The sequence below is a fragment of the Natrix helvetica genome (genome assembly GCF_964273705.1).
Source record: "Natrix helvetica genome assembly, chromosome: 16".
Lineage (NCBI taxonomy): Eukaryota > Metazoa > Chordata > Lepidosauria > Squamata > Natricidae > Natrix > Natrix helvetica.
The window spans coordinates 2,882,404-2,995,798 of NC_138563.1; the positions used below are offsets into that span (position 1 = coordinate 2,882,404).

Here is a 113,395-nt window from a genome sequence, read left to right on the forward strand (position 1 = left end):
CCTCCTCCTTCTCCTTGCAAGCCACACCTCCTTCTAGCACTGATAATGTTACCTAGTTGGGTCATGAAACGTCTGCAAGAAAACCCCCCAGTTCAGCACCAGTCTTCCTCCTCCTCCTCCATTCTTCCTTCTTCTTCTTCTTTCTTCCTTCTTCTTCCTTCTTCTTCCTTCTTCTTCTTCTTCTTCTTCTTCTTCTTCTCCTCCTCCTCCTCCTCCTCCTCCTCCTCCAATTTATCTCTTCCTACACGTCCAATCCCCCCCCCCCTTCCGCTATCCCTGATGACATTCCCTAGTTGGCTCATGAAACGTCTGCAAATGAATCTCCCACACTTGCACACACACACACACACACACACACACACACACCACAAGGACCTCACAATTCTCTTCCTTCCTCCTTCCAGATTCCCAATGTGCCAGGCATCGCAACCAGCCTCGTACGATTTTGGCTCTTCTGGCGTTTTCCCTCCGAGCAGGACAAAACTTACAAACTACTCCTCACCTGAAGACGTGGGAGGGTGGGTGGGTGGGCAGGAAGCGGAGAAGACCCCCCTTTCTCCCACAGCCCCCTGCGGGAGGAGAGAAAGACCCTGAAATCAAAACATGTGCAGATGCTGGACTGACCCACCTCGCCTCGCGCAACTGTCTATCAGGACGGTGTATTTCCACCTGGAAGGACCATGCTGGACTCCTGCGTGTTTTTGCAGCGGGAGAGGGTGGGGGCGTGAGAAACCCCCCCCCCCCCCGGGTTCAAAACAGATCCAGAAGAAGAGGAACAAGATTCCCACGCTGGCCTCTTCAAAAGACCTTTGCAGATCTCCAAGTCTTGGGGAAAATAGAGGGCCTTCCCCACCAGATATTTTTTTGGGGGGGCCGAAAGCTGTTGAAAAAAACGTTGTTTTGAAGATGGAGCTTCCAAAATTTGCCAATCTTGCTCTCTCTCTCTCTTCCGAGGACTTTATTCGGACTGCCAAAGCGGCAGGCTTGCACCGTTGCCTTATCCGTCCACCAGAAATGCCTTTTTTAAAAACGAAATAAAATTAAAAAAAAAAAACCCTAGCCAATAACTATGCCTTTAAGGCAAAAAAAAAAAAATTTAATTCTTCTACTTCCCCATTTACAACTGGCTCCCTTTTTTATTTGATTCCAAAGATGAAAAAAAAAGAGAAACAAGAGTAAAAAGTACTCTTTTTACAAGAGTAAAAAAAAAAAGTGAATTCAAGACATTAAAAAGATGGTTTTCTGCCTGGATGGTCTCCTGGAGTGAGCCGATAGACAGAAAAGGGAAGCAGTTTGCTCCCTCCCATGTTTGCGCATACCAGGGGTTGTGACAATACATATTTATGCCATTTTTGTCCTATATATTACACATACAAACATACATACATACATACACACACACACACACACACACACTACATATTACTTCCCCTTTGTGACCGGTCTTTGGAAACTATAATAGATAAGGTCTGTGTTGATAAATACTCCTTTGAAAGACTGTTTGCCAAGCCTTGGCTGAAGGTGAAGGAGAGGAATTCACATGCGTTTCATAAAAGCGGTTTTGTCGGGACCAGGACTCTTTGTCTCCTGCTTTTGGGGGAAAAATGCAGAATTTTAGGAACGGTCGAAATTGTAGCGTCCTCAAGTCCTGTTGGACCAGAACGCCAGGGAAACTGAGTCACACCCTCCCGTCCTTCAAGCCACTTGTCTCTCCGGAAAGGGCTAATTATTTTCCCAGCTAATTACCAGGTGCCTTCGCTCTTGCCCCGGCCAACTTTGAAGGTGTGAGTTAAATCCACCCCAAAAATCTAGAGTGGCTTTTTTTTTTTCGAGAAAAGAACATCTTGAATTATTATTATTATGGATCGTAGACATAATTTACCTGTCACACCCAACAACGCAACTTGGCATGTGGGCCACTCTGCAAAAAATGCAGAGCGTGAAGAAGGTAAAAGGAAAGCATTAATATTTATGAATAATTACCGTGTGGGCAGAGAACTGAAGGAGGAGGGGAAAAAAGTTAATACAGGGAGTCCTTGAAGTTAAAAAGCTGCATTTAGCAACCGTTCGAGGTGGCGACGCGCTGCAAAAAAAAAAAAAGGCTTTTGGCCTTGCTCAAATAGCAGGCAGACACACACACACACACACACACACCCTGTGAATTTGAGTGATCCCCCCCCCCTGCTAAACGGACAATTTAAATTCCTTTTGCCCCTTTTTCTAGCTTGCACAAGGTCCTGAAACATCAGCTAAAGAGAATAGCATAGCATAGAATAGAGGATAGACAGAATATAGGATAGAATGGAATGGAATGGAATAGAATAGAATATAGGATAGACAGAATGGAGTGGAATAGAATAGAATATAGGATAGACAGAATGGAGTGGAATAGAATAGAATATAGGATAGACAGAATGGAGTGGAATAGAATAGAATATAGGATAGAATGGAATAGAATAGAGGATAGACAGAATGGAATGGAATAGAATGGAATGTAATAGAATAGAATAGAGGATAGACAGAATGGAATGGAATAGGATAGGATAGACTAGAATATAGGAGAGAGAGAATGGAATGGAATGGAATAGAATAGAATTCTTTATTGGCCAAGTGTGATTGGAGACACAAGGAATTTGTCTTTGGTGCAGATTCTCTCAGTGTACATAAAGAAAAATAAAATACATTCATCAAGAATCATAAGATACAACACTTAGCGATAGTCACAGGCTACTAATAAGCAATCAAATTATACTAGGAAACAAACAAAGCATAATTTTAAAGATACAAGCATCACGGTTATAGCCATAAGTGGGAAGAGATAGTTACTAGGAAGGAAGAGAAGAAGAATAGTAATACAGTCCTAGTAGCTAATTTGACAGTGTTGAGGGAATTGTTTAGCGGAGTGATGGCATTCGGGGGGGAAAACGTCCTTGTGTCTAGTTGTTCTGGTGTGCAGTGCCCTATAGCCTCATTGAAACAATTTATTTTCAGGATGCGAGGGGTCTGTATATCTATTTTCACAGCCCTCTTTTTGACACGTGCAATATACTGGTCCTCAACGGAAGGCAGGTTGGTAGCAATTGCTTTTTCTGCAGTTCTCATTATCCTCTGAAGTCTGTGTCTGTCTTGTTGGCTTGCAGAATCAAACAAGGGACAAGAGTTTAATCTACTCAGCTAGTGGGTGCATGCAAATAAGGTTGTGTCTCTCTTCGGAGGTGGGTACGTGTGTCTCTTTTGCATATATATATATGCAAACTTGATCGCCTCTTTGGCACCTTCGTTGCAAACTAAGCCTCTAGAATAGTATCGCCAGCAATTCCTCCCTCACCCCCTCTCTGTGGGATTTCCTACTTCCCGTAAGATCCCACCCGCCACGCTCCAGAAATGAAAATTCAACTTAATTAAGAAAAGCAGAAAGGAAATGAGAAATCAGTTCCTCCTCAAATCAGTTCTACCCTCCTTCTTTGTCACCACGTTTTGGCTCAGGGTGAGAATCACCTGTCTGGATTATTTTATTTTATTTTTCCTCTTGAATTTTGTTCCTGCAAACTTTTTTCCCCCCGAGTTGTGTGGGTCAGTTTTCCAACATTGTGGATTGCTGTGTACGCCCTTCCAACCTCCAAGTAACTTTCTACGTGAGACGGGCGGATATATATATATTTTAAAAATGTGATTGATAAAATTAGCGCATATATAAAATACTGGGAATCCTTTAGGAGCTTTTTCTGGCTGAAAAATGAATAGAAGTGGAGGGATTTTGAGGGGGATTTAGCAACCGAAAAAGGAATATGGGAAGAAGTGATTTATGTAATCTAATATCAAAGGGGAAGTTGCTTATAATTGCTCTAAAGAAGATTGGAAATTGTTTCCTTCAATGGTTTCCTTTTCTTTTCTTTCTTCTCTCTCTTTCACCTCTTCCCCTCCAATTCTCCTTCCTTCCCTTTCTCACTTCCTTTCTTTCCTTCCTTCCCCTCTAATCCATCCTTCCTTGTCTCATTTAGATTATCATCCCTTTCTCCTTCCTTCCCTTCCTCCCTTTCATTTTCCCTTCCCCTCTTTACTCCTCCTTCTTTCCCTTCCCTTCTTTTCCTCTTCCTTCCTTCTCCCTCTTTCATTTTCCCTTCCCCTCTTTCCTTCTCCCTCCTCTTACCTTTCCCTTTTCCCCTTCCTTCCTTCCTCCCTCACATTTCCATCTCCTTCCTTCTTTCCTGCCTTCCTTACGTCTTCTTCTCCCTCTCATTTCCCTCGCCTTCCTTCCTCCTTTCTCTTCTTCCCTCTCATTTCCATCTCCTTCCTCCCTTCCTCCCTCCCTCCTTCCCCTATTTCTTATTTTAATTATTTTTACTTATTCAGATTTCAGATGACCTTTTGCTGCTGTTGAAACGTTAAATAATTTTTTTTAAAAAAGTAGACACTCTCTTTCTCGACACGTATTCTTGACACGCAAACAATTCTTTCTTGACATGTATTGTTGACACGCAAACAATTCAGTCATACGCTGAACAATCATTTACTGTCCATGGGCCATTTCTGTTCCCATATAGGCCCCCGGGTCAAAACTTCATGCCATGTCGGGCGAGGTCGGCTCGGGCCTCTCGGATTTGGGCCTGCAGCTCGAGAGAGGCTTCCTGGCAGTCGTTGAAGGTAGCCAGGCGGTAGCCCACGACTCCCAGCGAGTAGCAGCCGAAGGTCACCAATAGGTAGGTTGGCAGGGCCCACAGCACTTGGTGCCAGCTTGGGGATAACGGGTGGGACCCCACGAGGTCCAGCATCAACGCAGCCCAGACGCCACCCAGGACGACCAGAGAGCCGAGCCACTCAAACAGTTTCGTCATGATCCTGAAAAACAGCAGTAAAAAAAAAAACTTGAGACATTTGCCAGGAGCAAATATCTTTGTATATTTTTCAGCACACCTCTGACGACATTTAAAAAGAGTTTTCTGTGCAAAAAAAAAGAGGATTTTTCGTTTGGCTTCTCCCTATACCATCCATTCCTCCCTCCCCCCCTCCTGCAAAATCTGGAATCGACTTTGAGTATTAAGGAAAGATGTCCCTCGCTCCGTTCCACAGCACTTGGGATTCGAACAGTTGTAGATACATTAGTAGATATGATAGATTAGTAGATATTAATAAATATATTAGAGAGAGCCCTTCTACCCAAACAGCAAAATTTTTGCAATCCTTTCCAGGGCCTGTCCTAATAGCAATGACAGTATATATATATATATGTGTGTGTGTGTGTGTGTGTTTGTGTTTATTTGGATTCTCCAAAAGGACTCAGGACTCATATATATCATGTATTATAGAAAATAGAATAACAGGAGTTGGAAGGGACCTTGGAGGTCTTCTAATCCAACCCCCTGCTTAGGCAGGAAACCCTGTACCGTTTCAGACAAAGGGTTGTCTCCCATCTTAAAAACTTCCAGTGTTGGAGCATTCACAACTTCTGGAGGCAAGTTATAGATTAGATTTATTATATAACATAATTGCAATTGCTATCGGGAAATGCACAGATATAACAACATATGTTGTTATATCTGTGCATTTCCCAATAGCAATTGCAATTATATTACAAATTTTTTTTTATTATTATTATATCAGTGATTACATCTGGGCCTCTAACAGCGACGGTTATGATACCTTTATTATTACATGATCCTATCTGTGCATCTGCTAATTGCCATTATCTACGGTTATATTTTTATTATCAGCAGCAGCAATCAAAAAAAGGATGCCAACCCGCCCTTTTCCAACTTTTTGCAACAATTGCACAAAAATGCATAAAATAAATAAGCCTCCCCCGAGGATAAACCCGCAAATGTCGCCCCGTGCCCGCGTTCACACGACTCACCGACTCCGGGTTGCAGCGAGTTTTTTTTTCCTTCCAGTTTTCCCCCCGACTTCCCCGTCGCTCGCTGGTGACGTCACCACCGCACCTGCCAATCACCGTGCCCGCTGAGCGGGTGGCGCCGGTGGAGCGCCGCGGTGCTTGCCGTGAGTTGTAGTTTCGTTTCCCCCCCTTGAACACGTTTTACGTTTCAGCCTCACTACCTATCAGCGCGGCCTTTAAATTGCTTTTCTGTGCAAAACTCTGAGGACTAGAAACTTTGTTATTATAAATGCTGCAGTCTTTTGGGTGCAGAATCATGAGGACTGGCACGTTTTCTGTGCAGAATTGTGAAGACGAGGACTCTTCAGGAACAGAATAACAGAGTTGGAAGGTACCTTGTAGGTCATCTAGTCCAACCCCTGCTCCCTGTGCTAGGGATTCGAACCGCCAAACGGCCGACCTTTCTGTCTTAGCCACTGAGCCAGCCTTCGTTAGAAATGTTGCATTATAAAATCAGTTTGTCTGTGCAAGAACCACGAGTGTCAGGATTTTTTTTTTTAAATTGTGTATAGATATGGCTGTTAAATCAATTGTCTGTGCAGACTCATGAGGACTGGGAACTCGGTGAGAAGTATCGTATTTAAATCAGTTGTCTCTATGCAAAGCCGTGGGAACTGAACTGAAGTCTTTATTACCAAGCGTTTTTCCCATGCATAACCATGAAGAGGGCACTTTAATCCCAAAGCCGCCCTTCAGCGTTTAAATCAGGCAAAATATAAAACCATGAGGACTGGAAGCTTGGCATGATTCCTTGAGGAAGAAGCCTAGCTCTCGGCTTTCTGGCTGCCTCGATTTTGTCACCTGATATAAAAAGCCATTTATTTATTTATTTTGTTGTTGTTCCAACTGTATATACACACACACACACACACCCTCTTCCTTCCAGCTCCGTTGGGAGCACACAACCACGAGGACTAGGATTTTGACTTTTGTTTTTTTGGAAACAAAGTTTATTTATTTATTTTTTGTTACATATTTTAACTTCTTTTACGAACAAAGTGTTGTCCTGGCTCCCCCCCCCCCTTACATCTTCTATTATGCATCATTTTACATCATCTTTCCATTTTACATTTCAGGCATCTTGTTTTTATTCCATATTCTCCCGCTTAATTTAAAAAAAAATCCTCAATATATAAACAATAACCTTCTGCCTCTCAAAGTTAATCAAATTTAACACATCCTTTCCACCTGTTATTCTGTTTTTACCCTTCATAATACATATCCTCAAGTTTAATTTTACATGGTAAACATTTCAATTACTTAGTTATCCCCAAGTAGTAGTAATTTTAATCTATATCCCACGCATTTTATTGAATATAGACCGTTGACTTTATTTAATTTCATTGTTTTAAGAAAATCCTTTTCTTTCTTTCCTCCTTTCAATCTTTTTCTCTTAGTCTCTCGTATTCTCTTTGCTCCACCTATTTGCCTAGTTTTTTTCCCCTCTTTTTTTTTTGATCTTAAAACTCCTGGATTTTCCCTTTCCAATCAGGACTAGAATCTTGACTTTTGTTTCTCCTCTGAAAAATACTAAGAACCGATCGATCGAAATATAAACGCCTGATTGAAACTGGTCCCTTGGTCTAGGCAAAAACATGAGGACTGCCACCTTGCCTTTATTAGTTGAGGAAGTGGCTTCGAACCCACCCAGAAAGCCGTTTCCTTAACTCATCAAGGCAAGGTGCCAGTCCTCATGATTTCGACGCGGGGTTTGAAGGCCCAGCCTTTTCCCGTCAACCGAGCTGCCACCTTCCTCTACCAGGACTCAAGGGGGCCTGGCCGAAGGTGCTGGGAACCAGGCGCCGCGACATTCCCACTGGGTGTCTCTGGCCAGGCGCGTGGGAATCCCGGCGGGTGCGGGAAACAACGGGAGAGGGTGCCACCCGCCGGGTTCCCACTGTTTTTCCCAGCTTTTTTTCTTGCAGCTCCTGGAATCGGGCGCGCAAGAAAAGGGAGACCCGTCTTGGGAAGTTGAGGCGGCTTCCGCAGGAAACATCTGGCTTCCTCCACCGTCCGGCCTATTTGGCCGGGATGGGAAGGAGAGGCTGGCATGGAGGGGGCAGAGGCTGACGATCTGAGGGAGGGAAGGAGGGGCAGTAACTTTGATCTCATCTTGGGACTTGATGGAACTTTCTCCTCCTCTTCCTTTCTCACCTTCCTTCTCTTTCTCCTTCTTCTCCTTCTTCTCCTTTGTCTTTTGGTCTATTTTCTCCTTCTGCATATTCCTCCTTTTCCTTCTCTCTCTCCTTCTCTCCTTTTCCTCCTCTGTATCCCTCCTTTTCCTTCTATCCCTCTTTCTCTCCTTCTCCAGCTTCTCCTTCGTCTCTTGGTCTAACTTCTCCTTCTCTGTATCCCTTTTTTTCCTTCTCTCCCTCTCTTTCTCTCTCTGTCTCCTCTTTCTCCTCCTCCTCCTGCTCCTCCTCCTCGTCTGTCTCCTCCTTCCACTTGTTTCCCTCCTCCTCCTTTTCTTCCTCCTTCTCTCCTCTTTCTCCTTCTCCATCTCCTCTTTCTCCACCTCCTCTCCACAACCCCACTTCCCTTGTAACACTGATAATGTTACCTACTTGGGTCACGAAACGTCTGCAAGAAATCCCCCCAGCTCAGAGAGCACCCGGCCCTCCTCCTTCTCCTCCTCTTTCTTCTTCTTCTTCCTCTTCCTCCGCCTCCTCTCTCTTCTCTTCCCCTCCATAAGCCCCTCTTTCTTCTACCACTGATGTTGTTACCTAGTTGGGTCATGAAACGTCTGCAAGAAAGCCACCAAGCTCAGAGAGCACCAAGTGTTTTCCTCCTCCTCCTCCTCCTCCTCCTCTTTCTTCTTCCTCAGCTCCTCCTCCCTTCTAGCCTTGATGATGTTACTTAGTTGGGTCGTGAAATGTCTGCAAGAAAACCACTAAGCTCAAAGAGCAACAAAGACCCCACAGTTTTCTTCCTCCTCCTCCTCCTCCTCCTCCTCCTCCCAAACTCCAGTCCCTTCTAGTACTGATGATGTTGCCTAGTTGGGTCATGAAACGTCTTAAAAGAAACAGCCAAGCTCAGACAGTACCAAAGACCTTCCTCCTTCTCCTCTTTCTCCTCCTCCTCCTCCTCTCTGGCCTTCCTCACTGCTAACCAGAATTCACCAAAAAATAAAAACAAAACTTGCTCTATCAGCCTGCGCAAAAAAGGCCTCTGGGATCGGAAAGACTCTGCATATTATAGAAACTCTGGGCATGCACAGAGTACTTTCCTCCTTTCTGTTAAAAAACAAACAAACACAACCCCAGATCTTTTGAAACTTTGCAGGAGGCAAGGAGGTTTGTCTGGCTTACTCCTTGCAAACCCGGGTGCCTTTTCTCTCTCCCCCCACCCCACCTCCCCAGATCAAAGGCACAAAAAACCAGCTGCAAAGTTGCTTTGTCTAGAAATCCTGGCTGGCAAACAAAGAGATGCCCGAGGCTGGCGCTGAATCGGCAAAAAAACTCAAACAAAAAACCCCAGTGTCTCTTCTTCAGCCTTGCAAAGCAGGGCGTGCATTCTCCGAATTCCCCCTTTTATTCCGGCAGCTTCCCACTTTGGCACACAGCCGGGCAGCGCCAACAGACCGGGGATGGCTTCTCGGACCAGACAGTGGCCTTGCCAAACCCCATAGCCCATCGCCCTCAGCCAGCCCAGGCGAGGTCCTTTCTTCCTGCAAATATTTGGGACTCTTCCTGGGAGCCTGGGATATATTCTCTTAGCAAATCTGTGTGTCTGGGTGTGTGTGTGAATCACACTTTAGTCTAAACAATAGCCTGTTTTCCCCAAAATAAGACCTACCTGGAAGATAAGTCCTAGCATGATTTTTCAGGGTGCTGGTAATATAAGGCTTACCCCAAAAATAAAGCCCAGTTAAAATTGTCAGCCAGATGAATAGAATAGAATATAGAATAGAATAGAATAGGAAATAAGAGAATAGAATAGAATATAAAATATAGGAAATAGGAGAATGGAATAGAATATAAAATATAGGAAATAAGAGAATGGAATAGAATATGAAATACGGAATAGGAAATGAGAATAAAATAGACTAGAATATAAAATACAGAATAGGAAATAAGAGAATGGAATAGAATATAAAATATAGGAAATAAGAGAATAGAATAGAATATAAAATACGGAATAGGAAATGAGAATAAAATAGACTAGAATATAAAATACAGAATAGGAAATAATAGAATAGAATATAGAATAGAATATGGAGTGAGAATAGAATATAGAATAGAATAGGAAATAAGAGAATAGGAAATAATAGAATAGAATAGAATATAAAATACAGAATAGGAAATAAGAGAATTGAATAGAATATAAAATATAGGAAATAAGAGAATATAATATAATATAAAATACAGAATAGGAAATAAGAGAATAGGAAATAATAGAATAGAATAGAATAGAATATAAAATACAGAATAGGAAATAAGAGAATTGAATAGAATATAAAATATAGGAAATAAGAGAATATAATATAATATAAAATACAGAATAGGAAATAAGAGAATAGAATAGAATATGAAGTGAGAATAGAATAGAATAATAGAATAGAATAGAATAGAATAGAATAGAAGAATAGAATATAGAATACAGAATAGGAAATAAGAGAATAGAATATGGAATGAGAATAGAATAGAATAAAATATGGAATGAAAATAGAATAGAAGAATAGAATTCTTCATTGGCCAAGTGTGATTGGACACACAAGGAATTTATCTGGTGCAGATGTGAGGGGTCTGTAGATATTTTCCCAGCCCTCCTTTTGACTCGTGCAATATACTGGTCCTCAACGGAAGGCAGGTTGGTAGCCATTTTTTTTTCTGGATGGATGCATTTAGTACAGTATTTCCCCTGAATATAAGACCTAACCAGAAATTAAGCCCTGTTAATGCATCTTTTGGGGCAAAAAAAAATGAATATAAGACCCAGTCTTATTTTCAGGGAAAACAAATAAATCTCACGGTGGGCTTATTTTTATTAGGGTGGGCCCACGTGGCAGATCCAAAAGAGATTTTATTGCAGAATTCGCAGACTCTTTCGCTGGTCCAGGCCAGGGGATTGTGAGTGGAGCCTCCCTGCTCAGACATAGTCTACCTGAGCAACGTTGGGAGTTTCCGCTGGGAAAATCCAAGGTGTTTTTGAATTGCTGGTTTTTTTAAGGAGGGGAGGTTGCAAAGCTCATCCATACTTACTAACCAACCAACACCCCCCCCCCCAAAAAAGTCCCCTAGGGCAGGTGATCTATCTCTGTCTAAATTTGGGGACGTCACGCGGCCTTTAGCCACACAATCCTGGCTTGTAAAGACAAACAGACCCCACATGTCTGGACGTGCTCGAAATAAGTCAAGGGATCCCTTGTTTTGTTATTTTACTTATGCATTTATTTATTTCTTTATTACGATACGAATTTAATTTATTATTAAATTTGTCCCTTGTTTTAACTGGCTGCAACCAGGGCAGGCTGGAAAGGCAAGGCCGAGATTTGAGGGGAAGCTTCCCGAGTGGAACTAAAAGATCATCTAGTCTAGCCCGCCCCTATTTCAGTCCTGGGTTCAGTGCGGGAATTTCCCCCCCCCCTTTCCAATGCTTTTCTAGACAGCTCTCTCTCTCTCTCTCATCCTCTCTCTCTCTCTCTCTCTCACTCCCTCTCTCATTCTCTTATTCTTTCTCATTCTCTCTCTCTCTTTCTTATTCTCTCTCCCTCTCGTCCTCATTCTCTCTCTCCCTCTTTCTCTCTTACTCTCTCTCATTTTCTCTCCCTCTCTCCCTTATTATCTCTTATTCTCTCTCTCCATCTCTCTCTTATTCACTCTGTCTCTCTCTTGTCTGGAACCCTGAGGGGGTTTTCTCTTCTTCTTAAGATTGGTGCTAAAAAGAAAGAGAATGATCAGTTAAGGCAATGTATATCTCTCAATGTTTCTCCTGGTTTTTTGGTCCCCTCCAGCGAGGGGATCCGAATTCAAAGCTGTTGTCTTTTTATCAGCAGGTTTAGGGAGGGGAGGGGGGGATGTTTAGCCCCCAGGGACAAGACAATAGAAGCATATTCTGAAATTGGGAGGTGATTGGCTTGCTGGATCCCCAGTGCTGATTACTTAGGAAAATGTATTTTTCTGTGGCTCTTGCTTAATTTACTCCTGCCGGAGCAGGTATAGACAGCTGTATATTGCAGGGATATTGGCAGATGGGAGGGAAGGAAGGAAGGAAGAGAAAGAGGGGAAGAAAGGAAGAAAAAAGAAATGCAGAGGAAGAGTAAAAGGGAGAAGGGAGGGAGGAAAGAGAGGGAGGAAAGGAAGGAAGGAAGAAATGAAGGGAAAAGGAGAAAAGGAAAAGGAAGAAAGGAAAGGAGGGAGATGGGAAGGAGGGCAGGAAGGAAGGAAGAGAAAGGGGAAGAAAGGAAGAAAAAAGAAATGAAGGGAAAGAGGAGAGGAAAAGGGAGAAGGGAGGGAGGAGTGAAAGAGAGGGAGGAAAGGAAGGAAGGAAGGGAAAAGGGGAGGGGAAAAGGAGAAAAGTGAAAGGAAGGGAGGGAGGAAGGAAGGAAAGGGGGGGATGGGAAGGAGGGAGGGAAGAGAGAGAAACAAATGAAGGGAAAGGGCGAGGGGAAAAGGAGAAAAGGGAAAGGAAGTAAGGAGGGAGGGGAGGGAGGGTGGAAAGGAGGTAGGGAGATGGGAAGGAGAGAGGAAAGGAAGGAAGGAAGAAACGAAGGGAAAGAGATGGAGGGAAAGGGAGAAAAGGAAAGGAGGAAGGAAGGAAAGAAGGAAAGCAGAATAAAAGCATTGAAAGGAACCTTGACGAAGAATATTGTAGGAATTGGGGAAGTCTGATTTAAGGAAGGAAGGAAGGAAGGAAGGAAGGAAGGAAGGAAGGAAGGAAGGAAGGAAGGAAGGAAGGTAAATTGACAAAGAATATTGTAGGAATTAGGGGTGTCTAGTTTAAGGAAGGAAGGAATGAGATGGAAATGAAGGAAGGAAAAAGAATAGCAGAATAACAGAGTTGGAAGGGACCTTGGAGGTCTTCTAGTCCAACCCCTTGCTCAAGAAGGAAGGACAAAGAAAACCAAAAATTAAAAATTAAAACGTCAGTGTGGTCACTTAGGGCCTGACCTCCGTTCTCGCCCAAGGCCAGTGGAGCAAATTGGGACTTGCCATGCCGTGCCAAGCCCCCCCCCCTTGCCTCCCCCCTCCCCCCAAGAGAGGGAGGGAGGGAGGGAGGGAAAGAAGTTATGGGAGTAAATAAACCCTCGCTGGAGGTTTGCGACTTGCTCCAACCTGCTCCGTTTCCCGTGAATGCTACTCACCTTGCCTACAGGTCCAAACATAAGTCGCTGGAGAGAAACAAGAGAAGGAAAATAAAGATTTGAGATATCTGGCCAGCTTTAAAAACAACAACAGCAGAGGCCAAATTCTTGGCCAAGCTTGTTGATCAGAAAGGTCGGCAGTTCAGTGGTTCGAATCCCTAGTACAGGTCTCCTGCGTTGGACTAGATGACCTCCAAGGTCCCTTCCAACTCTGCTATCCTTCCTTTGCTGTTATTCACTTTTCATCCTTCCTTCCTTCCTTTCTTTTCTTACTTTGAAGGGTCACTAAGAGGAACTGTTGTAGGTTGAGGACTATCTATCTGTATAGCAATAATAATAACAGACAGACGATAAAGAGAAGATAAAGAAGATAGAGAGAAAAGATATATATATAGAGAAATAGATTATAGATTATAGGTAGATAGAGATAGAATGATAGAGAAGATAGATAGATATAAATGATATATTATAGATAAAATGATAGAGAAGATAGAGAAAAGATAGATATGATATATTATAGAGATAAAATAATGATAGAGAAGATAGAGAAAAGATAGATAGATATAGATGATATATTATAGATAAAATAATGATAAAGATAGAAATAGATAGATTATATAGATAAATAGATAGAAAAAGATGATAGATAGATCGATAGATAACATAGATGATAGAGAAGATAGAGAGAAAAGATAGAAATAGATGATAGATTATAGAGATAGATAGCTACAGATAGATTATATAGACAGATAAATAGATAGATATCCTAAATTCTTCTTGTCTTCTAGTAGTTTTTCTTTTGTAAGAATTTCCCAATCATTTCAGTGCCGTGGTCATTTCAGTCACTAAACGAGTGGGTGGTTGTATGTCGAGGGCGACATGGAATGAGCCTACATTGTGGGTGGGGGTGGATGAAAAGGCTGACCCCATCCTAGCTCAGCAGACCCTCCACTCAGAAATACTCAACCTGTTCTGGAAATCTGCACAGATCCTTCTTTTTTAAAAAATATTTTTCTAACTTAAAAGAATCTTTGTTTTAAAAAAAAAAACAGCCGGAGAAGTACTCAGGCAATGCCCAGAGAGAGAAGGGGGGGGGGGGGGGAAAGAGATTTTAAATATAGCCCACCTACCCAATTCCACCCCTCCCCTTCCTCACTGCTGGGTTGTTTTCCTTGCAATCAAATCTTGGGGGTCGGGAGAGTGGGGGAATGGACAGGAAAGGGTTGAGTTACTAAGGCTTGGAGGCTTTTGCAAGGAATGTGATCCAATCCCCCCACCCCCTCACCAAAGGGGTCAGCGGTTCACTGGAGCCCCTCCCTCGCTTTGGAGAGGCTGAACTACATATGCCTTCCCTAGGGGGGTCAGGGCAAAGGTTGACCCAGGGAATCCTGGGGCTTGAAATGGGGAGTGGGGCTCTTGAGTGGATGAAGGGGCCAAGAGGAAGTCAACTTCATCTGGAAAGCAAGCAATGGATGTCACCTTTTCCTTTCCTCTCCCTTTCTGTCTTTCTCATACAAACTTTTCTTCCTTTTCTTCTTCCATCACTCCTTTCCCTCTTCTTATCTTTTTTTTAATCACTCTTTTTCTTCCTTCTTGTATAACTTTCCTTTTCTCCCACTCCTTTTCTTCCTTAAGTTCCTTCTTTCTTTTCCTTCATCGTGGCTTTTAAAAAGCATCCCAGATTTCCTCGAATGAAGAAGGGGCGAGCTTAGCAAATACTGCCATAAATTAAAATTAAAAATAAAGTCTGATTTTTCCTTGTCTGACAGCGACCCCTGCTGGAGATCAGACTGTGGCACAATGTTGGGAAAGCTGATTTTCCTGGCCTCTGGGTTGGTGGTTAACACCCATCATCCCCAGCCAGCCCTATTTTGGTAGCAGCTTTAAGGTTTCAGGGGCATTAAACACCTTATTAGATAGTCCTCTATGGCGGTGGTTTTCAACTCTGTAGAAGTCTGGACTTCAACTCCCAGAATCCCCCAGCCAGCCTGCTTTAAGAGGGGTGGACTTCAACTCCCAGAACCCCCCCCAGCCAGCCTGCTTTAAGAGGGATGGACTTCAACTCCCAGAATCTCCCAGCCAGCCTGCTTTAAGAGGGGTGGACTTCAACTCCCAGAATCCCCCAGCCAGCCTGCTTTAAGAGGGGTGGACTTCAACTCCCAGAATCCCCTAGCCAGCATGCTTTAAGAGGGGTGGACTTCAACTCCCAGAATCCCCCAGCCAGCCTGCTTTAAGAGGGGTGGACTTCAACTCCCAGAATCCCCCAGCCAGCTTGCTTTAAATTATTTAGACTTCAACTTCCAAAATTACAGCTGGGAAATTCTGCGACTTGAAATCCACCCGTCTTAAAGTGAGAAACATTAATCCAGGAGATCTTCCTGGATCGATTTGGGCCAGTTCCTCTTTCTCTCAATCGAGCCTACTTCGCAAGATTGTTGGGACGGGGGAGAAAAATCAGGGCGAGTGCCACGCACACCGTCTTTCGAGATGCCAGGAAATAAAAATAACGTATTAAAAAAAACCCACTAGAATAATTTCCTAATTATTCTACTTTTCCGTCTCCCTTTCGTTGTATTTCATTTCAATTTCAACCCATTTCGTTGTATTTAAGTGCAGTGACAATAAAGATTATACATATCGCTTCCCGACGCTGCAGATAATACAAAAAATATGTCTTTTTCCAACGCTCGGGGAAATATGCTAAATTTGCAAAGCGCTCGCAAAAAAAGATTTGAAGAAGGCAGATGGCTCATAGCTGTAAAAAGACACTTGTCTGATTGCTGTTTTTGGTATATTTTTAAAAAAGAGGTTTTATTGAATTTCATCGAGGGAAACCGGAGTGGCGAGAGGGCCAATGTCCCACCGTCAATTCCTCTTCCGGCTTTTGCTGACCGTCTTCACGGGGACGGAGACTGGGGTGGCCATTTGGTAGAAGGTGGAAGAGATCTTCTGGATGTAGTAGAGGGCCACCAGGGAGAAGATTAAGCTTCAGGGAGAGAGAGAGAGGGAGAGAAAGTAGCAAAGTTAAACTGGGTTTACGAGTGCTACCTGCAAATTAAATGAAAATTAAAGGGATTTACTGCTATGTCAAAAGTCCGTTTGGTCACGAGAAGGTGAGGATGGCTAGAAGGTGGATAGACAGGTAGATGAGTCCTTCCTTCCTTCTTGAGCAGGGGGTTGGACTAGAAGACCTCCAAGGTCCCTTCCAACTCGGTTATTCTGCTATCTTTCCTTCGTTGTTATTTGCTTTTCATCCTTTCTTCCTCCTCTGCTTGTCTTTTTTTTCTTTGCCCTTCCTTCCTCTACATTTTTTCTCCCTTTCCTCTGCTTCTATTTCTCCTTCCTTCCTTCTTGAGCAAGGGGTTGGACTAGAAGACCTCCAAGGTCCCTTCCAACTCTGTTACTCTGGTATTCTTTTTCCTTCCTTTCCATCTCATTCCTTCCTTTTTTCTTTCTTTCCTTCCTTCCTTAAACCAGACATCCCCGATTCCTGCAATATACTTCATCAATTTTCCTTCCTTCCTTTCCTCCTTTTCGTAAACCAGGCATTCCCAATTCCTACAATATTCGTCAATTTTCCTTCCTTCTTTCTTCCCTTCCTTCCTTAAACCAGACATCCCCAATTCCTGCAATATACTTCATCAATTTCCTTCCTTCCTTCCTTAAACCAGACATCCCCAATTCCTACAATATTCTTTGTCAATTTTTATCCTCCAATCCTCTTCGTTGCTCTTCACTTTCGCTCTTTCCAGAACTGGATGCAGTATTCCAAGGGTGGCCTTAGCAAGGTATTGCTACAGATCAATCCCACCTTACCCCCTACCCCCATTCAATCTCAATCCTCGCTGCCTCCCCCCACCCCCCCAGCCCACCTCTGTCCTCTTACCAAGTGGTGACACAGACACGGTGAATCAGTCCTGACGCGAACAGGGCCAGGAGGAGGCAGGAAATAACTGCAGACAGGAGTGGGGAAGGAAGGGGGGGGGGAGGAAATAATAATAAACCAGGTTAATAATCAGTTCGGTTCCCGAGGGCCCCCCCCCTCTTCATTTGACTCACTTTCAGGAAAAACTTTTGCTTGGAATCCTTTGCCGAAAATCAAGCTTTCCAAATTGTTGAAGGCCTTTATTGTGCGGGGGGGTCTCAGGTCAAGGACGAGAACAGTCATAAAAGCTGGACGTATTTTGCAACGGCCTTAAGCCAGATGTTCACTTCTGCCTGGCAACCCTTGAAAAAAAACTTTTGTAAAGTTTTTAAACTTGGGGGGGGAGGGCTGTTTAATGCCTTTTATTAAGGCCACATCCCCAATCGGAAACTTTAGATAATCCTCGATTTATGATACATAACGGGGTTGGTTGTTTTTTTTTGAACTATTACCATCTGGCAGACGGTACAGGATAATAAAAAAAAGGACAAAGAGGCTGGAAAAAAAAACCAGCTTCTATCCCGGAGCAGTAACCATATTGAATGCTACGGTATATAGTGCGACATCGGGTTTTCAATTTCACTTATAAATAATGTAAAAGGTGTTTGTTTGTATTTTTATAATTGCCGTGTACACGGAAGACGGCGTTCAATTTCCTCGTGCCGTGTGCAGTGATAGTAAATTAAACTAAACAATAGACCCCCCCGACATTTCTGGGGCTAAGCCAGACAGCGGTTAAGTGAGTTTTTAAAAAATAAAAATAAAAGTTTTAATGGGTTTTTTAAAAATTGAAATCAGACATTTTAAAAATTGAAATCGGATTTTTTTTTAAATTGAAATCGGATTTTTAATCTTATTTTTATCAAATGTATTTTAATCAAATGCTTTTGGAGCAAAAAAATCTATCTGAAGGTAGTTTCCCATTTAAGGTAACATTCATAATTTAAGTTTACTCAGCATGAAACGGAGTTATGTAGGTATATGAGGCTGTATATTCTGCAATAGGGGGACTATCGGTGAGTCAGCGGTGGGTCAAGAGTTAAGAGTTGCTGCGGGACAGAGATAACAGCTGCTATTTAAAAATTACGATTTAAAACAAGTCGATTTAAATGTGCAGAGATGGACAAAATGACCATGGAGTTAAAAGAAAAAGAAGAATCGGATTATTATAAAATATGGAATAGAATTTATAAGCAGCTAGAAAACAGAAGCCAAAACAGGAAATAGAAGTCTCTCTCCGTTTTTTCTAAACTAGTATTGAATAAAAATTAACCAAAGTTAATAATTACTATCAAACTTAAGCAGATTGATCACAATTTAAAGATAATGGTTATACGAACAATGAATATTATTAAAATTTTTAGCACAACTGTTATTACACTATTACAGAAGTTAAAACCGATAGGATAGCAATGTAGAATAGAGAACTACAAAGGCTAAACATGAATGCCGATAAGAAGGCTGTAAAACTATTTTATATTGTTACGCTTGTCTGGGTTTTTCTGCATTTGTTGTTTTTCTGATTTTAAAGTTTAAAATGTTTAATAAAAACCACTTAAAAATAAAATAAAATAAATTGAGTCAATTTAAATCAAGCCTTTTTAACAAGTGATTTAAATCGGGGTTTAAATCATGATTTAAATCGGGGTTTAAATCATGATTTAAACCGGGGTTTAAATCATGATTTAAATCGGGGTTTAAATCATGATTTAAACCGGGGTTTAAATCGACTCGATTCAAATCGGGGTTTAAATCGACTCGATTTAAATTGACTCGATTTCAATCAACTCCACCTTGCCCAACACACACACACGCCGATAAAACCAAAGGATACGGTGAGGGAAAAAATGAAGAGGGCAGATCCCAAAAGACCCCCTTGGATGGTCAGCCATTCGCTGGACGCCAGTTGGCGGCTGTACATCTGCATCCCGGTGAAAAGCAGCAGGGATAACAGGGAGGAAAGGACCAGAGATATTCCCGTGCTGACGGCTAGAAAGACAAAAAGAGACGGTCACGGCCGGCGGGAGAATTCGGTCATCGGCGCTGGGGAGGGTCCCAAAAAAGGTTAGGTTGGGGGGAATCCGGGCAGCTGCGCCGCCCATGCTAAGCCCTTCTTTGCCACCTTCTTGGAGGGGTCTGGAGGGAACCCGGCCCATGATGGTTTGTTTGAGGAATGCATGCTGGCTTATCCAGGGTTGGAAGGCAGAAGGAGAGGAGGGCCGGGTGTCTTCCCGTCCTGGGATCAGGCTGGTGGGGGGGCAGCTTCGCACGAACGCCCAGGCAGACGGGACTCGGGGGAAGCTGCCTCCCTTGAGGAGTTTGTAAAAATAAAAAAAGGCGGGATATAAAAGAAATGAAATTTAGCAATCTCGTTCTTGGGCATAACATTAATAATAATAATAATAATAAGTTTGAATTTATTAGCCGCTCCCTTTCCAAGTAGGACTCGGGGCGGCGTACAATGGGGCATATAAAACACAGAAAATATATAAAACACATAGGCGTACATACAGAACATACATACAGATACACAAACACGGACTCGGAGGAGGTAAACAATTTACATCATATAGACAGTTAAAAGACCCGCATTAAAATACCCCAATTGTAAAAACCCGATATAAAATTAAGATTTAACGTTTAAAATACAATTTAAAAACAGTTAGGAGGAATAAGAATAATTACGATTGAGCCAGGCCAGATAATTGAAAGAGGTGGGTCTTCAGCTGTACACGGAAGGAGCGGAGATCGGAAGTAATCCTGATGTCACGGGGGAGGTCATTCCACAGGGCTGGGCCCACCACAGAGAAGGCTCTGCTCCTGGGTGTCGCCCCCCGGCACTGTTTGGCGGACGGCACCCGGAGAAGTCCCTCTCTGTGTGAGCGAATTGGTCGTAGGGATGTGTGGGGCAGGATGCGATCCTGCATATAACTAGGCCCTGTGCCATGAAGCGCTTTAAAGATCATAATCAAAACCTTGAAACGCACTCGGTAGACCACAGGAAGCCAGTGCAGCTCGCGCAGGAGAGGTGTTACAGGGGAGTACCTAGTCCTCCCCATAATCACCCGCGCGGCCGCGTTCTGGACCAACTGTAGTCTCCGAGTGCATCTCAAGGGAAGCCCCATGTAGAGAGCATTGCAGTAATCCAGGCGAGACGTCACTAGCGCATGGGTGACTGTGCGTAGGGCATCCCGGTCCAATAAGGGGCGCAATTGGCGCATCAGGCGGACCTGATGGAACGCCCCCCTTGCCACGGCTGTTACATGGTTATCCATGGACAGCCGGGCATCCAGGAGGACGCCCAAATTGCGCACCTGTTCCATGGGGGCTAGTTGGACGCCCCCGATGGCCAGAGATGGAAACACCTGGTTGAACCGGGAGGCCGGAAGCCACAGCCACTCCGTCTTGGAAGGGTTGAGTTTTAGTCGGTTGCCATCCATCCAGACCCGTACGGCCTCCAGACACCGGGACATCATTTCGACGGCCTCATTGGGGTGGTTCGGGGTGGAAATGTATAGCTGAGTATCATCAGCATACAGATGATATCCCACCCCAAAACCACGGATGATCTCGCCCAGCGGTTTCATATATGTGTTGAACAGGAGAGGCGAGAGTACCGATCCCTGTGGCACTCCACATGTGAGTGGCCTCCGGGTCGAACTCTGCTCCCCTGTCAACACACGTTGCGTCCGATCAGAGAGGTAGGAGCCAAACCACCGTAAGACGGTGCCCCTGACTCCCAGCCCCTCTAGCCGGTGCAACAGGATACCATGGTCGATGGTATCGAACGCCGCCGAGAGATCTAATAGGACCAGGATAGAGGAACAACCCCTATCTCTGGCCCTCCAGAGATCATCAACCAATGCGACCAAGGCCGTCTCTGTGCTGTGCCCGGGTCGGAAGCCGGACTGGCGCGGGTCTAGATAATCATTTTCCTCCAGGTGACGTGGGAACTGCTGTGCTACCACACTCTCTACAACCTTCGCTAAAAAAGGAAGGTTGGAGACTGGACGATAATTGACTAGGTCCGTTGGGTCCAGGGAAGGCTTCTTGAGCAGGGGCCTCACCACCGCCTCTTTCAAGGCGGCCGGTAGAGAACCCTCACCCAGCGAGGCGTTCACCAGGCCCAGGAGCCAGTCGCGCGTAACCTCCCAGGATGCCAGTACAAGCCAGGAGGGACACGGGTCCAATAAACATGTGGTAGGTCGCAGACGTCCACGCAACCTGTCCAAATCCTCGATGGCAACCGAGTCGAACTCCTCCCAAAGCGGTCCCTCAAGACTCGCAACGGGCGTCTCTACTGAATCACTGAAAGGGGTCCATCCCATCCGGATTTGAGCGACTTTATCCTGTAGATAATTCCCAAACTCCTCTGCTCTGCCCTGTAATGGGGCTTCCCGTGGTCTCTCAAACAAGAGGGAACGGGTCACCCGAAACAGGGCAGCAGGGCGGTTATCTGCAGACGCAATAAGAGCGGCACAATGTTGACGTTTGGCCGCTCTTAATGCCACAAGGTACGTCTTCAAATATGCTCGTACCTGTGCTCGGTCAAATTCGGAACGGGAGGATCTCCAACGACTCTCTAGGCGTCTCTTGTGGCGTTTCATCACCCTTAGCTCCTCGGTAAACCAAGGTGCCAGGGTGGTTCGTCGCCGCAAGAGAGGCCGCAAAGGCGCCACCCGGTCTAGGGCCCCGGTAGTCGCACTATTCCATGCGTCTACCAGGTCCTCCACTCGGGGGCGGGTCAGGTCCACAGTAGGTGGCCCCAGTTCCGTCTGGAACCTATCCGGTTCCATCAGGCGCTTGGGGCGGAACCATCTAATACCTTCCAGTTCCGCCTCCTCGCGGCGGGGGGTGGCACCAGGGAAGTCCAGCCGGAGAAGTGAGTGATCCGACCATGACAGGGGAATAGTGTCTAGATCCCCTATTCCCAGATCACTCGTCCACTGGCCAGAGACAAAAACAAGGTCCAGGGTGTGGCCTCCCTCGTGAGTAGGGCCCTGAATTAACTGGGTCAGGTCCATGGCTGTCATGGAAGCCATGAACTCCCGAACCCCCTCAGACGCTTCTCCCATCGACGGCAGATTAAAATCCCCCATCACTAAAAGTTTGGGGGTCTCAACCGCCACCGATGAGATCAGCTCAAGGAGTTCGGGCAGGGCCGCTGAAGTATAGCGAGGAGCCAGGTATACTATCAGCAGGCCCAACTGCCTCCCTGGGCCCCATCTCACGACGAGGGACTCACACCCGGATGTCTGCGGCACAGTGAACTCTCTCGGCTCTAAGTCTTCCCGGATAATCACTGCTACCCCACCGCCCCTTCCCTGGGCCCGAGGCTGGTGAAATGCTCGATAACCTGGAGGGCACATTTCCACAAGGGGTAGACCTCCCTCGTGGCCCAACCAGGTCTCGGTTATTCCGGCGAGGTCCGGGTCCCCCTCCAAAATTAGATCGTGGATGAGGGGGGCCTTATTGACAACGGACCTCGCATTGCATAACAGCAGTCTCAGGCCTTGGGTCTGTAGATCCTGACCACCTAGTATGCAGGGGTTGGTACAAACGACCGGGAATGACCAAAAACCCCGGTCTCCCAACCGACTACGTGCTCTTAAACTGTCCTCGCACCTGCCCCTCCCTACGACCGTTGGTATTAAAGTGCCCTGCACAGGAATGCTATCTTCCTTCTCCTCCCCCACTCCGCTCCCTCCTCCTTCGACCACACCTAGATGCCTGGCTCTACCATCACTCCTGACCTGTTCCCCCCCCTCCTCCCACCCCCCAACCCCAGGATCCCTACAAATTCTTAAAAAATATTTTACTAAAAAACCCCTTAATTTGCGCTTCCTCCACCTCTCAGGGTTAATAAACCCATCCTCAAGGTGGGCCCTCGAAAGGGCTGAAGGCCAGACCTGCGAGAAAGGGGATTCCCGCAGCCGCAGTAATTCCGGCTTCGTGTACATAGAAATGGAATCATGGGGTACAGTTAGTTGGTAACTGGTGCTGAAGAAATAGATGTAAAATCATTTGTTTGCCGAGAAGGTTTTCCTGACCCAAGATGAAAAGGGTGAGTTGATGGGCTAGTCGCCTCCCCGGGTTTCATTCAGGAGAGTTTCAAGATGGTGTAGGAACCGGCAAAGCAGATGTTAAAACGATGTTAAAAAGCAGATATTTAAAAGATGTTTAAAAAGATGTTAAAAGCAAACGCCAAGGTCACAATCAGAATAGTATCAAGGATTCAAACCTAGGTTCTAGGTTTGCCATTTAATTGTGTCTGCTCTGCTCTGAGAGACTTTAACCGGCTCACCCCTCCTATAGCTGCTTCGTTCAGATCTTCCTCCGTCTCCCTTCTCGCCTCTCACACAACGAGGCAGTCCTCCAGGTTTCTGGCCAACGCCCCGGCTAGCACGCCCACACGCCAACACGCCAGCACACCAACAGACCGACATACTTGCAATCTTTCTCATCATCTTCCTGTCTCTCCAGCCTCTCCGCGCTTCTCCCTCACGCCTCCCACACCCCGTTCTCTGTTTGGTGCCAGATGATCCGTTCCATGCTCCACGTCTGGCGCTCTCACCAGCTAGACGGGCAACCACAGCCAAACGAGACCCACTTCGTATCTCCGTTCTTCTCCGTTCCTCCGTTCCTCTCTAGCCGCCTGACACTCAGCTCAGCTCCACACTCCACACTCCACACTCAGCTCCGCGCTCCACGCTCCACGCTCAGCTCCGCGCTCCACGCTCCCCATCTGGTGCTCTCACTAGCCAGATGGGAAGCCACAGCCACAGCCAGCAAACCATTCCATAACTCCTTCTCCACTCCATTCCGTTCTCCTTCTCCACTCCATTCCATTCTCCATTCCATTCTCCGCCTAAGCGCTGGCGCGTTCGGCGTCCTCGGCGTCCTTCGGTGTTTCAGCTTCTCGCTAGCCAGCTGACCGCCCCAAACGCCCTGCCCGGCCCCTCCTGGCCAGGGCAGAATCGGGGGGTGGTCGTCGACAAAGCACGACCCTCAGAGTAGCATTAGGGGTCGGCAGCACCTCTCCCAGATGGAAAACCCCTCCGCAATTTTGCGGAGCTCACACGGCAGCCGCCATCTGCCTCGGAAGCTCCTCCTCCTCCTCCTTTTGGTTTGTTTGACATTGTCCCCCAAAAAGAGGCTGGAATTTAGAGCACAAAACTTGCAAAATATTAAAAGGATACGTTTAAATGTTCAATTTTCTAGTCTAACGTGACTTCTGACCACAATGCCCCTCTAGTACCCATAATTCCCGTTGCCCATGTTTCTTCACCCATAATTCCCTCCGGCCACAATGTCCCTCTACCCATAATCCCCGCCATCCCCAATGCCTCTTTGCCCATAGTCCCCTCCATCCCCAATGCTCCTTTACCCATGATCCCCGCCATCCCCAATGTCCCTCTACCCATAATCCCCGCCATCCCCAATGCCTCTTTGCCCATAGTCCCCTCCCTCCCCAATGCTCCTTTACCCATAATCCCCGCCATCCCCAATGCTTCTTTACCCATAATCCCCGCCATCCACAATATCTTTTTACGCATAATTCCCTCCACCCCCAATGTCCCTCTACCCATAATCCCCACCATCCCCAATGCCTCTTTACCCATAGTCCCCTCCATCCAATGCTCCTTTACCCATGATTCCCTCCATCTCCAATATCCCTCTACCCATAATCCCCTCCATTCACAATGCCCCTTAAGTATGAGCGCAAACACAATGGCACAAATAGCTGTCTTTGCCCAGGGAAGCTGTGCTGTTTGGGGATGATGGGAGTTGTAGTCCAATACAGCTGGAAGGCACCATTTGGGGGGGATTCTGGGTAATGCCATGCCCTCTTTCATTTGCCTTGCCCACCCCTGCCACATTACCCAGGATGCACTTGGATTACTTAATCTGATGCCCACCTCCCCCTTCCCTGAGACCACGTTACCCATAATGCCCCGCGCGACGCTCCCCGCTCCGTCCGCCGAGCCAACGATCCCTCGGTTTGAACCAGAGCGTCTGTCTGCCTCGCGCATGCGCTACCGCGAAGAGCCTCTTTCTCCCCCCCCGCCCCCCCGACCAACCACGCTGGAGCTTCTTTACGCGCACGCGCGGGACCGCCCCGGCTGCCTGAGCGCAGACGTGTACTTTTCCTCCTGCGCCTGCGCACAAAAGGAGGCGTGAAGCGCCTTGGCACATGCGCGGTGAACGGCCTCGCCTCGTTAGGCGGGAGTGCCTTTTATTCGCCGTCTAGGGGACCGCGCCTCTCAATTCCCCGAAGGCGTCGAACAAAGCGAGGCGCGCCGCGCCTTCGCGGGTTCGACGCTCGCCTCCTCGCTTTTGCAAAATTGAGGTGACGGGGGGGGGGAGGGAATGCTAAAAAAAAAAAAGCACAAGAATACAATTTACACCAGTCGTTTTTGCAATGATTGGCGAGCCCGCCTTCCCACCTCCGCCCTGCAAGAAGCGGAGAGGCACTCTGCGTAGGCTCAGAGGCGGCCTCTCCTCTCCTCTCGAGCTGTTGCATGCCCAGCTGGGGCAAAGGCAGCCCCTGACCTTGTGCAGAGGGCTCCCCCCTGATGCACCACTCCAATGGGGGGCGCCCCAACCCCTTTTCCACTTGCAAATTCTTTTGGCTCCTCCAGCAAAGGATGCAAAGGATTTCCACCCCCCCCTTCTTAAAATGGGGGGGGGGAATGAGCCACTCTTGGGTTGAGCTTCCCCCGAGCATGCGCACTCCCCCTTCCTCCCCCAGCCCCTCCCCACGGAGCCAGCCCCAGCTGCAATAGACCGAGGCGTTCGCCGGCGCCACCGCTGCAGGCGCGGCGCTGGGGGTGGGTGGGTGGGGGCTGGGGGGGTCCCCGACTGGGAGCATCCCCCGCCCCGCTTCACCGGGAGACATGGCCGAGGGCGACGACCTCCACTCGTTTACCTCCATCATGGACGCCCTCGTCCGCATCAGCGTGAGAACCCAACCTTTTATTTGGGGAGGGGTCGGATGGATGGATAAATGGATGGAGGGATAGATAGATGGATGGATGGAGGGGGGGGGTCTTGCACAAAAACCGGGACTGCTGCAACCAAGCAGGATGGGAGGTGCCCCCCCCCTCTGTGCATTGTGTGATATAGGGGATAAAGTTGGGGGGGGGGCTCTGGGGTCCCTATGTCGGGGGGGGGAGAGAGAGAGAGAGAGAGAGAGAGAGATGGGGCTGGGAGAGGAAACCCCCCCCCTCTGCTATTGTCTCCGGTCGGGAAAGAAAGATGCTTCTTCCCCTTTAAAACAATTTTTTAAAAATGCCCTCCCCTCCCCAGGTGGGTGTTGGCTGCCCCCCCCCCCAACTGTTGGCAACCTGATTCCGTGCCCACCCACCCGCAATTTTTCCCTGGGTGTTTTTCTTCTATTCTCCCTCCGGGGCAGAAAAAAGGATGCTCTGAGCATCCGAGCACAGCCGGTGTCGCCATGGCAACCTCCTCCTCCCAGGCCGTGGTCCATCTCTCTCTCTCTCTCGCTCTCCCCCCTCCCCTCCCTTCCTTGGCTTTGTCCCCTTTTTCCCCTGCCAGGAAGGAAATGGCACCTCGGCAGCGGGTGGGCACGGTAAGATGCCTTTCTCCCCACCCCCTCGCCCCTGGCCCCCCCTCACTCCCGAAACCCATGCTTCCCAGCCTGGCTTTGGAAGATGGGGCCACGGAGGACAGGGGTGGGTGGGGCTTGGCCAGGATGGGGAGAATTTGCCGCTGGGGGGGAAACTTAAGGGTCCCTGGCATCGGTGGGCGCTTGTGGGGGGGGGAGCTCAGCGTGGGGGAGATCCCAAAAGAAGGGTAAGAGGAGGATCCCAAAATGGATGTCCTTGAAGGGATTTGCAGGCAGGGACCGGAGGACCGGGCAGTCAGCCAAGCTGTTTTGGGAAAGGAGCCGGGGAGGGGGGGATTTTTCATGCGTGGCGATGGAGGAAAATTGGAGACGGGGGTCATATTTGGAAAGCGGCCTCCCGTCTGCCCTTAATCCTAGACAGAACCCAGGTGGGAACAAGGAGAAAGTCGTTTTTAGATCTTTGGGGTTGGGAGGGAATATCTTGTCAGATTCATTTTTCTTCTTCTATGGAGAGAGAATGAGGAAGGGAGGGAGAGAATAAGAGAGAGGGAGCGAGAGCGAATAAGAGAAAATGAGAGAGAGAGAGAGATGGAGAGAGAGAATGAGGAAGAGAGGGAAAGATGGAGGGAGAGAATAAGAGAGAAAGAGAGGGAGCTATGGAGAGAGAATGAGGAAGAGAGGGAGAGAATAAGAGAGGGAGTGAGAGAGAATAAGAGAAAATGAGAGAGGGAGCGAGAGAGCGAGCTATGGAGAGAGAATGAGAGAATGAGGAAGAGAGGGAGAGAAAGAGAGGGAGAGAGAGAAATGTTCTTTTTTTCTGATTGATTGCCTGCACTCCAAAGAGTCTCTTGAACTGTAAAATTAATCAGGGTTATTCTTAGAAAGCCAGGATGGCGTCCTGATTACTTCGTTGGGTTTATTGGGGTGGGGGGTGGGGAGAACTGGGTTTAGCTCCAGCAAATGCCCAAAGGGATTCTGGGTTGCAAGTCCCATCGTCCTCAGCAGCTGATCTTTCGCGGTTTGCTGGTTTGGTCAAGGTTTGGTTTAGACAAGGCTAGAAAGTGAGAGGTGGGAATTCTAGTCCTGCCTTAGCCCTAAAAACCATCTGCGTGACCTTGAGCCCATCCATCTCTGCCCAACCCTCCTTGCAAGGTTGTCGTTTTTTGCAGGGGGGGGAGAAAATAGCAGGAGGAAGGAGCATTGGATACATCCACCACCTTGAATGACTTATAAACATCATAAAAGCAGGATTACAAATGCATTAAATTTTACCAAGACAGCTGATCCGATCTCCTGCGTGCAGATACCAAAACAGAGCAGAAATTATTTGCAGAAATGGCTTTTTCCCCCCCTCCTTCCAACCTTGCTTTTCTCCTCCCTTCCTTTATTTAATTTTCTTCCTCTTCTTTTTTTTTTTGCAGACGAGCATAAAAAATATGGAGCGGGAACTGCTGTGCCCCGTCTGCAAAGAAATGTACAAGCAGCCTCTGGTTTTGCCATGTATGCACAACGTCTGCTACATCTGCGCCACCGAAGTCCTGCTCCAACAGGGTTACATCTGCCCGGATCCCACCTCGGAGCCCACCTCCCCAGCATCTACCCCAGCCACCCGGAGTCCTCGTTTAGGGCGCCGGATCGTGCCAAAACCAGAGCGATTGGACCGGCTTCTGAAATCAGGTATTTTTTGACTTCCCGAGAACATGAAGCAAATTCCTTGTCCCGACAAAAAACTATTTAAATAGGAGCCAGCCGTGTGCAGCAGCTGCCAAAAAAGCCAACACAGTTCTAGGCTGCATCAACAGAGGGATAGAATCAAGATCACGTGAAGGGTTCATACCACTTTATAAAGCCTTGGTAAGGCCACACTTGGAATATTTGCATCCAGTTTTGGTCGCCACGATGTAGAAAAGATGTGGAGACTCTAGAAAGAGTGCAGAGAAGAGCAACGAAGAGGATTAGGGGACTGGAGGCTAAAACATATGAAGAACGGTTGCAGGAAATGTGTATGTTTAGCTTAAGAGAAAGAAGAACTAGGGGAGACATGATAGCAGTCTTCCAATATCTCAGGGGTTGCCACAAAGAAGAGGGAGTCAAGCTCTTCTCCAAGGCACCTGAAGACAAGAAGCAATGGGTGGAAACTAATCAAGGAGAGAAGCAACCTAGAACTAAGGAGAAACTTCCTGACAGTTAGAACAATTAATCAGTGGAACAGAAGTTGCCTCCAGAAGTTGTGAATGCCCCAACACTGGAAGTCTTTAAGAAGATGTTGGATAGCCATTTGTCTGAAATGGTGTAGGGTTTCCTCCCTAGGCAGAGGATTGGACTAGAAGACCTCCAAGGTCCCTTCCAACTCTGCTATTGTATTAAGTCGGCTAGACATTTATAGAGACACGGGAAAAGCAGGGAGAGAAAGGAAAATACGATCTCCAAGGAAAGAACAACCTAAAAGGAAAGAGAGAAATAGTGGGAAGCAAAAAAAGAGGAATCCTAGGGAGGGTTACTCAAATAAATCAAAGAAGAATGATAGGGGAAAGCTAGAAGACATACAAAAGGGGAAAAGAAGAAGAAGAACCTTCTTTGTCAATCTCCTAAATAACATATTTCTCCTTTGTAATCATCATCTTTTAAACGACCCCATAATCCCTTGTGGGGTGGAGTCCGGGCAACTGAATAGAGCTAGCAGAGTATTTTAATGGCCAGATGCCTTTCCTGTTGCCAGAGCGGAGTTTTGTTTTCAGCAGATATATCCTCATTATATATGCCCAGAGAGAGAAATATCTGCCTCTCGGCCACCGTACACTCCCTATTTCTCCTTTGTAATCGTGTCCCCATTTTCTTTTCCAACCCAGGTTTCGGCACGTATCCCGGCCGGAAACGGGGTGGCACCTTGCACCCCCAGAGCATTCTCTTTCCGTGCCCGCTGTGCCAGCGCGACGTGGACCTGGGCGAGCGAGGTTTGGGCAGCCTCTTCCGGAACCTGACGCTGGAACGGGTGGTGGAGCGTTACCGCCACACCATCAACGTCAACGCGGCCATCATGTGCCAGTTCTGCAAGCCGCCGCAGCTGGAAGCCACCAAGGGCTGCACGGAGTGCAGATCCAGCTTTTGCAATGAATGCTTCAAACTTTACCACCCGTGGGGGACGCAAAAAGCCCAGCACGAACCGATCCCTCCGACGCTCACTTTCCGTCCCAAAGTAAGCCTCCCCTCTCGCTCAAAACGTGCCCCCAAATTCCTCTCCTGAAGACTAGATGACCTCTAAGGTCCCTTCCTGTTCTGTTTTGGGTGTCTATAGATCTATTTTTATTTCCTTGTTTTGAAGGAAAACATTCGTGTTTTCAATTCTTTGATTTGAACTCATGGTTTTATTTCTTAAGGTCCGCATCCTACCTTTAGTTCACCTTCTTTTAATGACCCCATCATCCCTTGCGAGGTGGAATCTGGGCAACTGAATGGAACTTGAGCAGATGTTCCAGTGTTTACTGGCAAGATGCCCTTCCTGTCACCAATGCGGAGGTTTTTTTCAGTAGATATATCGTATTTTTCGGAGTATAAGACGCTCCAAAGTATAAGACGCACCTACCTTTTGGGGAGGAAAACAAGAAAAAATCTGCCTCTGCCTCCCAGCAATTTGCCTCCTTGCAGCAAACAGCAAATACCCTGTTTCAGTTTCAGTTTAGCTTGATTAGCACAAGGGAAAAGAAATCTGCCTCTGCCTCCCAGCAATTTGCCTCCTTGCAGCAAACAGTCAACAGCCTGTTTCAGCTTCAGCACAGCCTGATTAGCACAAGCAGCTGATTGTCGGTTGGATCGGCCTCCCAACAATCAGCTGTTTCAGGCTGCAGGGATTGCCGTAGCCTATTGCCGCCTTCACGTGCCCCATTTTTGGCCTCCATTTTCAGCGTCCGCACACTTCGCTTTTGGCCTCCGCGCGCCCCATTTTCTGCCCGTTCTGGACGGCGGGGATCAGAATGGGCGGAAAATGGGGCGCACAGAGGCGGCAATAGGCTACGGCAATCCTAGGAATGGCCTCCTACCTTTAGTTCAGTCACTCAAAACAGCGTATACAGGTCGTCCTCGTTTAGTGACCACGCTCGGCGAAATAAAACCACCACTGAGGATCTTCCTTCCGCTTCCTTCCGCTTTAACGAAGGTCACACACCGGAGGATTGGCCGTCCAATTACTTTTTCATCAGCATTGTAACTGCGAACAAGGCGGCCACTAAACGAGGACTCCCTATAGATCATTCTCGCTTCCTGCTTTTTGTCTTTGCATGTGTCCCCTTACTGGTTGTGAAGCAACAACATTGTGGCTTCGGTTTGTCTCCTTTGCAGGGTCTGCTGTGTCCCGAACACCGCGAAGAAGTCACCCATTACTGTAAAACTTGCCAACGTTTGGTGTGTCAGTTGTGCCGAGTCCGTCGCACACACACGAGTCATAAAATCACGCCTGTGCTCAGCGCCTACCAGGCTCTCAAGGTGAGACGTTTGTAGAATCTCGTCTTTTTCCCCTCTCCCCCCCGCCCGTCTCCGAGTCCTTGAAGTTCAGTCGGCCCCCAAATAAGAATCGGCCCCCGTTATGCGATGTCATCCAGATTTCCAGAAGGAGGGAGGGAGGGAGAGACTGAATTCCACAGCAGCAAGGGGGCAACTCAGTTCAGAAAGGGAGTGTATGAGAAAGAGGGTGAAGACAGCTCCTTCTCAATGGTTCCCAGAATGTGTCCCTTTTCAGCACACTTTAGCTTGGCAAGATTCTGTCTCTGAGTGAAAAACGATATATAAATCTTCTTAGAAGAATCGCGGAGGGTTTTTCTTGGGTTTTGGAGCCTACTAGAGATCAGCGGTCTGTAGCATCTGACCCTCCGCCCAGTTGCTTCACTTGTTTTTTTTCTCGCTCGCAGGAAAAATTGACGAAAAGCCTAGCTTATATCCTGAGCAATCAAGACACAGTACAGGCGCAAATCAACGAATTAGAAGAGACTCTTCGGCTCACGGAGGTAATTTCGCTTTCCGTTGTTATCTTGTTCGGGTTGATCCCACGCCCAAACAATCAGGAAGATTTGGTCTACTGGTTTGGAACTTCCTTCCTTGCTTCTGCGTCCTTTGTCTGTAAAATAACGGGTTTTCATTCCCCTGCTGACTGGGGAATTCTGGGAGTTGAAGTCCACTCATCTTAAAGCATGCTCGCTGGGGAATTCTGGGAGTTGAAGTCCACCCATCTTCCCGTATTGACTGGGGAATTCTGGGAGTTGAAATCCACCATCTTCCCTTATTGACTGGCGAATTCTGGGAGTTGAAGTCCACTCATCTTCCCTTATTGACTGGTGAATTCTGGGAGTTGAAGCCCACTCATCTTCCCCTGTTCACTGGGGAATTCTGGGAGTTGAAGTCCACTCATCTTAAAGCATGCTGACTGGGGAATTCTGGGAGTTGAAGTCCATGCATCGTCCCCTGCTTCCTTCCTTTTCTCCCTTCCTTCCCCTTCCTTCCTTTTCTTTCTTCCTTCCTTCCTTCCTTCCTTAACACTGGGAGTTTTCAAGAAGAGATTGGACAATCATTTTGCGTGAAATGAGATAGGGTCTCCCGCTTGAGCAGGGGGAGGGCTGGACTAGAAGACCTCCAAGGTCCCTTTCCATCTCTATTCTGATTGAATGGCCACCGTAAGTCAAGGGCTCAATTCATTTCTGCCATCTTGGTTTATACGAGCTGGTGTTTCACGGGCAAAATTCAAATAACTGCCCAATTTCCCGGCAGGTAAATGGCACCCAGGCGAAAGAAGAGATCATAAGGCTGATGAACAGCTTAAGCGGCCTGCTGGATGAGAAGCGGTCTGCCCTGCTTAACGCAATCGAGGATTGTCGCCAAGATCGGGTCAGCCGTCTACAAACCCAGTTACAGGAACATCAAGCCATGATGGAGAATTCTGGGATGGTGGGCTACTCACAGGAGGTCTTGAAGGAAACGGATCAGCCCTGTTTCGTCCAGGCCGCCAGGCAGCTTCACCACAGGTGCATTTTCTCGCAAAACATCATAAATTGGGGAGGCTGGGTTCACTTAACGGGCATCTGGCTCGCTTAACGACTGCATGGCTCCACTGTCGGTGAGTGGGGTAAGTCATTGCGGGCTGGATTCGCTTAATGACAGTGGGATCCCACTGTCGGCGATTGCTGTAAGTCGTTTTGCGGGCTGGATTCACATAATGGCCGTGTGATTCGCTTAACAACTGTACGATCCCATTGTCAGTGATTGCGGTAAGTCGTTTTGCGGGCTGCATTCACTTAATGGCTGTCTGGTTCGCTTAACAGTGGTACGATTCCACTGTCGGTCACAACGTTCGTAAGTCGAGTCAGATGTGATTTGATGGCAATTTTTAACCGCAGGAAAAAGATGATCAAATCAGGTCTGAGTCGACTTAAGGCTGTCATGACTTAATAAGTAGATATTCTGGACCCAATTGTGGTCGTAAGTTGAGGACTGACTGTACAAAGAAAACGTCTAGCTAGTCCTCTGCTTACGAGAATTCATTTAGTGACCATTGAAAGTAACAATGAGACTGAAAAAAAAGGATGGTTTTTCAGACTTAACGGCTATTGCAGCTTCCTGATCAAAATTCAGAGGCTTGGCAACTGACTCATATTTACGACGGTCGTAGTGTCCCCGTGTGTGTGTGTGTGTGTGTGTGTGTGTGTGTGTGTGAGTGATGTGATCCCCTTTTATGACAAGCAAAAGTCAACGGGGGAAGCCACATTCACCCCGGAGCAAGAAAGGATTTTAAAAAAGGCTCAAAATTCACTCGACAAATGCCTCACTTAGCGGCGGAACGTTTGGGCTGGATTGCGGTCGTACGTCGAGGACTACCCGCGCAATATAAATGTGCGTGTATCTCTCCCGCAGCCAAGTGAAATGATGGTTATTGTAGTCAGAGGGCAAATTTCCCCCCTGATTCTTGATTTTTTCTTTTCTTTTTTCCTGCTCTCCTCTCGACTGCTCCGTCTTTCCGACAGGATCCTCAGAGCGACGGATTCCCTCCAGGCCTTCCGGCCAGCGGCCAGCACCTCCTTTGGCCAATTCCAGGTGGACGTTAGCCGAGAAGTGAAGCTCCTTACAGACCTCATTTTTATTAAAGGTGCGTAAAATCGCCTTTTTTGAATGGTGCTTGGCCTTATTTCGGGAAACGGGAAGGATTTTATTCCTCCCAGCGACCACAAAAAACTTTTAATTTTTCTCCCCCAAATTAAAATTAGTAGCCGATTGGTGCCTTTTCTGACAGAAGTGCCTTAAAATCTACCCCCGTTTCTATGGCCGCCATCCTCTTTTTTTCAAGTCGGTCCTCGTTTAGCGACCATTTGCAGCGACGGCCCGTGACGAGAAAGTAACTTTCCTCGCATTGAAGGACTTCTCAGGTCTTGTAACGCAAAGTAAAATGGCGAGGAAGATAACGAGCGCGGGCCGCATTCTACTTAGTGGCTGCCTCGTTTAACGGCCCTGTTGTTGGTTCTCATTGCGGTCACTAAACGAGGATGACCTGTAAATGGCAGGCATGCTAATTGTTACTAATATAGTTTCTGAGTCTTTTGCACTGGCTTGTAAATTCCTATGTAGATAAGTAATTCCCAACCTTGGTGATTTTAAGATATGCAGACTTCAACTCCCAGAATTCCCCAGTCAGTCATGTCGAAGTCCACCCATCTTCCCCTGCTGACTGGGGAATTCTGGGAGTTGAAGTTCACCCATCTTCCCTTGCTGACTGGGGAATTCTGGGAGTTGAAGTTCACCCATCTTCCCTTGCTGACTGGGGAATTCTGGGAGTTGAAGTACATCCATCTTCCCCTGATGACTGGGGAATTCTGGGAGTTGAAGTCCACCCATCTTCCCTTGCTGACTGGGGAATTCTGGGAATTGAAGTCCACCCATCTTCCCTTGCTGACTGGGGAATTCTGGGAGTTGAAGTCCACCCATCTTCCCTTGCTGACTGGGGAATTCTGGGAGTTGAAGTCCACCCATCTTCCCGTATTGACTGGGGAATTCTGGGAGTTGAAGTCCACCCATTTTCCCTTGCTGACTGGGGAATTCTGGGAGTTGAAGTCCACCCATCTTCCCTTGCTGACTGGGGAATTCTGGGAGTTGAAGTTTACCCATCTTCCCTTGCTGACTGGGGAATTCTGGGAGTTGAAGTCCACCCATCTTAAAACTTGCTATCTGGGGGATTCTGGGAGTTGAAGTCCACCCATTTTCCTTCTTGACTAGGGAATTCTGGGAGTTGAAGTCCACCCATCTTAAAACATGCTATCTGGGGGATTCTGGGAGTTGAAGTCCACCCCTCTTAAAGTTGCCAAGGTTGGGAATCGCTGCCGTGGATCAAAAGATCTTAATATCTCGAGAGTTTCCCACAACAGGAGTGCTAATTTTGTAGTGTGAGCCCCTCGGGGCACGTACAGTGTTGTTTTTTGTATGTGTTGTGTGTCTGTGTGGCATGACCCGTGGACGAGCGGAAAGACCGTGGAGCTTGGAACCGTCGGTGCGGTGGTGAGTCCACCTTGGCCCCCCACCTCCTCCGCTACCTGTCCCTCACCTGCGGACGGGGCTCCCAAGATGCTTTTCGATGCTTTGATTCCCGTCGCTTGTATCGTTTTAATCCTCAGGGTCCCCAGCCAACTTCCCTCTTTCCCTCTCGCCCGGCTGCGATCCATAATCCACGGCCAGCCCCAGGTTTGAGCCACAGCGCCTGCCCACTCCACGGCCCAATTATCTCAGGTGTGCTTGGCCGTTGACCCGCCCATCTGTCACACGGTTGTTAAGTGAATCCGGCTTCCCCCTAGAAACCGCCAAAGGGGATCGCACGATCCTCGGACGCTGTGCCTTTCCTAAATACGGGTTCTGTTGCTAAGCGTCTGAATTGTACCGCCACAGGCGGACGTCCGAGAAACTCCCAACGGCCGCTAAAACGAGCATTTGCAGGTCGGGAAGTGCCTGTAGTTTTGGAACAGATTGGTTTAGGGTTGATTGAAGGGGACGCGGTGGCTCGGGCTTGTCGATCAGAAAGATCGGCAGGTTCGGTGGTTCGAATCCCCAGCGCCGCATAACGGGGCGAGCTCCTGTTCCTTGTCCCAGCTTCTGCCAACCTAGCAGTTTGAAAGCACGTAAAAAAATGCAAGTAGAAAAATAGGAACCACCTTTGGTGGGAAGGGAACAGCGTTCCGTGCGGCTTTGGGAGTTGAGTCATGCCGGCCACATGACCACGGAGACGTCTCCGGACAGCGCTGGCTCTTCGGCTTTGAAACGGAGATGAGCAGCGCCCTGTAGAGAGGGGAACCTTTATCTTTTTAGGGCAGGACGACCGCTCCCAGGACGTCCGGCGGCCCACGGGAATCCTGGTTATTTTGGCTCCCACGGGAACCGTGTTGGAGACAGAGTTTAATTATGGTTTCCCGCCGGGTCGAAGCCCATCCACCGCCCACCCCACGGCCCACTCCTGCCCGGTGCGTGGCTGTTGACCCCTCTGCTTTACCTCTCTTTGTTTATAGGCTGGGTCTGCTGCTGAGACATCACCGCGGTTAAAGCCGAGGCAAGTCACGTCCCGCTTCACCGATCCCGTCCCTCCCCCATCCTTTCCCCCTCCCCCCTTTCTCTTTCTTCTCCTCCTCCCCATGGATCTGATCCCGCCCTTCCGTTGCATCCATTCCTGCCTCTCCCTCCTCAACAGACCTCGTTTTTGGGACCTTCTTCTCTGCTGATTTCAAACCCTTGTTGAAATAAACGTTCTAGTCCTCATGAAGGCCGAGAGAGCCTCCGCGAGGGCTTAGAATGCCGGAATGCTTATTTGCACCAAGAGTTTCCGATCGAGAGCGCTCTTAACAACTTTTCCGACCCGCCATAGCTCCCCGCAATTCCCTTCCGAGGCCTCTCTCTAATTTTTTTGCAAAACAAATCATGGCTTATCATTTTGTCGAAATTTCTGTTATTGTGGATCGGTTGGACTGAACCTGGGTGTGGGTTTGGTTTATGGAGGGAAGGCCAGAGAATTGCTGAAGAGGTATTTAGAATAGAATAGAATAGAATAGAATGTTTACCCATTATCCTCTCCACCAGCAGGGCCATGCTAGGGGTGCATTACGGGACCTGTAGTTCCAACAGAACCTCCTCCTGTACGGCGCGAGTTCCAACGCCTTTAGTTGCTTGCAGATTTAATCAGATGGCTGAGCAAAGTGCCTTCGCTTAACCAGCTAAAGGCACCCCCTAGGTGCCAAAATAAGCGTACTTCTAATCATCATCTGTTGCTTCTAATAGCAGCTGGCTGACTTCCGGTAATCCGTCGTTTATCATTCGTTTATTTAGCGTAGGGCCCCTACCGAGATCGTGCGCTTCCCACTAGACTAATTTAGTTTAAATAAAGCGTAATGAGAACGGGCGTAAGTGTGAAACATGGCCCTAAGACACTCTTTTCGATGCTGTTATAACGTTCAGCAGTCACTCAGTCGTACATTGAGGACTCCCCGTAGTTTTGGAAGGAATTTATTTGGAACAAAACAACAGCCACCTAGGGAATCCGGCGAGAATCCTGGAAATTTTGGCCTCTACAGGAACCGTATTGGAGTTGAAAGCATAAATTTTGGTTAGTTTCGATGGTCTCCCAAATCAGAACTCCTTTCCTTTATTTTCGGCATCTCTCCTCCCGTATCCTTGCACCATTCTCTCGTTTCTCTCACTCTCCGTCTCTCTCTTCCCTCCTCCGCCTCTTCCCCTGATTTCCCCCCGACTTGCACTCAGTCTCTCTTGTGCCTCCCCGGATTCTTCTCAGCAGCTTGCCTGTCCCCCACCCTTGATTCTTGTCCCCTCTCCCTCTCCGATGTTCCTCCGCGGAACGCGCCCGTTCTTTTCTCCGACCTAGTCCTGGTCGCTTGCGGTCAGTCTGCCGAGCGCGCGCCGCTCCGCCGCGCTCTGACGTCGCGCCCCTTCCTCTCTCCTCTCCCGTTGCAGCCCCGGAGGCTCCTGTGATCGACACGCAGCGGACGTACGCCTACGACCAGATCTTCCTCTGCTGGCGCCTGCCGCAGCATTCCCCAGCCGCCTGGCACTACACGGTGGAGTTCCGGCGGGCCGAGGCCAAGGGCAAGGCGCTCAAGCTGTGGCAGAGGCGGGAGGAAGTCCGAGGCACCAGCGCCGTTGTGGAGTACGTGGACACAGATAGTGTTTATGTGCTGCGCGTCCGAGGATACAACAAAGCTGGCTTCGGGGACTACAGCGAAGATATCTATTTGCGCACACCGCCTGCACCTGGTAACCTTTCCCTCGTTTTCCTCTGTAGAGACCCAAGTCACTTTTTCCAGGGCTGTTCTCACTTTGAACGTGTGTTACAGTGGTGGGTTCTTCGCCCCGTCGCTACGGGCCACACATTCTTTCGTGCACATGTACTGCCCCTGCGACATCCAGCTGCTTGCTTTGCGCGCGGGCGCAATTGGCTGGTTGCTTTAAAAAGCGGGATAGAACGCGGGCGGGGGGCAAACGAGCCACCATACTGTCAACAGCTCCCGGCTACTCCGGGATGCCCGTACCGGCCAGAACCCACCACCGGTGTATTTACTGCAACGGTATCCATGCTGTTGTTTAGACTTCAGTTCCCTGAGTAACATTGGTTTAGTGACCATTGGAAGTTACAACGGCATTGAAAAGAGTGACTTTGGACTGCTTTCACGCTTAACAACCATCACAACCTCTCCGTGCTCGCGTGCTCAGAATTCAGACACTTAACACCAATGGATGCTTCGTATTTATGACGGTCCCGGGGTTACGTCGATCCCCTTTTGCCACCTTCGGACAAGCAGCCTAAACGGGGAAGTGAGATTCACGTGTGCCTAGGGGTAATTGCTTAAGGAAGGTTGTAAAATGGGGCAAAAGCCATTGAACTATCTTGCTTAGCAACGGAAATTTGCTGCTCCCTTGTGGTCATAAGTCCAGGGCTACCAATAGCTGCTTCTGTGTTGCGGCATCCCCGTGAGGTTGGTATTGCCTTCCCAGCTGTTGCAAATGTTTCTTTTGTGTGTTCTACATTGGAGTCTCGTATGGTTTAGGATCTTCCTAATTCTCGCAGCTCCTGTCCTCGTACGGTTTAGGCCCTTCCTAACTCTTGGGCTTCTTGTTCTCATAGTTTAACGGCAAAGGTTCCCCTCGCACAGGTGTGCTAGTCGTTCCCGACTCTAGGGGGCGGTGCTCATCTCCGTTTCAAAGCCGAAGAGCCAGCGCTGTCCGAAGACGTCTCTTCCTAATTCTTTGTTCCTCGCTTTCTTCTCCCATCCCTCTTTCCTCCCCAAAGTGCTCAATTTCTTTCTGGACAATCGGTGGGGTTTCAACCGAGAACGCCTGGCCATCAGCAAGGACCAGCGAGCAGTCCGCAGCGTTCCGGGACTTCCCATGCTGTTTGCCGCCGAGCGTTTGATGACCAGCTGCCATCTTTCTGTTGACCTGGTGATCGGCGACGTGGCGGTCACTCAAGGGCGCAGCTATTGGGCCTGTTGCGTGGATCCCAGTTCCTACCTGGTCAAGGTGGGCGTAGGGCTGGAGACCAAGCTGCAGGAATGGTTCCAGGTGCCTCAAGACGCAACGAGCCCCAGGTGAGCAAATATTCGGAAAGAAAGAGAAGGGATGAAGTGTAGAACTTTTGCTGTCCCTTCAAGAAGTTGTATTCTACCTGTTATCCTTTCCCCCCCCCCCCCCGGCTCAGGTACGACCCGGATAGTGGCCACGACAGCGGCGCTGAGGATACCACCTTGGAGTCTTCGCCACCGTTCGCCTTCCTGACCATCGGCATGGGCAAAATCCTCCTTTCCCACGGGGTGTCGCTGACCTCGCGGGATCCTGGCAATTCCACCGTGCCGTTGCCTCCCCGCGTCGGCATCTGTCTCGACTACGAGCACAGCAAAGTGACGTTCTTCGACGCCGTCTCCTTCCGCAGCCTTTGGGAGTGCGGGGTAGACTGCTCAGGGCCCGTCTGCCCGGCCTTCTGTTTCATCGGAGGCGGTGCTTTGCACCTTCAAGAGCTGGTGGTCAGCCGTCAGGAACGGAAAGTCGCCATCAGCGGCTTCTCGAAGCTGGACTGAACTTTGCCGTCGGCCGATTCCAAGCATGTTTTGGGGAGAGGATCAAGCAGCAGAAGGGGGGACCTTGGGGTCTGGAGTGTGCGCGGGTGTTTCTCCAGCCCCTGCTTGCGGGGGGGAAAAAGAAAAGAAAAAAATATCTCAAGATATGGGGTGGATGAGCAGAGGTTTTTGGCAATAGGAACAGGGCAGAGCATATGTTGAGCAATGCTGCCCTCTAGTGGATAGATGCACTTCCAACAAATAGACTGTTTAAATTCTGATGGTGGCGGAATTCCTAGCTCCCCCTCCCATCCCAGCTGTGGGGACGGAGAGCAACTTTCCCCCCACAGTCGCCCCACGTGGGGCGATTTTTTAAAACTATCCAACATCCTTTCTCTGTTTTGTTCTCATCTTCTTCAACGCACCCCATAAACTCCAGATTCCCCCCTCCCTTTGCGCTCCTGTCTGGGGCAAAAATCTCAATTGAGAAAAGATAAATACAACACACAAACACCCCCACAAAAAAAACACCTTGTTTGGAGCATGGCTGAGTTTGGAATGGCTTCTAATGCCTTTCTCTCCCCCCCCCCCCCCTGCCACCACGTTTTATGTTGAAAAAGATTTTTTAAAAATATTGTGAAACGCCATCTCGAAAACGTCCTCTCCTCACCTCCGTCTCTTTACTCGTTAGGTACAATCGGTCCCGCTGTACTTCCCACGTAGTCATCCTTTTCAATTCATCTCTCTCATTTTTTTTTTTTTTAAAAGTCCCTCGTCACGCTCCTCAAGTTCACCGTTTCTGCGAATCGCCCCGTAACTCGTTTTCGTAATTTTGGCAACTTCCAATTTTTCTTTGGTTGCGAAAGAGCCGGTTGTGACACGTGCCGTGTTATCATCTCTCAGAAATCAAGAGCAGCTGGGAAGATAACCACGTTTTAAAATTTTCTTAGTGTTCCCTCGCCAGAGTTTGCTTCTTCAGAGGGTCGATCCCCCGGCGCGACCAAGTGTCGATCCCCCGTCTGAAGCTATCGCCGCAGCCCCGCAAATGGTTTTCAAGCGGATTTAAAGTTTTGCAGCTAAAATTTCCCGGCTGAAAAGTCAGCGTGAATTCCCCCCCCCCCCATTCCCTAACCGGGAATCAAGATTAACCCCCCCCCTTTTTTTTCTTCTTCTTAAAACAATGGTAGATTCCCTTCCCCAAAAGTTTCCTTCTCGTAAAACTGAACACAACCAAGTCTTCGTTGCGTGTCACTTTTCGGTTTCTTTTACGCCAAAGCTGATTTGACATCCTGAATTTCTGGTTTAGCTCGGGATCCATTTGATCTTCCAACTTTGGAAAAGCTGGGGGGGGGATTGGCTCCCCCCCCCAAAAAAACAAGGATTTCAATGGATGTTTTCTCATCTCCTCCTGTTGTTCATTGTAAAAATGCAAAAAAATAATAATATCGATCCTAATGGAAATTTGTCGGATTTCTGCCCCCTCGGAAGTTGTTTGTGATGTGAATCCTGAACTATGTCAGGCCGGATCCTGAAGGACGTGACGAATTATGCCATAGATAGTCTTCGATTTACGACGATTCTTTTTTAACGACTTTCCAAGGAAAGAGGTGACTTTTGCAACCACTCCACGATGACGTGATTCAAGAAGTTGGCCAACTGGCATGCATTGACAACGGTGGCAATTCCTCCGAGGAGGGGCCATTGGCGACCGTCCCAGGTTTCGCTTAACGACCACGGGGGATTGGCTGAACGGCCCAGCACCCCAAAAAAAAGAAAAGAAAAAGATGCCACTCGCTTAACGACCGGAATGGAACTTCCGGTGGCCGTTATGGGTCGCAAGTCCACTCGCTCGCTGTGAATGGACGCCGCGCGAGCTTTCCCAGGCTGAACTGAGCGCAGTTCAACAGGTGGAGAGCCCGTGACGGTTAAATGCACAGGAGATTTGGTTCTTATGTCTGCAAAAGGAACTGTTTTGTAAGTGTTGAGGTGTTCTGTGAAAATATGGTGCCTGGTAGAATGCATCCTCCTACCCAAAGCCCTTTCCCCTGAATTAGCCCTGTTTTATCAAACTTCCTCCTTGGGGCCCTTTTTAAAATTATTTTTTGATTCCCAAGGAGAGCCATGCTAGATAGTGTGTTGGTGTTGTGACGGATTTTGTGGTTGCAAAAAGAAAGGGGGCGTAACGGAGGCCGGCGTAAATCCCCGTGGGGGGGAGGGGCAAGCTCGGTGGAGATTGGAGAGATCGCCAAGCTATCTTTCTCTGATCCCGAGGCGGCTTTATTTGGGCAAGTATAATCCAAGCACAGGTGGCGAGTTCGAAAATCCAGCGACACCACAACAATCGCTGCAGAGTTGGCCCCATGGGGGCTTGGCGGACTATTGCTCCATCCACCTCTCCCCCCTAATGTCGTCCTTTTTATAAAAAAAAATCATTAAGCCTCCCCCTCCCTGCCCTTCTGAGTCCACACTGAGGACTAGAATCTTGCTTCTATCACGTCGAGCAATCCCCCGGCTTAGGTTGAAAAAAACAAAACTGGACCTAGGGATGGAGAGAGAGAGAGAGTCTTGATGGGGTAGAAACTTTGCTACGTTCTTTCCCTCCCTCCCTCTCTTCTTTTTTTGTTTCTCCATTTCTTTGGCCAGATTGTTAAATTAAAAAATAAATAAAACAAATAAAAGTTTTAATCGTTGATTTGGGTTGACTTGAATGGAGGTGTCATTCCAATCCAAGCCAGTAGAGGGCGCCGTGACCCTAAAATCCTACAGAATAAATTCCTTTTTTTAAAAAAAAAAAACTTTTTTTTCCTCTTAAGAAATTTGAGTTTGGCTGCTGGGAAATGGTTGAAGTTTTGCTTTTCCAGGATCGTTAAGTTTTCTGTCTTGTTTCCATGTCTTGGTTAAAGCTGTTTGCTGCTGCGCGCTGCCGTTGAAAGCCACTCAACTCCCTCCTGGGACTTGTAGTCCGTCTAAAGTTACCGTTGTGGGTCTGATATCCCCTCTGCGTAATGTCTATTTTGTAATATAAATGAACAGTGGGGAATGTTATTTGTTCGCTAGCCCAAAACAACTGGGTTTTGAGAAGGGAAGAAAAAAGCAGTGGCTGCTACAATTCTGGGAATAATTCAATTTGTACATTGGAATCAATTCGTTCATTCAAATTATGTCCTGTCCATAAATGGACTTCAACTCCCAGAATTCCCCAGCCAGCATGGGTGAACTTCAACACCCAGAATTCCCCTGCAAACAGATGGACTTCAACTCCCAGAATTCCCCAGCCAGCATGGGTGAATTTCAACGCCCAGAATTCCCCTGCAAACGTATATGGACTTCAACTCCCAGAATTCCCTAGCCAGCATGGGTGAATTTCAATTCCCAGAATTCCCCTGCCAACTTGGGTGAACTTCCGCTTCTGGAGTTCTGCCAACTTAGGCGGACTTCAGTTCCCAGAAGTTACCATTCATGGGCTTGAAAAGACACACTATTCTGATTTTAATCTTCGTGGGATATGGCATAAACCTACCATAAATCTAATAAATCTAATAAATACAGAATAATCTTGGGGGGGGGGGGAGGTGATGTTCTCTGCAGGCTGATCTCCATCTCGGATCTGTTTGCAGCCCGTGTGGCATGGGATGCCAAGCTGGGCGCCCTCAGTCTCTGGGCCGAAGGACTAAATGCCCCTTGGGCTGGGCCAGGGACTTTCCTGCAGGGAGATGAGATCCACCAACGTTGAGGGTTTGATCCTGCCAGTTGCTCTCATTTTTCCTGGATTTGGGCCCAAAGCTGCCGGGAAATGTTCCTCTGGATTGCCTTTGGCTCGGGTGGCAAAACGATTGTGGATTTTGCACACACACACACACAAATACACACATTCCTGCTTTGCCAGAAGGAAAAAGAGAGAGAAAGAGAAGAGGACATTTAATTATGTCTTGTTTCCTTGTACATGCATACACAAACACACACACACACACACTTTTTCTGCAGCCAAAGCTTTCCCTAACACAGAGTTGGAAGGGACCTTGGAGGTCTTCTAGTCCAGCCCCCTGCTTAGGCAGGAAACCCTACACCACTTCAGACTATATAATATATATTTTATAATAAACAAAAGCGCGCCAACACTTTTCATTTCAGACAAATGAGCAACGCTTTTCATTTCAGACATCTTTTTTTAAAAATAGTTTTTATTGAACATTTTCAAGTTTAAGAAAGGGGAAAAAACAAGAAAAAAATAGAAAAAACAAATACAAAACAGATAAAAACACAAAACACCATAACAATGCAAGGTAATTTTACAGCTTCCCGTCTCCGCCTGTGTATTCTGCTTTTTATTCTATTATTCCTCCTCGTAGGTTTTAACAATTCTAATACTAACGCAATAATTGTGTTGTAATAGAACAGTGTAATCAGATTTTACGTACATACATTTTCCTTCATATTATAATCAATAGTTTTTAAAACTTTTATTTCTTGACTTGGGTTCTATTCTCCAGCCACTTATATAGTTCTACTCCAACATCTTCTTCGAGATTTCCAGTGTTGGGGCATTCACAACTTCTGGAGGCAACTTCTGTTCCACTGATTCATTGTTCTCACTGTCAGGAAATCCCTCCTCAGTTCTAAGTGGCTTCTCCTTGTTTAGTTTCCACCCATTGCTTCTTGTCTTCAGGTGCCTTGGAGAATAGCTTGACTGCCTCTTCTTTGAGGCAACCCCTGAGATATTGGAAGACTGTTATCCTGTCTCCCCTGGTCCTTCTTTCCATTAAACTAGACATCCCCAGTTCCTGCAACCGTTCTTCATATGTTTTAGCCTCCAGTCCCCTGTTCATTGTCCGCGATGCGAAACCTGCAAAGTTCCATCTTGGACATCCGACGTGTCATCAGGACGAAACTTGACCGGGGAGTGCCTAGTCTAGGAAATGTGACGTGTGTCAATATTAATAATAATAATCAACATTCTTGTGGCCGATGATGGACAGCCATTCTCCAGCCTTCAAGTCTGCTTCCTTGTTACTCAATTGAGGATAAACCTCGGTTTGGCTTGCGGCTTTGTTCCGCCGTTCGGGTGGGGCAAAGCGAGTGGAAGGGAAGCATCCTGTTTGAAGGTCACCCGTCGGCCGTAAGCCGAGGACTAGCTATAATTTGCACAGGAAACCAGGCCTTTGGGACGCCAGGACTGCTTTCCGCACAAATGTACAGCTTGTTCTCGGTTTACGACGGGAGTTGTGGCCCGCCAGTGGAGCTGGCAGCCGATTCGGACAGTGAGGACGGTTGGGGAGGAACCTGGGCCAGTCCTGGAGTCTGGGGAAGGCTCTGAGGAGGGCTCTGCGTCAGAGGCAGAGAGGGGGCCAGGGCCATATGCCAGTTATCAGCTGCCTTTGGAGTCGGAGATCAGTGAGGCAGAAGAACAGCTGGAGCCTGTTCCCAGTGGGCGCATGTGCAGAGCTGCCAGATGAAGGGAACAGCTAAAGAACAGGGGTTGACTTGGGAGTAAGGCCACAGGTGGACGATGAATGGCGCCCCCCAGAGGACATAAAGAGGAGCAAAGGGGGAGTGGGGCCTCCTCGCTTTGAGCATCTCACGAGTCTACTCCTCCAGGAATTAAACTACACAGCTCATTCTTCTTGGGCCCTGAACAGCACAAAACAAGGAACACAAGTGTTTTCTTTCTTTCTTTCTTTCTTTCTTTCTTTCTTTCTTTCTTTCTTTCTTTCTTTCTTTCTTTCTTTCTTTTCTTTCGATTTATTTCTTCGGTTGCTTTCTCCGCCCGCTGAGTCACCGGCAGTGGCTGACTTTTGGTGCAGCTGACGCTGGGCCAGCCTCGTTCCTCCTCTCCTCCCAACCCTCTTTTTCCGTTTTCTTTTTTTCTGAGGTCATTCGAACATTTCATTGCGTTTCCTCATTTTTTCTCTCTCCCCGCAAGCTGCTGGCAAGCCTCTTCTTCCAAGGTTTGGAGAAAACACACACACACACAGACACACACACACACCTGCCTCATTGCACGAGAATTGCGGGGAGCCATCTTCTCCCCATTTATTAAATGTCTTTGTTATGATTTATGAAATTGACTAATTGTGTCCCAGCCCAATGAATTAAATTTTAACGAAACAATTAAACAAGAGATTGGAGAACCATTTGTGGTGTAGGGTTTCCGGCCTAGGCAGGGGTTGGATTAGATGATCTCCAGGATCCCTTCTAGCTCTGTGATTCTGCTATTTCCTTCCTTCCTTCCTTCCTTCCTTCCTTCCTTCCTTCCTTCCTTCCTTCCTTCCTTCCTTCCTTCCTTCCTTCCTGATCAGGGGGTTGGACTAGATGACCTCCAAGGTCCCTTCCAACTCTGATTCTGCTATTTCCTTCCTTCCTTCCTTCCTTCCTTCCTTCCTTCCTTCCTTCCTTCCTGATCAGGGGGTTGGACTAGATGACCTCCAAGGTCCCTTCCAACTCTGATTCTGCTATTTCCTTCCTTCCTTCTCCTTTTCTTCTTCCTTCCTTTCCTTCTTTTCTCTCTCCTTTCTTCTTTCTCTCTATCTGTTTTTCTCTCTCTCATTCCCTCCCTCTTGCCTGCCTTCCTTCCTTCCTTCCTTCCTTCCTTCCTTCCTTCCTTCCTTCCTTCCTTCCTTCTTGATCAGAGGGTTGGACTAGATGACCTACAAGGTCCCTTCCAACCCTGCGATTCTGCTATTTCCTTCCTTCCTTTTCCTTTTCTTCTTCCTTTCTCTCCTTCTTTCTCTCTGTTTCTCTCTCTCATTCCCTCCCTCTCGCCTTCCTTCCTTCCTTCCTTCCTTCCTTCCTTCCTTCCTTCCTTCCTTCCTTCCTGAGCAGGGGGTTGGACTAGATCACCTCCAAGGTCCCTTCCAACTCTGTTATTCTGCTATCCTTCTGTCCGTCCTTCCTTCTTGAGCAGAGGGGTGGACTAGAAGACCTCCAAGTTCCCTTCCAACTCTGTTAAACTGTAATCTGAGGTCTGCTCTGCTTTTTCGGCTGGCCGGCCGGCTCCGAAGCTGAATTTCTTCCGGATATTTCAAGTGTTGATTGTGGTTTTACCTTGTAGCTTTTTTTGTATGTGTGTTGTATTGGCTACTCTCTTGGCAAAGAAATTATGTGTCTCCCCCACTCTTAAATCTCAGCCAGCCCTTAGGTGCTTAAAAGTCTGTTTGCTTGGGGCAAACCTTGTTTGTTTTGGCTTTTTGAAGGTGGCTTATCCTGCCTTTTGGCCACAATAGCGGCAATTTCTCACAAAAGCTCTACAATCGATTGGCAAACAGCCTCTTAGGCTTCTTTTCCCCTTGTGTCGCTTCAACGGTTTCCTAAAACTATATATCCAGCAGAAGAATAAGTGTGTGTGTGAAAATATCAACCTTAAGGCAATGCTTTTTCCCCCTGCCTTTTAAACAGGTTTCTAGTCCTCAAGGCGCTTCGGAATAACCTTGCTCATATCCAAGTGACTTGCCCCTGAAAATTACAGCCCAAACTTTCCCCAAGTCCCATTCTCCGTAGAAACCTCGCCGAATCTTCCTTATTACCACTCGAATAAATGATTAGAAGGAGCAAGGACTCTTTTAAAACAAAACAATAACAATTAAACGGGCAAAATGGAGGCCCTTCCAAAGTCCAATCTTTTTCTTTTAGAGCCGTAGGTTGGAAATGAATTTGTGCGCCGTAGCAGGGACAGGGTGTGTGTGTGGAATTTTAATTCTAGGTACATATTTGCGTCGATTCTGAGCTCGCGGTGTGTCGAGATAACTCCTGTTCGGCCATGATAACCCCAGATAATCCTGCAAGCGGTCAGAAGCGTGCCGTTATGTAAATTCAAATGGCCACTAAGTGAAAACCGAGCACTAGCTGTATAGCAGTCACGTTGGGTTGCCTGAAATATGTGTGTGTGTGTGTGTGTGTGTGTGTGTATATATATATATATATATATATATATATATATATATATATATATATATATATATATATATATATATATATATATATATGTTGTATTTGTACTGATAAATAAATAAAGGGAGACTAGTATAGATCTATTTCGAGCTAATTAGCTCTCATCAGCTAGCTCGAAATAGATCTATACTAGTCTCCCTTTATTTATTTATCAGTACAAATACAACACAAATATAAAAAGGCAACATTATGAATTGTATTAATGGATCCGCGGGATTGAAAATTATGAATTGGAAATTGTGAGGTCCGAAAGGTTGGGGACCCCTGGTCTAGATGACCTCTGAGGGTCCCTTACCACTTTCAGGGTTCTGCAATGCCGGGGAAAAACGCATGTTTTTTTTTCCCCTTTCCTATTTATTTACGTTCCAATTAAGAATTTAGGAAGGGTTGCTTGGGGGAAGGTGGGAGAAATAAAGAGGGGGGGAAACAAGGCGGTAGAAATTAAAAGTTGAATTTAATTTATTCCATTCCTTCATGTTTCCATAGTTGGCCTCTCGGGAACGATTTTTTTTTAAAAAAAAAAATTTCAAGAGGGGGGAGGAAAGAAAGAAATGGGGAAGGCCAGAATCTCTCTGTTCTCTTTTTTACGTCCAAAATCGATGTAGAGCGAACCCTTTTTTTAAAAAAAAAAAATCTCCCGCCTTCGATTCTTCCTCTTCGGAGTCGTATTAGCCTCTTCTCTTGGCTACAAAACTTCCGGGTCCGTCTCCATAAATTAATCATTGGCCATAAATTAATCAAGCAAAATAGTCTTTCCGTAAACACCACTCCGCCGAGAGTTCATCGGCTTTGACGTCCTGTCGAGATGCTTGTGGCGGGGAGTTCCGCCGGCCCGTAGGTCTTTCTTTTTTTGGGGAAGTAAAATTGCCATCTTGGTCCATAAGTCGCTCCAAGTTTCCAGTCCTCAGTGTGTTGGCATGGCTCCCGGTGTAGGAAGGGCAACAGATTCCTTCTTCACCTTCCACCCCCATCCGTAATTCTGCTCCTGGTCCACGGAGGAGGCCGGGAACTCTTCGGAAGCCCCCCACACACAAACAAAAGTCACCCCACTTTCTCACTGGGGCTCCGTGGTGCAAAAAGTGCTGAAGTTCCATTTTTTTTTCCAATTCACCCCACCCTGCAAAGTCCGGCTGTAGGAAGAACGCCCCCTACAGTTGATCGCTGGCCATGGCAGGGTTGGTATAGGCGAAGCCCTTCGTGCCGTTTTTGGGGTGCCTATTCCCCTAAGGAAGAAACAGAAGAGAGATTGAGAGGGTCCCCCGATTTGCAGCTGTAAGAAGAGACTGGACAGCCATTTCTCTCAAATTGTATAGGGTCTCCTGCTTGAGTAGGGGGTTGGACTAGATGACCTCCAAGGTCCCTTCCAACTCTGTTATGTTATTCTGCTGTCCCTTCCTTCCTTCCTTCCTTCCTTCCTTCTTTCCTTCCTTCCTTCTCCATCACTGGAGGCTTTTAAGAAGGGACTGGACAGATATTTGTCTCTAATTGTATAGGATCCCCTATAGTCTAGATGACCTCCAAGGTCCCTTCCAACTCTGTTATTCTATATTCAATGGGACTGAAGCGGCTTTCAGAAGTTATGGGAGCTTCATCCCTGGAGGCTTTCAAGAAGAGGCGGGACTGCCATTTGTCAGAAATGGGGTTTCTGCTTGGGCGGGGGTGGGTGGGTGGGCGGGCTGGACTAGATGATCTACAAGGTCCCTTCCAACTCTGTTAATCTGTAAAGAGCAGAGGTCGCCACAGAAGTTGCCTCAGGAGCTTCATTCCTGGAGGCCTTCAAGAAGAGATTGGAGTGCCGTTTGCCAGGCATGGTATAGGGTCTCCTGCTTGCGTGAGCAGGGAGGTTGGACTAGATGACCTCCAAGGTCCCTTCCAACTCTGTTAATCTGTAATCTCCCCCCCCCCCCCCCGGTTAAGAATTCTGAGAATTGAAGTTCTCTGGCTGATTGTGTCCTTTGCACGAAGGCCGTGCTGCGTTTTGCAAACTTGGGGCGTGGAAGCTTCGATTGATGGCTTAAAGCCACCGTTTCTGGCTTATTCTAGAACTCCTGGCTTGGGAGGGTGGGAAATCCCGGATTACAAAGCCCATCCTTCCCTGCCTGCCTGCTTTGCCTTTGGGTCCCAAACTGTTTGCAGAAAGTGCAGGGGGGGCGGGGGAAAACCCACATTGGCCGTACCCGTTAGGACAGAAACGGCTGTTTCAGTTATTGATCTAAAATAATAAACAAGGAAGGAAAGATTAAATAAATGCATGAAAAATACATAAAATGGCCCAAATACTCTGGCAAGGTGTGGCAGTGTTTAATCAGGTAGGGCGAACCAGTGGCTAGAAAAAATGAGTTATATATATATATTTGGGTACATAATCATCAACCTTAATCTAAGGTTTGCATATGATAAAAGACTGCGCCCATGTTGTGGGTGGAGAAATGGGGAAGAGGGGGGCGGAGCTTATCGCAGGTGGGGAAAAGGTAACTCGGAGGGAGGGGGGCCAGGGCACCAATGGGAAGTTCGATTGGGTCATTGATTAACATGAAGAAAACACAATTGGTTGGGGATTTGGGGGATACATATTTTTTGCGTTTTCTTTCTATTCACAAGCAACCCTAAGAATCGGGAGGGGGGGGGAGAAAGGAAGGAAGGAAATGGAGGGAGGGAGGGATGAAGAAGAGAGGGATGGAGGAAGGAAGGAGAGGAAGGAAGGAAATGGACAGAAGAGAGGGATGGATGGCAGAAGAAAGAAAGGAAAGAAAGAAGGAACGCAAAGGAAGGAAAGAACAAAGAAGGAAAATGAAAAAGAAAGCAGGGAGGGAGGGAGGAAGAAAGGAAAGAAGAAATGGAGGGAGGGATGAAGGAAAAGAGGAAAGGAAGGAAGGAAGGGAAAGAAATGAAGGAAGAAAGGAAAGGAAAGGAAGAAGGAAGTGAGGGAGGGAGGAAGGAAAGGAGAAATGGAGGAAGGGAGGAAGGGAGGAAAAGAATGAAAAAGAAAGGAAAGGAAGGAGAGAGATAAAGAAAGAAAAAGGAAGGAATGAAAAGGAAGGAAATAAGGAAATGGAGGGAGGGATGAAGAAGGGATGGAAGGAAGGAAGGAACAAAGAAGGAAAAGAATGAAAAAGGAAGAAGGAAGGGAGGAAGGAAGGAAAGAAAAAGAAAGAAAGGAATTTGTGTGAGAAAGGGAGGGAGGGAGGATGGAAGGGGAAAAAAAGAAGGAAAGAAAGAAAGAAAAAGAAAAATGGGAGGGAGAGAAAGATTTAACGCAAAAGCTACCTATTGGATGAAAATAATTTCCCCGGGGAAAACCAGGAAACTACTCCAACTTTGGACTTCTCTGTTCAGGAGGCTTAAACAAAGGAGGAGACCTTTCTGAATCTTCCCAATGAGAACTAGAAACCTGCCTGGCCTTCTCTCATTCCTAACCCTCCTCCTCCTCCCATCCCTGGGTGAGAAGGCAAGCGTTGTGTTGAAAAGCTTAGGCAACCTCTAGCTGCTTCCGTGTGGTGTGTAAACACACTTGGGTCACACTTAGGGAGGGGGGGGAACAGCCGGGCCAGCTGAAGTCCTGCGTGTGTGTGCCCCCCCCGTCCCCCCCCCAATAATCAAGGGCAAACAAAGCCTCTGCCAGCCTGGGAAAGTCCCTCTTGGAGATCTGGAGAGGGAGGGAGGGCGCTGGGCTGCATATTTGCACAACTGCCAATGTTTGCGCAGCTCACCCAAGCACGTAATGGCAAGTTCAGCTTAGATCGGCCCCGGCACTGGCTGGCTGCGGAGGATTCAAGCCAGGCTCCCCCCCCCCCCCTCTGCCAGCTGGGCCAGGCCTAGGGAGAGAGGGCAGCCCTCAGCTGGGCATCGGCTTAGCCTGGGGCAGTGGGTGCCCTGAAGGTCCCCAGGGTCTGGAAGGGAGAGAAAAGCCACTGAGAAATCTCTCTCTCTCTGTCTCTCTTTCTCTTTCTCTCTCTCTCTCTCTGTCTCTCTCTCTCTCTCTCTCTCTCTCTCTCTCTCTCTCACACACACACACACACACACACACACCTTTCAATATATGGGGACATAGGATCAGAGCGAAGGGAGAAAAAAAGAGGGAGGGAGGAAGGAAAGAGAGAGAGAGAGAGAGGAAGGAAGAGGAAGGAAGGAAGGAAGAAGGGAAATCAAGCTAGATAAAGAAGAAAAGAAAAGAGAAAAGGGATGGGGAAAGAGGGAGGGAGAGGAAGGAAAGAAGGAAGAAGGGAAATCAAGTTAGATGAAGAAAAAAAGAAAAAGGGGGAGAAAAGGGAAGGGGAAAGGAAAAAAGGAAGGAAGGAGAGAGAAAGGAGGGAAGAAAAGAAAGACAGAAAAGGAGGGAGGGAGGGCGAATCAAGTGAGATGAAGGAAAGAAAAAAGGGAAGGGAAGGGAAGGAATGGAGGGAGGGATGGAGGAAGAGACAGAGAGAGAGAAAGAAAAAGACAAACCAAGTTAGATACAGAAGGGAAGGAAAAAAGGGAAGGAAAAGGAAGGGAAAAAATGAAGGAAAAAAAAGGAAGAACAAGAAAGACAGAAAATGATAGATGAAAGAAAGAAGGAAGGGAAGGAAGGAGAAAGAAAGAAAAGAGGGAGAGAGGAAGGAAAGCCCAGCCTTGTCACAGCCATAGTCCACTTCTAGTTCCTGTCCTGCTCTCTGGGCCATTCCCACCAGCCAGAGGGTGGACCCTCCACCCCATCTCATGGTGGAGAAGATGTGACCCACCACGGGCACCCCTAATCACCATCGTCATTTAACGACCCCCTAATCCCATGCAGGGTGGCGTCTGGGCAACTGAACGGAGCTGGCAGAGTGTTTTACTGGCCAGATGCCATTCCTGTTGCCAGAGCGGAGTTTTGTGCAGCAGACATATTCTCAGTGACGCTCACCTCGTCGTAAGGGTTTTGCTTGTTTCCGGGGGGCGCAAAGCGGCCATGGGTCTGGTACGTGGGGTACTCGTTCATGGGGTGGTACGAATCCCGGCTACTCGGTAGGTCCATGCTCCCCCGATGCGTCCGTCGACAGTAATAGACGAGCTGCGACAGAGCGGAGGAGGAAAACATTAACGAGGGGACCACGAATGGCCTGGACTTTCTGAAAATAACTACGAGTAGTCCTGGGCTTACAACGGTTTGTTTAGTGACCGTTCAAAATCGCAATGGCACTGGGGGAAAAAGCGACTTACGGCCGTTTTTCACAGTTACGACCTTTGCGGCGGCTTTGCCCTGATCAAAATTCGGAGGCTTGGAGGCTGATTCATATTTACGACGGTTGCATCGTCCTGTTTTGCGACCTTCTGACGAGTAAAGGGAGGAAGCCGGATTGACTTAACGCCCGAGCGGCTAACTTATCCGCTGCCGTGATTCACTTAACGGCGGCAGCAAGAAAGGCCGTGAGATGGGACGAAGCTCACTTAGCAAATATCTCGCTTAACCGCAGACACGATGGGCTCAATTGTAAGGAATCCCTCGACTTACGGCCGTTCGTTTAGTGCCCGAAGTTGCAACGCACAGATTTAGGAATGTCTTTCACACTTACGACCACTGCAGGTAGCCCCCTCCCTCAAAACAGGGACTCACCAGCCACAAGAGACCGAGGAGCAGGAAAAATACGAGGATGCAGACAAGGACGAGAAGAGCGATGCCCCAGCCTGGGACCCCCTCCGAGGGCGGAAGGATGGGTGTCGTACTCGCTGCAAAGAAGAAAGGAAGAGGGGGAAATGAGTTTTGCGTGGAAATCGTGCAGAAAGACGGCGAGAAAAACGAGAGTTATGGTTCAGCGTGTTGTTTTTGGCGCAATCCGATAACCTCCTGAAGTTGTGAACACTGGAGGCTTTTAAGCAGAGATTGGACCACCCTTTGTCTGAAGTGGACTAGATGACCTCCAAGGTCCCTTCTAACTCTCTTATTCTATTCTATTCTCCTCTCCTTCTCTTTTCTTCTCTCTTCTCTTCTCTATTCCATTCCACTCTACCCTACCTTAATCTATTCTATTCTCTATTCCATTCGGTTCTCTCTTCTATCTTCTATTCTCTATTTATTCCATTCATTATTCCTATTTTATTCCATTCCATTCCATTCTACCCTATTCTCTATTCCATTCCATTCTCTCTTCTCTTCTCCTTTATTTTCTTCTCTATTCTATTCCATTCTTTATTCCTATTCTATTCTATTCCATTCCATTCTACCCTACCCTATTCTATTCTATTCTCCATTTCATTCAGTTCTCTCTTCTCTTTTCTCTTCTCTATTTATTCCATTTTTATTCCTATTCTATTCTATTCCATTCCATTCCACTCTACCCCACCCTACCTATTCTATTCTCTATTCCATTCTGTTCTCTCTTCTCTATTCCATTCCATTCTTTATTCCTATTCTATTCTATTCCATTCCACCCTTCTCTATTCTATTCTATTCTCGCCTCTCTTTTCTTCTCTCTTCTCTCCTCTATTTATTCCATTCTTTATTCCTATTCCATTCTATTCTATTCCATTCTACCCTACCCTATTCTATTCCATTCGGTCCTCTCTTCTTTTCCCTTCTCCTCTCTTCTCTTCTCTATTTATTCCATTCTTTATTCCTATTCTATTCCATTCCATTTTTTAACATGTTAATATTACTAATAATATTAAGAGAGGAAAGTGTATACAGGTAGTCCTTAACGTACAACCGTCATTGAGCCCCAAATTTCCGTTGTTAAGCGAAACACTTGTGAAGTCAGTTTTGCGATCGTACCTTGCCGATGGCACTTGCAACGGTCACTAAATGGACTGTTGTAAGCCAAGGACACCTTGTATCATCCTCTTTTAACGACCCTATAATCCCTTGCGGGGTGAAGTCTGAATGGAACTAGCAAAGCATTTACTGGCCGGATGCCTTCCTGTCTCCAGAGCGGAGTTTTGTTTGGCAGATAATATTCTCATCGTGGCCGGAGAGAGAAATACCTGCGTCAACCTAGGATTGAACTCACAGCCCACTGATTGTGAGGCCAGAGGCTCCACCTCCACATCACTCCAAGGACAACGTGTATATTTTGTTTAAATTCCCCACGCCATCCTATTTTTACAAACGTTATCCTTACCTTCCACTCTGGTTAACTCTAGCCCTCCCGTGGTCGTGAGGTTTGCCGCTCTCAAAATGTTCGCGACCTCGCTTGCGGATGTAGGGGCCTTTGCCGCTTCGAAGAGCAACTTCGATTCCACCGCCACCGAACCTGGGCTGTCAGTTTAAAAGAAAAGAAAGTGAAGGCCTATTTTTTGCTGGCCATCTTCCCGGAAAAGTCTATAATAAGGGGAATGCAGATCTGATTTTACGTGGGTTAACGGCAGCTAGGATGATATTTGTACCCAAACAAACACACTGTTTACTTAGAATATGGAATTTTCATATGGAGTAGAATCAAATCAAAACTAGGGTAAAAGAAAAGGAGAAAGAAAAGGAAGTTAAGAAATTCACGCCAGTAAGCCGTTTACTCCAAATTGTTGGCGGTAAGAATAGAAAAAAATACTTCATTATCTCTTCACCTTCTCTAAATGAATAGGTATAAATCTTTCTTTCCTTCCTTCCTAAACTTCTCTAAATGAATAGGTATAAATCTTTCTTTCCCTCCCTCCCTCCTTCCTTCCTTCCTCTTTTTTAAATAGATAGCTTTTGTCTTAAACCTTCCCTTCCCTTCCAAGTCTTCCTTCCTTCTTTCCTTCCTTCCTTCCCTCCTTCCCTCCCTCCCTCCTTCTTGGTTCCTTCCTTCCTCTTTCTTAAATAGATAGAATTTGTCTTAAACCATCCCTTTCACGTCTTTCTTCCTTCCTTCCTTTCCTTCCTTCCTTTTTCCTTCCTTCCTTCCTTCTTTCCTTCCTTCCTTCCTTCCTTTCTTTTTCCTTCCTTCTTTCCTCTTTCTTTCTTCTTTCCTTTCCTTCCTTCCTTTTTCTTTCCTTCCTTCTTTCCTTTCCTCTTTCTTTCTTTCTTTCTTTCTTTCCTTCCTTCCTTCCTTCCTTTTTCTTTCCTTCCTTTTTCTTTTTCTTTCTTTCTTTCCTTCCTTCCTTCCTGTCTTTATTTTCCTCCCTCCCTCCCTTCCTCCCTTTCTTCTTAGATAGAGCAGAGTTCTAATACGTAAGCAGAAAAATTATCCCCCCCCCCGCTGCACCGACTTCTACAGATAAAAGGAGTCAGAACACAGTGTGAGAACGAACAAAATGAAATCCCACTGCAAAATCAAAAGCAGCACAAAGAGAAGGGCAACACAAGAAGACTTGCCTTGGTGCTAAAATAGAGAGGCATTTTTGTGTGTGTTTTGTGTGCGTTTTCTCAAAAACAAGCAAACTTATTTGGGCAGCTGATTTCATGGTATTTTGGTGTGCCATGCCTTGGAGTTAATTGAACGAATACTGTAGCTCCTTATGTTTGCATCTGCCTTTGACCTGCGACCCCCAAATTTTGAGGGTTTCTGTTAAAAAAAAATTTCCATACCTGAATGAGATTATTTCATAGCTTGTATAACCGAATTGGCACGGGCTACACTTGAACACGCTGTAATACTGTGGAAAGAAAAAGGAAGAAAAGGGAAAGAAGGATAGAAGGAAGGAGGCGGGAGGAAGAGAGAAAGGAAAGAAGGATAGAAGGAAGAGGCGGGAGGAAGAATGAAAGGAAAGAGAAAAAGAAAGAAAGAAGAGAAAGAGGGTGGGAGAGGAAGGGGGAAGAAAGAAGGAAAGAAAGAAGAAAGGGAGGGAGGAAGAAGGAGGGAGGAAAGAAAGAAGGAAAGAGAAATAGAGAGAAAGAAAAAAGAAAAAGAGGGAGGGAGGGAGGAAAGAAAGAAGGAAAGAAAGAAGGAAAGAGGAAGAAAGAAAGGAATAAGAAAGAGAAGAAAGAGAAAGAAAGAAAGAAAGAAAGAAAGAAAGAAAGAAAGAAAGAAAGGAGTTGGATTAGAAACAGACGTAGTATCTTGTCATTCAAAATATAACTGCTTTCCTAATTTCCCACCAGTTTTAAAAATGATGTTTTAGAGTTTCTTGGCAACTTTAACTTGGTGGCCCTCAATTCTCTGAATTGAATGCAGAATAGATTGTGTGTTGAAATCCACACACCCCTTCAAATTGCCAACTTTGGGAGACACTAATTTAGATGATTTCTTTCCCATCCTTCCCCTCCCTTGGGACAATATCCCAAAACAGATGCCTCGATTCCATGACAGGCGTCAACACACACAGGTGGAAAATGTGTGATTTTTGTATACATTTTTTTGCAAATCTGAGCGTACCAATACTTACCTTCCGTAGTAAGGGGACCGTTTGCCGCCCACAAAGGAGAACATTAATAGACCCCCTCCTCATTTGGGAGCGTTTCCCCTCCCACTTTATCCAAAACTAATGTTGGAGCAATGAGGACTAGAAACCTGACCCTGATTTGAAACAAAACCTGCCTCCCCTCAAATCTACGGCTGTCATCACAATTAGGGTACCATTTCAGGAGAGGGGATAAGAGATGGATGGGGAAGGTCTGAAAGGCAGCCCCCCACCCCCCCAAAAAAGAGAGAGAATTTGGAGGCTGAAGAAGGCCCAAATAAATCTGGAAAAAAAAACCCAAGTTGTTTCAATTCCAGTTCGGAAATAATATCTGGAAAAAAAACAGCATTTGAAGCACTTGTAGAAGGTCAGTTGCTACTAGCAAAGGGTTCACACATTTAGTTCTGCTGAATTTTAACACCGGGCAACTTTTAAGATTGGGGGGCTTCAGCTCCCAGAATTCCCCACCCGCCATCGTTTAAAATCAGGGCCCTTCCCCCACTGCCAGAAAAGACGCCGCCGTCTTTAGAGAGAGATGAACAAGAGTTGGAAGGGACCTTGAAGGTCATCTAGTCCAACCCCCTTCCCCAAGCAGGAGACACCCCCCCCCTACATCTGCCCCTACCTAGGATTGAACTCACAACCTCGTCGGATTTTGCACAGGTTGAAGCAGGAGTCTCCCAAACCTGGCAACGTTTGAAGACTTCAACTCCCAGAATTCCATTTAGAATGAGGGAGGGGGGGTGGAGCCTGTCTGGGGAATTCTGGGAGCTGAAGTCCGCCAATCTGAAAAGTTGCCAAGTATTAAACGACAGGCAGATTTATTTAAAAAAAAAAAAAGATTTCTCTTTTTCAGCCGTGCGGAATTCTAGAACATTCTAAACAGTCTCAATTAGCGTCTCCCGAAGTTGGTCGTTGTCGTGTTTTCCCCATTTTGGGTGGGTGGGGGGAGGCATCATTTCAAATATGAACTTTTAGAGGAAGGGTGGGTGGGCTTCCCATAGCTGGATTTAAAATCCACCACCTCCTGGTTGGCCACAAGATAACCCCGCCTTCCAACCCCCCCACCCCCCAAATGTCACTGTGTAGAAATAGTCTGATTGACAGTAGAGGTTTTAACCCGCCATGCAATACTCACCATTGTTCTGATGGCGTTGTCCAGTTCCTTATAATAGGGGCTGCTTGGGACTTGTAAGCTGGTATTGAACCCTCGATTGGTGATGTGGTAGTTGATGAAAATAACGAGAATCGGATCTCTTGTTGTACTCGACAAAGTAGGAGTAGGTGGTTGTGGAGTTGACTTTCTGGTCCTAGTAGTTGAGTGGGTGGCTGGGGGTATTGTGGGGTGTGTGGGGGTCTGGTTGGTTGTAGTCTGAATGCTGGTTGCGTTGGGGTTGTTTTCAGGTGGGGGTGTTGATTTCATCCCTGTTGTGGAGTGTGGGGGTGTCCAGTTAGTTGTAGTCTGAATGCTGGTTGTGTTAGGGTTGTTTTCAGGTAGGGGTGTTGATTTCATCCCTGTTGTGGAGTGTGGGGGTGTCCGGTTAGTTGTAGTCTGAATGCTGGTTGTGTTGGGGTTGTTTTCAGGTAAGGGTGTTGATTTCATCCCTGTTGTGGAGTGTGGGGGTGTCCGGTTAGTTGTAGTCTGAATGCTGGTTGTGTTAGGGTTGTTTTCAGGTAGGGGTGTTGATTTCATCCCTGTTGTGGAGTGTGGGGGTGTCCGGTTAGTTGTAGTCTGAATGCTGGTTGTGTTGGGGTTGTTTTCAGGTAAGGGTGTTGATTTCATCCCTGTTGTGGAGTGTGGGGGTGTCCGGTTACTTGTAGTCTGAATGCTGGTTGTTTTGGGGTTGTTTTCAGGTAAGGGTGTTGATTTGATCCCCGTTGTGGAGTGTGGGGGTGTCTGGTTAGTTGTAGTCTGAATGCTGGTTGTGTTGGGGTTGTTTTCAGGTAGGGGTGTGGATTTCATCCCCGTTGTGGAGTGTGGGGGTGACTGGTTAGTTGTAGTCTGAATGCTGGTTGTGTTGGGGTTGTTTTCAGGTAGGGGTGTTGATTTGATCCCCGTTGTGGAGTGTGGGGGTGACTGATTAGTTGTAGTCTGAATGCTGGTTGTGTTAGGATTGTTTTCAGGTAGGGGTGTTGGTTTGATCCCCGTTGTGGAGTGTGGGGGTGTCCTGTTAGTTGTAGACTGAATGCTGGTTGTGTTGGGGTTGTTTTCAGGTAGGGGTGTTGATTTGATCCCCGTTGTGGAGTGTGGGGGTGTCTGGTTAGTTGTAGTCTGAATGCTGGTTGTGTTGGGGTTGTTTTCAGGTAGGGGTGTTGATTTCATCCCTGTTGTGGAGTGTGGGGGTGTCTGGTTAGTTGTAGTCTGAATGCTGGTTGTGTTAGGGTTGTTTTCAGGTAGGGGTGTTGATTTCATCCCTGTTGTGGAGTGTGGGGGTGTCCGGTTAGTTGTAGTCTGAATGCTGGTTGTGTTGGGGTTGTTTTCAGGTAAGGGTGTTGATTTCATCCCTGTTGTGGAGTGTGGGGGTGTCCGGTTACTTGTAGTCTGAATGCTGGTTGTGTTGGGGTTGTTTTCAGGTAAGGGTGTTGATTTGATCCCCGTTGTGGAGTGTGGGGGTGTCTGGTTAGTTGTAGTCTGAATGCTGGTTGTGTTGGGGTTGTTTTCAGGTAGGGGTGTGGATTTCATCCCCGTTGTGGAGTGTGGGGGTGACTGGTTAGTTGTAGTCTGAATGCTGGTTGTGTTGGGGTTGTTTTCAGGTAGGGGTGTTGATTTGATCCCCGTTGTGGAGTGTGGGGGTGACTGATTAGTTGTAGTCTGAATGCTGGTTGTGTTAGGATTGTTTTCAGGTAGGGGTGTTGGTTTGATCCCCGTTGTGGAGTGTGGGGGTGTCCCGTTAGTTGTAGACTGAATGCTGGTTGTGTTGGGGTTGTTTTCAGGTAGGGGTGTTGATTTGATCCCCGTTGTGGAGTGTGGGGGTGTCTGGTTAGTTGTAGTCTGAATGCTGGTTGCGTTGGGGTTGTTTTCAGGTAGGGGTGTTGATTTGATCCCTGTTGTGGAGTGTGGGGGTGACTGGTTAGTTGTAGTCTGAATGCTGGTTGCGTTGGGGTTGTTTTCAGGTAGGGGTGTTGGTTTGATCCCCGTTGTGGAGTGTGGGGGTGTCCGGTTAGTTGTAGTCTGAATGCTGGTTGTGTTGGTGTTGTTTTCAGGTAGGGGTGTTGATTTGTTCCCCGTTGTGGAGTGTGGGGGTGACTGGTTAGTTGTAGTCTGAATGCTGGTTGTGTTGGGGTTGTTTTCAGGTAGGGGTGTTGGTTTGATCCCTGTTGTGGCGTGTGGGGGTGTCCGGTTAGTTGTAGTCTGAATGCTGGTTGTGTTGGGGTTGTTTTCAGGTAGGGGTGTTGGTTTGATCCCTGTTGTGGAGTGTGGGGGTGTCCGGTTAGTTGTAGTCTGAATGCTGGTTGTGTTGGGGTTGTTTTCAGGTAGGGGTGTTGGTTTGATCCCCGTTGTGGAGTGTGGGGGTGTCCGGTTAGTTGTAGTCTGAATGCTGGTTGTGTTGTGGTTGTTTTCAGGTAGGGGTGTTGATTTCATCCCCGTTGTGGAGTGTGGGGGTGACTGGTTAGTTGTAGTCTGAATGCTGGTTGTGTTGGGGTTGTTTTCAGGTAGGGGTGTTGATTTCATCCCCGTTGTGGAGTATGGGGGTGACTGGTTAGTTGTAGTCTGAATGCTGGTTGCGTTGGGGTTGTTTTCAGGTAGGGGTGTTGATTTCATCCCCGTTGTGGAGTGTGGGGGTGACTGGTTAGTTGTAGTCTGAATGCTGGTTGTGTTGGGGTTGTTTTCAGGTAGGGGTGTTGATTTGATCTCTGTTGTGGAGTGTGGGGGTGACTGGTTAGTTGTAGTCTGAATGCTGGTTGTGTTGGGGTTGTTTTCAGGTAGGGGTGTTGATTTGATCTCTGTTGTGGAGTGTGGGGGTGACTGGTTAGTTGTAGTCTGAATGCTGGTTGTGTTGGGGTTGTTTTCAGGTAGGGGTGTTGATTTGATCTCTGTTGTGGAGTGTGGGGGTGACTGGTTAGTTGTAGTCTGAATGCTGGTTGTGTTAGAGTTGTTTTCAGGTAGGGGTGTTGATTTGATCTCTGTTGTGGAGTGTGGGGGTGACTGGTTAGTTGTAGTCTGAATGCTGGTTGTGTTATGGTTGTTTTCAGGTAGGGGTGTTGATTTGATCTCTGTTGTGGAGTGTGGGGGTGACTGGTTAGTTGTAGTCTGAATGCTGGTTGTGTTGGGGTTGTTTTCAGGTAGGGGTGTTGATTTGATCTCTGTTGTGGAGTGTGGGGGTGACTGGTTAGTTGTAGTCTGAATGCTGGTTGTGTTGGGGTTGTTTTCAGGTAGGGGTGTTGATTTGATCTCTGTTGTGGAGTGTGGGGGTGACTGGTTAGTTGTAGTCTGAATGCTGGTTGTGTTGGGGTTGTTTTCAGGTAGGGGTGTTGATTTGATCTCTGTTGTGGAGTGTGGGGGTGACTGGTTAGTTGTAGTCTGAATGCTGGTTGTGTTGGGGTTGTTTTCAGGTAGGGGTGTTGATTTGATCTCTGTTGTGGAGTGTGGGGGTGACTGGTTAGTTGTAGTCTGAATGCTGGTTGTGTTGGGGTTGTTTTCAGGTAGGGGTGTTGATTTGATCTCTGTTGTGGAGTGTGGGGGTGACTGGTTAGTTGTAGTCTGAATGCTGGTTGTGTTAGGGTTGTTTTCAGGTAGGGGTGTTGATTTGATCTCTGTTGTGGAGTGTGGGGGTGACTGGTTAGTTGTAGTCTGAATGCTGGTTGTGTTATGGTTGTTTTCAGGTAGGGGTGTTGATTTGATCTCTGTTGTGGAGTGTGGGGGTGACTGGTTAGTTGTAGTCTGAATGCTGGTTGTGTTGGGGTTGTTTTCAGGTAGGGGTGTTGATTTGATCTCTGTTGTGGAGTGTGGGGGTGACTGGTTAGTTGTAGTCTGAATGCTGGTTGTGTTGGGGTTGTTTTCAGGTAGGGGTGTTGATTTGATCTCTGTTGTGGAGTGTGGGGGTGACTGGTTAGTTGTAGTCTGAATGCTGGTTGTGTTAGGGTTGTTTTCAGGTAGGGGTGTTGATTTGATCTCTGTTGTGGAGTGTGGGGGTGACTGGTTAGTTGTAGTCTGAATGCTGGTTGTGTTATGGTTGTTTTCAGGTAGGGGTGTTGATTTGATCTCTGTTGTGGAGTGTGGGGGTGACTGGTTAGTTGTAGTCTGAATGCTGGTTGTGTTGGGGTTGTTTTCAGGTAGGGGTGTTGATTTGATCTCTGTTGTGGAGTGTGGGGGTGACTGGTTAGTTGTAGTCTGAATGCTGGTTGTGTTATGGTTGTTTTCAGGTAGGGGTGTTGATTTGATCTCTGTTGTGGAGTGTGGGGGTGACTGGTTAGTTGTAGTCTGAATGCTGGTTGTGTTAGTGTTGTTTTCAGGTAGGGGTGTTGATTTGATCTCTGTTGTGGAGTGTGGGGGTGACTGGTTAGTTGTAGTCTGAATGCTGGTTGTGTTAGTGTTGTTTTCAGGTAAGGGTGTTGATTTCATCCCTCTTGTGGAGTGTGGGGGTGTCCGGTTAGTTGTAGTCTGAATGCTGGTTGCGTTGGGGTTGTTTTCAGGTAGGGGTGTTGATTTGATCTCTGTTGTGGAATGTCTGGTTGTCACTTTGGTTGTAGGCTGACTGTTGGATGCAGGTGAGGTTGTTGATCCGGTTGTTTCTTGTGAAGAAAGTATAAAAATTAATTTTAATCAACTGTCAGAAATGCCTTATCATTTATAGAGGAAGTCTTCCCTTTGATTTCCAACCATGTGTTAGCTGTTCTCGACTATGACCACAATGGCGTCCAAAATTTCTTTTGCTAAATGAGACAGTCATTAAGTGAGCTTTCCCCCATTCTACAACCTTCCTTGCCACAGTTGTTACGTCAATCGCTGCAGTTGTTATGTTAGCAACACCGTCATTAACTGAATCCCGCTTCCCCACTGACTTTGCTTGTCAGAAGGTCACAAAAGGGGACACTGCCACCGTCGTAAATATGAGTCAGTGGCCAAGCGTCCCATGGAGACGCTGCAACGGTCGTAAGTGTGAAAAGTAGACATTAGTTTATTTTTTTCAGTTCTATGGCTTTGAACGGTCCCTAAATGAACTGTTGTAAGTCGAGGACAACCTGTGTATCATCTAAATATCACCTATGCATATAGTCCTCGACTTGTGACCACAATTGAAACCAACATGTACGTTGTTAAGTGAGAGATTTGTTCAGTGATTTTCGCCCCATTTGACTGTTTTCCTTTGCCACCATTATTAAATGAATCGCGGCAGCGGTTAAAATCTCACCCCGTCGTTAAGTGAATCTGGCTTTCCCCTATCATCTTGGCTTGTCAGACATTCGCAAAAGGGGATCCCGTGACCCTGGGACATCGCAACTGTCATAAATGCGAGTCTCTGTTCCAGCCTCCAAATGTAAACCACGGGGACGCTGCATGGAAAACGGTTATAAGCCACATTTTTCAGTGATATAACTTCGAAAGGTTACTAAGCCAACCGTTGTAAGTCAAGAACTGCTGTATATGTGTAAAAAGTATGTGCCAGTCATTCCTGACTCCAGGGGGCGGTGCTCATCTCCGTTTTAAAGCCGAAGAGCCAGCGCTGTCCGAAGAGGTCTCCGTGGTCATGTGGCCGGCATGACTCAATGCCAAAGGCGCACGGAACGCTGTTCCCTTCCCACCAAAGGTGGCTCCTATTTTTCTACTCGCATTTTCTTACATGCTTTCGAACTGCTAGGTTGGCAGAAGCTGGGACAAGTAACGGGAGCTCACTCCATTATGCGGCGCTAGGGATTCGAACCTCCCAACTGCCGACCTATCTATCTATCTATCTATCTATCTATCTATCTATCTATCTATCTATCTATCTATCTATCTATCTATCTATCTATCTATCATCTATCTATCTATATATCTATCTAAATATGCAAATATCTATCTATCTATCTATCTATCTATCTATCTATCTATCTATCTAAATATCTAAATATCTAATTATCTATCTAAATATCTATCTAAATATATATCTATCTAAATATATATCTATCTATCTATCATCTATCTATCTATCTATCTATCTATCTATCTATCTAAATATCTTTCTAAATATCTATCTATCTATCTATCTAAATATCTAAATATCTAAATATCTATCTATCTATCTATCTATCTTCTATCTATCTATCTATCTATCTATCTATCTATCTATCTATCTATCTATCTATCTATCTATCTATCTATCTATCTATCGATCTTCATAGCCTTGTCTATGTATTTATCTGTTCATTTCATGCTTTTTTAGAGTTGACAATGGGGAAAGGACAGAGTTCACGCAGGCAGCTATTGTGAGTAACTTCCTCCTGGGTTACGTAGCCTGCCTTTTTCTAGTTCCTCCAACTTTCACACCAGTTCAAGGCAGCCAAACGCAGCCAGATGGATCACAGCTGCCGAGAACTTGGCACGCCTTCCCGTCAGCAGCAAAACCAGAATGAAATTCTCCTCCTCTGTTTTTGGGTGTACTGAAAGTCCTCGGCATACAGCAGCTCGCTTAGCGACCGTTTGAAGTTGCAACGGCGCTGAAAAACGACAACAACTTCGGATCGATTTTCATACATCCCCATGGCGGCCTCAAAATTGGAACGCTTGGGCAACGGACTCATATTTTTGACGGTCGCAAAACAATCCCCTTTTACGACCTCCCGATCAGCAAAGTCAAACGGGGGGAGACAGATTCTCTGAACGACCGTGTTGTTCATAAATTCACTTAACAACGATGAAATAGCGTGAAAATTCGCAAAATGGGGCAAGACTCGTTAAAACAATGTCTCGCCTAGCAACGGAAAGTCGTGTGAGATCTCTATCTATCTATCTATCTATCTATCTATCTATCATCTATCTATCTATCTATCTATCTATCTATCTATCTATCTATCTATCTATCTGGATGATATATATATAACCCAAAGTTATGAGGAAGAAGTTGCTCTCTTAAATTGGGTGTATCCAAATTATTGTGAGATGAACGGCAAAGAAAATTCTTCATGAATAAACAGGGTCTCCTATCCAAGCAGGGGGCTGGTCTAGAAGACCTCCAAGGTCCCTCCTAAGTCTATTATTCTATATTCTGAGAAGGGGGCAGGACTAGAAGACCTCCAAGGTCCCTCCTAAGTCTGTTATTCTATATTCTGGGCAGGAGGCAGGACTAGAAGACCTCCAAGGTCCCTCCTAAGTCTGTTATTCTATATTCTGAGCAGGGGGCTGGACTAGAAGACCTCCAAGGTGCCCCCTAAGTCTGTTATTCTATATTCTGAGCAGGAGGCAGGACTAGAAGACCTCCAAGGTCCCTCCTAAGTCTGTTATTCTATATTCTGAGCAGGGGGTTGGACTAGAAGACCTCCAAAGTCCCTTCCAGCTCTGTTATTCTGTCTTCTTGGCAGTGGGTCAGACTAGAAGACTTCTAAGGTCCCTCCTAAGTCTATTATTCTCTATTCTGAGCAGGGGGCTGGACTAGAAGACCTCCAAGGTCCCTCCCAGCTCTGTTATTCTGTAGCCTATCCTGTTTTCTGTTCAATCATTAGCCTAGATCATAGCAGGAGGCTTTGTACGACGCCTACCACTTGTTGGTGCCAGCTCAAAGAAATGAAAACCAAAGTCAAATTTGTACCCACGGGCAGCCTCGGATGCTAAATTATGCCTCCTTTGCTTTCATCTTTAATTTGCGGAGTGGTAGGTATCATTCCGTGCCCAGGAATTCAGATAAAAGGGAATTCAAACGGTGTGTGGGAAGACCGCGGATTCTTGATGCGGCGTCCTTGGAAAAGAAATTAGCTTGCCTTCCAACACAGAAACGGTGTATTTCCAACTTCTGATTAGATTAGACGAACAGAGTTGGAAGGGGCCTCGTAGGTCATTTAGTCCAACCCACTCCCAAATGACGAAGCTTCAGAGCATTCCTTTCCTTTCCAATTCTGCTTTAAAGGTAAAAGGTAACGTTTCCCCTCGTGCATAGGTGCTAGTCATTCCCGACTCTAGGGGGAGGTGCTCATCTCCGTTTCAAAGCCGAAGAGCCAGCGCTGTCCGAAGACGTCTCTGTGGTCATGTGGCCGGCATGACTCAACGCCGAAGGCGCACGGAACGCTGTTCCCTTCCCACCAAAGGTGGTTCCTATTTTCCTACTCGCATTTTTTACCTGCTTTCGAACTGCTAGGTTGGCAAAAGCTGGGACAAGTCACAGGAGCTCACTCCGTTACGCGGCGCTAGGGATTCGAACCGCCAAACTGTCGAACTTTCTGATCGACAAGCTCAGCGTCTCAGCCGCTGAGCCAACCCTATTCAATTCTGTTTTTATTTCCCTCCAAAAAGTTTCTCAGCTCTGCCCAACTAAAATATCACCTGCGTTGACCCCCCCAAAACCGCTTTGAAAAGATAATACAGGTAGTTCTCAACTTACAACAGTTCCTTTTAGCGACCATCCAAACTGACAACAGCACTGAAGAAACGTTTTTCACATTTAATGACCGTTGCAGCATCCCCGCCGTCCCCCTAATCAAAATTCAAGCCAACTGACTCGTATTTATGACGGTCGTAGCGCCACGGGGTCACGCGACCCCCTGTTGGCTGCCTTGCGACCAACGGTGGTGCCCCACTTCACTTAACAACCGCGTGAGTCGCTTCACCAACCTTGCGACAATTCCCTTCCCCGCGGCGGGCAGAGAAGACGTAAAGTGGGGACGAGACACGTCTCCTATCGCAGGTAGAAACGATGTGGGGGGAGAGCCTCCATTATGGTCGTAAGTCGAGGAAGGTTGTAAACCCATGGCAGGAAACCCTGAACAACTCACAATTTACAACCGGGCAAATTTCTCGAAACGAAATGAAAACGGGAGGGAAAAAAATAATCTGCCCCAAATGATTTGCAAAACTTTGCTTTTCTTCGCAAAAGGTCCCACGCAGGAACAGGTGGATGGGGGCAGCTCAGGTAAAGGTGTGTAAGAGGGAGGGGGGGCTGGCTGGATGGGGAAGGAGGGGGGGAGTGTTTAAAGATATATTTTTAGCCGCTTTCAAGCAACTAAGGTGCGTCGAGGAAAGCTTTTAAGGAAGGAAGGGGAAAAAAAAAACTTTGGCCAAGAACGCAGCGTTTTCAACGCAAGGAAGGACGTTTTCAAAGCCACACCGAAATGCGCTCTCCCCCCCTCCCCAATTTCTTTTCCTCCCCCCCCCCTAAACCCTCCCCCCCTTTCCTGGCTTTGAAATCTTCCCTGCCTGCGTGGTGGCCAAGGTCCTTCTGCATCCATCTGGAACGATTCCCACGCTGGGATCCCGAACGGATTTTAATTTAATTCAATTTTTAGTTTTCATTTAATTTAGAATCATTACCCAGAAAAAAAAAGAGAAATAAATACAAATAAAAGACAGCAGGGAGAAGAGATCTATTGTCCGAGATCTGCTTTCCCAGATAAGTGGGGGGGGGGAGATCCTGTCTACTCAGCTAGGAGACCCTCCCCCCCAATTCCTTCCCCACCCTTTGCAACTCATTCTCACCTGCCAGGACCATCAAGCCCAGGAGGAGAATCCAAGCCATGATCCCGAGGGATCGAGGGATCTTCCCGGGTCGGACTTCTTGCTCTTCGCTGCAGAGTTACTATTGAAGGGAAGGTTGGGTGGGTAAGGTATATAAGAGAGAGGCACCTGAGCCCAGGTGAGAGGCAGGCCACACCCAGGGGGCAGGTCCAGGGAAGGAGATCTGACACCAGCAAGTGGACGACTTCTCAATTTTAGAATGGAATAGAAGAACGGAGTTGGAAGGGGACCTTAGAGGTCTTCTAGTCCAACCCTGCTGCTTCGTCCGCACACATTCCCTCTCTGCCTCCCACCTTCTCCCTTTCCTCTTTCTTTCTTTCTTCTTTCTTTCTTTCTTTCTTTCTTTCTTTCTTTCTTTCTTTGTACAAAATAACAGAGTTGGAAGGGACCTTGGAGGTCTTCTAGTCCAACCCTGCTGCTTTGTCCTCACTCACTCCTTCTCTGCCTCCCACCTTCTTCCTTTCTTTTTTCTCCCCCCCCCCCTCTCTCTTTCTTTCTTTCTCTTTCTTCTTCCTTCCTTTCTCCTTTCTTTCAACAGAATAAGAGAGTTGGAAGGGACCTTGGAGGTCTTCTAGTCCAACCCCCTGCTTAGGCAGGAAACCCTACAACCGCTTCAGACAAATACTTGTCCAATTTCTTCTTTAAAACATCCAGTGTTGGAGCATTCACAACTTCTCTGAATGCTGTGTTTTCTTTCTGGTTTTTGCATCTGAATTTGTTGCGAGGTTTTTTTTTTTGTGTGTGTGTGTCTGTGTGTCTTTGTCTAGGTTTGGTGTGTGTGTGTGTGTGTGTGTGTGGGCTCCATCAGTGCTTCTAGCCACAAATCGGGATAAGGAAGCACAACTTTCTGGAGATGGGTGAGCCTTGACTTACGACCAAAGCCAATGTCTGTCGTTAAGCAAGGCAGTTCTTTGCTCAAAATTTTGCAGTCTTGTTGGATACAAAGAAAATCGCTGCACTTGTTAAGGCAATCGTGGGGTCCTTAAGCGAATCGTGGGGTCCTTAAGCGAATTGCGGAGTCCTTAAGCGAATCGTGGGGTCCTTAAGCGAATCGCGGAGTCCTTAAGCGAATTGTGGGATCCTTAAGCGAATCATGAAGTCCTTAAGCGAATTGTGGGGTCCTTAAGCGAATCGTGGAGTCCTTAAGCGAATCGTGGGGTCCATAAGCGAATCGTGGGGTCCTTAAGCGAATCGTGGGGTCCTTAAGTGAATTGTGTGGGATCCTTATGTGAATCCTGCTCCCAACTCCCTTTTTCTCCAGCCCCGTTGTAGCTTCAAACCGTCACGAAACAAAGTCAAGAGAAACCCTGTGTGTTTCCGATTAGGATCGGGGAACAAACGTCAAGAGGAATCCAGCAAATAAAAACCAATAAAACCGATCAAACCAATGCTCCCCCTGGTCCGTCCGACGTATTTCCAAGGACCGGTTGTTCTTGCAGGCCACGAGCTCCGTCGGTTTTCAACCCGTTGGTTCGGTTTTTTGCAGATTACGGTGAGGAAGTGGCACACCTTCAGAGGACGTAACGGGCACTCCATGTGCATTGAACGAGTGGCCCTTTTCCCAAGTGGACTCCAGAAAGGACAGGGTGTGTTTGTGGGGCAGCTGGAGGCTCAAAAGCTACGACTTTTCTACCTCTCTCTCTCTGTCCCTTTCGTTAAGTTCCTAGTCCTCAAGGCCTGGGAAGAAACGGTGCCTTCCAGCCGTGCCCGAGCAATGAGCATTTCCAAGGAAAGCCGTTTCCTTGAACGTGGCACGTAATATTGATAAAAGCAATATTGAGAAAAGCACGAGGTTGTGAAATCCCAGAATGGCACGTTTCAAATTCTTCCGTCTTTTTTTGCTCCCAGGAAAGGACAATGATCCCGTCAGGAGAGTCTGGATACCAGAAAGCAGTTCAAGGCAGATGGGAGAAGATCTTTCCTTCCTTCCTTCCTTCCTTCCTTCCTTCCTTCCTTCCTTCCTTCCTTCCTTCCTTCCTTCCTTCCTCTTCCATCCATCAATCCTTCCTTCTTTCCTTTCCCTTCCTTCCTTCCTTCCTTCCTCTTCCATCCATCAATCCATCCTTCTTTCCTTTCCCTTCATTTCATCTTTCCTTCCTCCCTCCCTCTTCCATCCATCCATCCATCCTTCCTTCTTCCCTTTCCCTTCCTTCCTTCCTCCCTCTTCCATCCATCCATCCTTCTTTCCTTTCCCTTCATTTCATATTTCCTTCCTTCCTCCCTCTTCCATCCATCCATCCTTCTTCCCTTTCCCTTCCTTTCTCCTTTCCTCCCTCCCTCCATCCCTATCCATCATCCATCCTTCTCTCCCTTTTCCTTCCTTCCTTCCATCTCTCTCTCTCCCTCCCTCTCCTTTCCCCTCCTCCCTTCCTCCATAACTTTCTCCTCCCTCCCTCGCTGCCTCCTCTCATTTCCCCCCTCTCCCTTCCTTCCTTCTTCCTCCCACCCACCCTCCCTCTCCCTCCCTCCCTCTCTTCTTCTCTCTACATTTCCATCTCCCTTTTCCTTCCTTCTTCTTCCAACCCCTTTTCCTCTCCCTCTTCCCTTCTTTCCTATCTCCCTTTTCCTTCTTCCCTTCCTCCTCCCCGTCCTTCTTTCCTTCTCTCCTTCCTTCCTACCTTTCCCTCCCTCCCTCTTTCCTCCCCCTCCCTTCCTTTCTTCCATCTTTTTTCCTTCATTCCTCCCTCCCTTTTTGTCTTTCCTTTCTCCCTTTTCCTTCCTCCCTTTCTCCCTCAGTTACTCAAGGAGTCCCACTGTGATTGTGTGTTCTGACTCTCTGGAGACAAATGCAAGGACGCCCAGCCTCCCTGTAGCAAGTCAGACGTGTCGCCCCTCCCGTCCCCACGACCCCCTCCCCGCTTGCTCTGATAGCCCCCAGATCTGGCCTTGCACAACGGGATTTAAGAGCAGGTCAACAGAGCCCCCTACCCCTTCTTTCGATGTTTGAAAGGACAGGCAAAGTCCAAGGGACGAAAACCCAACCGAAGAAAACAATGCTGAGGACCTCACAGGGGCTTCCTCCCCACCCAGCAGCCCAGGGGAAAAAAAAGCCCCCCAGAAATTGGGGCTGGCTGTATATACAGCCGCTTAAGCAGAGGTAGACTGCCCCTGAGAGTGGAGGTTCTATTTTGGTCCCGAGAAGGCCGAGGCCGCCATTCAATGCCAATGGCAAATTATGTAGCTCTTCCTTCTTTTTCTCATTTCACAGTGAGGAAGGAGAATTTTCTCTTCCCCAATTTTTCGACAGCCCACTGAATATATATAGAACAACAGAGTTGGGAGGGACCTTGGAGGTCATCTAGTCCAACCCCCCCAGGGCCCAAGCAGGAGACCCTGCAACGTTTCTGACCGACGGCAGTCCAGTCTCTGAAGTGAAAGCTTCCCAGGGATGAAGCTCCCACAACGTCTTCTGAATAACAGAATAATAAAAGAATAACAGAGCTGGGAGGGACCTTGGAGGTCATCTAGTCCAACCCCCAGGGCCCAAGCAGGAGAGACTACACCGTCTCTGACGGATGGCAGTCCAGTGTTTTTCTTGAAAGCTTCCAGGGATGAAACTCCCACAACCTCCGAAGGCAACTTCCACTGAACATAGAATAACAAGAGTTGGAAGGGACCTCGGAGGTCATCTAGTCCAACCCCCAGGGCCCAAGCAGGAGACCCTGCACCGTTTCTGACCAAAGGCAGTCCAGTGTCTTCTTGAAAGCTTCCAGGGATGAACCTTCCACAACTTTTGAACTTCCATTGACTATAGACTAACAGAGTTGGAAGGGACCTTGGAGGTCATCTAGTCCAACCCCCCCAACAACTTCTGAAGGCGACTTCTGCCCCATGGGCTGATAGCTCCCACTGTCAGGAAATTCCTCTTTACGTCTGTCATCTTCTCCATTTAAGGCCTCCCCCTCCCATCCCTCGTGGGTCCTTCCTCTAAGGCTGGTGGCCGGTGGCATATGGGACCCCCCTCCCTCCCCAAAATGCCCAGTGGTTCCCCTAAAGAAAGTTTTCTGGGTTAAAGGGCCCCCATTGTCTGGGTGGGGAGGGGGGAGGGCTCAACCTTTGCAGTCCAGAGATTTGGGCGGGGGAAAAGTGACAGTCCTGCTTTCTCACGTCGTCGCTGAAATAATCTCGAAGCTGGTGGCTCTTATCTTGGGCTGAGTCCTCTTGTTTGCGAAGAGGGCGGGTGGGTGATGCCATTGCGAGTGGCGCAGGAACTGGCAAAAGAAGTGGCGTGCCAACGACGGAAATTGGGCTTCTCACTCTGGTGCCCTCCCCTCCCTCCCTCCCTCCCTTCCTTCCTTTCTCCCTCCATTCCCTTCTGTACCTTCCTTCCTTCCACCCATCCTCCCTTCTGCTCCTCCCTTCCCTTCTGCTCCTTTCTTCCATCCATTCATCTTTCCTCTCTCCCTCCCTCTCTCCTTCACTTCTGCTTCTTCCTTCCTCCCTTCCATCCATCCTCCTTCCCTCCCTCTCTCCTTCACTTCTGCTCTTTCCTCCCTTCCATCCATCCTCCTTCCCTCCCTCTCTCCTTCACTTCTGCTTCTTCCTTCCTTCCCTCCCTCTCTCCTTCCCTCCCTCTCTCCTTCACTTCTGCTTCTTCCTTCCTTCCCTCCCTCTCTCCTTCCCTTCTGCTCCTCCCTTCCCTTCCCTTCTCCTCCATCCTTCCTCCCTCCATTCCCTTCTGCTCCTTCCCTCCTCCCTCCCTCCTCCTCTGCTCCTTTCTTCCTTCCTTCCATCCCCTTCTGCCCCTTCCTTCCTCCCTCCCTCCCCTTCTGCTCCTCCCTCCCTCCTTCCTTCCTTCTTTCCTAGTCTATTATCTATTCTATTCTATTCTATTCTACTCAACTCAACTCTACTCTATATTTCTATTCTAAATATATTCTATATTTTACTCTATATTCTATTCTATTCTATTCTCTTCTATTCTCCATTCCATTATTCTATTCTATTCTGCTCTAATTCTATTCTATTCTATTCCTTCCAACTCTCCTGTTCTCTTCCCTCCTTCCCTATTTCTCTTCCTTCCCCCTTTCTCCTTTCCCTCCCTCTCTCAGGAATCCCAGGCTCTGGAACATCTTGAACTCTTCCTGGGCAGGAGGATGAGAGACCCCAGGGTGACCCTGAGTGCTGGGCAATTCAAGGCCCCCCCTGACGTCCTGCTGCTTATCAGCCGAGGGTCCCAAGGTCGTCTGGATCTCCTTGCAAGGGAGCGGCCTTGGGGACAAGGGTCAGTCGGGGGAGCTGCCCTCCTTCCTCCTCCTCTTCCTCCTCCCTTTCCAGCTTCAAGGGAAGTTTTCTCTCCAGCCGAGGATCAAGGAGGGGGAAGGAAGAGCTGTCCCCTGTTTTTCACCCCCCCCCCCGGAGCTTCATTCTTCCTCCAGCCTGGAAGGAATTCTCGTCAGGAAGTTGAGGGCTACCTGTAATTATCCAGCTGATATTTCTCCCCTGGTGTCCTTCCTCCTTCCTTCCTTCCTCTCTCCCTCCCGCCACTTTCTTTCAACTCTTCCTTCCCTCTAATTCCCCTTCCATCATTCCTTCCATCCATCCATCCTTCACTTGCCTCCTTCTTCCCTTCTTCCACTTCCTTTCAATCCTTCCTTCCCTCTAATTCCCCTTCCATCATTCCTTCCATCCATCCATCCTTCACTTGCCTCCTTCCTTTCTTCCTTCTTCTACTAGCTTTCAATCCTTCCTTCCCTCTAATTCCCCTTCCATCCATCCATCTATCCATCCATCCATCAATCAATCACTTGCTTCCTTCTTCCCTCCCTCCCTCCTTTCTTCCTTCCATCCATCCTACACTTGTCTCCTTCCTTTCTTCCTTCTTCTACTATCTTTCAATCCCTCCTCTCTAATTCCCCTTCCATCCTTCCTTCCTTTCTTCCCTTCCATCCATCCATCCTTCACTTGCCTCCTCCCTCCCTCCTCCCTTCTTCCTTCCATCCATCCTTCACTTATCTCCTTCCTTCTTTCCTTCTTCCACTTTCTTTCAATCCTCCCCTCCCTCTAATTCCCTTTCCATCCTTCCTTCCATCCATCCATCCATTTTTCACTTGACTCCTTCCTTCTTTCCTTCTTCCACTATCTTTCCATCCTTCCTCCCTCCCCCCTCCTTCCTTCCTCCTTTCCATCCATCCATCTTCACTTGTCTCTTTCCTTCCTTCCTTCCCTTCCTTCCTTCCCTCCATCCACCCTTCTCTTCCTCCCTCCCTCCCTCCAGCTCAATGTGTTGGCACGCAAAGCCTCTCCTCCCCATTTTGCCTATGGCTGGCTCCCAGTGGGTCACATCCCATGAACCTTGGGCCCAGAGTGGGCCCTTCAACCGTTCACTTTTGCATGTTATGCAAACCTGCAGTGTGGTGAGGTGGGGATGGGGGGGGGGGTGTAAAAAAACCAAGCGTAAAAAGGAAACTCCACTGAGTCAGTAAAAGTGCAGATCCTGAGACTGGCAGCTCATGGGTGGCACCCAACAGAAAAATTGGGGTTAGAAAAAGAATAATATAACACCTTAAGCTCTTCTTTCTCTGTCATTTGAAACATCCCAGTAGAAAGTTATTTCTTGGCAACTTTAAGATAGATGGACTTCCACTCCCAAAATCCCCCAGCCAGCCTGCTTTAAGAGGGGTGGGTTTCTGCTCCCAGAATTCCCCCTCCCCAATTCTAATCCACCAAGAGGGTCTCGCTTTCAGAACAGACTTTGCCCCCCTCCCAATTCCTCAAACTAGGTGAATGCATTTGGCCTTTTCTGCCCAACATCCAAGGCACTAGCCCTCAGGGAAATTTGACTAAATCAGATGCGGGGGAAGCTTGGATGGAACTTAATCTTTGCAAACCATTCCGCCCCCCCCCAAAGCCCCCAAAACTCCAGAATCTTTCTTATTTCTAGGTAAAGGTAAAGGTTCCCCTCTCACATAGGTGCTAGTCGTTCCTGACTCTAGGGGGCGGTGCTCATCTCCGTTTCAAAGCCGAAGAGCCAGCGCTGTCCGAAGAGGTCTCCGTGGTCATGTGACCGGCATGACTCAATGCCGAAGGCGCACGGAACGCTGTTCGCTTCCCACCAAAGGTGGCTCCTATTTTTCTGCTTGCATTTTTTACCTGCTTTCGAACTGCTAGGTTGGCAGAAGCTGAGACAAGCAACGGGAGCTCGCTCCGTTACGTGGCACTAGGGATTCGAACCGCTTAAACTGCCGACCTTTCTGATCGACAAGCTCAGCGTCTTAGCCCCTGAGCCACCGAGTCCCTTTTTCTTAACTCTGCCAACACCCAGTTCATTAAACTCAAATGATTATCCTCTGCAAAGATATTTATTTTTTGCAAATATTTCCTCATCGCAGGCGGTTTCTGTCGCGTGGCTTATGCAAATCTTAACTTTCAGTTTCATTTCTCTTTTTGATATTTTGGTATTTGATAACACTTGCGGTGTTATTTCTTTTTATCTGTTATTCTTCTGGCGCTGTTTAATCAGGGCTGGCTTCAGTTTTTTCGAGCCGGTCAACTTGGCAACCTAACAAAAGGAATTTTTTTGAGCAGGTTCATATACACACCCAAAGCTGATACAATTTTCCCCCTCACATATTTCAATTATGCATCATTGATACACTCATCTCTCTCTCTCTCTCTCTCTCTCTCTCTCTCTCTCTCTCTCTCTCTCTCTGTCTCTTTCTGTCTCTCTGCCTCTCTCTGCCTCTCTCTGTCTCTCTTTCTCTCTGTCTCTCTCTCTCTCTATCTGTGTCTCTCTTTCTCTCTCTCTCTCTCCGTTTTAAAGCCTCTGTCTCTTTCTCTCTGTCTCTCTCTCTATCTGTGTCTCTTTCTCTCCCTCTCCTCCTTTTTAGTGGCTATTCTTGAGCAGAAAATGTTCCCTCGATCTATTTCCTCCTAACCCTTTCCAATTTTATTTGCAAGCGTTCTCATTTTGTGTGGATTTTTCTCCCAAAAAGAGCAGATTCCGTAGAAGGAGGGGGGGAATAGGAAATCCCACCATAAAAGTTTGAAAAGTCGTTAAGAGTGAATGGTCCCTAAACGAATGGCTGGTAGTCCTTGGCTTACAACCGCTCATTTATTCTGTTATTCTGTTAGAATCGTATGTTTTTCCGAGCATATCTTACAGAACAAAATAGAAAAGAATAGGAATAGAATAGAATAGGAATAGAATAGAATAGAATAGAATAGGAATAGAATAGAATAAGAGAATTGGGAATTGAATAGAATTATTGCAAATAGAATAGAATAAAAGAATTGGAAGGGACCTTGGAGGTCTTCTAGTCCAAACCCCTGCTTAGCCAGGAAACCTTACACCACTTCAGACAAATGGCTATCCCACATCTTCTTAAAAACTTCCAGTGTTGGGGCATTTTACAACTTTTGGAGGCAATTTCTGTTCCACTGATTAATTGTTCTAACTGTCAGGAAATTTCTCCTCAGTTCTAAGTTGCTTCTCTCCTTGATTAGTTTCCACCCATTGCTTCTTGTCCTCCCTTCAGGTGCTTTGGAGAATAGCTTGACTCCCTCTTCTTTGTGGCAACCCCTGAGATATTGGAACACTGCTATCATGTCTCCCCTGGTCCTTCTCTTCATTAAACTAGACATCCCCAGTTCCTGCAACTGTTCTTCATATCTTTTAGCCTCCAGTCCCCTAATCATCTTTGTTGCTCTTCTCTGCACTCTTTCTAGAGTCTCCACATCTTTTCTACATCGTGGAGACCAAAACTGGATGCAAATATTCCAAGTGTGGCCTTACCAAGGCTTTATAAAGTGGTACTAACACTTCACGTGATCTTAATTCTATCCCTCTGTTGATGCAGCCTAGAACTGGGTTGGCTTTTTTGGCAGCTGCTGCGCACGGCTGGCTCCTATTTAAATGGTCGTCCACTAGGACTCCAAGATCCCTTTCACAGTTACTACTATTGAGGAAGGTACCACCTATACTGTACCTGTGCATTTTGGTTTTCTTCTCAGTTCTGGGGAGGGGGCTGAAACTGTCTCCAGCCCAGAACCTCATGTCCTGTTAATCATAAATCTGCCCTCACGTCATCTTTACACCTTGATGTTTTCACGATTTCAGAAATAGCTTCACCATTAATCACGCTTCTTTCTTGCGCAACTTCAGGCGTGGCACCAGGCATTTCCCAACAAAACACTGCCCTTTATTTCCTATCTTCCCCAACGCTGACATTCTGAAAGATATCTATTTATAGAATAGAGTCACAGAGTTGGAAGGGACCTTGGAGGTCTTCTAGTCCAACCCCCTGCTCAGGCAGGAAACCCTCTACCATTTCAGACAAATGGTTATTCAGTCTCTTTAAAATGTCCAGTGTTGGAGCATCCACAACTTCTGGAGGCAAGTTGTCCCACTGATTGATGGTTCTCACTGTCAGGAAATTTCTCCTTAGTTCTAAGCTGCTTCTCTCCTTGATTAGTTTCCACCCATTGCTTCTTGTCCTCCCTTCAGGTGCTTTGGAGAATAGCTTGACTCCCTCTTCTTTGGGGCAACCCCTGAGATATTGGAAGACTGTTATCCTGTCTCCCCTAGTCCTTCTTTTCATTAAACTAGACATCCCCAGTTCCTGCAACCGTTCTTCATATGTTTTATCCTCCAGTCCCCTAATCCTCTTTGTTGCTCTTCTCTGCACTCTTTCTAGAGTCTCCACATCTTTTCTACATTGTGGAGACCAAAATTGGATGCAAATATTCCAAGGGTGGCCTTCCCAAGGCCTTATAAAGTTGTATTAACCCTTCACCTGATTTTGATTCTTCCCCTCTGTTTATGCAGCCTAGAACTTTTTTTTTCTTTTTATGATTATCGTTTTGGCATGCAGAAAAAGATTTCTTCACTTGCCTTCGATCCTGGGAAAAAGCGATTTTAAAAAAACTGGACATAGAAGACGGGTGCCAAAAGTGGAACGTTGCGAGAGAACTTCCTTGTCTAAATCAGTGAAAAGGTTTTGCAGAGTCTGCTGCTATTTTAAGCTGCGGGAACACGCTTGAGTGTGTGTGTGTGTGTGTTTGTGTGTATGTATGTATTTGTGTTACAACCCCTGGAATACCAAATACGAAGCCCTGGTTCGATTCCCAGTAAGGGTATGGCTAGCTGATGAGACCTAAATAGATTGAAATAGATCTATACTAGTCTCCCTTTATTTATAAGCACAAATACAACATATATATATGGCTACCCATCTATTTGGAATTTATAACTGTGTTACTGGAATTTATAACTCTGTTTGGAATTTATAACTCTGTTATTGATTCTTCGGTTTATTTGAAACTATGGCAAGGAACAAGAGGTGGGTAGGACACGTTTTTATATCAGGTTGACGATGAGAGCCGGTAACATGATGTGCCTCCAATTTGAGCTTGTTTCAAACCAGCTTGGACCGGAGACAGAAGTTGTATTCATTCCTCGGCTGAACAACCATCTGTTTCGAAGTCACGACGGCTTCTCGCCGGTGGAGGAATCCTTGACTTAGGACCACGAGGTCTGCTGGGCGCGAAGGTTAAGGGGATTTTGCTCCCTTTTACGACCTTCCTTGTCCCGGTCGTTAAGCGAATCACTGCCATTGTTAAGTCAGTCCCACGGTTGTTCAGCGAATTCGGCTTGGCTCGTCTTATCAGAAGGGGGGGGAGTCATTGCGACCGTCATAAATACGAGTCAATTGCCAAGCTGGTAAAATCAGACATAATTCACACCTGGCGTAGCAATGAATATTCTGGCCCCCAGTCGTCATACTTTGAGGACTATTCTACAGCGTGGTGAAATCCAGATAATAAATCTTGAAGCTGAAATTTTCATCAAACGTGCCAAAAGTTCAGGTGAGCAAAAACTCGTTCTGGATTCACACAACATGCGATTCCCCCAATGAGCAAACAGGAAATTTCTATTTGCACAATGGCCAAGCCTAAAATATTTTTCCCCCCCTCCTTTCTTCTCCTTTTTCGTTTGGTTTTTAGCATCCTGGCTCCCCCCCCCCCCACTTCCAGTGGCGTGTTTTTTGTTCCTGTTTTGTGACGCTCCATTTTTCTCCCTCTTTCTTCATCTGTCAGCATTTAAAGGAAGGGCTGATTGTTCTTTAAATAGATTTGCGCGTCGCTTTAGGAATTAGGGAAGCCACGAGCCTTCCTTCTCCAAGACATGGGACTCGGTCAGAGGGAAAAGGTTGACTCTTCTACTTTATGTCCTGACTCCCAGAATCCCTCCCGGCATAAAAAGGTAAAGGTTCCCCTCGCACAGATGTACTCGCCATTCCCGACTCTAGGGGACGGTGCTCATCTCCGTTTCAAAGCCGAAGAGCCGGCGCTCTCCGAAGACGTCTCCGTGGTCATGTGGCCGGCATGACTCAACGCCAAAGGCGCACGGAACGCTGTTTCCTTCCCACCAAATGTGGTCCCTATTTTTCCACTTGCATTTTTAACCTGCTTTCGAACTGCTAGGTTGGCAGAAGCTGGGACAAGTCACGGGAGCTCGCCCCGTTACGCAGCGCTCGGGATTCGAACCGCCAAACTGCCAACCTTTTCTGATCAACAAGCTCAGCATCTTAGCCACCGTCCCTTAAATCAATCCTAAATCATTCCAGTATGTAACCATCCTATCCATAAATCTCCCAGAATCCCCCAGCACATAATCATCCTAATCCCAAACTCCCAGAATCCCCCAGCATTCAAATCCCCCAGCCTTAAATTCCCAGACACTCTGCAGACATCTCCCCACACCAAAGCCTAAACGAATCTATCCAAAACCAGCAGGTAAAAACTTTCCCTGCTACGTAATTCCGTCTTTTTGGGGCGGTCCCCTAAGGACGTAGCCCATCGGTTTTCCACCTAGAGAGTATAATTACAAAGTTGGGAATATTTTGTGGGTTCCCCCCTCGCCCCTCAATTGGAGGTTACGCTTTGGCCGCTGTATTTGCTGTCAAAAAGTTTGTTTATAGTTCTGAGTTTCTGTGTTCTCTCTCTGTTTACGTTTATTGAAATGGTCTGCGGTCAAAGAATACAATCGCTAACTGTTGGATGTGAAAATATTACAGCGGCCCGCTTAGCAACATTTCCAGGAAGCGAGGCGTCCTCTTTTGCTCTTTGTCCTCTTTTTTTTTCTTCCCCCTCTCTGGAAGTAGGACAGCCAGTCCTCGTTTGAACGACCGCAATTGTTCAGCCCACCCGAATTTCGAGGCGTTGGTTCCGTGAATTTTGCTCCATTTTCGATCTCACCGTCGTTGTTAAGGGGAATTTGCACATCCAGAAGATCGCCAAAGGCGGCCGTCATATCTGCGAGTCAGGGCCCAAGCGTCTGAATTTGCATCACGTGACCCCGGGGAAGCAATCACGGCCGTAAGTGCGGAAAACCTGGCCCTACGTCACTTTTTTCCAGTGCTGTTGTACCTTCGGTCACTAAATGAACTGTTCTGCTCGTGCCAATACATTTCAAGCATTTCTTTTAAAAAAGGAAATGGATTTCAATTTAAAATTGTAAACAGTAAAGGCAGTAAAAGCTCTTTGCGCCCTCTTTTAAAAATTCCCAGCCAAGTTTACAGAGCTGTTTTGTATATTTGCAAAGTATGGAAGGGGATAAAAGCCTCTGCAAACATAATCGAGTTGGCAAAGTTATCCTTGAGAAATGCAGTATAATTCTCAAAATTTTCCCTCTGAACAATTTTTGGATAAGGACTTCCTCGTTCTTTACCCAATCGCTCCACACCCTGAAAAATATGAAAAGATCAAACAAGAAGTCGAGCAAAGAAAAAATCTATTTATTTATTTTCCTTCCAGCAAACGCAACTCCTTTGCGACATCCCCGGTGTGTGTGTGTGTGTGTGTGACGAATTCCATTCCTACTCGGAGACCGACACACCCACGGCCAACAATTGCAATTCACGCAGGCTGGTCCTCAACTTACGGCCACAACCGAGGGCCGAGTGAGTTTGGCTCTCATTTTGCGACGTTTCTTGGCCCCGTTGTTAGGTGAATCACTGCGGCGGTGAAACGGGCCGCAGGATCGTTCAGGGAATCTGAAGCAAAAGGGGATGGCGTGACACACACACACACACACCCTCCCGGGGATGCTGCGCCCGTCATAAGTGCGAGACAGTGGTCAAGCACCTGGATGTAAAAACTCAAGTCACTGCAGGGGTGAGCTTCCAAATGCCAATTTGATATGTGGTTTTATTCCTATTTTGCAGGGTTAATGTGCCACCTACTGGCTAATCCTCGGCCAACAATCTTCATTTTCAAATCCTGCCATTTTTACAGCCATTTCTTGACTTGTTTTAATAAATAGAATTATACCACGAATTTGCAGCCAAAAAACACAGCAACGGGCAAAGCTGAGAGTTAACAACAAAAGGAAAAAGTAGGGAAAGGGGTGAATTTGGGGTGGGGGAATTGAAGCTTTGGCTGAATGCCATCACTCTGCTTAACAGCTACGATAATTCCTACCACACTGTCAAATTATCTACTACGACTGTATTACTATTCTTCTTCTCTTCCTTCCTCGTATCTTATCTCTTCCCACTTATGGCTATAACCATGTTGCTTGTATCTTTAATATATATATATATTGTTTTATTTGTTTCCTCGTATAATTTGATGGCTTATGAGTAACCTATGACTATCACTAAGTGTTGTTTCTTATGATCCTTGATGAATGTATTTTATACATGTCTTTATGTACACAGAGAGAATCTGCACCCAAGATAAATTCCTTGTGTGTCCAATCACACTTGGCCAATAAAGTATTCTTTTCTATTCCATTCCATTCCATTCTATAGTTTATTCTATTCTATTTCTATTTCTATTCTATTCTCCATTCCATTATTCTATTCTCTCTTCTCTTCATTTCTCTTCTATTCCTATTTTATTTCTATTCCTATTCTATTCTCCATTCTATTATTCTCTTCTCTTCTCTTTTTCCTTCCCTTCCCTTCCCTTCTATTTCTATTAATTTCCATATTCTGTTCGGTTTAATTTAATTCTATTCTATCCTTCTCTATTTCTATTCTATTCTCCATTCCATTATTCTACTTTCTCTTCCCTTCTATTTTCTCTTCTCTTCTAATTCTAAATCGCACACAGATTTACTCCATTCCATTATTCTCTCCTCTCCTCTCCTCTCTTCCCTTCTATTCTGTTCTGTTTAATTTAATTTTATTCTATTCTATTCTATTTCTATTCTAGTCTCCATTCCATTATTCTATTCTCTCCTCACTTCTATTTTTTCTTCTCTTCTCTTCTCTTCCCTTCCCTTCTATTCTATTTCTATTAATTTCCATATTCTGTTTAATTTAATTTAATTCTATTCTTTTCTATTTCTATTCTATTCTCCATTCCATTATTCTACTCTCTCTTCTCTTCTAATTCTAAATCGCACACAGATTTACCCCTGCGTGCTCACCAACATGCTCAGAGGCCCCCTGGCCCTTCAGCACTCTTCCTTTGCCTGTTTCCAGCCCCTCTGGATCGTCTCCCGGCCTTGCCGTGCCAACTTTGCGCATTGCCCTTTTAAGAGGCGCATTCTTCTGCTTGAATGGACTCCGGAGTCAAAAGCATGGGTATTGTTGCCGGCACGCCTTTCCCTTAGCAACTTCGCTGCGCCCTCCAGGGGAGGTGGCAGGCCTCCCCTTCTCCGAATTGGGGACCAGACCAGGGGATTCTGAACAGAACCCGGGACTCGAACCGAAGACCAGCCAAGGATAAAGGATCAGCTCTTCGTCCGGAGAAGACTGCCCGCAATCCATTCGGAAAGCAAGTAGTAGCCCAATTCCCAACTTTAGAAAAAAGAGGCAGGGAAATTCATCTCTTTGGGGTTGGCCTCAAATTTTGGGGACAAATCAGGGGGGCTGGTGGCCTGGGGTCCATGATCCCCCCTTTCCCAAGCTTCTTCGCTCCTGCGCTGTGAAGAAAGCAAAAATCTGTTGTCTTGTGTGACAAGTTTGCCAGGAAAGCAAGAACGTTGGAGCAACAGGTGTCAAATACTACATAAAAACAGGTGTTTTGCAACGTTGGGCATCGCCCGCTTGGCCCTGGGGAGGGATGGGGGGCACCACCCCGTTAGGCCTTCGGGCATGAATGAGAGAGCTATTCCACCACCCCCTCCCTGAGACTCCTTGCCGCCTGCGAGCGTGGCATTCACTTCAGCGTTGCTGGGACACACCATCTCCACAGCAACGTCGGAGTGCAACCGGTCAAGCGGCTGAATGTTGAACCAAGTTGCTGGCTCCAGGGCAGCGGGGTATAGCTGAGGAATCCAACGGTGGGTGGGCTTCGAAGCAGGACGGGTAACCCTTGCCCACTTTTTTTTTCACTTTGCAGAGTTACGGCGTTGGCACCGTCGCCCGTCCGAAGCGAGACTTTGGTTCCAGCTTCGGGGCAGGGTTGGGATTGAGTGCAATGTTGTGATTTTCCGGGCCGCTAATATTGCACTTGTCCTGGCCTCCCCCTGTTCTGGATTCACAGCTGGCCCGCGATTGGCATACACCGAGAGCCCACTTCACACCTGGAGGCTGCATCAGGTGGGAATTTTGCACAGCTGGACGGCTGACCGCGAATCGGGGGGACACAGCCAGCAAACCGTGTCCGAGAACTATCCAGAAGTGGATTGAATTGAGGAGGGGGGTTTCCCAGACCGTTTCTCGCTGCTTGGATAGGAAGTCCTCAACTTAGAGCCCCTAATTGAGCCCAAAACTTAAGAGAAACGTTTGTAAAGTGTTTTTTTTTGTCGTTTTTTACCACCTTTCTTGCCTTCGCCCCTTTTGGCGGCCTTTCTTGTCACCGTTGTTAAGTGAGTCACTCGCAGGGGCTAAGTCAGAGACACGGTTGTTAAACGAATCTGGCTTAACGTGGCTTTTGACAGGAAGGTCTCAAAGCGGGAATCGATTTTAGGGACCCACGACAAGGATGAATTTGATTCGCAGCAGATACCCGAAATAAATTCTCTCGCCTCGATTTACCCAAGGGTGTAAATGACCACAATTTGAGCCCCCAAATTATACGTTGTTTCAGTGAGACGGCGGTTCGGTGTTTTTCTTGCCGCCGCTGTAAAGTGAGTCACCTGGTCATTCAGTGAATCTGGGTTCTGCAATGATTTGGTCAGAAGGTCGCAAAAGGGGACCGATGGCGTGACATCCGTGATGCTGTGACCGTCATAAATATGAGTCAATGGTCAAGTGGCCAAATAGCAATCATGTGAGACCCCGCAACGGTCATAAATGTGAAAAAGAGTCCCAGGTGGCTTTTTTCACCGCTGTTGTAACTTTGAATTTTCACCGCTGTTGTAACTAGGCAGGGGGTTGGACTAGAAGACCTCCAAGGTCCCTTCCAACTCTACTATTGTATTGTATTGAATGGTCACTGAATGAACTCTCGTAAGTCGAGGACTGCCTGTAAACCCCCCCCCCCCACTCCTAGATTTAAAAACGGGGGGAATTAAAAGCAAAATTCAGATATATTTTGATTATGTAGACCTTCTCTTCCCAGGTGCAATCATGCTTCCAAACCAAAATGCAGATAAGATTCTTATTCTTAATCCTTCATCGATCTGAATTCTCGCCGGAGGAAAAAAAATCCTAAACTGCTTTGACAAAAGAGAATCTCAAAAATTAGATTTGTAGGCTGTGAGAAAACACATTTCAGGGTCTCCAAAGGTTAAAAACATGGGGTGTGTGTGTAGGGGGGGGTGTCTAGCAAAGAAGCCCCCTTTTTAATCCCACCCCTCGCCCCTTAAAAATTTGGAGAGGCAGCTCAAAATCCCAACTTCTATTTGACGTGGCTGCTTCAAAGCAACTTTTAATCTCTCCTATTACAGATTCATTTGTTCACACCCAAAAATACGACAAGGTGCAGATATTTTTTTAAAAAAAAAAAAGATTTTATGGAGGAAGGGAGGGGTGACTGTTGCCCCTTAAAAACAACCCCAAATCAAACCCCAAGGTTGTATCAATGCGATGCAACTTTAGGACTTTTGCCCCTTTTGCAAGCATGGCTGGTTTGCAGGATTTTCCCTCCGATCCAGCGTAGAATTGCGAGGTTTTCCAACGGGTGGATCACGTGTGGGTGAGAGATTTCCCGCCCCCCCTCCTCAAAATCCTTTGGTGCGCCGTTTTGTGTGGGTTTTTTTTAAGGCTGTTCTAGTAAAATCCGGCGGTACGGTTCAAAGTCGACAGGGACCGTATCTAGAAAGGGGGGGGGGGGGGAGAGAAAGAGATGGAGTAATTTTGAGGCTTGGTGATGGAGTCAGAAAATAGATAATGAATAGAATAGGAATAGGAATAGGAATAGGAATAGGAATAGGAATAGGAATAGGAATAGGAATAGGAATAGGAATAGAATAGAAAATAGAATAGAATAGAATAGAAAATAGAATAGAATAGAAATAGAAATAGAATAGAATAGAAATAGAATAGAAATAGAATAGAAATAGAATAGAAATAGAATAGAATAGAAATAGAATAGAAATAGAATAGAAATAGAATAGAAATAGAATAGAAATAGAATAGAAATAGAATAGAAATAGAATAGAATATAGACTAGAATAGAATAACAACAGAATAGAATAAAATAGAAAATAGAACAGAATGGAATGGAATAGAATATAGGAATAGAATGGGAAATAGGAATAGAATAGAATAGAAAATAGAATAGAATATAGGAAGAGAAATAGAATAGAATATAGGAAGAGAAACCTTAACGGGACAGGATCCTAGAACGGAGGAAGACGACTTCCACGTTCCTCCAATCCGACAAGAGAGGATCTTGGAATGAAAGGGGCTAGAAGGGACCCTGGCGAGGTCATCTAGCCCACCCCACTGGAAGGTCTCCCAACACAGCCGATTCGCCGCTCACCGTTGCACCGATATTGCAGGTTGGACCAAATGATGTTCTCTTGAGAAAAGCAGAAGACGCCGAGACGCCCTCCTCGCATCGTGGTGTCAATGACAACCCCGGAGTCAGCTACCAGCTGGGGTCCTTCGTAGAGCAGCACCCTGGGGAGGGGGTTGCGGGGGAGTGGAGGGGAGGGGGAAGAGGGGAGGACAGAAGCAGAAATGGGAAGGAAGGCAGTGCTTAGGATGCTTCGGTCGAGCGGCCGACGCAGAAGGAACAACACTTAGTTATCAATCGGAGTTTTCCAGAGGCAGAAGGAATTGACGTAGCCATCCATCGAGGTTTGGGGGGATGCAGAAGGAACATTTAGCCATCAATTGGCGTTTTCTGGGTGCAGAACAAATCCTTAGCCATCCATCGAGGTTTGGAGGGGGGATGCAGAAGGAACATTTAGCCATCAATTGGGGTTAGAAAACCACAGGGGTCTCGCCTGCTCAGGGCACCAAACGGAGACCAACCAACTGTTTTGAGTCTACAGTAATTTCACTTCGAAATGAGGCCCAGGATCCATTTTATTTGGGAAAAGGGCGCTTTCTTGAGGGGGGGTTGTCAGAACGCTCCTCTTCCATCTCCCCTCCCCCTCTTTCTCCCCCCACCACGGTTTTGCTAAGCAAGGGGGGGGGAGGGGGAGTTTCAAATTCCCAGCCTTGTTCATTCTTCCTTTTTTCCTCCTTTGGCTGCCCTGCGGTGACCTTCCCTCCATTGTCCGGCTTCGGAGCAGCGCATTAGCGCATTCCCGGCCGCATGGGATTGCTATGACAACTACTGGGCCTCTGGTGCGGTTTGGGAGGGGGGGCGGTGGAAGAGGTGGGTGTGAGAACGAGAGATGGAAAGACCAAACATTGTTGACCAGCCTGGACTTAAAGAGGGAACGCAAGTTGGGTTCGGGGCCAACTTGGAAGGGAAAACTCGGAAGTGGCTGGCGAGGATATTTGGGGAGGGGGCGTCTCTGGCTTTCTGCTCCGTGTGTCTCAAAAAAAAAATCATTTCATTTAAAAAAGGTAAAAGTTCCCCTTGCACGTTCGTGCCAGTCGTTCCCGACTCTAGGGGGTGGTGCTCGTCTCCGTTTCAAAGCCGAAGAGCCAGCGCTGTCCGAAGACGTCTCCGTGGTCATGTGGCCGGCATGACTCAACTCCCGAAGGCGTATGGAATGCTGTTCCCTTCCCACCAAAGGTGGTTCCTATTTTTCTACTCGCATTTTTAACCTGCTTTCGAACTGCTAGGTTGGCAGAAGCTGGGACAAGGAACGGGAGCTCCCTCCGTTACGTGGCGCTAGGGATTCGAACCGCCGAACTGCTGACTTTTCTGATCGACAAGCCACTTTTGCATTTCATTTTAAAACCTCTGTAAATTTTGCAGAAGGAACATTTAGCTGTGAATTGGAGTTTTCTGGATGGAAAAGGGACGTCTAACCATGAATTGGGGTTTTTTCCCGGATGCAAAAGAAACATTTAGCTAATAAGGGGGGTTGGAGAACTCTGTTAGCCTTGCCTGTGGAGGACACTAAATGAAAACTTTGCTTTTGTTCTGTTTTGGGGGGGAGGGAAAAAAAACAGCTGTGCACTTGGGCTGCCGTAGAGCGAGGCATTGCGAATTTAAAGCAGAACTCTTCTCACCGGATGTACCCCACTTGAGGTCTGTGCAAGAGGCGCCAGCGGTAAGACGTTTTATCCTTCCACCCTACGTTGCGAGGATCCTTCCACAGCAGCTTGACTTGGCCCGGCATGTGCCCCGTGTGCCACAAGGCATTGCGCAGATATTCACCGGGCCCCGTTTCTGATTTTACCGCCTGCCGGGACGAGAAAAACCGACGATATTTGCATTCGATTGAGCCGAGAGAAAAAACAAATTATTATTCCCCCCCCCCCCATCTTTCCAATTTGGGAGGTGTACATTCACTGTGACGTAGGACTCTTTTTTTCACACCACCGTTGCCGGTCACGTGATCAGAATTCAGATGCTTGACAATTGACTCATACTTACGACGGTTGCAGTGTACTGGGGCCTCCCATGGGGAACCCGGTGCTTCACTTAACGGTGGCAAGAAGTGGAGTAAAATAGGGCAAAACTCACCTAACATCTCACTTAACAATGGAGATTTTAGACTCGGATACGGTCGTAAGTCGAGAACTACCTGTATTTAGCTGGGCTTTGAACTGGGTCATGAATTCATATATATTTTTTTCGTCATATAATGAGCCTGTAATCCCTTGCGGGATAGTGTCTGGGGAACTGAATGGAGCGGAGTGTTTTACTGGCCCATTGCCTTTCCTGTCACCGATGCAGAGTTTTGTTCAGCAGATCTATTCTCATCATGTGAGAGAAATATCAGCCTCCACCTAGGATCGAACTCACAGTCTCCTGATTTATCCAGAGTGGGTAAAGCTAGATAACCTTTGGGTTACCCCTCCCCTCTCATGCCAACCTGGGGGACTATCGCTCACCTTGAGTTGCAGGCTGGGCTCGGCCACGGCCCGGAAAGGGGTGGCCTGCCAGTAGGTCTGTTCGGTTTGTTTCCACATGACCACGTAAAAACTGGCACTGTCTTGGTAGGCGAAGATAAAGCCGGCGTAATCGTCGTCCGTCACAGTGTTGACGTGGAAAGTGCCTTCAAAGTCCACCCCGTTGAACGCCGTGTACCCTGCCCCACAGAGGCAGGAGTAAGGTTAAGGGGGTCAGGAAGGAAAGGGGGGTAAACATTCAGGGGAGAGGGGGGGTCGGGAACCAAAGAGAGGAGCTGGAATCGTTGTTTACTTTCACTTTCGGTTTCACAATTGGCCAAGGAACGTGTTATACGTGGTCCTCATTTAGTGAGAGTTGGGACCAAGGGTCAGGAGTGAAAGAGATAAGCTGGAATCATTATTTAGTTTCGCTTTCACTTCCGCAATCAGCAAGGGACGCATTACAGGCGATCCTCATTTAGCGGCAACTGGGACCAGCAATTTGGTCGAATATTTCACTGTTCACTATTCAAACCACAACTGTGCGTATGACCGTCCTCCTGCTTTATAGACCTCTGGAGGTCGACCGATTGCAAACGTCACTCGCTCAGCGCCATGCTAACTGCAAAATCGTCAACTCTACGGACATTTCGGGGATCTAAACCATGAAAAGCGCCACCTGACGCAATCCAAAACAAACAAGCTAACATCAGTCTGCTTACCTACAGCTAAGCCCGGATCGCTGTTCATGGTTTGGACAATTTCCATACCCTGAAAATAAAATTGAATGATGAGAAAGAGAGGGAGAGAGAGAGGGAGGGAGACATGTTTTAAGGGAGCCTACATCTCTGTGGACAATCCCGGCCAACAGTCTTTCAAGATAGTTCACAATTACCGACCTTTATCAGGCTTGGAGAGGAACCAGGCCGATATCTTTCGGACGCCGCAATGCTTGGCAAGAATGCAGGAATGAACTAATGGCCTCCTGCAAACTCCACTCCCCTTTCGCTCCCCTTTTATTCCCTCTGGGAGGGGCCATTCATCATCCACCTGTGGCCTTACTCCCAATTCGACCCTTGTTCTTTAGCTCTTCCCTTCGTCTGGCAGCTCTGTGCACGCGCACACTGGGAACAGGCTCCAGCTGTTCTTCTGCCCCACTGATGTCCGACTTTGAAGGCAGCTGATAACTGTCAGACGGCCTCGGCCCCCTCTCTGCCTCCGACACAGAGCCTTCCCCAGACTCCTCCCCAGAGCCTTCCCCAGACTCCTCCCCAACCTCCTCACTGTCTGAATCTGGCGGGCCACAACAGATCTTCCATTTGTCTTCTCTCGTACCTGGTTAAGAACAACCCAGTTGGGGTCAATTTGAGCATCTCCCTCAGGGTCCAGGATGACCGTCTGGTAAGCCCGGAAGTCGGTCAGCGTCACTTCAGAACTCTCCGGACACACGTCCATCGGATCGGCCACTGTGTCGTTGTCAAAATCCTCTTCGCAGGCATCTCCCACGCCGTTGCCTACACAGGTCAACAAACATGTGTGAACGCATGCGCCGAAGGTGTTACTCAGGTAAACTTAAGTTTGCTCGGCACGAACCAAGAAACAAAGACGTCCAGTTCTCTCCGAGTTACACGTTTATTTAAATCAAGTTTTTTAATCATGCTTTTAACTTGGTTAGTAGGAAACACATCCTTAGATAAAGGGAAGGAATTATAGACGAAATCTTCTCACAATCATTCATTTAGTGACTGCTCAAAGTTGAAAAAGCGACAGGATCATTTTTCACACTTACAACCATTGCAGCTTTCCCACGGTCATGGAACCAAAATTCGGAAGTATGGCAACTGACTCGTGTTTATGACGGTTGCTGTGTCCTGGAGTCGTCCTTCTAACATGCACACTCAATGGGGAAGCCAGATTCACTTAACAACTGTGTGACTAACTTCACCGCGGCAGTGATCAACGTAACCGACGGTGGCGAGAAAGCTAGTAAAATGGGTCGAAACTCCCGGGAACAACTGACCTACGTAGCAACGGACATTTTGGCCTCAATGGCGGTCGTAAGTCGAGGACTACCTAACCAGGAGTCGGCAAATCTAAACACTCAAAAGAGCCCTTGGGACCCATTTCCCACAGAAAAAAAAAAAAACACCGGGAGCCACAAAGGTCCTAACCGGAAGCCCCCCGTTCAATTCTGGAGCTGACCGGAAGTTCAGTTCCCCCACCATAGAGTCTCCTCTCTAGCGCGGCGTACTTTTCCCTCTACCCATCATAACCGAAAGCCCTATCAGTTGTGGAGACGACTGGAAAACCCTCCCCTTGCCGTAGAGTCTCCTCCTGGCGCACTGCGCTTCTCTCCACCGGAACTCCTCTCAAAATTGTGGCGCCAACCGGTGACGGAGCCGCAGCAGAGGGAGGAAAGAGCCACACGCGGCTCCAGGGCCGCAGTGTGCTGGCCCCTGACCTAAACCATTACAGGACAGGAATCATCCTAGCTCTGGAGCCGCTTGTGGCTCTTTCCTCCCTCTGCTGCGGCTCCCTCTTGCTCAAAATATGCCTCAGAACTGTCAACGTGTGACACCCGCTGGCACTTAGAGCTTTCCAAACCCCAGTAGGCCAAACCACGGTTAAATCCAAGAAAAGAAAATTTGCAGAAGGAAACAGAACGTTGACTTCAACTACATATCCTGGTTTTTTGGCTCACGGTGTTTTATTTTCTGTGGGAAACGGGTCCGACGGGCTCTTTGAGTGTTTAAAGTTGCCAAGCCCTGTCCTAGTATCCCACGTACAATACAATCAAGAGCTCTCTGGAGGGCAGGGGGGAATTGAGGTTTAAGATCTCTTCACTTCCCACAAGGACAGTTACCGTCGACGTCTTTCTGGTTGGGATTAGCAATCAGGCGGCAGTTGTCGGGCCCAGGAGGCAGGTAATCAGGGATCCCGTCGTTGTCATCGTCACTGTCACAGTCATCGCCCTTCCCGTCGTTATCTGAATCCAGCTGCGAGCTGTTAGGAATTTCCGCACAGTTGTCTTTGGTGTCTTGGTGGCCGTCACCGTCTCTGGCAGAGACAAGGATATATATATATGTTGTATTTGTGCTGATAAATAAATAAAGGGAGACTAGTATAGATCTATTTCAAGCTATTGAGCTCTCATCAGCTAGCCATACCCTTAGTGGGATTCAAACCCACTATTTGGCCATACCAGGGGTTGTAACACAAATACATACATACATACATACATACATACATACATACATACATACATACATAGATGAGAGGGGGGGAGAGAGAGAGAGAGTCCTTGATTTATGACCAGGATTGACTTCACTATGTTAGTAACTTAAGAACAGCGATTCACCGAAGGTTGTAAAATGGGGGAAATCTCACTTCACCGACGTCTCACTTAGCTGCAGAAATTTTGGTGCAATTGCCGTTATACCTGCGTAGACCTACAACGGCAGTGTTTTTATGGCCTCTGTCGGCAGGTGGCAGCCTGGTGTCCTGCGGAGGTTTAGGACTACAAATCCCATGCTCCTTGACGATAAGACTTGAGAGCCTTCGACCTCTTTCCATTTAACTTTTTCCTCACCCGTTCCTTTCCAATGTTTCCAAGCCACAATGTTTGGCCTTTCTGATGATGTTGTGTTTCCAGTCCAAATGCTGGTTTATAGGCCTCGACACACACACACACAAACAAAAATCCCCTCGAACCTAGTTTTATTGTAGCTTGTGGGTTGTCATTACCTGTCCTCATTCGTGTCACAAGCGTCTCCCACCAGATCACTATCCATGTCTGTCTGAAAGAGACCGGGATTGTCAGGTGAACAAGCAAGCATCTAGCATTCGGGAGAGGCCGGCATTTGAGGATCCCCAGGTTCCCCCAATTCTGAAGATAAATGTCAGCCTACAAGTCTCATAACTTCCTGGAGGATCAAACCTGAGTTGGATTGCTAAGTTCTGGGCAGCTGTCGCAAGCGTCCCCGACCCCATCTTCATCTCGGTCCGTCTGCAATGGATTGGGTACCTTCGGACAATTGTCCAACCCGTTGGGGATCCCTAGAGAAGGAGAACAGGAGTTAGCAAAGCTTCTTCCTCTTTGCTTTCCCTTGTGTCCGAGTCTTTTTCAACATGCTTCTCCTTGCTCATGGCAAACTCTACGCACGTACTTTCCTTGCGAGGAAATTTACAAATCGAATTCCTCGAATTTTTCCCGCAAGGAAAGTACATTTTCCAGCACGGTACACCACCCGGAAACAGTCGGGTTGGCCAAACGAACCAATCACGTTTATTTGGGCGCACCCGTTGACTTACGATTCATTTAGTGAGCAGTGTTACAACGGTACTGAAAAAAAGTGACTTTGGGGAAGTACTAAGGGGTTCGCTGATGCAGATGTTTCATTGCCCAACTAGGTAACATCATCAGTGCTAGTAGAGAGTGGGGTTTCAGGAGGAGGAGGAAGAAAACGGTGGGAACCTTGATGCTCTCTGAGCTTGGTTCGTTTCCTTGCAGACATTTTATTGCCCAACTAGGTAACGTCACCAGTGCTAGAAAGTAGTGGGTTTTCTGGGGGTGAGGGGAGGAGGACTGCGGGGGGTCCTTGATACTCTCTGAGCTTCGTTATTTCCTTGCAGACATTTCATAACCCGACTAGGTAACATCATCAGTACTAGGAGGAGGAGGGATTCTCTCTCTCGCTCAACCAAGCTCAGAGAGCACCAAAGATGGAAGAATAAATCCTCGAATGGCTACAGGATCAACCCTTCTCTTGAACTGTTGGACATCGACAGCCTTACCGTCCCCATCAATGTCATTGTCGCACGCGTCTCCTTCCCCGTTGTGGTCGGTGTCCTTCTGATCGTTGTTCGGGACATTGGGGCAGTTGTCACAAGCATCCCCGAAGGAATCGGTGTCTGAGTTTTGCTGGTCTTTGTTGGGAAGGAGACGACAGTTATCCTGCAGAATAAGAACGGGGTGCATGTCTCACAGTCCCATTGAACGTCGGCCGTTGTGTCGTTCCTGGATTTTCCCCTCTCGAATCAGAGGAACTTGACAATGCTTGTGAGGGATGGCTGCTTTGCAGATTGTGAGCTGGGCGCATGGGATAGGTCAGAGTTGGGGAATTCTGGGAGTTTTAAATCCACAGGACGTAAAGCCACCAAGGTTGGAGAACTGGCTGAGGAATTCTGGGAGTTGAAGTCCACAGGACGTAAATCTACCAAGGTTGGAAACCAGGCTGAGGAATTCTGGGAGTTGAAGTCCACAGGTCTTAAAGCTACCAACGTTGGAGAACTGGCTGAGGAATTCTGGGAGTTGAAGTCCACAGGTCTTCAACTCCCAGAATGGAGACCCTGGGCTACACCGAACTCTATTTCCCAGAAGGCAAAGGGGCAATTCTACCCTACATCGTACGGGCCTTAAAACCAATCTATGCCCCCCAAATCCTTTAGCTTGTGCACCAAGAATCAGGGAAGCATCTTTCTAACCCACCCACCCGCACAAATCTGCAGTCCCCCAACCCATTCTATTTTCTATGGGGGGTCCCAGAAGCCTGAAAGCATCCTTAGAAATAGCCAGCCCTCTGCTGATGAGGTGGGGCTTGATTGGCAGTTGCCCATCCAGTACACGGGGTTGCTATCGGGTATTGAATTTTGACGTACCTCCACATTCTTGATCCCATCACCGTCAGCGTCATCGTCACACTGGTCCCCAATGCCGTCATTATCCGCGTCTTCCTGTCCCGAGTTAGGCGTCAACCGGCAGTTGTCCTTAAAAGAAAAAAGGGTAAAAATATTAACCCGTTCTTGAAGTCTCTTGTTCAAAGCAACAGAATAATAAGCGTAGCGGCGTTATCCAAAGTGCTGAAATCAATGAATCAGAATAAAGCTGGGAGGGACCTTGGAGGTCTTCTAGTCCAGCCCTCCCCCCCTGCTCCATGCAGGAAACCATTTCAGACAAAATAGCTGTCCATTCTTAAAAAAACCTCCAGGGATTGAGCATGCATAACTTCTGGAGGCAAGTGGTTCCACTGGTTAATGATCGGGAAATTCCTCCTTAGTTCTAGGTTGCTTCTCTCCTTGATTAGTTTCCGTCCGTTGCCTTCTAAAGTGAGAATCACAGAAGAACAGAGTTGGAAGGGGCCTTGGAGGTCTTCTAGTCTAAACCCCTGCTCAAGCAGGAGACCCTATACCATTCCAGACAATTCATTCTAGTCTCTAAAATCCTCCAGGGTTGTAGCACCTACAACTTCTGGAGGCAAGCTGTTCCACTGATTAATCGTTCCCATTGTCAGAAATATAGAAGAACAGAGTTGGAAGGCACCTTGGAGGTCTTCTAGTCCAACCCCCTTCTCAGGCAGGAAATTTCTCCTTAATTCCAGGTTGCTTCTCTCCTTGAGTCATTTCCATCCGTTGCTTCTTGTCCTGCCTTTGGAGAGTAGGTTCACCCCTCCCCTCTTTTTGGGGCATCCCCTCAAATATTGGAAGATGCTATCACATCCCACCTAGTCCTTATTTTCATTAAACTAAAAGGTAAAGGTTCCCCTCGCACATATCTGCTAATCGTTCCTGACTCTAGGGGGCGGTGCTCATCTCCGTTTCAAAGCCGAAGAGCCAGCGCTGTCCGAAGACGTCTCCGTGGTCATGTGGCCGGCATGACTCAATGTCAAAGGCGCATGGAACGCTCTTCCCTTCCCACCAAAGGTGGTTCCTATTTTTCTACTCGCATTTCTTAACGTGCTTTCGAACGGCTAGGTTGGCAGAAGCTGGGACAAGGAACGGGAGCTCACTCGGTTACGCGGCGCTAGGGATTCGAACCGCTGAACTGCCGACCCTTTCAGATCGACAAGCTCAGCGTCTCAGCCCCTGAGCCACCTTTAGTTCATTAAACGAGACATCCCCAATTCCTGCCACCGTTCTTGATATGTTTGAGCCTCCCCTAATCCTCTTTGTGGGTCTTCTTTGCACTTCCCCTGTTTTACCTGTGCACAATGCTTGTTGTTGTCCATGCAGGGCAACGGTTCATCTGGATAGCCGTCGATGTCGGTGTCACGCCCGCACACGTTTCCGTTGCCCGCCCAACCTACGTTGCACTACAGAGGCGGAGGGGAGGAAAACCACCGTTGTATTAAGGAGGCCGATTGAAATCACAAAATGGGGTGTTTTAATTTTTTTATTAAGGATGCAGATTGAAATCACAGAATGTTTTTTTTTTTTCCTAAAGGATGACGATTTAAATCACGGAATGATTTTTATTAAGAGTGCCGATTGAAATTTTTTTTAAAAAATAATTTTATTAAAGGTGTCGATTGAAGTCAGAAAATTAATTTATTAAGGATGCCGATTGAACTCACAAAATGGTTTTTATTAAGGATGTAGGTTGGAATCACAAAATGATTTTTTAAAAATTAAGGATGCAGATTGAAATCACAAAATGGTTTTTATAAAGGATGGCAATTTAAATCAAAGAATTATTTGTATTAAGAATGTCGATTGAAATTAAAAAACATAATTTTATTAAAGGTGTCGATTGAAGTCAGAAAATAATTTTATCAAAGGTGTCAATTGAAGTCAGAGAATAATTTTATGAAGGGTGCTGATTGAAATCACAAAATGGTTTTTTTTAAATTAAGGATCATGATTGAAATCGCAAAACAGTTTTTATAAAGGATGACGATTTAAATCACAGAATGATTTTTCTCCTATATTCTATTATTCAATTGAAATCAAAAGTAATGATTTTATCAAAGGTGTCAACTTGACGATTTAAATCACGGAATGATTTTTATTCAGGGTGCCGATTGAAATCAGAACATAATTTTATGAAGGGTGCTGATTGAAATAGAAAATGACTTTTTTAAAAAAATAATTAAGGATGCCAATTGAAATCATAAAATGATTTTGATTAAGGGTGCAAACTAAACACAAAATTGTTGTTGTTTTTTTAATTAAGGAGGCCAACTAAAACCACAAACTGATTTTCCCGGGGAAACACAGCACCCCCGGAGAGGACCACATCAACTCCTCCTGCCCTCCAAAGGAATGCTAAATGGAGCCTCCATGGTTAAGAGTAGTCTACCTTCCCCTCCCACCTAGCCCCCCCAACCCCACCCCGGCCTTCCACCCAAACCTCGGGAAAGAACAGGGGAATTCTTTACCGAACAGGAAACGTCTCCGTTGCGTTCGAAGAGGCAGTAGCCATTGACGTCACACGGGTTGTGGCTGGGACTTTCGCACGCCTTCTGGGGGGTACAGCTGCCCGGCTCCTTCTCCACAAATCCGGATTTACACGGCCCACATTTGAAAGACCCCTAAGGAAGAAACCAAAAGGGTGGGGGGAGGGAATGGCAGGGAAATGAAGGAGGACCAAACCTGCGCAGCATCTTGGGATTCGTGAAACTGTCCTACCTTGTCAGTCTGTCAAAGGACCCCGAAGAGGGAATGTGCTTGGAAGACTTAAAAACCTCATCAAATATAGATTTTGAGTGCTTTCCTTTTTTAATTAGGAAGAACACAAAGAATAGAATATAGGAGAATAAGAATAAGAATAGAATAGAATAGAATAGAAGATAGAAGATAGAAAACAGAATAGAATAGAATATAGGAAATAGAATAGAATATAGGAAACAGAATAGAATAGAATTCTGAATAGAATAGCATATAGCAAATAGAATAGAATATAGGAAATAGAACAGAATGGAATATAGGAAATAGAATAGAATAGAATTCTGAATAGAATAGCATATAGCAAATAGAATAGAATATAGGAAATAGAACAGAATGGAATATAGGAAATAGAATAGAATAGAATTCTGAATAGAATAGCATATAGCAAATAGAATAGAATATAGGAAATAGAACAGAATGGAATATAGGAAATAGAATAGAATAGAATTCTGAATAGAATAGAATAGAATATAGGAAATAGAATAGAATATAGGAAATAGAATAGAATAGAATTCTGAATAGAATAGAATAGAATATAGCAAATAGAATAAAATAGAATAGCATATAGGAAATAGAATAGAATATAGGAAATAGACTAGATTAGAATAGAATAGAATATAGGAAATAGAACAGAATATAGGAAATAGACTAGAATTCTGAATAGAATAGAATATAGGAAATAGAATAGAATATAGGAAATAGACTAGACTAGAATAGAATTCTGAATATAATAGAATATAGGAAATAGAATAAAATAGAATAGCATACAGGAAATAGAATAGAACAGAATAGAAAGACAGAATAGGCGAACAGAACAGTTTAAATCTAGCTGATTGCGATGCTTACGCAGAGATTTTGATTGTCATTTTCAATTTGGTACAAGCTGTTTGAAAAGGGATCTTCCAATTTTTTTCCCTGCATGGAATTGAATGTTACCAGACTATTGGGATTGTGTGAATGTTCTCCTTTCTGGATGTTAGATTGGGCAATGGAGAGGCACACAGAGGCGTTTACGGTAACAACCGCTCTTTATTAAGTACGACAAGCGGGAACAATCCAGCGAAGGTTGAATCTGACGGCAGCCCTTTTTATAGGGAGCCGTCAGACCCTCCGACCGATAGGGTTAAACCTCTGTTCCCGCCGGGACAGAGGACCTTGGTGGAAACCACTGAAGTTCGAGCAAGTATCTAACACTGGACCCACACGTATTTGCAAGCCCCTTCCCTGCTTTTCCTGGGTGGGAGCTACTCACCACCGTGTTGGTGCAGATCGCGTTGGCGTCACAACCTCCGTTGTTCCCGTCGTTGCATTCGTCAACGTCCGTGCAAATCTGGGGAAAGCAGAGATCACTTAGTCGGCTAGTGGATAACACGGGAAATCCTCGTGTTACGACGGCACTGTGCCCCCCCTCTTTTGCAATCTGGTCCACGGGAAACCCAGATTCACTTAACAACCAATGTTACTAACGTCAAAGTTACAACAGCGCTGACTTGTGACCGTTTAGAAATATTCCCAGCTCCTGTTATTCTACCTTAGAAAAAAGGAACATTCTGGAACACTCTGGAACATTCCACAGCTTCTTTTTTTTTCACCTGTCCTACCTCAAACAGCTGTGGTTTGAGTCGGAAGAGGGAAAAAAGGAATATTCTGGAACATTCCACGGCTTCCGTTGGAATTTAAGTTACTCGCCTGTTTGCTGGCTTTGGCGTAATCGGCGCCGACTCCCGTGACGAGGTTGCCCTTGTAGCCGGGTGGACACGGCTCACAACGAAACCCCGGTGCGATGTTGAGGCACTTGGAGCCAGCAAAACACGGGTTCGCAAACAGGCACTGCAATCAGGCCAAAAACATGAAAAAATGAGGTGTGTTTCTCATCTATATTTAATAAAAACACTACATTGCATTAAAAAATATCACCCCTGTGGAAATTAATCTATGGATTTATCTGTCATCTCTCTCTCTCTCTCTCTCTCTCTCTCTCTCTCTCTCTCTCTCTCTCTCTCTCTCTCTCTCTCTCTCTCTAGCTGATGAGAGCTAATTAGCTCGAAATAGATCTATCCTAGTCTCCCTTTATTTATTTATCAGTACAATTACAACACACACACACACACACACACACACACGCATATATATATATATATATATATATATATATATATATATATATATATATATATATATATATATATATATATATATATCTGTCCATCCATCTATTTATCTATCTGTCTCAATCACAGCTATTTATCTATCCTCCATCATATCTATATCTATCTATCTATCTATCTATCTATCTATCTATCTATCTATCTATCTATCTATGCTATCTAGTATCTATCTATCCTCTACCATATCTATCTATCTATCTATCTATCATCTATCTATCTATCTATCTATCTATCTATCTATCTATCTATCTATCTATCTATCATCTATCTATCTAAGCTATCTATCTATCTATCCATCTATTTATCTATTATCACAGTTATCTATCTATCTATATCATATCTATCTATCTACATCTATCTATCACAGCTATCTATCAGATCTATCCATCTATCCTCTATCATATCTATCTATCTTTCTATCTATCATCTATCTATCTATCTATCTATCTATCTATCTATCTATCTATCTATCTATCTATCTATCTATCTATCTAACTAACTAACTATCATATCTACTCTATCTATCCATCTATTTATCTATTATCACAGTTATCTATCTATCTATATCATATCTATCTATCTGTCTACATCTATCTATCACAGCTATCTATCAGATCTATCTATCTATCCTCTATTATATCTATCTATCATCTATCTATCTATCTATCTATCTATCTATCTATCTATCTATCTATCTATCTATCTATCTATCTATCATCTATCATGAATGAACTTTGGTAAGTCAAGGACTACCAGACTATAACAAAACAAAAGACAACCCCCAAAATAAAACGATTTTTTGAAGCCCTCTGCTAACCGTCAATTCTTATACTGAACTCGCAGAAAGTCCACAAACGGTTTCCAATCTCTTCTAAGCTTCTTCTAACCCATTGTCTCTAATCCACGCCGTCAATTTTGCAAAGTTTCTGCAATTTCACCATTCTGCCAAGTACAATTCTACGTGTACTTTTAATATACGTAGCATTGTATTAATAGTTTTAATGTACCTGGCAGAATTGTAGAACGGTACTTTGCAAAATTAACGACATGGATTAGAGGCAATGTATTATAGAAATTTAGAAGAGATCAGAAACCATTTGTGGACTTTTTGCTCGTTCAATATAATCACCAACGGTTAGGATGGTTTTCCCCAGATGGTGAGAAAATATGTTTTCGTCTGAAATCAAAAGAGATGCGGGGACGGGTCAGGACCAAATCATAGGAGCCCCAAATCTTTTACCTCATTGATATCAGAGCAATGCGTGCCGTTGCCTTCAGAGCCAGGAGGACAGGGCCCGCAACGGTACCCCGGATATTCGTAGGTCTCCATGCAGTCAACTCCGGCGAAACACGGGTTCGGGTTACAACGGGACCGGTGTTCGTGAAACCCTATCGGAAGGGAGGTCTCAATATGTCACGGGTTGGAATAATAACCCAAACGGTACACAAGGATCTGGTAAGGTGCTAGTTCTCAAGAAGCCACGCCTTCCCAAGCTTTTTTCTTTACAGATAGTCCTCGACTTACAAATGAGCTCAAAATTTCTCTTGCTAAAGCGAGACAATTGTCAAGTGAGTTTGTCTCCATTTCATGAAATTTCTTGCTAAGTTTGTTAAGGGAGTCGCTGCAGTTGTGAACTTAGCAACACGGTTCGTACGCAAACCTGGCTTCCCCACTAACTTTGCTCGTCAGAAGGCTGAAAAACGTGACCCCCGGGACACTGTCATTATCATTTAATGACCCCCATAATCCCTTGTGGGATGGAGTCTGGGCAACAGAATGGAGCTAGCAGAGTGTTTTAACGGCCAGACGCCTTTCCTGTTGCCAGAGCGGAGTTTTGTTCAGCAGATCTCATTGTGCCCAGAGAGAGAAATATCTGCCTCTACCTAGGATCGAAGTCACAAGCCTCCTGATTGTGAGGCGAGAGCTCCACCTCTAGACCACCGCACCATTCCTACCCCCGGGACACTGTGACCGTCATAAATAGGAGTCAGTTGCCAAATGTCTGAATTTTGATAACGCGAGGTAAGGGATGCTACAACGGTCGTAACTGAAAAACGGTCCTGTCACTTTTTCCAGGGCTGTTGCAACATGGAACAGTCACTAAATGAACGGTTGTAAGTCAAGGACTACTAGTATATGAAAAAAAGCCGTCGACAGATAACAAACTCCCCCCGAGAATAAAACTAATCTCCCTCTATTAACGTCGGTTATTAGATTTAACATAAAGAACGATGGTCACTAAACAGTCGGAACGTCACGAAATGAATGGTTGTAAGTTGAGGATTATTTTATCCACCATTCCTCAGAAAGTCTTATCAAACTTCAAGGGTTGGTCCTGAAGCCCCTTCCTTCAGCACCGTCGTCTCTACGAACTGTCATTAAACGGGTGGCTATAAGTTATAAGGGAGATGGCAAAACGAATTTTAAGGACATCGGTTGTAGCAAAATCCACTTCTCCTCTGTGGTGGAAGATCTCCATATCTTCTCATCCTCTCGGTCCAACTCACCACATACTTGGCATTCCATAATGGTGTTCCGTATTAAAGACATTTCCTTGACCTGGAAAGGAAAAATATAAATATATACATATGTATGTATGTAATCTATATACGTATATAAAAACAGCTGTGTGCGTTTTTGCGTGCGCGTGTGTTCCAGCATAACTCTGGACCGCCTGGAGCGATTTCAACCAAGCTTGGTACACAGATGACTTACTCTCTGGAAACAAATACTGTGGGGGTAAGACACCCCTAACGCCCCTTGGGGTGTGTGTTCTGTTAAGATACAGCCTGTTGTGCCTTAAAGTGGATTCTACTGTACTGCCCTAAAATGGCTTCTACTGTACAGTGCAGTAACGGCGCCACAGTACTCCACAAGGAATTTGCCTCTCGTAAGTGGAAAAATCCAACATTAGAAATTACGTTTGGTCCGGATATTTCCCCTCTATAAATAAATAACCAGGCAACGTCGTAAGTCAAGGCCCCTTTGTGTCATCCTTCTTAACCCTCCAATTGTACCTGATCTCTCATGTCCTCTTGGAGTTCCATCAGAATTTGGTTGAAAAGAGTCAGCTGTCGAACAAGGGCCTTGGTTTGCTCACCTGTGGCACAAGGTATAACCCCCCAAAAATGGTTAATTCTGCTTGTCGACCACATTCTTACCTAGCTCAAGACCCCTTACGTCTTACCACTTCCCCATAGCGTTGGGGTGGGGGTCTCCCACGCTAAACCCAGCACTCCAAAGTGCCCTCCGTGGGAAGGGATTACGCAACAGCCAGCTCCGATTTGAACTCACCAAAGAGAGAATTTATCACGTTGGATACTGAAAAAGAAAAGAGAGAGAGAGTGAGAGAAGGGTGGAAAACGATAAAAAACATGCGAGCAAGTTTTCAAAGAATGAAACATCTCGCCGAAAATGGGAGCCTGTTAGAAGTCGGGGCCTCTACTTGGTTCTTTCTTTCTTTCTTTCTTTCTTTCTTTCTTTCTTTCTTTCTTTCTTTCTTTCTTTCTTCTTTCTATTCCTTCCTTCTTTCCTTCCTCTTCTTTCCTCCTTCCTACCTATCTTCTTTCTTTTTCTTTCTTTTTCTTTCTTTTTCTTTTTTCTGCCTTCTTTCTTTCCCACTCTCTCTCTCCCTATCCATCCATCCATCTATCCATCCATCCATCATATCTATCTATCTATCTATCTATCTATCTATCTATCTATCTATCTACCTATCTCTATTTTTTATTTAGCATATGGCATCTACAGAGGTCATGCAATCACTGAAAAGGATGTGGAGACTCTGGAAAGAGTGCAGAGAAGAGCAACAAAGATGATGAGGGGACTGGAAACTAAAACATATAAAGAACAGTTGCTGAAATTGGGAATGTCTAGTTTAATGAAAAGAAGGGCTAGAGGTGACATGATGGCACCTTCCAATATCTGATAGGCTGCCCCAAAGAAGAGGGAGTCAAACTATTCTCCAAGGCACCTGAAATTAACCAAGGAGGGAAGCAACCTGGAATTAAGGAGAAATTTCCTGACAGTTAGAACAATTAACCAGTGGAACAACTTGACACCAGAAGTTGTGAATGCTCCAACACTGGAGGTTTTTAAGAGGATGTTGGGTAACCATTTGTCTGGAATGGGATAAGGTTTCCTGCTTGAGCAGGGGGTTGGACTAGAAGATCTCCAAGAGCTCTATTCTGATTGATTGATTGTGCCCTGGTGGTTTTCTCAAATCCTACCCCTTATCTTTTGATTGACACTTACCCGTGTTCTGCATGGATTCGTCCTCTTGAAACGGACACTCACTCAAAGCTCCCACGCGACCGAGGGACCCTCCGAGGATCAGTTTGAGCGATTCCAGAGACCCCTAAAATACCAGGAAGAACAGCCATCAGTAGGAAAGACACATATCCTGCTTGTGTTTTTCCCCACCGCCTGCACGCTTGATTGGTGTGTGTGTGTGGAAATCCTGGTAAAATAGAAGTTTCCTCTAAAATTAACTGGATTTGTACCATGGAGATGTTGAACTTATTCTTTTTCCCCCGCCTGCATTGATACGCTCGCTTACACCGAATGTGGTAGGGAGATGGGGTGTTTGCTCACCTCCATCCGAAGATAGGTTTTCTGTCCCGTTCTCACTTCGATGGCTTCGGTTTTTTCCTGGTCAATCGATGCCATTTCGGGCAGCCCCCTATGGGAGTCCAGAAGCTTGCAATCCACGTACAGCTCCAAGGACAAGCTGCTGGCCTTCAGGCCGCTGACCCGCAGGAGAAGCGTGTGGCTACGTCCATCCGACAGATTGGAATTCTGCAGGTTGACCGAGTGGAGCTTCCCATCGGCACGCAAGTATCGGACGAGGACTGCGAGCGGGGAGAGAAAAGATGGATTTCCAGGTGGGAATTTTCTCCCACTTTTCTTGCAGTGGCCCCTTTCCATTATTACAGGGGGGGTCCTTGACTTACAAACATTCATTTAGTGACCAAAGTGATAACGGCACTGAAAAAAAAGCAACTTAGAATGTTTTTCCCAATGTTTTACAATGGTTGAAAAATGGGATCCAAATTCAGACACTTGGGAACTGATTCGGATTTATGACGGATGCGGGGGGGGTTCCCCTTTGGCGACCTTTGGTTGAGCCAAGTCAACGGGGAATCCAGATTCACTTAGAGACCGCGGGGCTAAGTTAACACGGTGGGGATTCACTTAACAGCTGTGGCAAGAAAGGCCGTAAAAGGGGGCAAACCCTAAGTGAAAAATGTTTCGCTTAGCCACAGAAATCTTGGGCTCAATGGTGGCCGTAAGTTGAGGACGACTTTGCTGAGCCATGGAAATTGGGGGCTCAATTGTGGTCGTAAGTCAAGGATGACTTTTTTATTAATTTGATTGACAGGGTCACCCTGTCTTTTACCCTGACTCAAAACAAATAAACCAATAAAGGGGTAAAACAGTAAAAAAATGAAAATCAAGGTTTTAGTAAAGTCAATTGACTTCTTTTCTTTCTTTCTTTTTCTTCTTCCTTCGTCTTCCTTTCTTCCTTCCTGCCTTCCTCCCTTCTTCTTTTCTTTCTCTTCTTTCCTTCCTCTTTCTTTCTGTTTTTCTTCCCTCTTTCTTTCTTTCTGTCTTCCTTCCTCTTTCTTTCTATTTTCCTTCCTTTTTTCCTTCCTCCCCTTCTTTCTTTTCTCCTCCTTTCATCCTTCCTTCCTTCCTCTTTCTTTTTGTCTTCCTTCCTCCCTCCCGCTCTCCTTCCTCTTTCTTTCCTTTCTCCTTCTTTCACCCTTCTTCTTTCATCCTTTCCTTTCCTTCCTTCCCTTCCTTTTTCTTTTTTTGTTTTTTCTTTCTTCCCTTCCTTCTTCTTTCTTTCTTTCTTTCTTTCTTTCTTTCTTTCTTTCTTTCTTTCTTTCTTTCTTTCTTTCTTTCTTTCTTTCTTTCTCACTCACCTTTATTCGTCTTCCCAACTACAGAGACTTCAAACCATCGGCTGTTATCCTTCTTGTAGTGAAGGCCAAATAGGGGCCCACCTTGTTTGGGGGGCAAGTGAAAAGTTGATAAAAGGTACATCTCATGGACAGATAAAATCTCTGTCCGGATTTTGTTTGCAACGTTGGTCATATGTCGAGGTTCGGTGGCGGTCAGGAGGTCAATGACTAGGGAAGGGAAAAAAAGATGGGAGTCACTTGCAAAGAGAGTCAAGTTTGCATCCAGTGCTTTTGCGAAGAACAGAGTTGGAAAGGGGACCTAAGAGGTCATCTAGACCAGAGGCCCCCAACCTTTCGGACCTCAGTGACCATTAAATTCATAATTTTAAATCCCACGGACCACTAATACGATCTGCCTAAGGACCGGCTGGGCGGGCGTGGCTAGGTGGTCACGTGACTGAATGGGCGTGGCCAATTTGATGTCACTCACATCGAGGGGCGCCTCCCCAGCCTCTACTCACCCCTCCCCTCCCAGCCCCTCCTCGCTTGCCCACCTGGGCTCCTTAGGGCCCCAACAGGAAGCCGTTCCTGGAGCTAAGCAGTCCCCAGGAGAAAGAGTTGGCAAAACAGCTCAGTTTAAATTGGATCTGACCGAGAAGGAGGCTCGGCAGAGGCACCTCACTGAGGACTAGGAGCATGGGCCTTCCAAGCAGAGGGAAGACCTGCGGGGGTGCAAGGCCAGGTGCCGGCACTTGGAGGCTCAGTGGGTTGAGATGGTCAGCCAGTTCCAGGCCATGATGCCGCCCCACTGGAACGAGGCCCTCCGGCTCTTCCCCACCAGTTGCGCTTCCCTCCAGCCTTCGCCCAAAGCCCCCCACCAGGAGGCCGAAGCAGACCCCAAGTGGGAATTTCTGACCCCCACAAAAAGACCCCGAAGGGGGAGACTCTCTGCAGCAACACAAGCATTCATTGCGCTTATGCGTCCCAGGGGCCGTAGGTTGAGGACCCCGGATTGAGTGCAATATCAAAAATGGAAATATTTTTTCAAACTTTTCTCACAGACCCCCAGTTGGTGACCCCTGATCTACACAACCCCCCAGCCTGGAAGTCTTCCCCATTACAGTTCTTAAAGTCTTAAATTTGACAACTTCCAAAATGGAGCAGGTCTTCACGGAAAAAATAATTGGATAATAGTTCCCGCGAGCAAGAGGATTGGAGGAAGGAGGAGGAAGGAGGAAGAAAAGGACCTGGAAGAATAGAAGGGAGAGAGGAGAAAGGTAAGGAAAGAAAGAAGGAAGGAAGGGAAAAAATTGGGACTCTCCATAAGCTACATTTTGTGCCTTTCTCTTTGGGCGCGTCGACATCCCCAGCCAAAAAAGTTTTTCTTGAAATTATTTGAATGAAGGAATTGATTTTCCCGGAGAGGGAAAAAATGCTCTTTCAAGGCCAGCCTTGAAGTGTGCCACAAAGGAAAGGAAACTCCCTAGCTGAGGTTGGGTTTGAAGAGCACGCTCTCGGAGGAAAATATGGCAAAACTGGGCCTCTGAGGTTTTAAAATATCCGTTTTTTAAAGCGCTGGAAAACTGGCTGCCGACTGCTACCAGCCCTGTCAGGTGCAGTTCCGCCTTCCCCCATTAGGGGGAGCCCTCCGGGAGCATCCTCTCAAATTGGACGTGAAAATTCATTTTATTTATTCTTTTGGCTGGACATCTCTCTAATACTTCACCAGAAATGGTCCAATACAGCTTTCTTTTCGGCTTCCAGGGAAAACTGTTAGTGCTACTGTATGAAAATGCCACAAAAGTGGATTCCCCCCCCCCCCCTTTTTTTTTCCTGGATCCTGGGGATCCCTGAATGTGAGATATCAGGGCAAAAGAGAGTCCGGTTAGGTTATAAAAGTGGGGGAGGGAGGAGGAGAAAGGGAGGGAGGGAAGGAAGGAAGGAAGGAAGAAGGGAAGGAAAAGAGATAGAAGGAAGGAGAAAGCGAGAGGGAGAGAAAAGGAAGGAAGGGAAGGAAGGAAGGAAAAGAGAGGGAGGGAAGAAAGGAAGGAAAAGAGATGGAAGGAGAAAGAGAAAGAAGGGGAGGAAAATGGAGGGAAGGGAAGGAAAGAAGGAAAAGAGGGAGGGGGGAAGGAAGGAAGAAAAAGAGATAGAAGGAAGGAGAAAGAGAGAGGGAGAGAAAAGGAAGGAAGGAAGGAGGGAAGGAAAAGAGAAGAAAGGAGAAAGTGAGGGAAAGGGGAGAAAAAAGGAGGGGAGGGAAGGGAAGGAAAAGAGAGGGGGGAAGAAAGGAAAGAAAAGAGATGGAAGGAGAAAGAGAAAGAAGGGGAGGAAAATGGAGGGAAGGGAATGAAAAAAGGAAAAGAGAGGGAGGGAGGGAAGGAAGAAAAAGAGACAGAAGGAAGGAGAAAGAGAGAGGAAGGGGGAGAAAAAAGGAGGGAAGGGAGGAAAGGAAGGAAAAGAGATGGGAGAAAGAGGAAGGGGAGGAAAAGAAAGGAAGGAAGGAATAGGGAGGGAGGGTGGGAAGGAAGGAAGAAGGGAAACAAGGAAAGGAGGAAGGAAGAAAAGGACCTGGAAGAATAGAAGGGAGAGAGGAGAAAGGTAAGGAAAGAAAGAAGGAAGGAAGGAAGGAAAGGAGGAAAGAAAGAAAGGACGGAGGAAGGGGGAAAAGACCGAAGAAAGGAAAGGAGGGAGGGGAAAGAGAGACGGAGAGAGGGAAGGAAAGAAGAAGAAAAAAGAAAGAAAGGAGGAAGACGGATTTTACAAACGACCCGCGCTCAAGCTCAAGCCTCCCTTTGGCTCCCTCGCTCGCTTCCAGAGAGACGCCCCTTCCCCGATTATTCCTCACTCCCCCTCCCCAATTCCACCCCCCTTTGCTCTCCGTGGTGGCAAAGACCCCCGCGGTCTTCCCCCTTGCAAGAGGGGGTTGGCAGCAGCGGCTTCTGTGCCCACCCCCCAAAAGCCCCCTCTGGCGGGGGTCTCTCTCGACCCCAGCCCAACCCGGTGGGGGGAAAACTCCGCCTTGGACCCTCGGCCGCCCCAGCCCAGCGGGGGAAGAGGGCATCTCTCTTCCACCCACCCAATTCTCCCCCCCCCCTTGGTGGGTTTGCAACCGGGCGCCCCCGGGAGCCGGCGACCCTCACCTTGCAACTCGCGCCGGGCGACCCCGCTGGCGGCGCCGCAAAGGAGGAGGAGGAGGGCGGCGGAGGCGGGCAGGGGTCTCCCCCGGCGGAGGCTGCTCGCCCGCGGCTGCATCGCGGCGGCCGGCCGAGCGGGGGTCCCCCGAGGAAGGGGGCGGCGCGGGCTGGGAAGGGAGGGAGGCGTCCCACCGCCCTTTGAATGGCCCCGCGGCGCCGCCCTCCCCGTCCCCAGCCCAGCCTGCCAGCGCTGGCAAGGCGGGGGTGGGTGGGGGGGTTGAGGATGCTCAAACGGGGGATGGGAGACCCTCCAGCCGCCAGGGGAAGGGTCTCTGCCCCCCCCTCCCCGGCTTTCAACCCGAGCTGGTGAAGCCGGCAGGAAGGAGGTTGTATTGTATTGTATTGTATTGCATTGCGGTCTTGGAGGTCATCTAGTCCAACCCCATGCCCAAGGGGAAGGAAGGAAAGGGGGAAAAAGAATAGGAGAACAACAGAATAACAGAGTTGGAAGGGACCTTGGACGTCATCTAATCCAACCCCCTGCCTAAGAGGAAGGAAGGAAAGGGAAAAAAAGAATAGGAGAACAACAGAATAACAGAGTTGGAAGGGACCTTGGAGGTCATCTAATCCAACCCCCTGCCTAAGAGGAAGGAAGGAAAGGGAAAAAAAGAATAGGAGAACAACAGAATAACAGAGTTGGAAGGGACCTTGAGGAAGGAAGGAAAAAGTAGGAAATGGAAATGAGAAGAAGGGAGGGAGGTGAAAGGAAAGGAGGGAAGGAAGGAAGGGGAAAGATGTATTAGGGAGGGAGGGAAGGAAAAGGAAGGAAATGGAAATGAGAAGGAGGGGAAGGAAAGGAAAGAAGGAAGGGGAAAGAAAAGAAGTAGGAAGGAGGGAAGGAAGGAGAAAGGAAAAAAGGAGGGAAGGAAGGAAAAGAAAGAAAGAAAAGATAGATAGATAGATAGATAGATAGATAGATAGATGATAGATAGATAGATAGATAGATAGATAGATAGATAGATAGATAGATAGATAGATAGATAGATAGATAGATCCCAGAAGTGGAGACTTTTTCCTTTCTCCGTTTCTGCAGATGGAGGGAGCTTTTTCCCAGCTGCCAATTTGCAATGACAGGGCAGGATTGGTGATCCCCCCCTTCCTCCCCCCTCCAGCCACCAAACCCTCCTCTGGATTTGCAACTGGCCGGAATCTGTTTACGTTCTGTTTGCAGGCCACCATAACAACTGGGGCCTCTTGGTCTGCCCCTCCTTGGAGCTGCTCCTACTTGGTGCCAAACCGCCCAGCCCAAGGCCTTGGGGTGCCCCCTTAACCCCTTCATGAACGGGGCCCTTTGAGACCCTTTGAAGGAGCCGAGATGCGAAATATCCTCTTTTTTCCTGACAACAGTGGAAACTGGGAAGTTTTTAAGAAGAGATTGAACAGCCATTTGTCCGAAATGGTACAGGGTCTCCTGTTCGAACAGGGGGGGTTGGACTAGATGACCTCCGAGGTTCCTTCCAACTCTGTTTTTCTGTCCTTCCTTCCTTCCCCATCACTTGGAGGCTTTTAATAAGAGACTGAGCAGTTATTTGTCTCAAATTGTGTAGGATCTCCTGCTTGAGTAGGGGGTTGGACTAGAAGACCTCCAAGGTCCCTTCCAACTGTTATTCTGCTATTCCTTCCTTCCTTCCTTCCTTCCTTCCTTCCTTCCTTCCTTCCTTCCTTCCTTCCTTCCCCATCACTGGAGATTTTTAAGAAGGGACTGAACAACCACTTGTCTCAAATTGTATAGGATCTCCTGCTTGAGAAAGGGAATGGACTAGATGACCTCCAAGGTCCCTTTCAACTCTGTTATTCTGCTATCCTTCCTTCCTTCCTTCTTGATCATTTAATCAATCTCTGGAAATTAAATGTATCTCTCCTTTACGCTTGACCTCCTCCTCCTCCACCACCACCTCCTCATTTTCTGGGGTTTTCATTCATCTCAGGATCCCAGAAAGAGGGAAGACAAATCTGGATTTTATTTATTTATTCTTCTTTTATTTATTGTCGCAATCGATAGAGCCACCCATCTCAAAACCTTAATTCTGGGCAGCTCCCTGCAAATTCATCCCTGCCTCTTGTGCAAAAAACTAAATAAATCACAATTATAATCCCCTTTTTCTCCTTATTGTGCTCTCCCTAACGCCCCAGAAAGTTTATTTTGATTTATCCCGCCTCAAATCTTTGTAAGCAGGGTGTTTCTGGAAGCTTATCCAGAGGGGTGATTTGCAAAGAAAATAAGACTGGGATTTTATTCAGACTTATGCAAGGGATACGTCAATTAGTCGTCAAGCCGCAGGAATTTTCGTTATTTGGGTCACAAAAGACTGGATGGAAAAATTTCACAATCTTTCCCTTTTCTGGCGGAGAAATTTGGAAAGTTAAAAAAAAATCTGGAAATGTAGGAATCTGGAAAGGTAATCTGGGGATACAATTTACTCCAGATGGACTTGGTGCTGGTGGGAAGTACGAACCAAATGTTAAATTATCATAGAATCTCCAGGGTGGGAAGGGACCTTGGAGGTCTTCTAGTCCACCCCTTGCCGAATTCCAGACTGGCCTCTGAAATGATGGTGGGATGGTGGCATTTGGTGGATCTGTTTCAACCTAAGAGATGATGCAATTCAAATCACATTAAACACTAATATTTAATTTAAATATTAAATTACTCAATACACTAATCCTATATATATATTAATTGAAATATCTATATATAGCTATCTATCTGTATCTATCCACATCTCCATCTGTCTGTCTAGCGGTATCTCTCTCTCATCTCTCTCTAATTCTCTCTCTCATCTCTATGCTATCTATCTTATCTATCATCTATTTTATCTATCATTTATCTTTCTTAGCTATCTATCTAATCTATCAATCATCTATCTATGTAACATCTCTCTATAATCTATTTTAGCTATTTATCTAATCTAATTCTCTCTATCAATTATATATTTTAGCTGTTTAATCTATCTCTATCTGATCTATCTATATATCAATAATCATCTATCTATCTTCTATTTATCTATCTTAGCTATCTACTATCTATATCTAATCAGAATCAATAAATATTTAGCTATCTATTTAGCTATCTATCTATCTAATATCTATCTATATCATCTATCAAATTATCTATATCTATTTTAGTTGTTTTATCTATCACTATCTATATCAATCATCTATCTTAGCTATCTATTTAATCAATCAATCAATCTACCTATCTCTATCTAATCGATCTATCAATCATCTATCTATCTTAGCTACCTATTTAACCTCTCTCTCTCTCTTTCTCTCTCCCTCCCTCCCTCCTTCTCTCTCTTTCTCCATCCCATCTACTCTAACTATCTCATCTATCATTTAAATCTGTTAATTGAAGGAGCAACCTCTTTCCGTACTATGAATTTTGCAGAGTTTGGTCCTTCCATTAACAGACCCATTTTTCTGTTTTTAAATTTTAAGTGTAGCCCCCTCCAACACAAAAGCTCCATCTTTTTCTTCAGCCGATCGATCGACTTAACGTTGACAAAGAATTTGGCCGGCTGGCCGAACGAACGTACAAAGTCCGATTCCTTTCCGTTCTTCTTTTAATTTCAAATCTTTTTTAGAAATTCTGCCTGGATGGGATGGGGGCAGAGGCAGACTTTCTGGGATCTGCTCCAAGTGAGGTCATCTCGGCAGGAATGGCCTGCAGAGGAAATAGAGGGTGATGTAAGGCCGAATGGAATTTTTCCCGGCCATCTGTCTTGCTTTGGTGGGAGCAAATTCCCACAGACCCAGATTCCTGATGCTGGGAGGTTTCTTAACCTCGTTCCTCCTCCTCCTCCTCCTCCTCCTCCTCCTCCTCCTCCTCGTAATTTTTTCCCCTTTCGGAAAGACCGCACCATCATCCAATTAAGTTTTCGAGAGATCTGGCAAGGAGACGGTGGAGGAGGGTTTGAAAAGGAAGATGATAGAACAACAAGAGAGGGAAGGGACCTTGGAGGTCTTCTAGTCCAACCCTCCCGCTCAAGCAGAATAAGAACAGAATAATTACAGAGTAACAGAATAACAGAATAATAAAAAAATAACAGAATAACAGAATAATTACAGAATAACAAAAGAAAAGCAGAATAATAGAATAACAAAATAACAGAATAATAACAGAATAACAACAGAATAACAGAATAACAGAAGAATAACAGAATAACAGAAGAATAACAGAATAACAGAAGAATAACAGAATAACAGAAGAATAACAGAATAACAACAGAATAACAGAATAACAGAAGAATAACAGAATAACAGAAGAATAACAGAGATGGAAGGGACCTTGGAGGTCTTCTAGTCCAACCCACTGCTCAAGCAGAATAATAAGAGAATAATAACAGAATAGTAACAGAATAACAGAATAATAACAGAATAAGAGAATAATAACAGAATAATAACAGAGATGGAAGGGACTTTGGAGGTCTTCTAGTCCAACCCCCTGCTCAAGCAGAATAATAACAAAATAAGAACAGAATAATAACAGAATACTAACATAATAATTACAGAGATGGAAGGTTTTATTGGGAATCTGGCTGGGGGATTCTGGGAGTCAAAATCCCCCTTCAAAGCGTGCTGGCTGGGAGTCGAAGCCCACCCCTCTTTAAAGTTCCCCATATCCTGAAGCACAGTCTAGATTGGGTCAGAGCAGGCAGCCCAGGATTCTGGGTTTTGCAATCCCCTCTACTTTCACCGCCCAGCCTCTCCCGTTACAAGGCATTGCAGGGGTTCTCACGACCCCCTATCTCCCCCCTCCCCTCCCCAAACAAAATCCCCTTTATAGCACGCCACCGGCTTCCTAAAGACCCCCTGAGCCGTTTGAAGCAGAAAGACGCCCGGCTCACTTAAACCCATCGCCGCCCGCTTGTGCAACTCAACACGTGTCCGCTAGGAACGTGTGAAGGGCGTTTGCAAAAAAAAAAAAAAAGAGGGGGCAGGGAAAGCAGCAGGGTTGCATTTTGCAAGCCGGGACCCAGGGGGCGGCAGAGCCCCCAAAGCCTGGGATTGCATGAATCGGAGTCACTCCTCTTTGGCTCTCTCTTGTTCCAGGCTGTTCCGGGTTAGGCAAGGCGTGGGAATATGGCGGCGCCCATGGAGTTGTATTGCTGGGCCGGCGGGTGGGGGCTGCCCACCGTGGACCCCGATTGCTTGGCCGTTTTGGTGAGGGGCGGGCGGGGGGGGGCTCTTTTGCAATCTCCCCTTTATTTTTTTGCAAATCCGGATTTTTATTTTGCAAAGCGCCTTTTCCCCCCTTTTGCAAAACGAGGTTATTTTTTTGCAAAGCCCTTTTCTTTGTGCAAAACGCTTTTTGTCCCCTTTTGCAAACCGAATTTCCTTTGCGAAACGAGGTTGTTGGTTTTTTTTAGCAAAGAGTTTATATATATATTACATTGCAAAGCGCTTTTCTTTCTGCAAAACGCTTCCCTCCCCCCTTTGCAAAACGCTTTTAGGAAGAGGGCTTAGACTAGATGGCTTCTGAAGGTCCCATCCTGACAGATTGCGCCTAGCGGATTATTCCTGGAAAGGGGGGTTGGCCTAGATGGTCTCTGAGGTCCCCTGAACCTCAGAGACCATCTAGGCCAACCCCATTTCCATTATTATATTATATTATATTGTTATGTTATTCTATTTATTCTATTATATTATATGTTATTATATGTTGTTATATGTTATTATATGTTATTATATGTTATTATATGTTATTATATTTATTATATTTATTATATTATAAAAGCGCTT

At 46.6% G+C, this 113,395-nt stretch overlaps 5 protein-coding genes across 5 annotated transcripts; 1 reads left to right on the forward strand and 4 right to left on the reverse strand.

Moving 5' to 3' along the window:
- Nucleotides 1–4,348: 4,348 nt before the first annotated feature.
- Nucleotides 4,349–5,938, reverse strand: DPM3 (dolichyl-phosphate mannosyltransferase subunit 3, regulatory). The gene is made up of 2 exons (XM_081968302.1): nucleotides 5,852–5,938; nucleotides 4,349–4,839 (listed from the first exon to the last, which is right to left on the reverse strand). The coding sequence occupies exon 2, from the start codon at nucleotides 4,833–4,835 to the stop codon at nucleotides 4,554–4,556; it is 282 nt and encodes a 93-aa protein (XP_081824428.1). The 5' UTR covers nucleotides 4,836–4,839; nucleotides 5,852–5,938; the 3' UTR covers nucleotides 4,349–4,553.
- Nucleotides 5,939–15,976: 10,038 nt separating this feature from the next.
- KRTCAP2 (keratinocyte associated protein 2) lies at nucleotides 15,977–25,214 on the reverse strand. The gene is made up of 5 exons (XM_081968289.1): nucleotides 25,064–25,214; nucleotides 18,953–19,107; nucleotides 17,253–17,316; nucleotides 17,080–17,146; nucleotides 15,977–16,179 (listed from the first exon to the last, which is right to left on the reverse strand). Exons 1-5 carry the CDS (start codon nucleotides 25,149–25,151, stop codon nucleotides 16,059–16,061), a joined length of 495 nt encoding a protein of 164 aa, XP_081824415.1. The 5' UTR covers nucleotides 25,152–25,214; the 3' UTR covers nucleotides 15,977–16,058.
- Nucleotides 25,215–26,002: 788 nt separating this feature from the next.
- On the forward strand, nucleotides 26,003–42,473 carry TRIM46 (tripartite motif containing 46). Its single transcript, XM_081968165.1, has 10 exons — nucleotides 26,003–26,078; nucleotides 28,129–28,384; nucleotides 29,557–29,903; nucleotides 31,043–31,186; nucleotides 31,609–31,704; nucleotides 32,462–32,715; nucleotides 33,712–33,833; nucleotides 37,685–37,984; nucleotides 39,018–39,315; nucleotides 39,426–42,473. Exons 1-10 carry the CDS (start codon nucleotides 26,016–26,018, stop codon nucleotides 39,799–39,801), a joined length of 2,256 nt encoding a protein of 751 aa, XP_081824291.1. The 5' UTR covers nucleotides 26,003–26,015; the 3' UTR covers nucleotides 39,802–42,473.
- Nucleotides 42,474–48,565: 6,092 nt separating this feature from the next.
- MUC1 (mucin 1, cell surface associated) lies at nucleotides 48,566–58,431 on the reverse strand. Its single transcript, XM_081968263.1, has 6 exons — nucleotides 58,136–58,431; nucleotides 56,186–56,253; nucleotides 54,801–54,937; nucleotides 53,300–53,412; nucleotides 52,610–52,756; nucleotides 48,566–48,947 (listed from the first exon to the last, which is right to left on the reverse strand). Exons 1-6 carry the CDS (start codon nucleotides 58,418–58,420, stop codon nucleotides 48,873–48,875), a joined length of 825 nt encoding a protein of 274 aa, XP_081824389.1. The 5' UTR covers nucleotides 58,421–58,431; the 3' UTR covers nucleotides 48,566–48,872.
- Nucleotides 58,432–84,477: 26,046 nt separating this feature from the next.
- THBS3 (thrombospondin 3) lies at nucleotides 84,478–107,766 on the reverse strand. The gene is made up of 23 exons (XM_081968138.1): nucleotides 107,600–107,766; nucleotides 104,481–104,687; nucleotides 103,147–103,403; nucleotides 102,808–102,910; nucleotides 101,848–101,874; nucleotides 101,571–101,653; nucleotides 101,061–101,112; nucleotides 99,793–99,941; nucleotides 98,074–98,214; nucleotides 97,637–97,714; nucleotides 96,096–96,248; nucleotides 94,920–95,030; nucleotides 93,601–93,708; nucleotides 92,737–92,896; nucleotides 91,880–91,998; nucleotides 91,687–91,739; nucleotides 90,806–90,999; nucleotides 89,278–89,456; nucleotides 88,665–88,713; nucleotides 87,946–88,142; nucleotides 87,118–87,290; nucleotides 85,463–85,602; nucleotides 84,478–84,792 (listed from the first exon to the last, which is right to left on the reverse strand). Exons 1-23 carry the CDS (start codon nucleotides 107,709–107,711, stop codon nucleotides 84,737–84,739), a joined length of 2,901 nt encoding a protein of 966 aa, XP_081824264.1. The 5' UTR covers nucleotides 107,712–107,766; the 3' UTR covers nucleotides 84,478–84,736.
- Nucleotides 107,767–113,395: the final 5,629 nt, after the last annotated feature.

Bases quoted from the DNA above. Each gene is read 5' to 3' on its own strand.
- DPM3 (XM_081968302.1), bottom strand. From the start codon at position 4,835: ATGACGAAACTGTTTGAGTGGCTCGGCTCTCTGGTCGTCCTGGGTGGC.
- KRTCAP2 (XM_081968289.1), bottom strand. From the start codon at position 25,151: ATGCGCGAGGCAGACAGACGCTCTGGTTCAAACCGAGGGATCGTTGGC. The intron at 17,317-18,952 runs GTATCCTTTGGT...CGCACAATAAAG, and splicing joins TCTTCATTTTTTCCCTCACC to GCCTTCAACAATTTGGAAAG. The intron at 16,180-17,079 runs GTAAGAGGACAG...CTCTCCCTGAAG, and splicing joins CGTGTCTGTGTCACCACTTG to CTTAATCTTCTCCCTGGTGG.
- TRIM46 (XM_081968165.1), top strand. From the start codon at position 26,016: ATGGCCGAGGGCGACGACCTCCACTCGTTTACCTCCATCATGGACGCC. The intron at 28,385-29,556 runs GTATTTTTTGAC...TTTCCAACCCAG, and splicing joins GGACCGGCTTCTGAAATCAG to GTTTCGGCACGTATCCCGGC. The intron at 37,985-39,017 runs GTAACCTTTCCC...TCCTCCCCAAAG, and splicing joins GCGCACACCGCCTGCACCTG to TGCTCAATTTCTTTCTGGAC.
- MUC1 (XM_081968263.1), bottom strand. From the start codon at position 58,420: ATGAAATCAACACCCCCACCTGAAAACAACCCCAACGCAACCAGCATT. The intron at 52,757-53,299 runs GTGAGTCCCTGT...GCTCTGTCGCAG, and splicing joins TCCTCGGTCTCTTGTGGCTG to CTCGTCTATTACTGTCGACG. The intron at 48,948-52,609 runs GTGAGCGTCACT...TTTCTTCCTTAG, and splicing joins AGCAAAACCCTTACGACGAG to GGGAATAGGCACCCCAAAAA.
- THBS3 (XM_081968138.1), bottom strand. From the start codon at position 107,711: ATGCAGCCGCGGGCGAGCAGCCTCCGCCGGGGGAGACCCCTGCCCGCC. The intron at 101,654-101,847 runs GTGAGTTCAAAT...CTTGTGCCACAG, and splicing joins CGTGATAAATTCTCTCTTTG to GTGAGCAAACCAAGGCCCTT. The intron at 95,031-96,095 runs GTAAAGAATTCC...CCGCCTCTGTAG, and splicing joins ACGGAGACGTTTCCTGTTCG to TGCAACGTAGGTTGGGCGGG.